This window comes from Sphaerodactylus townsendi, linkage group LG02 (genome assembly GCF_021028975.2).
Source record: "Sphaerodactylus townsendi isolate TG3544 linkage group LG02, MPM_Stown_v2.3, whole genome shotgun sequence".
Classification (NCBI taxonomy): domain Eukaryota; kingdom Metazoa; phylum Chordata; class Lepidosauria; order Squamata; family Sphaerodactylidae; genus Sphaerodactylus; species Sphaerodactylus townsendi.
Window position 1 is genome coordinate 75,053,498 of NC_059426.1, and position 137,798 is coordinate 75,191,295.

At 43.0% G+C, this 137,798-nt stretch overlaps 2 protein-coding genes across 4 annotated transcripts; one reads left to right on the forward strand and one right to left on the reverse strand.

Annotated features, from left to right (window-relative positions):
• The first annotated feature begins 3,946 nt into the window (after positions 1-3,946).
• On the forward strand, positions 3,947-90,297 carry PKP3 (plakophilin 3). Of its 2 annotated transcripts, XM_048486285.1 has the most exons (14): positions 3,947-4,122; positions 35,570-35,756; positions 59,234-59,322; positions 60,495-61,222; positions 62,206-62,329; positions 62,836-63,040; positions 75,149-75,323; positions 75,876-75,993; positions 77,211-77,378; positions 77,938-78,123; positions 78,981-79,134; positions 80,771-80,963; positions 86,082-86,169; positions 87,057-90,297. In XM_048486285.1, exons 1-14 carry the CDS (start codon positions 4,084-4,086, stop codon positions 87,090-87,092), a joined length of 2,490 nt encoding a protein of 829 aa, XP_048342242.1. In that variant the 5' UTR covers positions 3,947-4,083; the 3' UTR covers positions 87,093-90,297. The 2 variants fall into 2 exon arrangements, with proteins under 2 accessions (XP_048342242.1, XP_048342243.1); XM_048486286.1 differs by lacking the exon at positions 3,947-4,122 and having other exon boundaries at positions 35,146-35,756.
• Positions 90,298-95,969: 5,672 nt separating this feature from the next.
• Positions 95,970-132,404, reverse strand: SIGIRR (single Ig and TIR domain containing). 2 transcript variants are annotated; one of them, XM_048483480.1, is made up of 11 exons: positions 132,268-132,404; positions 126,842-126,959; positions 115,521-115,847; positions 112,694-112,871; positions 111,287-111,417; positions 109,123-109,266; positions 108,550-108,693; positions 105,930-106,032; positions 104,825-104,975; positions 101,337-101,511; positions 95,970-97,247 (listed from the first exon to the last, which is right to left on the reverse strand). In XM_048483480.1, exons 2-11 carry the CDS (start codon positions 126,933-126,935, stop codon positions 97,054-97,056), a joined length of 1,641 nt encoding a protein of 546 aa, XP_048339437.1. In that variant the 5' UTR covers positions 126,936-126,959; positions 132,268-132,404; the 3' UTR covers positions 95,970-97,053. The 2 variants fall into 2 exon arrangements, with proteins under 2 accessions (XP_048339437.1, XP_048339436.1); XM_048483479.1 differs by lacking the exon at positions 132,268-132,404 and adding an exon at positions 127,133-127,171.
• Positions 132,405-137,798: the final 5,394 nt, after the last annotated feature.

Here is a 137,798-nt window from a genome sequence, read left to right on the forward strand (position 1 = left end):
CGGGCACAACAAAAATGAAAGTGAGCTCTTACGAATAAAACATTTCTACTCAAAAAAGTTGCCTAGTTCAGCATTTTCAAAATAAAACATTTTGAGGAAAAATGGAATCTTTTCCAAACATTTTGAGCCAAAAACTGTGCAGATAAACATTTTATTTTCAGACCTCAAAATGTTTTATTTCCATTGTATGGAATGGACCACTTTGATTCTGGAAGAGATTCAGAAAGAAACATGGGATACCAGACATTGCTGTGAACTGACTGAAGCACCTTGGGGGGAAAGGCGCGCTCTCTCTCTCTCTCTCTCTCTCTGTCTCTCTCTGGGATCTGAGGTGAAACACTAGATCTGCTGCCCAGTAGAAAGACATATTTACTCCCATCTGGCATATTTGTACATGAATTTATGCACTTGTGGTCCACCTCGCAGTGAGCTTACATTGCATCCAGGTTACATTCTTGGTTATACATTCATTTTGGTTTCTTCCAAACTCACCGCACCTCAGGTCAGAGAAGACCTGAATACTGGATAGGCAGCCACAAAAATCGTAGGCAACCACAAAAAACGTAGGCAGCCACAAAAAAGGTAGGCAACGTCCCAAAGATGGTAGCCACAAAAAAGGTAGGCAACCTCCCCAGAGGGAGGATGCATGGAAAGCAAGCAAGCAAGCAAGCAAGCAAGCAAGCAAGCAAGCAAGCAAGCAAGCAAGCAAGCAAGCAGTGGAAGGGCAAAATGGTGGATTGGATTGGTACAATTGGGTACACCTTGCAGCAGGAGACTTCACATTTGAACAGATAAACAGGGGAAAACCCCATGGCGAAGCACGCAGCCATGCCACAAGCAGTAAGTGCAGGAAAGCCCAATGATTCAGAAACTACAATAATGCTGTAACTTTCCAGTGCTCTTCTCTAAAGGGAGCCAACTTGGTTAAGCATTAATTCCTGGAATTCCTCACCACTTGGAGTAGTAATGGTATATGACGATATATTTTTCAAAGTAGTTGTTGCATGTGAATGAGAAGTGCATATAGCACTGGTTGTTGTAGGTTTTCCGGGCTGTGTGGCTGTGTTCTGGTAGATCTTGTTCCTAACATTTTGCCTGCATCTGTGGCTGGCATCTTCAGAGGTGTTTCACAGAGGGAAGTCTATTACGCACTGTGTCCAGTAAGAAGGGAATGTTTTAGTGGGGTATATATTGTCCATGTCTCAGGGTGGGGAACCAATCAGTAAGTGTTTGGGTGGAACTTGTATGCAAAGGTGTGGTTGATAATACTGTATTGCGGGTGGGGTTTTTCAGTCCAGGGAGTGATTCACATTTGCATTCCCTGTAGCTGCAACAGTCTTAGTGAATTTAAACTCTTTGTCTGGGTGGAGTCCATTGTCCATGAATCTAGCATGCCCTTGGCCTTTGATTCTGGTGTTTTTAATTACTGGTAGCCAAGTTTTGTTAATTCTCAGAGTCTCTTCCTTCTTCTTGAAGTTTTCTTGGTGTTTATGGATTTCAATGGCCTCCCTGAGTAGTCTGACATAGTAACCTTCCAAGTTGGCCATAATTTCAGCGTTTTCAAATAGAATGTTATGTCCAGTTTTGTTTAGAGCATGTTCTGCTACTGCAGATTTTTTAGGATGGTTAAGCTGACAGTGTCTTTCATGCTCCTTAATATGTGTCTGAATACTGCGTTTTGTAGTTCTAATGTAGACCTTTCCACAGTTGCAGGGTATGCAATAGACTCCTGCAGAAGTGTGGGGGTTTCTCTTGTCCTTTGCTGAGCGTAGCATTTGCTGTATTTTTCTGGTAGGTTTGAAGGTTGTTTGTAGATTATGTTTTTTCATCAGTTTCCCTATTTGATCTGTGATCCCCTTGAGGTATGGTAGAAATATTTTTTCCTGTGGGGGGCTGTTTCTCCTCTGGGTTTCTCTGGGACATGGACAATATATACCCCACTAAAACATTCCCTTCTCACTGGACACAGTGTGTAACAGACTTCCCTCAGTGATACACCTCTGAAGATGCTAGCTACAGATGCAAGCGAAACGTTAGGAACAAGATCTACCAGACCACGGCCACACAGCCTGGAAAACTAACAACCAGTTGAATCCAGCCGTGAAAGCCTTCGACAATACATATAGCACTGTTCAGTCCTCAGATCCTCTGGAAGGTGTGATTCTAGCCCACGGGAAAAGGAGTGAACTATGAAGGAAATGGCTGGCTTTGATCAGTGTGTTCTACTAGTTGTAAATAAAAATTACTTGCTAAATGCAATTCAGTATTAATTGTATACATTAGGGAAAACCACATGGGTGCCAACTTCACCTCCCCATCTATGTGTTTCAACACTGACTTTGGAATCAATCAACTTCAGCTTCACCTCCCCGTCTATGTGTTTCAACATTGGAGATCTCTGCTCCAAAATAAGGGATTTCAACTTGACAAGGGTGAGCTCTCTGAGGATACTATTGTGACCTCAGCTTATGGGTTCTGTGGGGCAGAACTTGGAATGGGTTTGCAACAACTAAATTTTAAACAAAATTGTTTACTTTTTCCTGACATTGAACACTCATCAAGTATTAACATTTAACATAAAAATTCAATATCCTGTTTCATTTCAAGTCCCTCTAATTACAGTCCGAAAATACCAAGTCCATTTTTCCTGCAAATGGGTGGCTTGTGAAGACTGCAGATGCTTGGCATACTGGATTCGAGATGACGAAGGTTCCCAAAAGAACTCTCATACAAAATGCCCTGAAACAATAAATTCTTACAATTACAATATAGCAAAAATAAACATCTCAGTTCCCACTAGTTCCCAACAAAATTGCAGTTACCTTAAGCAAGGTGTTAAGTGCTTATAATAATCAAGGTCCCAGCCTGGCAGTCTTGCTTCCTCCAACTTCATGAGGTCTGCAGCCTTCTGCTTCTTTCAGTCTCCACCCCTTTCTGGGTCATCCTATTCTTAACATAGGGGTTACACTATCTCAAACTATTTCTTGTTATGTTGTTTGCTCCCTTAGAAGTAAAGCAATAATCCTTAATGGCAATCCTTTCCCCACCCTCATTCATTAAATCATTCATGCTACCTCTCATCACTTACACCTGCCAATTAATCTTTAGCAAATGCCAAGCACTCTATACTATTTGCACAGGAGACATGGACATTGCTAACTGCCCTGTCCCAGGCATATGGTGCACTTTAGGTTCAGCAAATGCCATCCATTATGAGGCCCTATGAATAGACGGAGGGGTGGCCAACCTACGGCACTCCAGATGTTAATGGACTACAACTCCCATCAGCCCCTGCCAGCATGGCCGATTGGCTACACCACAGCCTATAAAACAAGAACAGGGCTGGTAGACTCCCAAGTCTGACCATTTCTTCAGAGTAGAGAACAGTTGCCTTGGGGAAAATGGCTGCTTTGGAGCATGGACTCTATGGCGTTATATTCCACTGAGGTCCCTCTCCTTCCCCCTCCCCCCCGCCTCCTTGTCTAGGCTCCACCATTAAATTTTCCAGGTATTTCCCAACCCAGAATTGGCATACCTATTCACCCCACCTAGCAAGGCATTTTAGTGAGTGAAGGAAAATACTTAGTTCTGATGTTGTGGCTCTGATCCACATTCTTTTTAATCCACAATGAACTGTACATTAAGGGAGTTCTGGAAGAAAAGGCTGGGCCAAAGTATAGAGAACCCATCCACACTCATGCACGATAGGTCAGTTTGCCAGGAGCTGCACAGATTGTAGAAAACACTTTCTCACCCAGCAACTATCTGTTGCTGCTGATCTGCAAAATGAGCTTTGCCACAACCACCCCAGAAAGTACAAACTTGTCTTTGGGGCTATTTAATTTCTTTTTAATTGACAACAAAAGGATATCAACTGGTTAGGCAACCTCAGTGGGTGGGTCTATTTTTCAGCTCCCAGCCCAGTCTAATCTAGCTTGTTGTAGCTCCAAACGTTACTAAACGGGGCAAGTTTAATTGTTCCAGCTGCTTGAAAAGGGAAATATCTGCCCCGTTGGCAGCCTCCGGACCTCAACAGCCCTGGGCTCAGGAACGTAAGAAATTACCTCCATCATCGCCGAGAGAATGCTACAGGGGAACAAACGGTCAAGGTTGCCAAGCTCTGTACGTTTCCATTTTTTTCCCTTTGAGTTCTGGCTTTCTCTTAATCTGTCATAATTAAGGCAACTGGTGTTGGGGTATTGTACATAACAGCTGGAGTGTTGGGTATCGCAACCCCACACTCTAGCTCTGATATGAAGTGTGGTAATAAGTTTGTGCTCCACTGGGGAATGTATAGGCTGTTTGGAAATATTTTGTGAAATGGGGATAGGGCTTTAATCCAGCCATGTTTACTTGGGAATAAGGTACAACAAACTGTGGACTTTTTTGCTGCTAAAACCGGCATAGGATTGAACTACATGCGACTCTTGGCCACCTTCCAAGGACCGGTATTTTTAGATTTCGATTTTTGGATTTGGCTATGGCTGTCAATCTGCAGACCACAAGAGAAAACCTTGAGATCTGCCATTGTGGCTTTCAGCATAAGGAGAAATGACAGGCATGATGCAAATCTCATTTCACTAGGATATTCTCTATGAATGCTAATGTTGTGAGTGAGTGATCCTGTTTGAAATGTATATGCTCTTCTGGTGCTGGATCTGAACCAAATGCAGTTGTTACATAGAAATCTCAATGTCCTAGCCATCATTTTTAGCTTGTAAAACAAGATGTCTGTGTTATATGAAGATGTCATGGTATACCTCATCACTATTATAAACATCCGTGTTGTGAGATGTGGCGATGGCCATTAGACTTTTAAAAGAATTAGACAAATTCGTGAGGGGATATGTCTGTCAGTGGTTATACCATAAGACCTAAGTGGAACCTCTGTTGTTATAAGGAATGTTGAGAAGCTGTTTGAAATGAGAATGGAGAAGCGTTTAATACTTGCACGAACATTGTATAATTTAAGAATAACTTCTTCCGTAGAACAAAAGTGAAAAGTCCAACTTAATTTTAAAGGGCATTATGGCAAATTCTTCACCCAGCCTGGCAAGCCCTTTCTAATACAATACTTCTAGAATCAGTCTTTAAACTTTAAAATCTGGCTCAAGTGGTTAGAATATTTTTTTACTTGTAACCCACTCTTCCTCCATGGAGCTCAGAGTGGTGTAAACGGTCTCCTCCATTTTGTATTTACCACAATCCTGTGATGTATGTGAGGCTGAGAGAAAGTGACTGGCCCAAGGTCACCTAGTGACTTTATTGATGATTGCTAGCCCAATGCCCTGTCTTATTTATTTATTCAAATAAAATATTTATGCTCTGCCTCTCTCCTGGCTCAAGGAAGACATAGGCTTAATATGCTCTCCCTGGGGGCCTGGACAAACAGTTCTGTCTCAGCCTCAGCTTCTCACATAAAATAAAAATACTAAGATATCATAGGACTGTTGTGAAGATGAATGAAATTAAGTCAAAGGAATATGATAAAAAACAAGAGTCCAAAGAAAAGAGTGGGAGGAAGAAGTGCTATGTTTTTTTTAACAGCTGTATGATAAATACAAAAAGCAGGCAGTCTATGATTGCAAATCATGTTCATTTTTAATTGGCAAGGGTTGAGGAGAAATGACTGAAGAAGAAACAGCATTCCTGGATTCAGGTGGTCTGATTTTTATTTTAAAAGCAGTAAGTTTTTAGTTCTGTTGGGAGGGGGGAGGAGCATGTGACAAAAATGCATTACTGGATAAAAATAATGCTATGTTTATACAATTTATTTGTTTCGGCCAATAAGAATAACACTTCTGGCCTGACTGATGAACAAAAAAAAGGAGCAGTCAAAGACGGGACGGGACCTTGCATTTCTATTTGCTTAGCACAAACTGAAGAGTCAAATATAATGAAATTGAGACATGCTATTTATCATGTCTCATTTTTATGTTCACAATTTACTAACACCTTATAATTCCCCAGATCTCCTGTTCCTATTTTGAACATCATTCGGTGGTCACTCTTAGATTACAGAAAAGGATTATTCCCAAAAAGAAAGCGTCGTCATAAAATGTTCTAAAACAATTGACTTAAAACCACAAATCTTGCCCTGTGGGATAAAGATACAAGACACATAGGATACATGTGAACAAGAATTTCACCAAATTCCTCATGGTCTCAGATCTTTAAGCCAGAACTTCAGAAAACATGGTTACTCTGAATATTGCCCTGCCAAATGTTGGAATAACTGGAATTGTTGAATTTCAGGTTCTATGCCTGAAGTACTCTGAAATAATCTTAGAGATTTACCAGAATCTGATTAGTTCTGTTACAGTTTTGGAATGAATACATGCAAGGACGTAGGTATAGACTTTTTAGGGGGGGGTTCGGGGGTGGGGCCATACCCCCACCCGCCCCTAGGGCATGGCCACGCCTCCCCAAGCCCCACTCCTGGCCTAGCGCTTATAAAAGCACCTCTTCAAAGCCAAGGACGGCAGACTCCCCCACCCTTCCCTCCCCTGCCCCCCACCCTTCCCTCCCCTGCCCCCCACTAGCTGGGCTCCCAGCCAACAGCTGGCAGTTCCTTCTGTCCTCCCCTCTGGGCAGAGGCATAGAGGGAAAATGAAGCCCTGTGCAAAATCTGAGTTTTGCGTCCTGCCCCCCCCCTCCCCCCGGCAGCCGCTGTGATGCTGGAATCCACCCCCAAACAGCATCACTTTCAAACGTGTTTAAACTAGAGAGCCCAAATTCTCCTTTTAAATTCACCTTAAAGGGAGAATCTGGGATCCCCAGTTAAACAACATTGAAAGTGATGCTATTTTGAGGTGGATTATCACCCACTGTGAAACAGCATCACTTTCAATGTGGTGTAGTGGTTAAGGTCAGGTGCATTCTAATCTGGAGGAACCGGGTTTGATTCCCTGCTCTGCCGCTTGAGATGTGGAGGCTTATCTGGGGAATTCAGATTAGCCTGTGCACTCCCACACATGCCAGCTGGGTGACCTTGAGCTAGTCACAGCTTTTTGGAGCTCTCTCAGCCCCACCCACCTCACAGGGTGCTTGTTGTGAGGGGGAAAGGGCAAGGAGATTGTAAGCCCCTTTGAGTCTCCTACAGGAGAGAAAGGGAGGATACAAATCCAAACTCTTCTTCTTCTTCTAAACTGAGGACCTCAGATTCTCCCTTGAAATCCATGCCGAAGGGGGTGGATTTAAAAGAAGAATCTGGGGAAATTTGGGGGTGCCTGCTGTTAGGGGTGCAATTGTTAAGCTAACAGCGCCAAACTTTTAGGGTATCTTTAAGAGACTCTCCTAATTATACCACCCAGGTTTGGTGAAGTTTAGTTCAAAGGTGTAGCCCCCATCTTCTATTAGCTCCCATTGGAAACAATGGAGGATGGGTGCACCCCCTTTGGGAGTCCATAACTTTGGACCCCCTGAACCAAACCTCACCAAACATGGGTAGTATTATCAGGAGAGTCCCCCAAACAATCCCTGAAAGTTTGGTGCTGCTAGCCTAAACAATGCGCCCCCTGCAGGCCAAAAACCGAAAAACACTAAAAATGTTTTAAAAATACACAAACGGGTGGGCGGAGCTTCGGACATGAATGGGGGGGTTGAACCCGAGGAAACCCCCCCTTACCTATGTCCTTGAATACATGAAATATTTGTGAAGTGGTAGGCATTCTTTTGCTAAGACAGTCATCTGTACAATTCTGGCAAGCGGTAAAGAAAATCTCAGCATATTTTTGTTTCTTTTGCCAGAAACTGAGGAAGCACAGGATAGTAGAATCCTCACCAGGACAATACGGACAGCCAGTTTACCAATCCCCACTCCCCCAAACAACAGATGTTGCTAGGACTACTATGTTAGGAAAAACTCCATAATGATCTAAGCCCATTAGATTTCTGCAAATCCAGCATTAGCACTAGTAGAATAGGGGCTATAGAGTCTAGGATAACAAATTTCCAGAACAGAACCTGGACTCTTCTCCCTGGTAGACTACTTTTCATAGTTTTTTTTATAAGCCAACTGTACTATTCTTACATCTGACAGATATCCATAGCACATCAGAGAACCACCATTCCAAGAATTCATGATACCTTTGGGGAGTAGGTTATTAAATATTAAAGTAGATGCTTTAATAATTATTTTATTTATTTACTTTATTTGTAGTCTGTTTTTTCACAGACTCAAACAATAATAAGTACCTTTGCCTTATAGCTTAATAGCTTGTCTCTGTTAAATAATTGCATGAAACAGTATCACAATGCTTTGAGACAGCAGTTTCAGCTGCATAGGTGATCAACAGATAAATGCAATTATCTCATGCAAAATTCTGCCATGCAAATTCATCCTGAAGTGCATTATCAAGTGTGGAAGGCAGTGGAATAGGAGACTGTGATACAGGTGGGATTGTCTTGTACAGCAAAGGAAGCTTTCCCAGCCTTCACTGAATAATTTGCATTCTTCTTCACATGCCTCTTGCAAGGCAGACAAGACATTGCTTTTATGAGCTCTATAAAGCCACCACAAATTTAAGCTGCAAAGAAAAATCTGTCTCTAATTGGCCTTTCAACCTCATGTGGTGACAGTTCTAGTGCTCTCAGTTGCCTCTGCTTATGCATGTGTCCCATTGTGACACATGTTATTTCCTTCGCGCTCTGGCACAGTTGCCTCTGGTCTCTCTAAATGTGTTTTCATAACCTCTGATTACACACAGATTATACTGTCCTTCAGTGAAAGACACTGCCCTTCAACCAGTTAAAACATTACTGGGGGGAAATGCACTGTTTTCCCATCAAAATTACTTTTATTCTGACCCTGAAGTTTCACACAGTGTCTGTTTGAGCTGACGGGCAGAATATGAAGTCAGGAACCTGCTATTAGCGCCCACCCACTTTATATTAGACAGAGAAATGTAAAGACAGTGCTGTGGAAATGCTTCTAAAGTAGAGTTTTAGTTGGGGCTTACTTAGCTCTGAAATGATGCCTTCCAGCAATATCTGAAGTTTGATTCTACCCTCTCATTCTACTTTCTGGCGAGGCCTCCGAGGGAATCATAAATAAGATAGGAATATGGATGATAATATTTTTCTTATTTATTGTATTGGGCTTATATTCTGCCCTTTCCCATCCAGAGATGGGCTTGGGACAGTTTGATATACAAAAATACAGTACAGTAATATACATCTGTTCACACATCAATAAAATTCAATCAATTTGAATACTCCCAACACCTATTATTACAGCATGTTGTAACTTATTGGTTGGTTGACCCAGGAGGTGGGATCTAGTACAGCATCCAGCCCAACTTACCCAACTGGATCCCATAATAAAATAACTAAAAACATACATTAAGAAGATGATCCTCTGAAGATGCCAGCCACAGACGCAGGCGAAACGTCAGGAGAGAATGCTGCTAGAACACGGCCATACAGCCCGGAAACCACACAGCACCCATACATTAAGAAGGTTTAGGAAGGGTAGGGAGAGGAAGGGTAGAGGCCATTCATGAGGTTGCTGCCTCAACCATAGTCCAGGAAAAACATTTCCATGTTAGAAACCCTGTGGAACTGGACTAAATCATGCAGGACTCAGGTCTCAGCTGATAGAGAGTTCCACTAGGCCAGGACCAGAGCTGAAAAGACTCTGGCTCTGGTTGAGGTCAGCTGGACACTTTTAGGGCCAGGGACCACCAGCAGATTACTTCTTATAGTGCCGTGGTGGCGAACCGTTGGCACTCCAGATGTTATGGACTACAATTCCCATCAATGCCTGCCAGAACGGCCAATTGGCCATGGTGGCAGGGGCTGATGGAAATTGTAGTCCATAACATCTGGAGTGCCAAAGGTTCGCCACCACTGTTATAGAGCATAATGTCCTCTGGGGGTTATACTAAGATAGCCAGTTCATCAGGTACAATGGTTGCAGACTGTTTAGGGCTTTAAATTAAACCCTTTAACTTGATCCGGTGTTCAACTGGTAACTAGTGCAGCTGGCAAAATAGAGACTGAACATGCGATCTTAAAGACATTCTTGTAAGAACCCTTATCACTGTATTCTGGACCAGCTGAAGTTTCCAGAGCAACCTCAAGGGTAGCTCTGCAGAGAGAGACTTGCAGTAGTCTTATCTGGAGGTGCCTACCACATGGATCACCATGGCTAGGTTGGTACAAGATAGGAAGGATACCAGCTGCTTAGCCTGGCAAAGATGGCAAAATGCCACTCGAGCTGTATTTGCAACCTGGGCCTCCATAGAAAAGGAGGCATCCAGAGCCACCCCCACACTTTTGATGGTAGGTGTTGGTGTCAGTTCCACTCAATCTAAGTTTGGCAGTTGGGATCACAACTCCCTCATCCAGCTACAGGACCTCCATCCTCAATTGATTGAGTTTCAGATGGCTATGTTTCAACCATTTCACCACACACCCCAGGCACTCGTCTGGATCTTCATCAGCAGATACTACTCAATATTATCTGCATATTGATGACAACCCAGCCCTAAACTCTGGACCAGTGAGTAAGGGCATATAGTGCATATAGATCCCCCCACAAGTTCACTCCCTTCTCATAGGCTGATTATGCAGCAGCCTATTACTGCACACCAGCAACTGAGCCCCGGTACGGCAAGCTTTCTTTGCAGCAAGCAGGGAGTGGAAGTGGTGCGCAGCAAACTTCCTTGTACTGACATACAAGCAAGTTGCCACTCACCTCCTGCTTTTGCTCTCTGCTTTTCTCGCAGAAAGCAAGAGCACTTCAAGGGCGCACCTGATGCCACAGTGGGGCAGAGAGGAGGTAAGTGCCCCAGTCCATAATCGGCCATAGTTTATAGAACTGGTCCCAAATCTGTTTATTTTTTTATTTATTTTATTTATTTTTTCGATTTATTATACCGCCCCATCCCCGTAGGGCTCTGGGAGTTGTTCAAGGATAACCATGAACTTATAGCCTGCAATTAGATTAGAAGATGAGTTCGCCAAGTTGAACCTTTAAAAACCTCCTGTCTTTCTGGTAGCCCTACAGCAGTGCTATCTGTGACTAATCTCCCCTCATTTTTCTGCATATGACCAAACAAGACTCCTGTTTGATGAAGGAACAAGGGAGAAAATGGGACTCATCACTCAGCTTGGGAAATCTAGGGCCCTTTCCGCACAGGCGTTTAATGGCGCCCTCGTGTCGCCCGACCGGCGCGAAGCGGGCATTTCCCAACCTCGCTCGGGGAGCGAGGTTGTTTGGAAATGCCGGCTTGGAGCCGCTGCCGTGCGAACAGCAGCGGCTCCAAGGCGCCCTCCCCCCTCCACTCCCACCCATCACTTACCTGGTCCCTGGCCCTCCGGCGCGTCGCCGAGGCCTGGGGACACGTCCCCTGCCCTGCAACGCTCAAGCAGGTGCGCAGGGCCGGGGGGTGTGTCTCCAGGCCTCGGCAACGTGCCGGAGGGCCAGGGACAAGCCAGGTCGGCCGGGCGACAGCACTCTGTAGCACTGTCGTCCCAGCCGGTTCTGGGACCGTCCATGCGGACGGTCCCAGCGTCGTCGGGTCGGCGTGGATTACGCCGACCCAACCCCTTCCGCCTCCGTGCGGAAGGGGCCTAGGGTTTTTTTATATAATTCTTATAGCAGTGGTTTCTGCTTTCAGTGCAAAACATTTTAGCATTCCCAGATGCAAGACCTGCCTCTCTAAAAATAGGAGATGAGGTTTTTTTCAGGGAATTTTTCCAGTGGGGATCTTGAAAAACACCATTTCTTACTAGTTGTACAAGCACTAGTTGTTCATGTGTCTAATCAGGGGACAAACATAGGCTGAAGCTCCTGCTGCTACATGTGGACTACAGAAATCTGATATGTCCATGTAGATGAGCACATCACAGACCCTTCCAAAAAGTACCTGTATCATTCTTTGACCTCCAGATGTTCTGACCTGGTAGAAATGATCCCACAGGACTGTGTAGAAGCATACCTGATCCACACACTAGAAAGCAACAGTGTAACTAGGGTGGGGCAAGCCTGGGTTCATGCCCTTGCAGCTGTTTGAGGGGGTTGCCAGGCAGCCCAGAGCCCCCATCCACAAGCCCTGCCACCCCACGGTCAAATAGCATCCATGCCTCAAACTCCATGTGGAGTTCAGGGGTTGGGGCACAGTTCTAGACTGGGCTCAGGTCCAGTGTTCAACTGTGCACCCCACCCCTGAACTTCACATGGAAGCTGAGGGGGGGGCATGCAGATCAAGGCTGGGTTTGATCAGGTCTAGTTTTAAACAGTGGGCTCTGCCTCAAAGGTCAAAGCTAGACATGACCAAGCAGAGACTTTGCCCTGGCCAGTTCCTACTTTATATTGCTGGCTCCACCTCCAAAGTCCATGTGACTTCAGAGGCAGAGCTTTGGAAGCAGAGCCAGCAGTATAAAGCTAGCTTTGGCCAGGGCAGAGCCTGTAGTTCAAGGCTGGTCTTGGTCTTGCTGGGTTTGGCTTAAAACTGAAGGCTTTGAGAGTGGACTCTGCAGTTTAAAGCTAGATCTGGCCAAGATCAGCCTTGAACTGGTGCCTCCCCACCACCATTCCACAGGGAGTTGCGGGAAGGGGTTGGATGGGCATGCAGCTCAACATTTGCCCTGGGTGCCATCTTTAGAAGATACTCCCCTGCCAGAAAGATAGATAGGATACACATAGTACTCATGGACAGTTCTTAAAAATGACATTACATGTATACAGACATGCAAGCCATATTTGTGTTTAAAAGTAACCATTTTATAAATTACATAGGCACACAGTCACAGAGCATTTTCACACACAGTTATAAGTCTGAGGCAGCAGTAAAATGTGTGTCTTCAGTTAGTCCCATCAAGGAAGAAACATGCATATGAGTCACTTTACATTTCCAAATGCTGCTCTGATTCCAAAGATCCAGTCAAGCCGCTAAAGAATACCACTGAGTGTAAAGACATTCCAATCATATATATTATCCTGTGAGGAAACTCCCGTGGCAGCTCTCTGGACAAAAAGAGAGGAGCAGTAATATAAATACAAGCCATCCCAGTCTAAAATGTGCTCCCGTCCATGTGAGTTATGAACCAAGACCTTGTGGCCATTCTGCTCTCCCTTGCAAAGCTATTTTAAAATTTACTGAGCTGATGTGTGTAAAGCATTCTGAACCCTTGAAATGTGCTATATACATGCTAATAGTGTTTTCATACATGAAATCTAAATTATCTTTCAGCATCTCTTATGCTATTTATGTTAATGTCTAATGATTGTTTGTGAGGAAAGGAAACCCTTATAATTTGTGGTACAAAGCTGACTGAAGCAAAAGCTATTTTAAGACTGTGTGTGAAAATGCTCTGTTACTGGGTGCCAATGCAATTTATAGAAGAGTCACTTTTAAACAACAACGTAGGAATCTAGGAGCTGTATTTTGTGTATTCTGTGTATACCATTATCTTCATTGCACTTTACTTGTATTAAATTGCACAATCTATTATTTTGTGTTGTGTTCTCTAGTAGCCAGGAACATAGTGACTGGTTCAGTTCTGTGTGGGTCACAACTCACATGGACCGAACTAGAGACTATAAGGAAATATGGGTGCTTGACCTTTCATTTCCCATTTGTGGGGAGATGATGAGCAACACTTGCAGAGAAGGAAGAGAATGGGAGGGGATTCTAAATGCTCCTCTTGCTCCTTTAATTTCCACCCACAAATCCTCACACACTTAAAAAAATCTTTGGCTGAGAGAATAGTTGGTTTGGGGAGAGATTTTCTGAAAAAATCAGCAGTCATGGGAGGGGTAAAGTGCTCCTTCTTGCTATACATCAGCTAGTCCCTGCAAATTCTCCTACGCTCCCCCCTTGCATTACCTTAGCACACATGGATTTGAGAATGCATGCATGCCAAGATGTTGTGTAGCTCTGCCCAGAACAATAAGTAGCAATCAGGTTTACTTGCAATTGTTAACAAAAATATGGCTGAAAAGTTAGAACAGAACAAAGCAGGAGTATCAGCTGCATATGGCAGGAGGAGACTGAAATCAAATGAGACCTTCATCATAAGCAGTTTCTTCCAGACTCCACCCAGTAGTGGAAGGAGGTGCTGCAAAGATAATCTTAAAGAAACCGGAATGGCAGGAGAAGGGATAGTGATGATGGCAGCCAGGTATGAACTAACCTAGTTGCAGAATAAACACTGGCAACAAATGGATAAGGTCAGATCCTGAGCTATCAATACAGGAAAAAAAACAGTTATTTTAATATTTGTTGGGAGTAATCTTTCCCCTTTTGGATCCATACCTTAATGTGGTGAAGGGGTTTGTTTGTGTCAGTGAAGCTGGGAACAGTACTGTAAGGGGTCTAGATTCTGTGAAAAGGCTAAACTCCTAGCAGAGTTACTCAAAGCAGAATGGTCACAGCTGAGATACCAGACTGTCTACCCCCTTCAAAGATCAACAGCCAAATCAGCAGAAGAGAACTGATAGTTCCAATGGTGATGGGGGTAGAGGCATCCTTGAAAGTTAGTTACTGGGCGGCAGCAGTAGCGGAGGGTGACAAAGGTGGAGAATCTTAGACAACAGCAAATAAACAGCTAACCCTTAGTACTGTACAGAAGAAGGCAATGGTAAACCACCTCTGACCAACTCTTACTCAAAAACCCAATGATGATGAGACAATCCAAAATGGGGAAAAAAGATATTCTGGAAGATGGTCAGATAGCACTCCCCCCTCCAAGTCAGATAGCACTCAATCACATGGTCAAATCCCCACTGAGAAATTAACCTGGATGCATCCCGGTTCCAAAAGAAATAGCACCTTTTAAATCATGGTTTCTCCCTCCCCACTGCAGTGTGTGTCTAGTGAAGCCCTTGATGTCTATCGTGGTTTCAAACAATGTAACACTCCCCACGAACATGCGATCTGCTCAGCGGGTCTTTTCTTCTTCGTCCTAATTGGCTGTTGTGTTGTGTTGTGTTGGGCCGAGAACTTTTTTTAAAAAAAATTTGCACAGCTACGTCGTTACGTAGATGCGTAGGCAGAATTTCCCTGCCTCTGATTGGTTATTGGTTTGAGTGGGAACACAACTCCACCCCTGATTGAAAATTCATGTTATTCTTATTCTTGTTTTAATGTTCCAACATAGCCATGCATAAACAATTTATCAAAATCATTGTACCATGGCTTCCTATTTACATTTCTTCATAGCCATGCCCAGCACGGCACACAAAAAAGGCTGTGCGTGCTCTGAGCACAGCCCACTGCGCTCTGATTGGCTGGAAGCTTTGAAGGGTGGGAACAATAAGTTGCGTCTGTCCCCTGTTTCTCCCCACTGAACCGGCTTCAGCGTGTGATTGAAAAAAAGGTGCACTTCAATGCAGGTTCCAAAAAAAAAATATGTGATAAGGGTGCGGGGGATGCGTGCCCGAACCAGGATAAAGCTATGTTTGGCACTTGAGCCGTGGGGAGTTCTTGCTTAAACCGTGATTTTTCACGTGAGTATCATGCTATAATTGACCATGGATAATTGTCCTATAAAGCAAGCCATGGCCCTTAGTTCACAAGACCTGAGCAAGGATGCTCATGATAAGACATCTTGGAGAACAGTAATTCATAGGATTGCCATGAGTGGAGGTGATTTGACAGCACTTGGCACACACACAATCTTCCATTGGCAGCCCCAGTTTTAGATCTCCTCCACTTTGGAACTTATCCTGCATGTACTTCTGCTCCCCTGCCAGGAGCGAATCTAGGCAAACTGGAGCCCGGGGACAAAATCTGAGTTTGGTGCCCCCCCACCCCCACCCCAGGTATGGACAACCACCCTCCCCCACAATGACCAAACAATGATTTTTTGCACCAGCTCACAAATCACCTCCCACCACCAGCAAAACATACATGGCTCCCTCCCCACCACTTTCCTAATTGTGTCCTCACACCAACCCTGTGAGGTAGGCTGCTAGCCTGAGAAACAGCTCCAAGCCAGTGCAAGGGGAATTAACTTTTAAGCATGTAAATCTCTCACAAGTCACCCCCCATCTGAAGGTTTACCAAGCAAACGTCAGCATCATCTTCAGTTCTGCTGCTGCTTCTGGGCTCCCTGCTCAGCTTGCCTTTTCCTGTGCCTGCCGGTGCCCGGCTGCCGGGGAGAAGGCTTCTGAGAAATGCCACACTTAATTTAAGGTGAATAAGGCATGCTGGGTTAGAGGGAGGGGAGGCGGAGCTCCCCAGTCCTGCTCCAGGGAGCCCAGTGGGACTTCTCCCCCACCCCTGGATACTCCAGGCCACCATACAGAGTGGGCGGGGCTACAACAGGCACTGGGAGCAGGCTGCTTCAGTGCCTGCTTTCTAGGGCTTGCTCAATCCCTCCTTGTTTAGGAGGATGTTTTGGCGCCCCCCCACGTGACCTCAATCGATGCGCCCGGGGACAAGGGGTACCCCATGTCCCTAGGCAGGAACGCCAGTGTCCCCTGCCAGTCTATCCAGCGGTGACTGGGGGTATTTTGCTGCTCCAAGAAGATATCATACACCATCCTTTGTAGGTTGAAACCAAGCCCCAGTTGTGCCACACATGAGGTTTCAGGAGGCAAAGGCTATGTCTGTCATTTCTTCCTGCCATGCCACCAATTGTACTGGTGCTCTCACTAGATTGTGCCACAACCAACTCCTGGCTGGGTAAAGAAATTGCCCTGTTCCTACTTAGCTGCTCTCAAACCAAGTGTCTACCACCTCCTTAGCTACACATTGTAGTGGACCCTGTGGTTCAGGCAAAACAGGGGGAAATCTCTCTGACATGGAATTCTAAACATGGAATTCTAGCACGATACAATAAATTATGTCTGATCTAAATTGTCTGTTTAAAAACAGAAACAGAAGAACAGAAAGAGAGAGAATTGTGCTAACTAATTAAAGGAGAGGCATTATTCCTTACCTTCATCACTGTTCATAAGATTCAGTGTTTGCTGCTATATATTGGGATATGGAAGGGTGGTTCCTGGGTGTGGCCAGCCACAGACCTTGAGCATGAGATTTAACATGCAGGTGGGAAGGTAACAGATTTTAGGGTTTTCCAGCTTGGCCACATCTCATTTTGGAAGGTAGATTCCCAAGGAATAGTTGGCATGTTAATACAGTACTGAGGGGAACTGCATGTTTTATTATAACATATCTACCACTGCCTCTAAGCCATAACAAAGAAGAATATTTTCAAGATGAACTGTATTTGGCATATATACTGCATGCCTCCTGCAAAAAAAAAAGTGGGGGGGGGGACACAGGAAGGTGGTCCTGGAACAGAAATTGCAGAAGGTTGGAGCTGGGAGGAGCCCTGACCAGAAATAGTCTCCCCTGAGGAGCAGCCTTGTTGTTTGCTGGAAAGACAAGACACCTGGGATACTTAACATTTCTCTTTGGTGGCGGCAGCCACGGCAGCACAGATCAAGTGCAGACTTGATCTGTGACAGCTTTCCTCTGCCAAGGCATCTGACTTCGCCACCTTTTCCTCAGGGAGAGGCAGGGACTAAAGGGCTAGGACTGGGCCAGGATGTAGGATAGGAAACAGGTTGCAGAGTTTCTGCTACCACTAGCAAACCTGCCTGAAAATGACAGATTTTATCTCTCCCCCCCTTACCTTTTTTTCTCCCTCCCTGGGAACTAGGTCACATGAAGGATGAATCTACTGTGGGGCCAGGATCGCGTTTCTGGTCCTACACAGCAAGATTAGTTTTAAGAAAAACTTAAAGTTAGGAATAAAAGCAAAAGACATCTGACATTAGAAACAAACAGACAGTTTTTACTTAGCAGAATTTAGAACATTACAGAATGTGAACTCTCCCGAGGAAGAGACACGCCCCAGTGCTCTCAATTGAGAGACACAGAATTTAGAACGTTACAGGAGGTTGACCCCTCCCGGGTGGCTCTCGAAAGAGGCACGGCCAGTAGAGGAAGAGCCTTAATTTTTATAGATGCAAAAACGTCACACAATCCATCCCCTTACTCACGTATTAACCCATACTCCTTTCACGTGCTACAAGCATGTATGGTCAAACCCCATTGGTCAGAATCTATCTCCTTGTCACATGAAGACAGCCTGTATTCTAAGTCAAACGCTGCATGCTATTAGTGCGTGGCCCTCTATGCATATACAAAGGACAGTCATAAAACTAGCTTGCTGTCTCCAAGAAAAACCCGTTTTGCTAAGTTTCTCCCAGAGAGAGAGATGTCCTCAGGCAATGCAGGATTCCATAGGCTCATAAAACTTTTCTGTTCCCCAGCATGAAATGTTAAAACATAATTCTAACAGATTTTACAAACATGATTCTAAAACAATAGAATTATAGTAAAATAATAATACATGTGAATTTCTCCTTATCATTTATGTGTTCATTTAACTATATAGAAAAACACTTTGTTGATTTAACTAATCACATTCATTTCTAACCCAAAAACCAAAGTTTTAAAATGCATAGTTCTGCTGTCACGTAGTAACCTGTAGTTACAAGATACTAAAGATGTTATCTGTACCTGCCTGCATAATTGCTAGCAAGCTGGTAACATGCCTTTTTGACCTGCTGCAAAACTGCAGGCTTTTGGTCACTTACACAGAAGCTCCCATTTTGATTCTTTGCAATCTCTGGTTCTATGACTTTCATGTTTCTTGATTAAATACAATTTTTATACACATTCTGATCCGTTCCCACACTACTGAACAGTGAGAGCCAGAAATCACACATGGGAGCAGAGAATCTTTCACTTTCTTTTGCCAAGGAGACGCTGTATACCAGTGATGGCAAACCTTTTTGAGACCGAGTACCCAAATTGCAACCCAAAACCCACTTATTTATCGCAAAGTGTCAACCCGGCAATTTAACCTGAATGCTGAGGTTTTAGTTTAGAAAAAACTGGTTGGCTCCCTCTCCCTCCGCCCCTCCTGTTCGAGAAGGGGTCAGCCTGCTGTAGCCTCCAGTAAGTCCTGCACACACCGCTCTGTGCGTCTCTAGCATCTCTGCCTCCTCTACCCCCAACCCCGGGCAGCAGCCACCTGGAGCACAGGCACCAGGCCCGCCAGCCAAGTCCTCCCTACTCACTGCGATGCATGCACATCGTGCTCAGTGGCCCAGGCCAGCCTAGATGTGTGGGGGGTGGGTGGGTGATTTTCCACCCCCCACATGACAAACTCTGTGTGTGCGTGCCCACAGAGAGGGCTCTGAATGCCACCTCTGGCACCCGTGCCATAGGTTCGCCATCACTACTGTATACCCTGACTGCCTTCTTGCCTCTGCCTCCAAAAGAAAGTCAAAAATTCTCTTTTCTTTTCTTCTCAAACATACATATTTCAGATGTTTTGTGCAAGTATGGAGAAAGGTTGCTATCCTGTTCATAACCATGCTTTTACCATGTCCTTTCCCTGAGTTATTCTTAAGAACTGCTGAATAAACTCTAAGGTTTTTAAAGTTTATTTTTAAAATCAAGGCTAGTTTTTTTGGCTCATTAGGTGTCCCTCTACTATGGTTCTGGCTATAAACTGATTTGGTATTACATTCCTTCACTTAGGGGACACTCACTACCATTTAGACCGAGAAGTCTTGGTGAAAATATTGGGATATGTAAGGGGGCAGAAAATTTGGGCTAAAGAATTCAACCAAACAAGGCTGTAGGCCAGAAAAAAATGATGTTTGGGCTTTGACTTGGTGGCTCTCAATCTTCATTGACAGTGGGGAGCAAGGTACAGAGGCAAAGCTTCCCCGGGGCATCTGGGGACAAATGCCCCATGCACCCGCAGTTAAGTCACGTGGGGGGTGAGCGTAAAATCGCCCACCACGCTTCTAGCCTGGGTGCGACGCGCGCTGTGCAGACCTCAGCCAGCCTGGTGGGCGTGTTCTTTGCTGCTGCCCGAGGGTCAGGGCAGAGGGGGCGCAGTGTGTGCAGGCGCTGGAGCGGAGGCCAAGCATGAGCAGGAAGGAAGCAGCGCAGGCCGGCTGCATGCACCTGGAGTCTGGAGGCACTGCACAGGCTGGCTAATGAGCAGGTGCTGCTGGGTTAAGTGAGTGCCAGGTGGGGGGGGGGGCAGGGGTGAACCTCAAGCCCCTGAGCGGATGCAGAGTGAGTGCCCCCTCCTAGAGCTTCAGTGAGGGGTGGGGGAAGGCCAGGAATCAGGTATATATTTGGGGAAAAGGAAGCCAAATCGAGAAAAGTCACCACCCTGTAGCTCTACTTTAGAGGCCTGCCTTGTTCTTGTTATATGTGTAATAGCATTTGAATGGAAAGTGTGTTTGTACTGGACTTGGGGGGGGGGGGACAAAAAAGTCTGAGTGCACTTTTCCACAACATTCATTCCCTTCACCCTGTCTTCAGTGGGGATCTTCCCCATTCCCTCTCTGTGTACTGGACAAAGAGCTGGCACTAAATACTCAGCATCAGAGACGTAAGGTGGGCTGAAGCAACGACTGCTCTCAGTAAGAGCAGCGCTGGTGAGTGGGGGCTGGGGGAGTGGGGAGGGGAGGTTCCAGTTCTCCATGTGGGGGTCGGGGAAGTGCCAAGTGCTCCTCTGCTGGGTTCTTTCTCTCCTCTCTCTCTCTCCTTTCTTGCTTTCTTTCTCTCCCCTTCATTCTCTCACCTTCTTCCTTCCATTCCTCCCCCTCCCCTTCCTTCCATCCTTCTCTCTTTCATATCTCATCTTCCCCCACCCTCACCCCCCAACGGTATCCTTGCATGTCCCAGTTCATAGTAGGACCCAATGTGAGGTATTCTGGCGATTCTTTGCCAAAGGCATCTCCATTGCCTTTTTTTCATTTATAACAATTTATAGAATCATATTACTGCCTTTGTCACACTCCTGGTCATGGTGAGGAAGGGCGGTTGCCCATACGGGGTGGGGGTGAAAAACTCAGATTTTGCCCAGGGGTCCATTTTCCCTAGCTACGCCTCTGCACAGGTAGACTATAAATAGCAGCTGCATCTAAATATGCATCTAAATTATAGTATTTATTGGGGGGGGGGGTTGATAATATTTTAGGCTGATGCAGTTGTGTTTTTAACATGAACATTTTATTATACTGTTCACATTTTTTAACAACATTGGTGGTGACTAGGCTGTTGATTTTGTGTTTTAATTAGGTTGTTAATATTGATTTATTTTAGTTTAAGCATATTTTAAATAAATGAACAGTACAATTTAGAGGCTAAGGAAGAATTCAGACTGTATTCATAGACTGAACTAGGATACTGGCTACAGTGAAAATTTATATTTTGCTTGTTTACTATTAATGAGTTCCATGTTCTCATTTGAATAAAGGAGACTGTGTTCTCTGCTGGTTTGGTTAATTCTGTTCTAAAACTACATGAGAAGTAAACTCTATTTAGACATACATGGACCTTTGATTCTTTACATTCCCCACTGGGTTATTAAGAAATTTCAGCTTTCCTAGATAATTTTTTTTGTATGTGTGAATGTTTATGTATGTATATTGTGGAGTTGCCCAGTTTGCACACTTTACCTTTGCACTTTGAACATTAAATGAATGCACTTGAGCTTTGAGTCTATAGATATTTGACAACCTGGGTACAGTGGCGTTTCCTTCCTTAGTGCTGCTGAACATTCTGTACCCCTCCATTTTTGTTTATGGTTTCTCCAATCAAGCTCAAGGGTTGTCAGGTTCTTCAGCCGCTTTGCTCAGATAAAGATGTTAGTATAGTCGGTTGAGGTTCCGCAGTGGAGAAAATTGTATGATTCTGCATTAAAATGAGTATGAGAATTATCATTCATGTGTATGTGCTGCCTTTGTCAAAACTATTATTTGGTGCATTATTGAACATGGTACTTTGATACAAGGGCATTTATAATTCACTGAATGACAATCACCAATATTTGCCTTTTGCAGACTAGTAGGCACTAGGACCCAGGCGGAGCATTCTATAACAAAGAAGGTCTGGCATGTTGAGTTCTGTGGTGGAAGAATATCCTACTATCACATTTTTCTGAGACAGAGTATAGCTAGGCTCTCAGACTTTTATCAGTCAAATCACAATGTACTAGTAGGGTATAGAAGCAAATTGAATGGCCTCAATAATAGTCCTTATAAGGCAACAAAAAATGTCAAGAGCAAGCAAACCTGAACAGTGGCCCTTAAGGATGTCCTCAGTTTACCCTAGCTTTCCACTGCCCCTGCTCCTGAAATAGTATCCCAGAGACTGCCCTAAGTAATTTGCCCTGAGAATTAACTACTGATGCCTCAAGAATTAATGTTGCTATTGGTCTTTGCTTGGAATTAATTCTTGATGATGGCTTCTGTCCAAGGACAACATGTAGATTATGCATGTTTGTGAAGGAAATTATTTCCTGCAGGGAAAAAAAAATATTAGAGGAAAAGATGAAAGGCAAGCAATGATGGCCAGGTTAACCAGAAAAGAGTCACACTGTGTGGCCATTTCCGCACGGCCACAAACGGTCTTGGTAGGGGTGGGGGAGATGGCGCAGCACTGTGCCGTCGCCCGAACACCTTACCTTCCCTCCGACCTTCCAGCTTGTCCCCAGGCCTGGACAACGCGCCAGAAGGTTGGAGGGAAGGTAAGGCATTCGGGAAAGGGTGGGGGATGGCGCCTTCCTGCCGCTGCCGTTCGCACGGCAGCATTTGGAAGCTGCTGTTTCTGAAATACCTTGCCCAGGGAGCGAGTTTCGGAAACAGCGGCTTCGCGCCGCTCGGGGGTTGCGAGGCCACCGCTGCAATGCAGCAGTGGCGGCCGTGTGAATCCCCTCCCCAGGAACGCTGTTTTTAGCGTCCCTGGGTCGCTGTATTCCACCCGTGCAGAAACAGCCTATGAGAGTTTTTCCACCTCAGAAAATGTTTCTGTCTGTCATTTGGCCCTAAATCCATTCTTCTTAGCATTTTCATTCCCTTATTACCTTGTGTCTTGAAATACCAGTGTGGTTTCCCAGGGGAAAAACCCTGTAATAGTAATGCAAAAGAAACAACTATTCCAACTGTTTTACAGCCCACGACAGTATCAATTGCCTACTGGTAATACAATTTTAATGGAAACCAGCAAAGCAGTCAAATGAGGCTCCTTCTGGGGTTACTTCCGTATGGCCCGGGTAGATCTGAAGATACATTGTTCTTCTCTCCTCCGTTTTATCCTCACAATCTTCCTATGAGATAGGTGAGGCTGACTTGTCCAAAGTTATCTAGCAAGTTTACATGGCAGAGAAGGAGTCTAAACGTGTTTTTTCCAGATCCCAGTTGGACACTCAAACCACTACACCACACTGATTCTTATTACATCCAATGTCCAGGACGTGTTAAAAGAAAAGGGGAAAGGCATTAGCTTCTGAAGGACATCCATTATGTGATTCAGAGCTGCCACATTTTGGAACAAAAGCAAAAAATGTAACATGAGGGAATTTCATTTAAAATAAGCTGCATCTGATTATTCTGGCAACCAGGATGAAATGATGAAATTAAAATACTCTGTGGAGCTGTGTGTACCTTTGCCTCCCCCTTTTCCCCAGTCATGAATTTCAATTTCTGAAGTACTTATGTGTGTGCGTGCGGGCATGTGGGGAAGGAGGGGGAAGAATACTCCAAGAATATTCCACAGAGTGTGCTGTGTTTATGTTCCATTCCACGGGCAATGCTGTAGGAAGGTAAAATGGTGCCTGGGGTGAAATGGCGGCTGCCCCACCACAAAACACCATTCATCTATCTTTTTAAAGTGAAAAAAGCAGCCTGCTGCGGTCCATGGGAGTTGCTGCAGGCTTCTGAAGCAGCCTGAGAGGAGGGATGGGGGGAGCGATTCTCTGCGGGGGACCCCCATGTGCCTGCGCCCAGGGCGTTTGTCCCCACCCCACCCCATTGTATCTCCGCCACTGCCCCTGGGTGTGAATCTTGGGAATATCTTCTTGCAAAAGGAGTGGTTACAGTTTCTCCTGTTCCTGGAAACTACCACTAAAACATAGGCTACCATCAAGTTGCATGTTAGACTATTACTCGTGGTCATGGAAGCAAAGATCTTGACTTTATTTCATTACACTGGAAAGCTCAGGCCCAGAAATAAACACCTTTGCAGGTCTAAAGGCTATCCTGGGAATAAATATAGTCAAAAATATTTAATGTCACCTTTGGTAAATATCTAAAGCATTCTGTGCAGTTGATTAACCACAAGGGTGTTAAAATTCACGTTCCAAGGAGCTTATGACAGAAGTAATCAATGTGTGAGGAACACTGAACGAAAATCCTTCTCGGGAAACATATGAAGTAGTTGGTTAGTCAGTGTACATTGTTTATGAGGAAATGAAGCAGCCATAATGAAAAAGATGGGTGGATGGATGGAAGAAACAGATAGTAGAATGAAACTAAAGGGAGGGGGGTGGAGTAAGTGCACCAAGTAGAATTGTGGAGAATGAATAATGCTAATAACTCTTTCTCAGCATCTGGTCATTTTCATGTGCTGAACGGAAGTAGTTCATAGAGGTGGGTCAGCAGCATTCTCTTAATTTACACATATAATTATGGTTTGGTAAGTACAGCTGCATTTTGGGTAGTAGGTGAGATCATGCAACAATGACCTGTCAGGCAACTTACTGTAGAGCATCATATTTGTGGCAGCAAAGGAGGTGGCTTATGCCACTTCAACTATAACACCAGTCTATGTTTAAAAAGTGAGTCCAGCTATTTGAGTTCGACTGGCCTTTCTGGAAATGTTACAGCTATTCAAAGAGCATGCAAGTGTGGACCTTCACGATTTCTGCTATCAACAGAAAATACGTATGTTAGTGCTCAAATTACAGCGTCCACAAACTCAACTCTCCTCAACTGATCCTCACAGACCACATCCCCAGGTCTCTTCCTATAGGGTATTGAACAAACTGTTTGTACTAAACACCTTTCATTATGGAAAATGGTAGGGAGATGTTTACTTCTTCCCCTTTGTTCTCAATATGTGAGGTCCAGAAAAGAAAATATATCATAATGCAGAGCTCACTCAATAGGGATGCCCACAGGAAATGGATAATTGTTTATTTATTTATATCCTGCCTTTTCTCCTGATATTCAAGGCTATTAATACAACAAATTTGTATGTTTCTTTGGTTGTTAAAACATTTATACCCCACCTTTCCTCTGGTTCAAGGTGGCTTACAATAATAGTTTTATAGCATATAGAAACATTGGAAAGAGAGAGGGGCTGGAAGACAGCCAGCTGCTTCAGGACTAAAATAGATGTGCCAGTTTCCACATGTCCACCACAAGGATGCCACAGCCATTTTTAAAATGATTTAAAATGCCACAAGGGGATAGCCCCAGTGGTGGGATTCAGCAGGTTCGCACCACTTTGGCAGAACTGGTTGTTAAAATGGTGCTTGTAAACAACCAGTTGTTAAATTATTTGAATCCCACGACCAGAACCGGTTGTTAAATTATTTGAATCCCACCACTGGAAAGCCCCCTCCCTTTTCAAGGCACCCAGAGCTATTTTGGTGCCTGAAAATGTATAGGGGCGGGGAGAAAACAAGAGCACCTCAGCCTGGAACACGGCAGGCCTGATCAGGATCAGAGTCTTGAAGTACTTTAAAATCATTTTTAAATGGTGGCGGCATCCCAGTGGCAGATACAAGAAAGTCATTCCATCTACTTCAGCCTTGATAGAGATCTGGAGAGATCTGGAGAGATTCAACAAAACAGTTAAGAACTGCAAAACAAGATGACTGTCTTCAACTCAAAGCCACAAAGAGACAGAGCAGGCAGATCTAGGCAGAATGGTCTTTGAATGGCGAGAACAGCAAGTTTTGACTGACTTTAAAATTCAGCTTCAGGTTTAGCTCTGTGGCAGAAATTGCTCTTTTTACACAGGTAGCTATCTCCAGATACAGTCAAAATCATAGGAACATAGTTGGAAAAGACCACAAGGACAATTTAGTCCAACCCCGTCATGCAGGAACACACAATCAAAGCACTCCCAACAGATACCCATCCATCGTCTGTTTAAAAACCTCCAAAGGAGACTCCACCACTCTCTCAGGCAACGTATTCAGCTGTCAAACAACTCTTACCATCAGGAAGTTTTCCCTAATGTTTTGGTGGAATATTTTTTCCCATAGTTTGAATCCATTACTCCTTGACCTAGTCTCTGGAGCAGCAGAAAACAAGCTTGCTCCATCTTCCAACATGACATCCCTTCAAATATTTAAACATGGCTATCATGTCACCCCTTAACCTTCTCTTCTCCAGACTAAACATACCTACCTCCCTAAGTCGTTCCTCATAAGACACGGAATCCAGACCTTTTACCATTTTGGTCACCCTCCCCTGGACCTGTTTGTCAATATCCTTTTTGAATTGGGGCACCCAGAACTGGACACAGCATTCCAGGTGACATCTGAGCAATGCAGAATAGAGTGGTACTACTACTTCCCTTGATCTAGACACTATACTCCTATTGATGCAGCCCAGAATTGCATTGGCTTTCTTAGCTGCCACATCACACTGTTGATTCATGTTCAGCTTGTGGTCTAAGACTCCCAGATCCCTTTCACATGTACTGTTGTCAAGTGAGGTATTGCCCATCTTATATGAGTGCATTTCATTTGTTCTGCCTAAGTGTAATACCTTGCATTTGTCCGTTGAAATTCATTTTGTTAGTTTTGGTCCAGCTCTCTAATCTGTCAGGGTCGTTTTGAATTCTGACCCTGTCCTCTGCGGTATTCGCTACCCCTCCTAATTCAGTGTCATCTGCAAATTTGATTAGCATGCCCTCTATTCCATCATCCAAGTTAGAGAAAGGAAATGCATTCTTTTTTATTTCATTAGATCTTTCTACTGTATGTGCACTGTAGACAACTCAATATTCCTGAAATGTCTTGAAATTGAAGTTTAAAAAGACTTTTTCTGCATGATCACGTACAGAAGGTCATGCTGAATTACAAAAGTGGGGGGTAAAAGATATATTCTACAGGGTATGGTCCTTTTATTCATGCTGTTTCAATTATATGTGACACTTCTGAATGATATCATGCAAAGCTTTGGAGTTGGATGTCAGTAGCACACTTGTTCTTTCAACAAGTTACCAGAGGTTATCATGGTTTCTCGAGGGTGTAGTCAAGAAGGAGAATGAGCAGAAGCTGAATCCAGGTAAGAGGGAGGTGATGCTGGCTGATAAAGTAGAGACTAAGGCAGAGATCATGCTACCCACTTTGGATAGTAAACCGTTGAATTTTACTATCTCTGAAAAGACCTTAGGGTAGTATTGAGTCCTGCACTTTTGTTAGAAGGTCAAGTAAATGCAGTGGCAAAGAATGATTTTTGTGTTTGATGCAGAAATTAGCTCTCTTCTTGAGATCCCAAGGCCTGGTCATGCTTCTGTAACCTAAAGGCTAGACTATTGGAATGTGCCCTAAGTAGGACTGTTCATAAAGCTAAAACTGGTGCAAATATATGGCAACTTGCTTACAATGCAAAGATGGAAGCATATTACTGTCACCTTGAAACACCTATATTGTATTGAGAGACATATTGCTAGCCTTTTCAAGATGCTGCTTTGGAGCCTTAAAACCTTATACAACTAGGACCGGCTTACCTGAAGGACTATGTATCCTTTTATGAGTGTTTATCACTTTACATCTTCCCATGGCATCCTTTTGGTTGAGCTCATCCTACAAGCTGTCTAATCCACCATGGCTTAGGCCTGTTCTTGATAATGGCTCCAGCACGACAGAATGCTTTCTCTGATGAAGGACAGCAGGCACATAAGTACACTGTCCACATAAGGGTTGTATGTATACAGCCTTGTGTTTTTTTCAGGCATTTGGCAGCTAGCTGATATGGAGGGATTACCTGGAAGAAAAGTTCTATATCTATTTTTTTCCTAATCGTTTATTATTATCATCACTTTAAATTGTTTCCTGCCTGCAGGTCAGGCTTCTGTAAAATGCTTTTTAGCCATGGTGCTTAGCAAGAAAAACAATATATAAGTGTTTTAATAAATAGATGTATTGTTAACATCCGGTTTTATAGTTTATATTGCTTGTATTGTTTGTATGCTTGTTTTATTTGATAACATAGAATATTGTTAGCAACTCTGAGCCTGACTCATTAGGAAAAGTGGAATAGATAGATAGATAGATAGATAGATAGAGAGAGAGAGAGAGAGAGAGAGAGAAAGAAAGAAAGAAAGAAAGAAAGAAAGAAAGAAAGAAAGAAAGAAAGAAAGAAAGAAAGAAAGAAAGAAAGAAAGAAAGAAAGAAAGAAAGAAAGAAAGAAAGAAAGAAAGAAAGAAAGAAAGAAAGAAAGAAAGAAAGAAAGAAAGTCTGCCCCGGAGTCTTCTAAAACAGTATCTAAGGCTGTCTCTTACCACTCCAAAGCCCTTTTGCCTTCATTAAGAAATACTTACATAGAGGTAAAAACAGCTGGTATGCAGTATTTTTCAGCAGAAAAATGGTTGGGGATAAAGTGTTAAAACATCTCTCTCTCTCTCTCTCTCCCCTGCTCCCATGCCATTCTCCCTCTCAAATAACACCAGTAACTGATTTTGGGAAAGGAAGAATTTTAAAATATTTACAGAACCACATAGCAGGTTTATTCCACCACTAGTAGGAAACCACATGTGTTATATATAGAATATCCCAGATCCAGTCTCTGGCATCTCTGATAATATAGTCATAAAAGGTCATTGTCTGAGACTATGGACTGGCAGATAATATAACAGTACTTGGATACATAGACCAATGATCTGAGTCAGTGTAAGGCAGTTTCATATATTCATTTATCCCAACCACCTACTGTAAAGCAGGAGCATTCCACTATACCCGATCCAGACCAAAGCAGACAGCAGGTGCACTGCTTGACTTGCTAAACTCTGCCTTGATCCCCTTTCTGTAAAGCTGCCATTCATTACTTGCCTCACTGGTTCTTCATGAGAATGAAATCAGGGGTAGGGAACCTGCGGCTCTCCAGATGTTCAGGAACTACAATTCCCATCAGCCCCTACCAGCATGGCCAATTGGCCATGCTGACAGAGGCTGATGGGAATTGTAGTTCCTGAACATCTGGAGAGCCGCAGGTTCCCTACCCCTGCACTAGATAAAGACCGCAACACATTTCACACGTTCAACACGCTACAAAAATTATTGACAACAACCAGTCCCCAGCACTCATGCATAAAATGTCTCCCATCTGCAGCTTCGGTTGCCATCTGTTAGAATTTCTTTGCATTCACTCATGAAGCCACCTCCACTGATGACAGCTCACAGCTTTTCACTACAAGCTTTCCTTTCTTGCATTCCTCATTCATAATAAGCTGCCTTAATGCTGTGGGTGGGGACAAAAGTGTATTGAGCACCCCACGAGGGTAGGTTTCACTGCTTTTGGGACCAAGAGAGAGAAATCTGAGCTGAAGGGAAACGAAACCACAGCAGGTGGACATGCAGGCAAGTGGATCTTAAGATGCTGCCACTGGTTTCCGGCTACACAAACCCTGCTTTGTGTGGGGTCTGCTGCTTTTCTCAGTGCTCCAAGAGCAACCCCGTACCTAGGGCTACTCTGACTAATGCAGGAGACCCAAATCTTAGCAAAAACTTGTTTCATCTGTGAAGAGCACGACCAACCTAAATACCTAATCATAATCAGGTCAGAACATTTTTGGAGATTTTTTTTTTGTGGGGGGGGGGGGAGTGTAGCCTAGGAAAGGTAGTGTCTTGAGAAGAGGGCATCAAAATGATGTAATCTTACAGAGTCTGCCTTCCAAAGGGGGTTATTTCCTCCAAGTGCCCTGATCTCTGTCATCTGGAGATCAATTGTAACAGTGTGTGATCTTCAAATCACCAGTTGGAGATTGGCAATTCTAATAATTGTGCCACAACAGTAGAGCAAAGTACAAATGTCTGGGCAAACAGGAAAGGTTGCACAAGAATAATCGCACTTGGTATTAGGCATTAGAACTGCCAATGCTCAGAAAGCACAAATCTGGCAAGAAGCAAAGGGGGATCACCCATTAAGAGGTGAGTCCAGAAGAGTTGTCAGAAAACACCCTGTTCCCCTAAGGTGCACACAGCTATTTCACATGCTCACAAGCCCCACCAAGGAATACACCCGCACATAATAACAGGCCAACAGAAATAAATCTACCACAATCCAGATTCCTATTTTGCCACAAGCGCAAGGCAAGAACAAAACATAACTTAAGCAGGTGCAAGCACTGTAGTTTACAGGTTTAATTACCTATACGGGTTTAATTACCTATACATGCAGCATTTTAAAGAAACAAACATTTATAATTCTTTTTTAAAACTTCATTCATTTCTCAGACAGGAAACACTTAGGTCAGGAGTCTTAAACGCAAAAAGATAATCTACAGCACAGAACTCAAATTCCATGTAGAGCAAACCTCTCAATAAAGGCTGCCATGCCGCAGTGCAATCATGGAATCTGTGACAAAGCATTCAAAATGCCTGTAAACCAGCAAACCATCTGGGACAATAAAAGAAGAACAAAGTGACCAAGCAGATTTATACTAGAGAAGGTTGTCCTTTAATATATCTGCTTGGAGAGTAGACCTACCTTGCTGCCCATGTGGGGCTCTTTTAAATGCACTGATGAAGCTAATTACATGAGAGCACCAATATCTCACCATTGTAAGAGAACTGATACCTTGTCATAATAGCCATCGGTCTCTGGTCTCGGGTGTAAAGTGAAATGATTATGGCTGAGGCTAGGAGCCTTGCTTTCTGAGATGGTGCTGGTTCATACTAATGGTTCATCAAGGTGTCAACACAACTCCTATGCCTTTATTATGGAGAAAGCGGACTTCCTGAAATGCAGATTTTTTTTTTAGCATGAAGATGCATCTAAAATTCCTTCTGCATCTGGTCACTCTCGTCTTAGTCATAGCAACTGAAGTCCATAGCAACTGAAGTCAACCATAGCAGGCTTCCACCTATGTCAGCAAAGAGAGTATGTATATGCTGGAACTAAACACTGATCTCAGCCCTGATTTGTGTTAGGAACTCCAGTGGAAAGACTACACCAAATTCTCATTGGCAGAAACACACTTCTGCCAGGACAGAAGGGTTTTCATAGATTTCTCTTACTGCAAACCTATACCTTACCTATACCTTACCTTGGACTGTTCTTGGGAGTTTCTGTTGACCCCACCCCCTAGGGGCAACATTTGGCAGAGGGGAGACAGGAAAACTCGATTCAGCTGGAATTCCATTCATTCCTGAGTTGGAATCCAAATATTCCTTTCCTGAAATTTCTGTATGCACTCCATATATATAATATCCTATTCTGGAGGCTGTGGAATCAATTTTTATTTATTTTTGGTGCTCAAAAATAAAAATGCTGTGCAGGAGCACACAAACACTTATACAGTGATCCCTTCCACATTATGACTTTTCACATTGTGGTTTTGACTGACCAACCCTGGAGCCGCACTTACCTGGACACCCGGGGCAGGGGAGAGGCTGAGGAAGTGGCAGGTCTGTCAGGGACCCAACAGAGGCAAGCAAAACTGGTGTGGGCCAAGAGTCTGGGGAGGAAGAGCCTGAGAAAGGATTGCGGGGGATTTTTGTTTTGCGTTCTTCCAGATTCTGTGCCCCCAACCCGCACAATCTGGAAGGGACAACAGTATATACACATATAACTTTGCTATGGCCCATTTTGCATGGAGGGCTTTCTGTGGCACTCTTCACTTCACAGTGGGGTCGCACTGTGGTCTTCTCACATTACCTTGTTTACATGCAAGGAAATGTCCTACTGCCTGTTGCATGGCTTGCCTGCCCTCACTTCCAGGTTGCTCACTCCCAGGTCACAAGGTTGACAGCTTTTTTTAAAAAATGCTTTAAATTTTATATTGATATACTTCCACAGCACGGACTCACTGCCTTCCTCTACTGCAGTGCTGGAGAGGGAGGAAGGCCAGGCATGATCGGCGGGCCAGGCAAGCCCCTGCTGAACTCAAGTCCCAGCAGACTAGTTGAGTCTCACTGACTAGGCACTTCCAGCTGGAGGTCTTGTGAGTTTCAAGTGTGATGATTTAGCACCTGCAACCCATGCAGTGCCTGTGCTGATCCACATACTGATTGTTACTTGTCCTAGTGGACTAGTACATCCAGCAAAAAGGACAGAGCCCAAATCAGCCCCAGTATCCCTGCTCTAGTTGATACCTTTTCATCTGAGTTACATTTTTCATGATTTTCTCTTTTGTTCCACAGCTACTACCATCAGCACAAATCCTAGCATTCACATCAAATAACCAGGAAGTGGAATGGTAGTGATTGAAGACATTGTAGGTCATGTCCATAACACCCACTTGTGTTTTCCAGTGACATATTATGCAAAAATGACCCAATGTAGACATAACTTAATAGCTTTTCATTTTGCAAGCCATTAATTTTGCATTTCCAAGAGCCTTAGTACATGAAGGTTAGAAACCTCAACTGTCAGTTGAGGTTTTTAATGTCAGTCTTGTTTTTCCTCTATACCCAGTGCAAGAAACACAATATATTCAACCTCATTACTACGTGAGGCAGACGCCTGCCCCCTTCTGGTAAATTTTCTTCTCTCCAGTTTCCTGCTTCCTGATACCACCTACATGAAATTTACCTGGGAGGCAGTAATATGGGTGATAGCACCAGGGAAGGACTGTGGTGCTCCCTCCTTAAAGGTTGCTATCCAAAGTGGGAGCTTTACGCGCCTCATGGCTGTGAATTAGATATTCACATCCATCATTCCACTATCTCCTATAAACTAAACAAAAAAATTAAGTCTTCTTCAGACAGCAGCTTCCCACTTGGCTTTAATTAGTGTAATATGATATGAAGCTAGAAGTGGTGGGGGGGGGGAATACCACAAGAAGGTCTCCACTTTTGAACTGTGACACCTTCACTGATCCCACAAGATCCTGCTATGTGGATGAATAAAAATAATTGCAAGTTTGTGTGTCAAGGACACCAAATCAGCCCCCCCCCCCCCCAAAAAAAAAAGGCCTAGTCCTCTGGAAGCAGCCTAACACATAGAGGATTCTGTGCCAACAATTAGACTTCAAAATAAATAAGGGCTACTACAATAATGCAAAATGTATTAGTGGTACAGCCACCACACAGGTAATTCCTATTCGAAAGTACATCCTGCCACTCTAACCTACGTTTTAAAATGTGTCATGAGAAAATGACATCATAGGATTCTCACAGCAGCAATTCATCCGAAGAGGGGAAAGGGCCACTCTTCCCTCAGGCTGTTACAGTGCAAAGGGTGACAATGAAAGCTGTTTTCCTAATAATCCAGACTCAGTCAGATTTTATATTTCTAACATTAATAATCATCTTGGCCAATTATCATAAAGAAAGATAGATAATGCACTTTCCCTAGACTACTATCACATCTTTGGGCGATTATTATTGTGTAAAATCAATGGGGATACCAACTGCAATGAACTGTCCTAAGCAGATACAAAGGCAGGTTAAATTTTAAGTACAGGCCTGGGAACTGATTCATGCTACGGTTTGCTCTGCTTTTGATTCATAGCTTTACTTTGCATGCCTCAGTTTCCCACCAGTGAACATAGGGTCACTCTCTCTTAATGAGGTCTTCTTAATTTGGGACTACTTTTTTAACCTGGAGGACTATTCATATTTTAGCCACAAAGTTTAATAGCTGGATACTCAGAATCATTTGTGCTGTGCAAAATATGAAAGCCAAGCTGGGTTTTGCCTGGCTATTACCATGATTAATGCTGCATACTCCAAAAAGTCTTTCATCCGGACATCTGGCAGTGGTCCAGAAATGCTAGTTAATTATTAAGTTGGTCAGAGAAGGCCGTCTAAGGGGAAGCCTTCTTTATGGAGAGTTGTGTGTTTTGATGATAGTCCCTTGAAAACCTTAGGCTGGAATATTTATTAGAAGAATATATTTTCCCCTAGAGATGAATAAACCAGTTTAGCACTCTGCAACAGGGTGGATGGTGTGATTCGATGAGTGGCCTGGGTTGTTGTCATCCCACAGTGCCTGGAAATCTGAAGTGGCTTTGGCATCTACTCCATACATTTTAAAGGCTGAAACAATAGTCCCATGACTGAAAAGCTGCTGAAACACACAAGTCTAGCTAGCCTGCTCTAATGGTACGGACATTTAATACTTCTAAGACCTTTGTAGACACAATACATTAGATGGAGGGAGGGAGTTTGAAAGGGAAAAGAGAGGCAGAGAGATGCAATACCTTTTGTTTGTTCTTAGCAGTTTACATATCTGCATGTGAGTATAATCAGAGACCCAGGGCACTAGAATGGTACATTTGGGACAAATGCATGGGTTATTCCTAGATCTACAGTTTTGTCGATATAATCCCCTCACCCAGCTTTTCCAGAGGGTAAGAAATTGTATTTACTACTTGAAATAGGACATAGGAACCCCTACAAAATTTTCTTTCAGCCCAATTTGTAAACTGCATTCACAGCATGCTTCTGTAGAAGAAAATGGTCGCTGACAAAAGGATCACAGGCTGCCGTAACTTCCACCCTCTCAAACCATACCTAAAGTTCCGCGCTTAGTATTTCTTTTGTGCGCTGGAGTTTTGCAAAGAAAATAGCCTGGAATTCTAGCTGAGATCCCGGACTCTGACCTGGCTTCGCTCGAGCGCTTCGGTGTCTCGCTTCGGTGTCTGTGAAAGCGCAGCATTTGACAGTATGTGCGGAGTTAGTGTTTCACAAGGGGTGCGGCGGGGGGGGGGGGGGGGGGGGCAAAACTCGGTACGGCCGAGGCGGGACTGTTCCTGTGTAGTTTACAAACTAGTTGCCTGGGCTGTACGTACGCCTGCTTCTCTTTCTCTGCTTTCTTGGATATTCTCTCACAAAGAGAGTCTTCCAGAGCTGGCCAGACTCGAAGAAGCTCAACTGGCCGAGCAGGATCATTTTGCAGCGTAAAGCTTTTCTTGCAAGCCGACGACAAGGGGAAGGCGCCACACCCCGTACAACGCCCAACCCGAGCCCTGCAGGCACCGCACCCGTAACCACTCTTGCCAGTTTGTACAGCTGAGGAGCTGTGGTGGATGGGATAGGCTGGGGCTGGGCCGGGCAGGGCAGGGCTAGTTCCTACATCTCTGCATCCTTGGAATTCCACCTTAAAGCCCCTGCTTGCCAAGTGCCTCACCTGCTTAAGGTGGAGCTGGCTGACCTGCACTGCCTTAAAGCCTGCCTCTGTGCTGATGTCAGTTGCTAGGGAGAGGGGTGTAACCATGAATGTGTTGTTACACTGCACAGAGGAGAAAGTCCTGTCCCAGGGAGCAAACTGCTTGGAGAAGGACGAGAATGGTGTGGGTTGGGGAAGAGGCGTATGGCCTGAGTGGAGAAACTTTTTTTGACTAAGCAAGGGGGAGGGCCTGACTGACGCCTGGACTCACCTGTGAGTAAGCAGCCAACTTTCTGGAGTGTCAACGTGCCACTCAGCTCACCTGGCCTTAGAGAAGTGTGCAGTGCAGGACTGTAGGAAGCCACTGAGGAACTTACGGCTTGTCCACACAAGGCCTCAGTGCCTGGTAGGGTCAACCAGAAGAGGAGCTGGGCTGCTTAATGTTCATCTGACCAAATTGCCATGCACGAAAGTAATTTCTTCCTGTCGGCTCTACAGCCGGAGAATGGCGTGTGCTCCTTGGCGTTGCCCTCTGACCAGCAGCTGGACAGAAAAAACAAGGAGACGCAGGACACCGAGGTGCTCAAGAATGCCCGGGTGCAGGAGCAAGTTCGCATGAGGATGCTTCAGAAGAGCCACTCGGCCCCCAGGACTAATGGAGCTGGGCCTGACTATGAACTGAAAGGTAGGCCCTGGGGTGGATGAAAGGAGGGGCTTGGTGGTGGGCCTTCTGTCAAAGCAAATGCTGTGAAGCATATCCAGCTATAAATGTGTGTGGGGTTGGGGTGGGGGAGACAGTTGATGGAGAGTGGCTGTGTGTGTGGTGGCATTTATGTATGTTTGTTAAGTTCTGTGAAGTCGCTTCTGATTCATGGTGGCCTGATAAATTAACAACCTCCAAAGTGTCTTGTCATTAATAGCCTTGCTCAGGACTTGCAAAATGAGGACTGTGACTTCCTTTATTGAGCCAACCCATCTCATGTTGGGTCTTCCTTTTTCTTACTACTTTTAACTTTTCCTAGCATTATTGTCTTCTCCAGTGATTTCTGGTTCTCATAATGTGCCCAAAGTGCAATAGCCTCACCATTTAGTCATTTGGAATCTAGGGAGACTTCAAAGCTTGATTTGATCTAGAAGCCACTGAGTTGTCTTTTTGGTATTCCATGGTATCTGCAGTACTCTCCTGCAATACTACATTTCAGATTAATCAACTTTCTTCCTGTCAGTTTTCTTCATTGCCCAACTTTCACACCCATACATTCTAATGGCAAATACTATGAATTACCTTCATCTTGGTCACCAGTGACACATTCTTACCCTTAAGAATATTTTCTAACTCCTTCATGGCTGCCATGCTACTCCAGTTCTCATTGTTGAACTCTCCTACCTCTCTTCTTGCTGTGCCTTAGTTTTCCTGACCTATAAAGTGGGGATGACCAGCTGCCCAGGACAGTGTAGTTACCTTAGTCAACTGGCCTGTAAAATTGGCACAGAAAGGAAAAGGTGGTGTAGAAAAGTTAGCTTTGAATGCTTCTTCCAGGAATATGTTGCGTGGGACTGACTGGTTTAGTCAGTGCAGTATAGTCACTCCAACTACAATATTGTGTTCTGTACAAAAGGTGAAGCCATCTCCAACAGGTTTATTAGTAATAATGGGGTTGTTTCCTGTGATCTCTAGGAAAGTGGCTTGTCGGTTTAAAGAATTATCCTGGGCCCCAAAGACTTTCAAAGATTAATCAAAAGCTGATGCAAAAGCAAAAAGAAGTTTAGTAGCCCCTCAAAGACAAGACAGATTTATTGTGACATAAACTATAATGGGCTAGACTCTAGAGCCTATCAGTGACTCTTTTAATCTTTTATTTGTGCGCACACACACACACGGGCAGAAGAGTAAATAGAAGAGGAAGAGTTGGTTTTTATATAAAGCTTTTCTCTACCTTTAAAAAGTCTCAAAGTGGTATGCAATTGTCTACCCTTTCTCTTCCCACAACAGACACCTTATGAAGTAGGTGGGGCTGATAGAGTTCTGAAAGAACTGTGACTGGCTTCATGTGTAGGACTGGGGAAACAGATTAGAGTTTGCCAGATTAGAGTGCACCACAATGTGGAGGAGTGGTCAATCAAACCCAGTTCTTTAGCTTAGAGTCCACTGATCATTAGAGTCCACTATACCACATTGGTAAAGGATCATGAAACACAAAAGCAATTCTCTATAACATTTCTATGCAAAAGTCTAAGCACCATGTTGTCTGAGGATGACTAATTGAGTTTGGAGGTGATTTTTGTCTGCTGATTAGTCCCCTTGTATGGAAGAATGTCTCACTTAGCAAGTTTAATCAGATAGCAAAGCCTTTCATCCCATAACTGCTCCAAACTTCCACTCCTATTTATTATGGAAGGAATTTGACAATGGCTTTGCCCGCTTATGCTCTGTATAAAATAGTCAGGATCTCTTGTACCTGCATTATGCTTGTCATACCATTGGTCTGCCAAACTAGGTGGCTCTAGCTCTGTGAACAAATGGAACCTGTATTTCTTTGTTTTGAATTGACTTTTTTTGAGGGAACAAAGTCATTTTTACCACTCCCAAGTGCCATCCTGTGACCTGCCCCTTTTGTGCATTGTGTTGCCCTGTAACATACAAGCTGATTAGATTTTTTTCTCCCTCCACACCATATATGTAGGGATAGTATAACCTGTTGAATGGACAAATGTTCTGCTCATACTATTAACAAGGTCCAGTCATTGCTACCATGTACCATCTGCTTGGGAGCAATTAGAAGAAGAGTTTGGATTTATGCCCCTCTTTTCTCTCCTGTAAGGAGACTCAAGGTGGCTTACAAGCTCCTTTCCCTTCCTCTCCCCTCAGCAGACACCTTGTGAGGTAGGTGGGGCTGGGAGAGTTTGGAAGAACTGTGACTAGCCTGAGGTCACTCAGCAGGAATGTAGGAATGCGGAAACACATCTGGTTCACCAGATAAGCCTCTGCCACTCAGGTGGAAGAGTGGAGAATCAAACCCGGTTCTCCAGATTACAATCCACCTGCTCTTAACCACTACACCATGCTGGTTCACAGTATAGGACTGTGATCTGAATTCTGTTTTTCAGGAAGTGGATTCCCTTGAACTCATAAGGGTTTACTTCTTTAGTAAACATATTTAAGATTAGATTTGCTCAGAAATAAATCCAGTAGGATTTATTGTCAGGTAAGTGTGTGTAACAATTATCTGACAACCTAGTGAATCTGGTGACTGTACAGGGCAGGGATTTGAGCCTATACTTTCCAGGCCCTTACTCATCACTACTTGGCTCCTTCCAAAGCTAGTAACTTTCAGATTGGACACAGCACAGCCCAGTAATTAGAATTTGAATAATTGAGACTGGAGACTTTGAGAAAATTGGGAGGGTTTAGAGACTGTAAATCTGTTGAAGAGGGGTATCACCTGAGTTTCTCCAGGTGTGAGCCTTGTAAATCATGCTGTGGGCTGGCATTCAATACATGTAGCTTTCTCCTGAGTGGTAATGCTGTGGGGGTGAAAGGTGACTCTGTTAAGTCACTGACTAGCCACAACTGTTAAAGGAAAAGAGCTTAGGTTGGGAAAGGAAAAGTGGCATCCCTAGAGCTAAGTATGTTCCTATTAATATAAAAGTCAGGCTTATCTGGGTTGCATTGCCTCTGCTTGTTTTTCACCTCTGTTTGGAGGCCTAGATTGTAATCCACAGATTAGAAAAGACTGTTTGTAATTTATAACCATCAGTCAAGGGTGTAACTATTCCAATCATGTAAGCACTTTGTCACCAAAACTAGGGCAAGCTTCCAGTACTGAAGGGGAACCTTGGTAGTTGCCTCACTGGGATACTGGGTGTGCAGAACGAACTGAGTATCCAAAAAACCTGGGGCTAGTTTAGGGTGCCCTTCCCCCAACCATCCAAAGAATCCCTGAGATGCAGCCTTAACTGCCCTGAAGTCAAGTTCAAGTTCAAAGACCTTTATTAGGCATTAAAACATAGCAGAACTGCCCTGAAGTATTTGATCAGTTGAAAATAATTCCTGATTCATTTTTAGTGATGTTGTTTAGCCTTTTAGTATTGAATGTATCCACCCAAGGGACTAGTTTAAAGTTGACATCTTTTATCAGGACATGATGAATTACTGGTGCTCTATACTCCAAGCTTCATAGTGCTGTGGAGAAATTCATAGGGCAGTCTTGACCTTGGTTTACATTTGTGCTGTCCCAATAGCTAACAATAACATTAAATGAAATCTAGGCGCTGAGACATCTAACTTTACAGTCTTTACAGTCTTTACAGAACTGTAAGATTTCTGAATGGCTGCAAATTCATGACACTGGGTTGTGTCAGAATTTATCCTTTGAACTGCACTGAATTAATGCCTTATCACAAGAAGGTAGGCAGCACCTTGGATACACCTGGAGCTCACTGTCTTTGTGACTTCACCTTCCCTTTGATCTATCAGTCTGAATCTAATTATAGAGTCTAATCCCACACCCTGCCCTGGTATGTCTGTCCTGTCCCTTGAGGTGCTGTCCAATAGTCTGACAGGAGAACACTGGAGCTGCTTAAAACAGGGTTTTTTCTCTGTTTGTCCATCAATTCTCAGAGTCAGTTGGACTTAGTTTTGCATCATAGATTTGCAAAGGTCCTCCTGAGTAATATAGGCCAAGGCACTCCCTAGCATTCGGATTTCCTGGCTTTCTATAAGGTTCAGTAAAATGCACCATTGGAGTCAGAAAAATGCATCTCTACTTAGGATTGTGTTAGTTGTCACCTTTACTGAAAAAACCGTGTGTCTTTAAAAAGTTGTGTGAAAAGGAAGGAATTTAATACATAGGGTTTTTCTCAGTGAGGCAGAAAGTCGATGCAGACCAATGTCAGTACTTCCCAGTGGTTGGAGAATTGTACCATATCTTCTCAGAACAGAAGCTTTTTATGCATTAACAGACTTTTGTTTGGCAGGAATATGACTGACTCTGACTGGTTTTATAACAGGAAAGGGCTGCTGTTTTAAGCATACATCCCTGGAATGTATGAGTTAGACTTGAATTAGTGTGGTTAGAATCATGTTGTAAGGCTGCAAACATTATCATATACAGTAAGGAAATCTGAAATTCTGCAGAAAGGTTTCTGTGTTAGTTTGGGGAAACAGGAGATAGGGGCAGCTGGATCTGCCGCAGAGAAACCCAACCATATGCTATAACCATATGTTACTGGGTCTGTTCAGACAACCTAATTGTGTTGATTGAAAATGCTTGCTAGAGTGTTGGAGAGGGGTCTCTTGCTCTCCTTCCCCTGTGTTAATTACAATATCTAGACCTACATGAAAGTTCCATTCAAGTATACTGAATGCATGTGGAGCAGAGCTGCAGTAGCTCTCATCCCGAGGGTTGGGGAACAAAGGGAGAAAGCCGAAGGGGAGGTGGGATGGAAAGGAATAGAGAGGATGTACTAGTTATTCATAATGATCAAACTTGGCTTAGGAAAATGCTGTGGGCATGACCTGCCCTAATTCTGTCCCAGTGTTCAAACACAGCAGCCCTGTCATTCATGGTGGCATTTTTCTTACAATTCACATACGCCTGTGGCTAGCTCATAACCCAGCACAGTTTTAGAGCTGCGTAATATAGAAATGTTAATATTGTACATTTCCTTTTTTACCACCTCGCCCTTTCCTCAGCAGTCTTCAAATCCTTGTCATGCCAAAATAAGCTTGAGTTCGTTTTTTAAAAAATGCTTTGAGGTAGGATTATTATTATCCTCCTGCTGTGATTCTTTTCTTGCCCTGTTGTCTTATGCGCATGCCTGCCTTCCGACTATCTGGCCTCACCCTGTTCATGGGATCATTATTTCTTAGGCATTTTGAAAAAACTGTCAGCCTCTTGTGCTCTTAGCTGCTTTTTTGTTTGCAGTGCCTTTCAACTAGATCTTGAAGGGGAGGGGACCCTTCTGTTTTCCTCTTTTTAAAGTCTGACTCCAAAGTCTGTAACCCACTCTGCCTCCAGGTCCTGTGCCCTAGAAATCTCTAAGGCTGTGGCTTCTTTCTTGCTTTGCTCGCATCAGAATCTTTTGAGAAAAGAAGGGCAGGCAGGTCAGAGAATCATTCAAGCACTGCAGAGAATGGGTCTGCAACGAGGACGTTTTTATAAGAATAAGTCTTTGGCTCTCGGAAGCCGCAAAACATCAAGGTCATTGAGCTGGGAAAGCAGGAGATGGCTACACCGCTCCTAATACTGCTAGCTACCTGATGCATCTGGTTCAGCCACAAAGACTGTTTGGTCTGCAATTGTCTTTATTGTCCTGGATTCTTTCTGTGACCACGATGCAACCCACAGGTGCCAAGTTATGTTTTTTGGCATGAAATGACTGGCTATAGTTATTTAGTCACATGCTGGGAGTCCATACAATGGCACCTTTGATGAGCTTCTAGTAAATTTACCAAGTGCCCATTTCAGGTAAGCAATCTCCCAGGGAATGGCCCTTCCACTCACCTTGCCTCTTGGCCTAGCAGAAGAAACAATAGGAACCTGAAATGATGTCAGGCTACTTGTTAACATCATATGTAAGCAATACCAGACAGAACATGATGTCAGCTGACACTCAAGAAACTCTATGGTAATATCATAACTAATACTATAGAGTCTTTAGAGAGTGTCAGTTGATTTGCTGATGTCATGTCTGGAGTTTTGCCCAAATGTAATGTTAGCATGTAGCCTGATGCTATTTCTGCTCCCTTCCTTGACACCCCCTCCCCCCAATTTATTGGAGGTGCTGGGCCACAACCTGGCATCCGTAGCTTCTGGCGGAAGGGGCCCAAAACTTCACTGGCTCCCTCTTGCTTTCCAATTTGACCTGAATCTATAAGTTTCTGTTAATAGTTCCACTGTGCAGGCTTCATTGAGGGCTCAGTGCTTTACAGTGATAGCCCTGCTTCTTCAAATAGTTTGCTGAAAGAGATCTGTATACCCTTTCCTTCTGTCATTCCACTGAATGTGTGGAATGTTTCTTTTTCAGAGGGTATTTGGATAAAAGTTCAGCAAGCAAGCGTGCATTTTTTGCTGGTATTTGCTGGTTTCTATTTTGTGAACTTGAGAGTTATTCTCAAACTTTTAATTACTTGACTGTTAGCTGTTTTGAGCAAATTCATGAAAGCAGACACATTTAAAATACATTTAAGATGAATAAAAAAACTAAAAGCAATACTTGCAAACTGTTTCACCTGCCTATTTTTAACTCTTCCTCTCCAATTTCCTTAGAAACTGATTCCATTTTTTTTGCCTGCCTATTGGTTTTTCTGCAACAAGGAAACTCAGGTGTTTCCAGCTATTTTCTTCCTATTCTGCCAGGAGGCAAAATAATGCAGCTACCTCAGGCTGCAGATTTGAGCACTGTTCGAGTAAAGTGAGCAGTCACTTTATAATATTTTGTTTATAAATACACTTTCATTCATTCATTCATTCATTCATTCATTCATTCATTCATTCATTCATTCATTCATTCATTCATTCATACCTTCATTTATTTGATTTATACCCCGCCCTCCCCCATAGGGCTCAGGGTGGCGAACCACAAGCAAATATCATCAAAACACTAATCAAATATCAAAACAGCAAATATCAAGCCAACAAACAGAAAAACAGCAGCACAAATAAACATATTCCCAAATATCAAATAGCAAGAACATCAGTAAGCATGACATCACAGCACAATAACAAATTATCACATCTTAAACATAATAATATAACATCATAGACAACAAGAAATGGCCCCAACAATGCTGTCCCCACATCCAATCCACCCCACCAACCTATCCTCACTCACATACTAGCTCAAGCAAAAAAACCACACTATGCACTTTGGGACCCACAATAGATCATATAGAGGGCAACTAACTACTAAAGGCTACAAAAATCGAACCACCTACTCAAAGCCTACAAAACTAATTACTACCTAAGATAGAAAAGACTACAAGATTTACAAAAGGGATAGAGTTAAACTACATTGTATGTGTGCAAATGGAGATGCCATTTGAATTTTTGGCCTTGGTCATCAACTTTTATTCTCTTGGGAATAAACTATAGTTCAGCCAGTGCACATGTGTTGGGTTCCAGTGGTAAAATATTACAGGCAGTAAGAAAGCTAACCAGGTGAGCAGTAGGAATCCTGTTTGCATGAAAAGTCACACACTTAGTGGCTACTGTATCAACCTCCTTGTAAGCTAAAGACATTAAGAGGGATACTGGAAACTTTATAGAGAGTAGTGATTATGTGTAATTTACACTTCCTTTGGAGTCAGATGCTCTCTTTATGTTGTATGATAACAGTGACTATTAGCAACACTTATCCTTATTTTCTGCAAAGGGAACTGCAGCACAGAATGAGCTAAGTGCTTGTGCTTGTGATTGACTGGCTGTGAAAGGCAGAATTCTAAAGGCTGTGTGAGGAGATTTTAAAAAGAGTTCTAATCAGTGTGCCAGAGTGAACGGGTGTGTGTGCCCATTGGGCTCCGTTCTAAATTAGTTAAGCTACTCTGTTTGAGGGACTGGAGGATCAGATTAGAAGGAGAATCTGTACTGCCTCCCTGGTGAAAACAAAAACGGTGACACTAAATAAACACATAGGTTGCTTGGTTGTTTTAATCTGAGGAAAATCCCACTCATATTAAGCAGTGAAGTGTGTGGGATTTTTAAATATAGAGATGAAAAGAGGAATTGCTTTCCTGGGGGATAGCTGGAATTCCTGCTCTTTGAAGCAAATATGTGGGCTAGACATACCTAGTGGAGACTGTCCAGAAGGTAATGTTTTAACGAACTCTTGAAATACTTACCTGAAGGTAAAAGGCAGGTCTTTCAAGCAAAAAAGAAAGACAAACTGAATACTGTGTCACTTATACTTCTAATTTATATACGTTTAAATGAAATTGAATGTAATATCTTGAAGACTTAAAGCTAATGACCTGAGCCAAACTTGAAGCAACTTGAAACAATGATAGCACCCAGGTTTGGTGAAGTTTGGTTCAGGGGATCCAAAGTTATGGATCCTTAAAGGTGTAGCCCCCATCTTCTATTACCTCCCATTGGAAACAATGGATAATGGGGCACCCCCTTTGGGAGTCCATAACTTTGGATCCCCTGAACCAGGAGAGTCTCCCAAAACATTCCTGAAATTTTGGTGCTGCTAGCCTAAAATCTGCGCCCTCTGCAGGCCAAAAACCGAAAAAAACACTAAAAAATACAAAAAACCCACAAACGGGGGCGGAGTTTCGGGCATGTAATGGGGGGGGGGTTGAACCCGGGAACCCCCTTACCTACATCCTTGCACCCAGCAAGCTTCATATGGAAGAGTGGGAAATTGAACCCAGTTCTCCAGATTAGAGTCTATTGCTCTTAGCCACTGCACCATTCTGGTCCTCATACGTATATGCACACCAAGGGAATGATTTGCTATCTGTAAATAATCCAGAAGCATAAAGAGCAACTATGGTGCATCTGGGGTGGTGGTATTTAGCAGGACAGCTTCTACTTCCTCCTTAGATCAGCAGTAACATCCTAATCCAACTCCTGTTCCAGCAATATCTGTGCTATTTTTGCAAATTGAGAGCTATTTCTGTAGTCAGCCAGAATCCAAGTGAATCACAGTTCCTTGGGAATATGGGAAGGAACTATATTTTGGTTCCAAGTTCTTTCTGAGGTCAAATCAGAAATCTTTTGCATAGTTAGTAGGTGTTCCACATGTATTCCTTGGGCAGGCGAATTTGAGAGTTTTTCTCCTACAGCTTAATGGGTAGCTATTGAACTGTTCAGCAGTCTATAGTGTTCCATTTCTTCCATTCTTTCACAGACCAAGGTCTTCAAAGATGACCTTTTACATGTGTTCATACAACTTTTTAGCAGAGAGTCTGGTCATGCAAACAGCCAGAGTATAGCAACTCTGATCTTTCCTTACATTTTTGTGTGAGTAGCAGGCAGTGACAACAGCATGTGGTTGAACCACTTATAGTAACTGTGTACTGCTTGGACCCTGGCTTACTACAGGGCTGCTTGACATATCGCTTTAGTTTTCCCACTCAAATGTAAGTTGCCCTGTCTCAGGTTTAATGAGCATAGCTTGCAACTCTATAGTTTATCTTACACATTAAACAAAGCTTGTTGGCACTTTCCTGGTTTTAAACTGAGGCATATTTTGAATGTACAGTTAAATCTTGGATGAGAGTGAGAGATAACATTTTTTTCTTTAGGTTAATAAACTGAATTTGGTGTTGGACTTGTGCTAGCGGCTAGCCAGTTAATCTGCTTTTATGTGCTGAAAGGTATCTGAGAATGGGCCTGATTGTGGTGGTTGTGAGTCAATCAGATTCATTTTTGCTGCCATGATGTTCAATTCTAAAATTAATGCCCTTACCTGCTACTGGCACTTCCTACTACATGGTCTATAATTTCCCATAATAGACAGAGTTGGATGACATAACAAAATCTCCCTTGCTTCCTTGTCCACCTTTGTATATCCTGCCTCCAAGAGGGCCTTGCCTGCCAGCAGGCCAGTGGCCTGTGGGAGAAAGGAGGGGAATTGGCAATGAAATGACCTCATTTCCAGGAAAAAGAAGTGATGTCAGTCCTCTCTATGGTTTTACAAGATCCTAAGGTGATTTCTAGAGAGGTGTGACATCACTTCTGGGTTTTTCTGGAAGTCACTCCATCATTGATGGTCAACCCTTGTTTTCTCACTGGTTTGCAAGGCAGACCAAGCAACTCTAGCCAGGAGGAAAAAAGGTGCATTTGTATAGAACCCATCCAGGATACTTCTAAATTGACTCTACCACTTTAAAAATGTCATGCCTGTCTTAATTTTTTGTTAACTTAAAGTGTAGTTATGTGTGAACTGGTCCAGGGTAAGAATTGACAATTTGCAATAATAGAAGTCAAAACAGGGCCCCTCAATGTGGTGCCCATGGGTATTCTGAGGTGGATTTTCTTCATAAGCTCTGAAATGATGTTACAGTTTGGGGAAGTCTGAAGGAGAAAAGAAAGTTGGGTGAATACTCCATTTCTTCTAGACTTTGCACATCAGAGTATACACATGAAACTTCAAGTGCAAGTCAGAGTCAACACTGTGTAACTACCAGAAAGTCTATCTTGTTTCAAAAAATTTAGAAATCGGTAACAAACTGAAATCTTATTGAACAGGCAAATGCCATCTGAACTGTACTATTAAGAACATCTTAAAGTTTGTGTATAAGTCTGCTCTTTCCTTCTCACCAGTTTTCTCCCTGCCCTTATTCTATTTCCCTGAGGAGTTTTAAAAAATACTAATGTTTTATGGTTGAACTTTGAAAATCCTCTAGTGTAATGATCTATGAGATCAAACACAGCAGAGAAAAAATGAAAAGGGAATCACCTCAATTCCTTTATTTGGTTCAGTGAAGTATGGGGTGGGACCAGGGACGTAGGTATAGGTTTTTTATGGGGGGTCAGGGGGAGGGGTCATGCCCCCACCCACCCTGGGGGCGTGGCCATGCCTCCCTACCCCCCCCCCCAGTTTCAGTGCTTACAAAAGCAGCTCCCCGAGGCCAGGACCGGCAGACTCCCCTCCCCCATTCCCCCATCAGCTTCCCTCCCAGCCAGCAGTCCTGCCTTCCCCTTCAGGCAGAAACATAGCTAAGGAAAATGGAGCCTGGTGCAAAATCTGAGTTTTGCGGGGGGGCCCCCAATGGGCAGCAGCTGTGATGCTGGAATCCACCCCCAAACAGCATCACTTTCAATGGTGTTTAAACTAGGGAGCCCAGATTCTCCTTTCAAATCCACCTTGAAGGGAGAATCTGGAGTCCGCAGTTAAAAGAAAATTAAAAGTGATGGTGTTTTGGGGTGGATTATCCCCCACCCTTAAACAGCATCACTTTAAATGTTTAAACTGGGGACCTCATATTCTCCCTTTCCATCTATACCCAAGGGGGTGGATTTAAAAGGAGAATCTGGGAAAATTTGGGGGGTGCCTACTGTCAGGGGTGCAATTGTTAAGCTAGCAGCACCAAACTTTCAGGGTATCTTTAGGAGTCTCTCCTGATGATACCACCCAGGTTTGGTTCATGGGGGCCAAAGTTATGGACCCTCAAATGTGTAGCCCCCATTTCCTATTAGCTCTCATCGGAAACAATGGGGGATGAGGCACCCCCTTTGGGAGTCCTCAGTATTCAGGTTAAATTGCCGTGTTGGCACTTTGCAATAATTAAGTGGGTTCTGGGTTGCAATTTGGGCACTCTGTCTCGAAAAGGTTCGCCATCAGTGATCTAGAATGCAGACTGAGATGTTCTCATAGCAAAAGAATTCGCTGTTCCAGCAGCATATGAAGACTTGGCAGCAGTTGGTCTAGTCTCACTTTAAGTTGGTCATAGGGTAACCCATGCTGAATGCAAGGGTCTTGGAGGAAGATGAGTTGTAGCTCACAGCTGTAGAAGAGTAGCATCTTGTGAACTTTTTTGTCTCATGTGCAAGAAGAAAAGCTTTAAGGCTGGAGGCCTGAAGGAGATCAGCCACAGCTTGGCGTGAAGACTGGTGAAAAATCCTTTTATAGACCTCAGTACCCCATGCATACTGTATGAAGACCTTATTGCACCTGCAGTTGATGTGCCCCATGGGCAAGCCCTTCCGGCATGGACCACCCAGAAGACAGCAGCAAAAGAGATTTGCTTCAGTTTGGTACCCTGCTCTGCCAGCTACGTGCTTAACTGTACAAGCTTCATCAGGGGAATCAGAGTTCCTTTGTGCTGAAGGTTTCCACAGCAAGTGAGTTCTATTGATCAACCTGATGAAGCTTGTACAGCAAAATGCTAGGCTTTTGCAGGGCAGTAAAGCTGTCACCTGGCATCTTTTTTCTTCTTTTGATTTGCTGACATGTTTGCTTGTTGTAGCCCTATTTTTCTTTCTCTTTTGAAGCATCTTTTGAAACCCATTTATCTCACTGGGTTTAGAAGGGTATAACTTTGTTTATGATTGCTTTGTTGGTAACTTTTTGGTAATTAGGGAGGCTGGAGATCTGAACTAGAAAAAAGTTACTTTGCAAAGAGTTCCAGTTGTTAAAATTTCTGTATTTAGGGTAATGTGATTTTTAAAAAGTTTTTTTCTTTTTATTAATGTGCTACAGAGACTCAAAGCAATTGAAAAGGCTGGGTGCTGTTTTGAATGGAAATTGCAAATAGGGGTTTTTTTTAATCTTAAGGAAAAACAGGTGTGGCAATGAGAAAATGTTTTGCTAATATGTAAATAGTTGTTGACCAGTCATTTGTATGTTCCTGATAATCATTAATTTTCTTTTCTGGGTGGGGAGAGAGAGAGACTGTTTTAACAATCAGGATGCTAGCAGTTGTTTTTGGCTTGGTCTGTGGCTTGGGTTATTTGCCCTGACATGGATGTTAATGGGAAACTGAGTAGAATGGGGTCTTGCTTCCCTACAGCATCATGGTATTTCTGTGCTGTTCCCATATTTTTTCCATGTTTCCTGTGATCTTTCCTAAATCAGCTTTGCCACAATATTTTGGGAAAGATCTCTGCAAAACTGAGATAGCATCCATATGGATGAGAAAACGCAGATCTTCCTGGTACCACCCACCAGATAGCTTTTTAAAATTGTTAGATGGTGGATAACAATCCAACTGTCAGGTTTTCTGAACTTCTAGCTTTCTAGTCTTTTTCAGTGCAGAGATACAAAGGGAAAGGTGTATTCCACCAACAAAAGATGCTAGAAAGAAGAAGAATAGACTGTAGTGAGTTGGCTGAAACAACTTCTGTATGCAGGATCTCTCTCACTCTTATTTGTCTCTACAGAGTACTGGATCTCCTTCGTTTTAGGCATGTCTCTTTGCCTGTACCTATGCTGTAATTGGATATTTGTAAATATATCAAATATTGCAAAACCACCATAAGTCTCCAGTATTCTGTTCTCCTAAAGGAACCAACTCAGACAATTTTAACTAGAGGTGTGAAGGCCTTTGGTGAAAAAAACAGAACAATGTTGGGGGGGGGGGAGAAATCAAGGAGGATTTTGTTTTTTCAATTTCTGCAGTGGTAAAATTTGAAATGCAGATAAAAGATCGTATTTTTTAGAACAAGTAAAATGTTTTAAATACAGTATGAATGTGTTATAGTCATACATATATCTTAAATCCAAGATGCATGTATGCATCTAGAAGGATACTGTGTCCACATGAGGGGAACATGCAAGGTTTTCATTGTTTCTCAATACCTGTTTGCCTTCTGTTATCATTTTGACCTGATGTGGTTGACCTCTAACCACTGGGACACACCTACTCACAGACTGAGTAGAAAGGAGCTTGTCGCCGGACCATGCTGGAGGAGAAAAAAGATCAGAAAGATCAGAAACTGCACCAAAGCCTGAGGGGACGACTGAAGTTTTCATGGAGAAATTAGCTCTTTCTAACCAAATAGCAAAAATTAAGGTACATGTGTTGAGATAGCATAAGGTGCATCAGTTTGCAATTTTCTTTAAGTATTGGGTATTCACTATTTTTCTTGCAAAAGATGGGCAGCCCAAGCAAGACTGAGCTGGCAAGGCTTTCCCACAGCTCACTAACCCCCCCCCCCTTTTTTAAAGCCCTACCTGAAAATCTATGAGGAAAACGTGGTGTATCTCTGAGCCTGGGGCCACCACAGTAAGGGGGCTAAACAGGCAATGGAAGCCAACTAAGGTCAGCCCTCCCCCTAGGAATGCCCCCTCCACGCCGGTGCAGTTTGGGAGTGCAAACAGAGAGCTGGGCTCTTCAGCTGGTTTCCCAGGGCCCCACAGTGCTGGATGCCAGTGGATGTGCTCCTTCACCAGGGTAAGTATCCCTGGAAGGGCAAATCCACCAGCATAAGCCTGTGCCACCTCCAGAGGGGAATTCAGTGTCCCTGCTGTGGATCACACTGTAAGGCATTTATGACTTTTAAATTCTACAAATATGCCAAAGATTGTATTTTTGTGTGCAAAATAAGTTGTAAGCGATGCATTGTATGTTGCTAAAGCTGTAAAATTAGTTGACTGCACAGTAAATTTTGCCTATATTTCAATTTCCCACACTGTATTTCGTCCCAAAAAACTGTGGATTTTTCCCATAACTTCAAAATTTCCAGAAATGTTACATCCCTAGATCTAATCCTGGAGCTTCTTACCACTTGGAGAGGTGAGGAGCATGTAACTACCCATGTTTCCCCGAAAATAAGACAGGGTGTTATATTAATTTTTGCAGCAAAAGATGCGTTAGGGCTTATTTTTAGGGGATGTCTTATTTTTTTTTCATGTTTCTGCACCTCCCTTGTGACCAGATAAGCGCCAGGGAATCTGTAACTAGGGCTTATTTTTGGAGTAGGGCTTATATTTCAAGCATACTCCAAAAATCCCGAAAAATGATGCTAGGGCTTATTTTTAGGGTAGATCTTATTTTTGGGGAAACACATGAAATGGCATGTCAGCACACAAGTTCCTGCTTCATGTCAGTTATGTTCTCTGTGGATAGCTGGACACATCAGAAGGTGCTAGTAAAATAAGGCTGAAACATGATCTCCTGGGCAGGCCATTGTAAATTATGTCTCCATTCATATAATTGTTTGTACAGTGTGTACTTACTGATAATGGGAAATTCCACCTATTTTGTCAAATGAGTTATGTCCACACCCTCTCTTTGCCAGCTCATAACCTTTGTATCACTTTCAAAAACACTGTAATCCTACAATCCCACTTTGCCAGGAGTCCATTAATGCCAAGATACTGCTGGCAAAGCTAATATTGGTAATTGATTCAGCTAGCTGATAAATGAAAGGGGGGAAATATTAAATATCAGTGAGCACAGTAGCAGCACTGGATTCCATGGACTGGCCTTCTGATGATGTCTTTACATTAACCATACAAGAAAGACGCCATTCTATACACAATCCCCCAAAAATCCAGCCTAGAACGAGCAAAGGCAACAAAGTATCATCATTTGTGAGAATCACTGTGGTATATATCTAGTTAGAATCCTGTAACTACCTTTTCCCATGGATCCCTGCAGTTGAGAGTTTGAATTGTACAAGTTATAAACAGCTACCCCTTTACCAGGAGGAAACACTGGAAAGGGAACATGGGCAATCCCACTATGTTATCCAGACACCTCTAGAATTTATTTGGAAGAAAATCCCCCTGAAAACTCAACTTCCATCCAGATAAGGGTCGAGGTCCCACTGAAGCAACAGTGACCCTGGAAGGCAAAGTGCTTTTTTCAAGTCAGGGGAAACAGTGACACAAGCAACATGAGAAGACCCAACTGTGCATTCACAGGAGTCATTTACCCAGCAACTCACTGGAAAAATAACTGATGTGGAAAATGGGAGATTGGGAGGGGGGATAATCTCCCATTGCCCACATTAATACCTTTTCCAGCGAGTTTCTGGGTAAATGACTCCTGTGAATTCACAGTTGGGTCTTTCATTGTGCTTGTGTCACTGTTTCTCCTGCCTTGCAAAAAGTTATTTTCTAGATGCAAACTGGACAGTGCAACTCGCAGTAATGCTGTGTAGACATAACTCATGGTCAGGGCCTCCAAAGCTGTCCAGTTCTGGTCCCCATTCTGGTGCAGTTGTACCGATGTCAAGGTTATGCAGGTGTGACATGTCATGGTGATGTTTTATCAGCCCAGTGTGTCTTCAAGATATGCTGATGTACAGGACATGGTTGCCATCCTAGGGGGTCGCCAGATTGCTTAGCAAAATCATAGGGTTACACTAAGTACTCCATCAAAACAATAATAGAGAAAAATGATTGAAATTCTTAAAGTTAAAGGTTTCGATAAGTCACCAGAACACTTTTGCTAAATGTGTATGATAAAAAGTCTGCTAGTGCTTTATGAAACAAGTACTTGGATAAAAATTAAATTTATTATAGGAATAAGAAAGTAGCTCTTACATAATCCAGAACAGGGTTCCATATTATAATAGTAAAACATTCTTTGACTACCAGTTGATTCCAGAACAGGCAACATGAGCGCTGGAACCTGGTTGAATGGCATGGTATCTAGGAGACCCAGGTTTGACTCCCCACTTCTGCCATGGAAGCTCACAGGGTTGCCTTCAGCCCGTCATACTCTTTCAACCTCATCCACCTCACAGGATTATGGTGAAGATCAAATGGAGGAAAGGAGAACCTGTTTTGGGGGAAAAGGTGGGATACAAATGTATTAAATAAATAAAATAAAAAATTCAGTCAACTTGTAGGACCCACACAAGTTTTCTCTAAATGGCATCATAATTTCATATATATCTGTAGCTTGGGGATTTTTTTAATGCAGTCCCCTCATATATATCTTCTCTACTTCTCCTTACTGCACAAGAACCTCTAGGAGATAGCTTTCTATGAAGCAGAATTTTTCTTCTGGTTCAGCATTACTTCTCTCTTTAAAGGTGAAAGTTTCGCACCATGTTGGATGCTGCTTGGGACTGTAAAGGAATCATGGCATGCCAGATTCCTTCCCTTTCTTACTGAATTCTCCTCACCTCTTAGCGATGCAAATCTTTCACTTATTCAGGAAGTACCTGGTTTGCATCGATCTGTCCTTGAGTAAATTCTGTAAGAACTTGCAGATGACATATTTGTTTATGTAACTTTTTTTCTGAGCGTTCATGGATGAAGAATGGCTTTATTGTTAGGCTTTTTGTTGTTTTTCTAAATGCTGTATAAGGTATCCAAGGTGTTTTAAGGACAAAGAAGTAAGAACGCATGGAAACATTGGTCTATTAGAGCAAAACAAGAAGTCGTCTTGTGCCACTTTCAAAATGAACAGATTTGTAATGGCATATACTTCTGTAGACAAGTGCCTGGCTGTCTTTTAACGAGAGATTTGTTTTGCACTATACTTTGGGGCAGCTGTGAATGGAGGAACCTCAAAACTAACCCAATAAAATGGCCTTTAAACCATGATGTGAATTTTTTTTTAAAACATCCCTAGCCCTTTTCAGACTTTATTGCTGGATTGAATGCTTATGAAGGGAGTAGGATTGTGGTAACATGCTGTGCTTCTGACCTGTGATGGTTCACAGGAACATTTTATACACTGGTATATGCTATTCCATATAAATCAATGAATGTCCATATCAGATCTCAGCACTGTGATCCCACTTCCTTCCCATGTGTGTTCAATCTATCTATAAGTGTACGTACACAGAGCTTTATTTATGTACTGGTGTTCTTGAATTCATGGACAGAATTGTGCAAATAATATGTGTGTGTGTGTATTGAGACAGAAAGATGTAGGTTTGCAGTTTAACTTTTGTTTCTGCCTAATGAGTGTTTCCTCCATTCCTTGAAAAGAACAACCTAATCTATCATTTCATAAATTTGACCAACTGTGTAAATTATTGTTCTCAGGAGAGGGAAACTCCCATTTAAAAAACGCCTTTGTTATGTATGACTTCTTAGGTGTGTGATTGCTGCAGACCCTTGGAAGTGTTCACACATATTTTTTTATACTGATACCATACATGGCTAACTTGTGGTTTCCTTTGGATGTCCTGAACCAATATAATTGTTAGCATAACCTGTTCCTAACTCCTATGGCAACTGATTTGTTCATCTTCCACTGCATGCAATAATTATCTTTGAATTGCAGCGCGGCCATATGATTTATTCCTTTTTGCCTTGCATCAGTTGTTCAGAATAGTTATGTTTCTTCAACCTTACTCTTCCCTTTCTTTCTAGGTTTTTGCTTGGTAATGTGTATATTCTCAAAGCAGTGGTAGATGTTTGACTTTGTGAGAGGAAAATTTACAGTGCAGCAAGATACTGACTCTTACTCTGCAGTAAACTCCACTGAGTTCAATGGGATGTACTTGCTAGAAGGCATGCATGTGATTGGAACCCTAAACTATTTATTTTTGTTTGAGCAGTATTACTACTATTGTTTCTATAATACTATTAGTCTGCATGGTGCTTTAAAGGTTAATGTAGGTTTTGGAGGAAGCTACAGAGGAAATTTCAGGAGTGGGGTAAATTGAATTAGAAAGGATAACTAGGAATAACTGTGAGCAAATGCAGGTCAAACTCTGGGCCAAACTGGATGTTCATTGTTTTAAAGAGTTGGGTCTAGTTTCTCTGCAGCCCCAAAGCAGCTATGGAGAGTGGCTATTAAAAATAAAGCAGAGGCTGTTTGGTCTTGAGGTGCTACCAGTGTAGGAGGACAGATTCCTGCCTCTGCCCCTAGTAATTTTCTACACCGAAATAATGCTGGGTTGGGGACATATTCCTGTTTTTGCTGCCCCATGTGGAGTATTCTGTCCACATGGAGCAACAAAAACTGGGAAATAACTCCCCTTCCCAGTGCTGTTTTGGCACAGAAAATGGCTGTTAGGGGTGGGGGAGGGGAGGCAGGAGCCTTTCTTCCCCCTTTGGTAGTGTTCTGAGCCCAAATGGGCTCTGCTTTATTTTTTAATATCCATTGCACACAGTTGCTGTGTGGCTGCAGGGAAGCCTAGTTAGGTTCACAGAACCCAGACCCAACTCTTTTTAAATGAGGAAACATCTGGATTAGTTAGGGGTCTATCTGAACCCATTACAAACAAGCTATTGCTGAAGTACACAGGAACAAGCCGTGATAAGATCAATTTGACTGGTATTTTAACATGGAATTGTCACTGGGTATACAAATGGTATACACTGGGTATACAAATCATTCCTTGTTTGGGGTGACGTCTCTTACCAGTACCTGCATAACATTAGCAGTAAGCTTGTCTGCTAGTTTAAGCTTACCTGTAAGAGCCAAGATTTGTTTCCTGACTATTTTTAACCCTAGTTGGATGGAACTAAGGATAAAACCATTGGCTCAGAACTGAATTGGAGCCCCCCCCAAACATTCCACTTGCTGGAGTTTTGGCTCAGGTCTCTACTGATGACTTCAGAGCTACTGAAAGATAATCACTCACTAGTGTATTTGCTTCAGTGATAGCTAGCCTCTTTTCTTTGGCTTTCTAGGAAATGTGCCAGATTACAGCTTTCTAAAAGACCCTTTGTTAAGAAACCATTTTAAGAGGTTTTAAAAGGCTATAAGGGTAAAGGGTGCATGGGAGAAAAAGGAGAGAAGGTTAGCAGGTAGGAAACCCAAAGAGCAGAAGCCTATGTGTCAGAAATGAGAGTGAATGAAGCTGGCAGAAAAAAGAACCCAAGCATCTGTCAATGGGAGAGGATCTTTCTACAGGGATATCCTACACTTTTGCTTTGTCACTTCAGTTTTAACTCTGAGTGCTGCACACCACTGTTAACTATACAGAACTTCATTCGGCAGTTTCTTGTACCTGTGTTTCAGATTCAGCCATACAAGCCACTTGGTCAGTGCTGATAATATGGTGGTTTTATAAATCCACCCAGATAGAGGAGAATGTGCAGAAGCACAGTATAACAGTGATGGCGTGAACCTTTTGAGACACAAGGTGCGCTCCCAAACTGCAACCACAAAGCTTTTCCACTTATTTATCCCTGTCAAAGTGCCGAGCCATTAATGCAGATTTAACCTGAATACTGAGGTTTTAGTTTAGAAAAACGATTGGCTCCGAGGTGTGCATTACTCAGGAGTAAGCTTGGTGGTAGTCCGTGGCTTTGCTTTGAAGCAACTGTGCAACTCTTCCAACAGGTGAATCACGACCCTAGGAGAGTTTACTCAGGATCACGCTTTAGTTCTTTGCATGAAAATCAGTGGGGTTTAACAGTGCTTAACAGGGTTACCTACACTGCTTCCCCAAAACTAGGTCTTAGGTTTAATGCTAATAATCGAGCCCAGCGGCCCAGGCCAGCCTGGATGTGTGGGGGGGGGGGGCATGACTCTGTTTGCACGTGCCCGCAGAGAGGGCTTTGAGTGCCACCTCTGGCACCCGTGCCATAGGTTCGCCACCACTGTAGTATAATCATCTCATTATAGCCGGGCTGTCGCAGTTGAGAGCATTCAATATACATCTGACCTTTTGAGAAATACTTCACACACCACTGTTTCTGTGTTAGAAAAGCATGTGTACATTTTGTATAAAATAATTGCACATGCTTATTTCCTTGCATATACACTTCCTGGATGTGTAAGAAATTGTTGAATGTGAGGAGTTTTGAGAGTTCAAATGAGGCTTATTTGCAATGGTGATACTTTTAAGCATCAAGTTTTATCTCACCTCCATAAAAGTAACTGTTGTGTCTATGGAGTTTGTATGCTGTTATGTCTTCACACAGGTAAACTCCCCTGATGCAATCACCTGTTTATCTCATGCTTTCTTTTTTTCCTGTAGCCAAAGGAAACATGTACATTTAAACAAGGATACTTTTAGTGATTTAAACCTGACATTTAGAGTCAAAGTAAAAGCACCAAGATTTCCTCTGGTTTTGATTTATTTGTATTCAATTATAGCAGTGATGATGGGGGGGGGGGGGGATGTAGCAGCCATATTAAATGCCATATAAGGCATGGATGCTGACCAGTCCGAATTGCTAGGAACATATGGAGAAAACTGGGACATTGCAGGGGTAGCTTTAAAAATTAAGTTCAAGACAGGTCATAGACTCTTGACAGACGTTGGATAATTGACTGATCGTGAACCAAGATATAAATAAAGATATAAACCATTCCAGCAAGCATTTAAGAGCTATAATGAATAACCAGTTTTGTCAACAATGCCATGCAGTGGCGTGAGAATAAGGCTAGTGCAATTCTGTGCCAAATTAATAGGATCATTCCTAACCAGGAAACCACTATGTAGTAAACAGTATAATGCTGCTCAGCCATTTTATGACTTTAACTTGAATAGAGCCCAGATTTAATCTGTGTCTGGGCTCACCAATGTTCTACCCCAGCATCTGTCTCAGTGCCATGACTCCATGTTCAGACTAAGAAACGAATGAAGATGCCTCTGAGCAAATCCACCACTAAGTGAGGAACTGTGTTCCTACATGCCAGCAATCAAGGGGAAAGGAGTTCAGACTAAAGTCAGTAAAGGGGAAGCTTTAAGCAGAGCCAGTAGGTGAGTCAAGGTGAAGAAAATCAACACTGTTTGAGAAAAATCTGGGTAGATTAGAAGAAAGGCAAGGCAATCCAGACAAACAGCTATGTCTCAGCCATAGCGTCTAGAACTTAAAGGGTGACATCACTTAGGAAGTAACTATTGGTCACTCTGGAAATTAGACTGATAAAGATAAATAGAGGTCTGAGTAAGGGCAGTCTCTTCATGATGCAAGCTTTAAAACATGAAAGGTTCTCTAGCTTTGGCTTCTCCAGGTTCCTTGGTGACAGTTCCAAAACTAGCATATTATAGCAACCCAAAAGGCTCTTATAAACTAAAACTGTTATAATTTTGTTCTGTACTATAGCCTACCTTGTCAGATATAACAACATTTATCCTCATTTGGAACATTTTTATGCAATGCCTAAATCAAAACAGGATAAGCACGGTGACTTTTACACATGTGAATACACAGACCAACTGAAGAAGAGAAGAAGAAGAGTTTGGATTTATATCCCCCCTTTCTCTCCTGCAGGAGACTCAAAGGGGCTTACAATCTCCTTGCCCTTCCCCCCTCACAACAAACACCCTGTGAGGTAGGTGGGGCTGAGAGAGCTCCGAGAAGCTGTGACTCGCCCAAGGTCACCCAGCTGGCGTGTGTGGGAGTGTACAGGCTAATCTGAATTCCCCAGATAAGCCTCCACAGCTCAGGCGGCAGAGCTGGGAATCAAACCCAGTTCCTCCAGATTAGATACATGAGTTCTTAACCTCCTACGCCACTGCTGCTCCTGAGGATATACTTTATGCCTCTGATAAAGGTGCTGCATGAAAGCTGGCATCCAGTGAATCTGTTAATCTTTCAGGTGCCATGAAATTCCTTTTCTGTTCCTGAATTCCTTGACCCCTTGTATTGCATATACAGTTGTAGGCCCACATTCTGTTTTCAACCAGCCAGTATGGCCTTTAACCACAAAGACTGTGACTATTCTGCTTAGTTTAAAACATATCTTGCAGAAAGCCATCATAGTTGAATATAACATGTGCAGAGGCAATGTACTTTTGCTGAAAACCAAAAGGCATGAGCATGAACTTCACTTTTACACTTTTGAGGTTCCAAGGTGGAACCAGAATAGATATTTGGCCAGATCCATTCATGCAGTTAACTGGTTATTTTGTTGCCTCTCATGGCCTTCATTTCAAAAAGCAAGTTGTACATCCAGTTCCATTGATGTGTTAATTTCCTGCTATTTTCAGTCATAGGATCTAAGCGGTAGACTGAAAAGTTGCCTGTCAAATAGACAATACTGGGTAAGATGAACCAGTATTATGCCTCAGTACTCAAACAGAAGAAACAATAATCAGATGTCTTGATCTGTCTATAAAATGCAAATATTAGGTGTGGCAAGTTCAGTTTGTCCTCAGGCTGTCCAGGCAAGGAAGAGGAGGTTCAGCCTGCGTTTTGCCATTTGAAACCAACTCCTGCTCTGATATTATCATTTTAAAGGAAAACATTTGTATCTTTTAAAATATGCACATTTTCCTTTAAAGTGTTAATAGAAGATCAGGGGAATTAATGGTAAATTGTAAAATCTAGAGGAGGTTAAAGGAATTAACGTTTCTTCCTTTCCTGCATGGCCCTGAGAGGCAAATTAAGGTTGCAGGAGCCTGTGCGTTGCATTTTATTGGTATACTAAGAGACATAGTCTTATTCAAAGCCATTTGAGGCAGGGATAACTGAAGTTATAATTACAAGCTGGGATCAGTTACAGACTTATAGTGCTTTTCCTGGACTAGAGTCTGATGGATAAAGTATCCTGACCTGGATGGACTAGGCTAGCCTGGTTTCATCAGACTTGGAAGCTAAGCATATACCTGTATTTTGATGGGAGACAATCAAGAAAATCCTGGGTTGATATGCAGAGGCAGACAATGGCAAACCAGCTCTGTTTGTGTCTTGCTTTGAACACTCTACAGGGTCACCATAAGTCAACTGCGACTTGATAGCACTTCTACCACCACTGAGGGGTTGATGCATGATACTCTCAATCAGATAGAGCCTCTCCTGCCAGGTTTTTGCTGACCCTGCTTTTGAGCTGTTTGCCAAACATCGTGTGCCTAACTAATTCAGCTCAATCCCTTGTCTCTCTGCATTCTTCAGGTGGAACTATCTCTAATGGCCAATACAACACTCTGCAGCCGAGCTTCAGCTCCAGATCCCAAACAAATGGCACAGATCACAAAGGCTCCGTAAGTACAGAAATGCTGCTATCTGCCTGTCGTCACCTACGCATTCCTATTGAAACTTGGCTGCAGCACTGGCAACGTGATGTTGATTCATTTTTATTAGTATTACCTGTGTCCTGATCTAGACAGCCCCGGCTAGCCTAATCTCGCCAGATCTTAGAAGATTTGCTGTTTTGGCCCTGGTAAATTATTTAGATGGGAGACCTCCAAGGAATATCAAGATTGCTAAGCAGACGTAGGCTGCAGTACACCATCTCTGAACATCTCCTGCCTTGAAGACCCTTTTGCCATAAATTGGCTGTGGCCTGATTAAAAAAAAATCTGTGGTAAAGAATTCTGCTGGGCAATGGTGGCCTGACTCCCTTTTTGGTACCCCACACCATTACAGAATTGCCCCCAGTGGTGTAACACAGCCTTACAGGGATGATATCAGTAACATGTACCATTCTGCTTTATCCCAATGATGGTGCCATTGATGTGGCACCCCCCCTTGGAGGCTCCCCCTTGGTGGTCCCCATAACATCTGTGGGACCTGCCGCTCCCCTCTTGGGAGGGATTAGTTGTTGGACGCCATATATTGTACACTGGAATGCTTTTAGCTGTTTTAATCTTAATAGAGTCATACAGATGTTTATTTATATTTGTAAATTGTTTATGTTTTAAATTGTGCTCTACCTATATATTTAAAATGTTGTGTACTGCCCAGAGCCCTCCAGGGGAGGGCGGTATATAAAACAACAACAACAACTACTACTACTACTACTACTACTACTACTACTACTACTACTACTACTACTACTACTACTACTACTACTAAGAAGAAGAAGAAGAAGAAGACGACTATTTATAGAGCAGCACATACTTTACAGACCAGAATATAGCCTGCAGATGATGCCCATTAGCAATTAATAAACAGGAGGTGTTAAACCACTTCAATTGAATTTTTAGCTGGGGCCAGCAATGAAATTTGCAGGACTAACCACAAATATAATTTAATTTGTTAACAAGTTTGCCTTTAACCATTGACATCATTGCTTAATTTCTTTCCATTTTAAATATACTACATCTTGTTTCATAAATTCTATAATCTCATACACAAATCAGGAAAGATGTGGTAAAACAGGCCATGTTTTCACTGCTTCATTTTTACTCTCTCTTCTTCCTGTCTCCTTCAGCTTTATCAGTCAAAGAAAGGATACAGCACCATGAAGACTACTAACTGGTCCTCCCGCTCAGCTGTGGACCTCAGACCCAACAAGAGGATAGCCGCTGTCAGCAATGGTGTTGGGCCCAAGGGCCTAAATTATGGCATGAATTATACTCTGTCTCAAGCTGCCAACTCTACTTCACGCCCTGGCTCTTTTCATGAACGAAGCTATCGGGCCCGTCAAAACTACGACACTATGTCTCTCCACTCCCTGCGCTTGGCGGATGGGCCAGGCAGTCCTGGGGGCATAGATGATCGCTACAGTATCATGTCTGAGATGGACCCATTGGCACAAGCATCTCTTTACAAAAACAGGGGAGGGGGCAGCTTCGCCAAATCCTATTCCTTTGAAAGGCAGATGAGTGCTGGATCTAATGCTGGATTTAAGGGGCCCCTCAACTGGATGGATGGTGTGGATGGACCCCAAAACAGGACAGTCATCCGTGCACCAGCCATGCGCACCTTGCAGCGCTTCCAGAGCAACAACCGCTCCCGCATCAACAGTGGCTCCTTCAGTGGAATCCAGTCTTCCCAAGGAGGTGTTGGGAGCTCCTATGCAGGTGTAATGGAGCGCAGTTCCCGTGCCCCCTCTGTGCGAAGCTTGGCTGATTCCAACCACCATTTGCAAGACCTGCGTGCCATTGATATGTATGATGGTCACAACTCACTCATGACCCAGCCGTCCTTTTCTGGCGGGTGAGTGCCTTATAGTGAACGTACAGGAAGAGGGATGTTGCTGTATTTCCAGCTGGTGCCTCCAAGGAAAGAGAAACAAGTTGAGGTTTTTCTTTGGGGAAACAGGTGTCTGGCACATAGGCTATCTGTTCTGATTTCAGTAATGTTGGGAAGTCTTTGTGTGGAAGACACCATAGTCTTGGAACAGGTTTGTACTTTCCATCCTGGTGACTAGCCTGGTGTCTTAGGCAGGACTTTGATTCCCACTTGTTGCTGTTCCACATGGCTGGGGTACTGCTATCACTCTGGAGATCTTGTAGTTGCTATAGTGGCAAAGTAGAGAGAGAAGTTAGCACAGGATACAGGCTTTTACTCTGTGATTTTGCAAGCTGTTTGTTAGGATGCTGTGAAGTCAGAGCTGGGAAACTGGAAGCTCCTGAATAATCATTAATGTGAGATTGACTCCATATATCTTGTAAAGATTATATTTGTATATAATAGACCTCACTTTTTCCTGATATTCCTGATGCTGGGAATTCTTTTTTTTCAGAAATAATAGGCAGGAACATATTCAGCTTTGTCTGAAGTCTTGGTCAACACACTGCACAGAATCTGCAAGTTATTTTGGAGTTTTGCAGTCTGCAAATCTTTAGTCTTCTTTGAAAAACAAAATTGTGTCTGCAGCCCTTGTGATCAGGGAGAAATGCTGAAAATGAGAGAACAGAAGAGCAAAGGTTCAGAAATCTGAATAAGACTTCTAATAACAATGAAGCAGGCTTCAGTTTTGTGCAGGATCCCTTTCTTGCATGGCTTGTTTTCTTCTCCCTGGCCAGCTAAACCAAATTTCAAAAATTACCCTCCCCACCTCTTAGCATACAGTTTCAGAATTGCCACAAAAGCATTCCTCTAAATTGGTTTGTATAATGAGAATTTGGATTTTGTAAAAAACACACTATTTACAGGGCCCTGCATCATGTCGTCTTTGACTCTGTTTTGATTTTCAGGTTTGATGATATTGACCTTCCCTCTGCAGTGAAGTACCTGATGGCCAGTGACCCCAACCTTCAAGTTCTTGGGGCTGCTTACATCCAGCACAAGTGCTATAGTGACAATGATGCCAAGAAACAGGTGAGGAGGATAGAAGCATGTAGGAATATGAAACTACCTGATAATGAATGAAGCCTTTGGTCCATCCAGCTCAACTCTTGATTGCTGCCATCTGTTCAGGGTTTCCAAACCATTCACAACATCTGAGATCTTTTTATTAGAGATTCTGGGGATGTTGAACTAGGGACCTTCTCTGTTTGAGGCACAAGCACTAACAACTGACCTATGGCCCCTGCCATAATGTGCTTTGTCCAGAGCCTCAGCCTGAATCTCAAAGGGACCAACAATGTTAGCAGGTTTACTCACTGATGTGTCTTACTTAAGATAATGTAGTGTCCATCACAGACCATGTAAATTAGCTGAACTGCTGAATATGAATGGATGTTATCTGAGTTGGGGAAAAAGGAGATTGTCTCAGATGACATAGGCTATTGGAGATTAGGAGAGGGTGGCCCAGAGATTAGCTTTTTGGTTTCTATCTCTGATTTGTCTGTTTGCTTCTTTCTCTTTTCTTCTGGCTGCTGCAGGCTCGTAGCCTTCAAGCTGTGTCCAAGCTGGTGAAGCTTTTCAACAACTCCAACCATGAGGTGCAGCGCCATGCCACTGGTGCCATGCGCAACCTCATCTATGACAGCGCTGAAAATAAGCTGATGCTGGTGGAGGAGAATGGCATTTATGAGCTGATGCGCACTTTGCGTGAGCAAGATGATGAGCTGCGCAAGAATGTTACAGGTGACAGGATGTCGCTTAGGGCAAGTTGGGAGGCAGAGAGTTTGGGAACAACAAACTGCTGAGGACACAAGACAGATGGAGCTCGGGGCTAAACATGGGCTCACTGTTTTAACAGTTTGAAAACGCTGACTTACCAACTTGGCTTCACCCCAAGTGTGTCTTAAAAGTCACAGTTGAATCACAGGAGTACTACAACAAAAGTAGAACCAGCCTGGCCATTACCTTACACTACACCTAGGCAAGCTGCTGAAAACTAGAGGGGTAGTCTACTGAGACAAAACTAGCTTAGCAAAATTAGAGAATTTCTGCTGTTGTGAATGGGTCCTGTACATAATCACATTTCATCCTGTCCCAGTGGCATAGCACCAAGGGGGCGGGGGGGGGGGGGGCGCAACGCACCTCTGCTCTAGTTCATCAAGGTTTACACAGGAATAAAATCTTGTTGGTTTTTAAGTGGCCACCAGATTCCTGTTTATGTTTACCCCAAACTAGTCTCCCTGTGAGTAAGGCATTCCATGTGCTGCTGTTATATTTCCTAAGAGTGCTTACTTGCATGGATCAGAACCACCATATTATGAGTTGTTTTTCCTGCACTCCATGGTATTTCCTGCCACTAGCGGGGGGAGGGAAAACTCATACTTTGATGGCCCAAGTCCACGTCAGGAGTGATCAGGTGTCACTATGGGAGTGAGATAATGTCACAGGGAGGCTATTTTGGGTGGTATCTCCATCGTAAATGTCACATGTTTTCTGGCTCTTGTCCTCATGTCAGAATTATTAACATATGCAAATCAGATTAAGGAAATATAATTCTATATTACTGAGAACTACTTGTGAGTAATATTACTGGTGAGAATTATATAAGAAGTCTAAGTAAGAAGATGATTGTGGAGTGGTGGAGGCACCCCCATAGGTTGCCCTGTTACCATCTGAAGATTCCACTTGTACCATTAGTTTGCTATTTAACTGTAGCTGCCTCATCGACTGAATTTAGTGACAAATTGAAAGATACAAAAGGAATGTCAAGGTCACAGTCTTGCAATCCTGCCTACCACTGGCAAAAGCTTGGCTGGCAGCTGCTGCTAAAGTTCATGAGTCCGTTTCAGTAGTTTCTACGTGTATTAATCATTGTAGCAGGACTGTTCAAACACAGGAGTAATTCGTGGGAGTGTTGCATTGTGTTGAGGTTGAGGTGTAACAGAAAACCCTAAACAGAGCAAGATGCAGGGCAAGACAAGGAATGGTAGGTGGGCACTGAGACAAATATAGTAACATCTCTAAAACTGCATAGAGGTTGGAGGCGGAACTGAACTAAGTAATCCTCTTCTTTCTGTTGGCTGCCTTTCCCACAATGGCTGTTGCCAGTGCTAAGATAGCCAGCTTCCAATTACAGCTGATCTCCAGCATACAGAAATAGTCCCCTGGAGAAAATGACTTCTTTGGCATTACACCCTGCTGAAGTTCCTCCTCTCACCTCACCTTCTCTCCTTTCCAGAAATTTTTGAACCCAGAGTTGGCAACCCTAGCTTCCACCCAGGGATTTTGCACTATACAAGTAGCAGGAAGCCCCCACAGTAAATTAAAACATCCAAATGACATTGTTTCCAAAGCAGTCGCACAACTCAACTAGCTCCTGATTTCCAGTTCTTCCTGTTTGTACTGGAGAAAATGAAACCCAGTTGCAATGGGTTGCTATAGGCTGGCTGTGGGTGGAGTGTCCATCTCAATGACTCATCTTTAAGCAATTTGGGGAGAGGGTGGAGCTACAGTCTGTATTCAAAATGGCTCAGAGCTACTCACTGCCATGCACCATTTACATCCCCACATATCACCTGTGAGCTCTTCAAAGGCTTCCCCCACTTTCCTTGCCAAGACATGCTGTAATAACAGCTCAGATTTATAAGAAAGGGGAAAAACGAAGAACATGGTTGTTTCTGGGCAACAAGGGGTCCTCCAAAGTCATTGTTGGCTCTGCATTTTTGCATAGGCATGACAGAGATAGGGAGCTGGAGCTGGAAGGGAGGGAGGGAGCAGCAGCTAGTGAAGTAGGAATCCAATATGTGCATTCATCATTCCTGCCTGTTCCCGCCTTGTTGGCTACTGCTATTGTAGCAGGTGTAGATGCAGCCCTAGACTATGTTCCTTGTACCTAGTGTGGTTGTGTGCATTGTACAACTAGACACACCCTTGCCTGATCTATCCTCTGCACCATAGATCCCTTTATGTTCCTTTTCAAAACTAGCTGCCTTATCTAGAAATTTTTCCAAGTATTTGCTTTTTTTCTCAGACAATTTGCAAGGCATTGAAGGGTATGGCAAACTGCTAGAGGAAGAAATCAGTGGAATATTAGCAACTCCACCAAAAAACCAGCTGCCCCAATGCTCCTTGATTTGACATTGGAATGCAAACCCCTTCTCCAATTAGCACTAAGAAATATGAGTGCAGAGATGCTCAATAGAAGTCTAAGATGTGGGGGCTGGGGGGAGCAGGGGGTAGAGAGTGGCGCTCGACCAGCTTCCAGCTGCTTTTGCATAGGGAGTGCTGAGGCACTGAACAGAGAGATCCAGCAAACACTGGAGATTACATTTACTTCTATTACAGAAGGGCCTTTTTAATCCTGCCCAACAGGCTCAGATCGTTTAATCGAATACCAGAGCTAATGGGAAAGTTAGGCCCAGGAGCGATGATGTAATGAGCTTTAACGTGTTTTTACAAGTGCAGTGAAGTCTGTGAAAGTGGTTTTAGCTGAATACAATTGAAGGACGGAGAGAGTAATCCTCACCCCATCACAGCTGAGGGGGCACACCTCATTCAGTAGCCAAAGCAAGCCTCTTGCTATTGATATGGGTGGAGAAAAAGGGGGAGGAGAGTGGCAAGGCAGCTGGCCACTGTTGAGTAGGGGGCACTGGACTTCCACCTTTTCCCCTCTGCATGACCAAGACCAAACAACCAGTGAGCACATTTTTGTTTTTGCTGTGGAGCTCAGGTTGTATCCTGATGCTCTTCATTTGCAAATCAATAAACACACAAGGTCCAAAGCAAATATTGCATAACTGTTTTGATTCATTCTTGTACCTCTTGTCCCAGTGGCACAGCATGAATTGCTGTATTGTGCAAAGCTTACTTCTAAATCAGACTGGTTGGTTTGGCTGTCATATGAATATTCCCTTCTCTTCCCCTGTACAGACCAGTACTTCCTTCTCCACAAATATATAATCTCAAACCGGACAGACCTCCTGTTAAATCTGTTCTGCTCCTTCTGTTTTTATCCAGGAAATGTGCTACCTGACTCTACTCCAAACACGCACGCACGCACGCACGCACGCACGCACGCACGCACGCACTCACTCACTCACTCACTCACTCACTCACTCACTCACTCACTCACTCACTCACACTCTCTCTCTCTCTCTCTCTCTCTCCTCTCTCTCTGAGGAAATATACCTGTCCTCTTTTGTATTCTCCCACCCCATTGCTTTTCGAGCCATGTTCATAATAGGAACTGAGAGGGTACAAGTTCTTTTTTAAAACGCCCCTGTCTTACTCAATGTGTCCAGATTTTTTTGTTTCAGAAACAAATTAATATTAGCAGTCGGGAGTACAAAAAGGTTGTAAACTAACATATTGGCCTACACAAAAACCAAAACATGAAAGAAAAACTATTGATTAAAACCAGACAGAATGAGACAAAACATTGGGCAAACTTTCAAGCTGATCAGAACTCTTTACCAGGCTATATGTTCAATGGCATATCTAGGGGTGACAGGGAAGCAGACAACCCAGGCACTGAAGTGTCACATGGAGGTGCATTCGGCCAGTCCCCCACACCCTCCCCTCAGAGACTCCTGTGCATCCACCAGCCGCTGCTCGCCTGCTTCTTCTGCCGCTTGCCTTCAGCTTCTGCTGCCCTTCCGCCACTTCTCCCATCCCAGCCCCCCACCACGCCTGCTGCCCCCCCGCCACCACTTCTGCTGCCCCCAGTCACTTCTGCCTCATTGCCTGCCACTTTTGCCACTTGCCCGCTGTTTCTTCCGCTTGCCCACCGCTTCTGCTGACCCCTGCCACAAGTACTTGCCCTGGGCACCATTTTTGGCAGGTATGCCACTGTATATGTTACAAAAATTCAACAGTGGGCCTTTCCCCACTTTCGTCCTTCCCCTCTATGCCGCGCGCTGCTCTCAGCGCGCAGCATCCCAGGCGCGCGCCCAGCTGTCCCCACGACCCCGCACAGAGCGCGGGGCCATCAAAAGGCGCCGTTGAGAAGAGCGCCTGGGATGCTGCGCGCTGAGGGGCGCGACAGCAGCAGCTTCGGGGCAGCTGCGCTGTCGCCGCCCCTATCAGTGGGGAGTGCCGAGGGACCCCGCGCTACTCTCCTCGAGTAGCGCGGGGCTTAAGGGAAGTGCGGAAAGGCCCAGTGAAGGAGGGAAAATGCAGTTTATTCAGGTCAAGATCTTAGGACTCCATCTTATCAGCATTTGGTGCAGCCTAAACCCTTGTGCGCTAAATCCTGATTCTAAAAATCTGTTACCTGAAACCATCAATTGACCCCCTACACCTGAACTCTTGAGAGTCGTGCTCTCTTTTATTCTACCTTCTCATTATTTTCATTTTTGAACAAAAGCTACTCCCCCCCTCCCCCCCCCCACATATACTGGCATTACATTTTTATTCTATTTATTTATTTATTTACTTCATTTATAGCCGTATTTCTCCCCTGTGGGGGCCAAAAGTAGCTTATAACATTATCTTCACTTTATTTTCACAACAACCCTGTGAGGTGGGTTAGGCTCACAGTTAATTTGAAAGATATGATCCTGTCAGTGTCATAGTGAAAGGATCCAGAGAAAATGTACTGGGAAGGCTGAGATAAGTTCCTAAAAGAAAAGAGATTCACATACCTACAGGGCTTTCTTTCTCTGACATGTTCACATGATTCAATTTCTCCATGCTTTGCCATAAAATATCCCAATAATGCAGAGATATTTAAAGGGTTTGCTGCTGTACAAGTTCTTACATGGCCTTAACACCAACTAGTGTGTGTGCTTCTTTCTTCTGCCAAAGGTAGTTATTTGTCAGAGAACTGCTACCTCATCCAGTTTTTCAAGCTGATATTAGGTGCTTAACATGCAGCACTCTGAGGGTTTACACCGTTGGAGACCCCACTGAGATTGCACATAAACCATGTTAGGTCTTGATCATTCAGAGGGCAAAAGGTGGAAACTCAGTCCCCTCTACACGACAGGTGGTGTACTGCTCTCTTCCTCTGTTCCTCCACCCATATCAGCAGCAAAAGGCTTGCATCATGGAATGAGGAGGTCTCTTGCAAAGGCAGATGTACTGAGGAATGGATAGGTCTGTATCAGTCTTTTTCAGTCAAGGCTGCACTTAGCTCATGTTGATGAATCATGTTAAATCTCCAGTAGAAGAAGAAGAAGAAGAGTTTGGATTTATATCCCCCCTTTCTCTCCTGCAGGAGACTCAAAGGGGCTTACAGTCTCCTTGCCCTTCCCCCCTCACAACAATCACCCTGTGAGGTGGGTGGGGCTGAGAGAGCTCCGAAAAGCTGTGACTAGTCCAAGCACCCACCTGGCGTGTGTGGGAGTTCACAGGCTAATCTGAATTCCCCAGATAAGCCTCCACAGCTCAGGTGGCAGAACGGGGAATCAAACCCGGTTTCTCCAGATTAGAATGCACCAGCACTACGCCACTGCTGCTCCCCCAGTATGGGTCCAGATCTCTTAAGAAGGACAAACTAGGCCTTGATTAACCTCTTGCTACAAGAAAGCAGCAGTACTTTCCTTCCAGTCATATCCTGCTACACACACAGTGGCCAGGGTTTGGCCCAGCAAGGCTGCTCCTATATGACACGTGCCTCTTTCTCTTTGTCCTGGAACCACTGGAAATTTGGATTTGAGCTTTGAAAATTAATGCCCACAGTTCTGAAGGTGACGTGAATTTACTTATCAAAAGCTTGTAGAGCAGATACTTGGATTTTCACTGCTTTGTTATTCCATCCCTTTGGAATTAACTAAACGCTTAGCAGGATTTTAAAGTAGGTTTTGTAAAGTGGTTGATTGATATTTGCTTTTTTACATTGATTTGCTGGTTCATTTCAGCTTGTACTTTAAATAGCATCATGTGGGAGGCTGATTGCTAGTGCAGCAGTTCAGAGATGACTGGGAAGATGTGAACAGCTTCTAGGGAGCATTTTGCATGTAGACTCCCAAAACTAATGGAGCAGAACCCTGGCAATATTTCAGGATTCCCAATGAGATCTACATAATATCAGACCTTACATTGTATTGTCGAAGGCTTTCACGGCTGAATTCAACTGGTTGTGGTAGATTTTCCGGGCTGTGTGGCCGTGGTCTGGTAGATCTTGTTCCTAACGTTTCGCCTGCATCTGTGGCTGGCATCTTCAGAGGTGTATCACAGAGGGAAGTCTGTTTCACATTGTGTCTAGTGAGAAGGGAAAGTTTAGTGGGATATATTCTCCATGTCCCAGGATGGGGAACCAATCGGTAAATGTGATACACAAGGAGTGTATCAGCACAGGGAGGCCATTGAAATTCACAAACACATCTTCAACAAGAAAGAAGAGACTCTGAAAATTAGCAAATCTTGGCTACCAGTACTTTAAAAAAGGGACTGATAACCCCACCCGCAATACAGTGCACTCAACCACACCTTTGCATAGCAAGTTCCACCCAAACACTTACTGATTGGGCCCCACCCTGGGACATGGACAATATACCCCACTAAACTTTCCCCTTCTCACTAGACTCAGTGTGTAACAGACTTCTCTCTGTGATACACCTCTGAAGATGCCAGCCCCAGATGCAGGCGAAACATTAGGAACAAGATCTACCATACCTCGGCCACACAGCCCAGAAAACCCACCACAGCCAGACCTTACATTGTTTAGAGGTTCAACGTGAACTAGTACATAAATGATGCGGCGGCCAAGAAAGCCAATGCGATTCTGGGCTGTATCGATAGGAGTATAGTGTCTAGATCGAGGGATGTAATTATACCTCTCTATTCTGCATTGGTTAGACCTCACCTGGAATATTGTGTACAGTTCTGGGCACCGCAATTCAGGAAGAATATTGACAAGCTGGGACGGGTTCAGAGGAGGTCAACCAAAATGATAAAAGGTCTGGAATCCATGCCCTACAAAGAGTCTAGGAGCTGGGTATGTTTAGTTTGGTGAAGAGAAGGTTAAGAGGTGACATGATAGCTATGTTTAGATATTTGAAGGGATGCTATGTTGGTGAGGGAGCAAGCTAGTTTTCTGCTGCACCAGAGACTACGACCAGGAGTAATGGGTTCAAGGTGAATGAAAATAGATTCCACCTAAACATCAGGAAAAAATTCCTGACAGTAAGGGCTGTTCGACAGTATGGTGGAGGTTTTTAAACAGAGGCTGGATGGCCATCTGTCAGGAGTGCTTTGATTATGTGTTCCTGCATTGCAGGGGATTGAACGATGGCCCTTGGGGTCTCTTCTAACTCTATGATTCTGTGAAGTGTTGAGCTGGGACGCTTTGGTGTGAGGCCTTGCGCAGCCATCAGCTGACTGGATGGCCTCATGCAAAACATGTTGGGTCTGCCTTCAGCTACGTGACCATTATGACAGAGGAAAGACACTGGGATGAGTTACCACTTTTTAGTATGGAACCCATGTACTAGTGCTCCTAACATTTAAATGTGAATTGATCCTAGGATGAGGCAAGTTACAACCTTGAGATATATGAGGGCATTTATATATTGGGCTCTGTGACAGCAAAATGGGACTCAGTTGCTTATCTGTATATTTAAAACAGTAATGACCTCTTTTATATGTTTATCATGAGGATGTCTAGGAGAAGGATTGTGAAGCAATTTACACTGTTCAAGTGTGTTACTGTAACACTGATGATGATTAACAGGAAATGGGGGCCTTCATAGTAGTACTTTCAACAAAATGGATGGCAGAAAAATGCTCAAGCCAGGAGAACTGGGAAAATAAACTCGTGAAATATGCAACAATGGCAAAATTAACATGCTGTGTGAATAAGCGACCAATCAAAGCATTTCAGGATAAATTGAAAGCATATTATTTATATGATTCCACAAAAAATTGTGAAACGAGAAGGATATTGCTGAAATGGTGTATATAATTTATCAATAACCTTCATGATATATTATACTGAAAGGGGTGTAAAAGGAAATAATTAATCACACTGTGAAAGATTATAATAACATGCTAATAAAACTTTGTGAGAAAAATTCTAGAAATGTATAATAGTAACTATTCATTAGTGCTTTTTTACTCATTTTGGATTATTAGAATGTATTTTAATAATGGTCATTATTGGTGTGTGAGTTAGTTAGTTAGTTAGTTAGTTAGTTACTTACTTACTTACTTACTTACTTACTTACTTTAGATTTCATAGACCACCTCATCCCCGAAGGGCTAGGCAGTTCACAACAACAATATATAATAATAAGTACTTAAAAACACTTCTAAAATCTGTAAAATTCAGCAAGCAGCATAACTTCCAACAACAATCTAAAAACCCATGTTGGTGGTGCCCAATCTTAAGGCCAGGAGGGGGCCAGCAGTGCCAAAGATGGAACCAATATAAAGGCCTTGCCGGAGTTGGTATAAATATGGCGGGGGCATCATGAGGGGGCAGCCTGTCCGTGGCCAGCCTCTCCAAAAGCCGAGTGGCACAACTCAGTTTTACAGGCCCTGTGGAACTCACCAAGGTCCCACAGGGCCCGTACAGCTGGAGAAAGAGTGTTCCACCAGGCAGGGGCCAGCCGCATCATTGAGGGGCCGGGAACTTCCTGTAACCCTGCCATCGCAGAATGCAGTGGCCTGCTCGGGACATATGGGGTAAGATGGTCCCACAGATATGGGGGCCCCAGGCTGTGAAGGGCCTTAAAGGTTAATACCAACATGTATGTATGTGTTATACATATACAATATGTATAGTTTTATTTTATTTATATTTATTTATTTATATTTATATGTATAATTTTATTTCTTGCAGTCTTTCAAACTAATTGTAACTATGATTCCATTTCCTTTCCCCCCCTATCTGTTAATTGTGGTATAGTAGGATGATAGTGGGGTTTAACAGTATTGGTGGGGTTTTAATCGTATTAGCCAGGTTTTGGAGGGATTGGACGGGACCTCAATTTTTGGAGACTGGACCCAGAAAGGAGGCAGTGGCCAAGGTGGGAGGTCAGTGTGGGGGTCAGGCACAACACTTGGTAGCAGCCAGAGTGGGTGCTCTGTTTCTGATTGGGATCTTGAAGCCCCTGTTTTTCCTGTGGTGAGAGCTGGGGAACGCACTGCCATAGAAGAGCTAGAGGGGTTAGAGTGGGTGTGGGGACAGTTCAGTGGCTGGGGTGGGGGTTGATCATGTGCCTGGCAGGGGAGAGTGGAGGGCAGGTGGAGGTAAGATCTCAGTACTTTTAGACAGGGGCAGATATGGTGATGGGGGACAGCCAAATAAGTGCTGGAGAAGGGGCTTGAGATGTCTGCAAGCTGTGATCTCTTCTGGGCTGCTGCTCAGCTCGCAGAATCTTGGGTAAGGTGACCAGATTTTTCCTATTAAAAAGCAGGGGGGCGCACCCGCAGCAGCTACTGCTGCTTTGCGGCAAAGGCGCTCCCCAGTCCGGGGAAACAGGGGAAGCGCAGAGGCAATTGTCCCTAATCGGGACAATGGCATAAGCCCGGCGGGACGCGGGACACTCTACGCAAAAGCGTGAGTGTCCTTCTGGAGCGCTGGTCCCTGTTTCCTGGGAGACAGGGCGCCTTGCCAAAAGGTCAGGTGGTGCTGCTGCGAGCAGTGTCCCCTAGCTCCGGGACAATACAAGTGGCATAAGCCAGTGGGGCAGCCCGGGCATGCACTCTGCATAAGGGTGAGCTGGGAGGTCCTGCACTGACTCAGTTTTGCCCACCTAGTTACACTGTACAACACCAACCTAGACTGGTGGGACTGGTAGGAGGGGTCACTGTAGTTCATAAAGAGGTGTTTGCCATCACCAGATGTCCCTTCCACTCTGTAGCTGGGATAGAGGGATTGTACCTGATGCTGGGTCAGAGACAGAGTGGTGCTGCTGTTGGTTTACCATTCACCCCACTGTCCAAACGGCATCCCTGTCCAAGCCGACAGGGGCACTTTTGGAGATGGTGTTGGAGGCTTCCAGGACTATTGTCTTGGGGACTTCAATCTCCACTTTGAGGATGCCTCATATTGGTTGACTCAAGAACTCATGGTTTCCATGACAACTATGGGGCTGTCTCAGTACGTCTTAGGTCCAGCACATGGAGCAGGAAATACCCTTAACCTGTTCTTTTGCCACTGAGTAGGCAGGGAGTTTTCTGTTAGAGGGGGGATGTGTTGCACAACCTTTGTCAAGGATGGATTGTTATCTGGTGAAATTTGGACTGATGCTGCCCCTCCACTGCAGGGGTATGGACCCATTGTAACTGTCTACCCTTGGAGCAAGATGGAATTCAATGGATGTCTGAGGGCTCTGGGGATTTCCTGACTGTCTGACAATCCTGCGGCATCCTTAGTCTTGCTATGGAATGGTGACATGCAAAGGGTGGTGGACACAATCGCTCCAAGGTGCCCTTACCTAGCTAATGGAGCCCAAGGGTCCCAATGATATACTGGAATGCTGAGGGCAATGAAGAGGGAAGGGTGAAGGTTAGATCATAGGTGGAGGAAATTTCTGTGCATATCAGACTGGACACGGGTAAGAGCTCATTATCAGACCTACCAGGCGCTTGTGGTGAAGAAGGCTTTTGCCCCAAAAGGATTGGGGAAGAGATTTGGGGTTCCTCTTGGATATGCAGCTATCTATGGAGGCGCAGGTGCCAGTTGTGGCTGTGGGGTGGGCTACTAACATTGCCAGCTCTGTCCATTTCTGGACCAAAATGACCTGGGCACAGTTGTCCAAGCTCTGGTAACCTCCAAGTTGTACTACTTCAATGTGCTTTATGTGGGGCTACTCTTGAAGACTGTCCAAAAGCTGGAGCAGGTGCAGCATTCTGCAGCTTGACGGCCAACTAACACCCCAAGCCATGTGCATATTTCGCCAGTACTGAAGGATCTGCACTGGCTCCCAGTTCACTACCAGGCTCAGTTTAAGGTGCTGGTTCTGACCTGTAAAGCGCTAAACTGCCTGGAACCACTTTCCTTGCAGGAGCACCTTCTGCCATACAGACCTGGCCAGGTGCTGAGGTCATGGGGGTTGTTGGCAGTCCCTTCCCACTCTGAAATGAGGGGGGTGGGGTCTGCACAGAGGGTTTTCTCTGTAATAGCCCCCACTTTATGGAATGCCCTCCTGTTAGAGGTCCAACAGGCACCGACACTACCGTGTTTCACCAAAAATAAGACAGTGTCTTATATTAATTTTTGCTCCCAAAGATGCGCTCTGTCTTATTTTCAGGGGATGTCTTATTTTTCTGCTCTACAGCTTCATGCTCTAGTGTTCTGTTCAACGGGCATGCTTCCAAACAAAAACTTTGCTACATCTTACTTTCAGGGGATGCTTTATATTTAGCACTTCAGCAAAACCTCTACTACATCTTATTTTCAGGGGATGTCTTATTTTTGGGGAAACTGGGTATGTACCTTTTGGCATCTGGTTAAGACTATCATTTTCACCCAGGCATTTGAATGACTGATGCCATCTACCACCAGTCCACTGGTCTTTTTCAGAACTTGTCCTCCACCTGCACCTGAGAGGGTTAGGAAGGGGGTGGGTATGCTTTAGGTATGTTTTTGTTTTAGGTATGTTTTTAGGAATTTCTATCCATATATGCTGTTTTTATTTTAACGTGGGGAGCATTTTTAGATTGTTGTAACTTGCCCTAGGATGGCATTTGAAGGGCGGGATGGAAATAAAATAAATAAATAATTCTTATCTATAATTTTTTTAAGTAAATGGGGACTTTAGGTATAGAGTAGCCACACATGCTTACAATGCTCTTCAAAGGTGGACTTTGAATTCTACCACAAGCCAAGGGGTACATCCCTCTTTTTGCTGAACAGTAAATTCTTCATCTATGATCTCATTTCCCTTTCCTGTGCATTTGCAGGCATCCTCTGGAATCTGTCCTCCAGTGATACCCTCAAGGATCGTCTGGCCCGAGACACCCTGGAGCAGCTTACAGATCTGATCTTGATCCCTCTGTCTGGCACAGGCAGTGCTGCTGTTATCCAGCAAAATGCCTCTGAGGCAGAAATCTTCTACAATTCTACTGGTTTTCTCAGGTACTGGGGAAGCTCCTCTCTTCCTCTTGTAACTGAGGGAAATCCATATTCTATTATCATTGTATCCTGATGAGATCTTTTCAAGAAAGCTATGTGTAGTGAAATAATTCTGAGCGTAACAAGACTGTAGAAATGTGGGCACATTTTCCTTTTACATATTACAAGCTGCTTGGCAGGTAAAAGTAATGCATATTATCAGTTGGCAATAAGTTCTGGGAGAGTTATTCATTTACAGTCCTGTCTAATGTTTTTACTCTGTACTTCCTCCAAGGAAATGAGAGTGGTGTACATGGTTCTAATTGATCTAGTGACACATTGACAAAGAAGGCCTAACAATTACCATAGTAAAAATCATATTCTCTAAATCAGCCCCTAGAAACGTTGCCTGTTTTGGTCTGAGAAACCTTAGGTGTTTAATCTGCCTTTCACTTGTTAATAGTTGAAAGAACAGGCAAGCTAGTTTGGCTTGACTTTAAGGTGAGACAGTAGAAGGTGAAAATGCTTGTTCCTTGTAGGTTGAGGGAAAATTGTTCCTTTGTGGTTCCATTGTAGGAATCTCAGCTCTGCCAGCCAGCAAACTCGGCAGAAGATGCGTGAGTGCCATGGGCTAGTGGACTCCATGGTCAATTACATTAACAGCTCCCTGGAAGTGGGAAAGTCTGAAGACAAGGTGAGCGTTCTACTTGACACTGTGCTGGATCTGTTCATGCCAGGTGTTAGCAGTGAGGAACTCAGTCCTATGTTCTGATTTGTGTATCTAAAACGTGGAAATGTCTAATGACAGGTTTTATTGGTTTGCTTTTAACCTGAGGGTGCAAAAGAGACAGTTTTCTTGAAATAGAATACAGAAAAGTCAAAACATGCATGAAAAGTTAAGATTCTCTGGATGTTACTTTTTGAACAAGCATTGGGAGGGTTGTGGCATGCACACTTTGTTGGAGAGTTCTCTGAGTCCAAACACAGCAGACCGCTTTCCACATTCCCAGCATGAGGCAAGCATTGGGAAGCTCTCCAAAGACACGTGACAGGCCATGTCACCCACATTAAGCAGGGGGAAACCCCACTTGGCTATTGGATATCTGTTCAACAGGCAACGCTGAAAACAAGTGTCTGTCTCCTTTGTACTGTACAATTCAAAAACGTTCTAGGTGTGCCTCTGAAAAGTCTTATATATGAATTGATCCTTATTAGCACACAGACATACATTCAGAATATCTCTAGGAACCAGCAGTCAGTTGACATATGCCTGAGGGAGACTGGCACTGTTACACATCTTTGGTTTGCAATCTTAAGTGTCCCCTAAGAATGTGAGCAGTGGCTCTGAGAGTCTGTAACAACTCAGTTTCTAGACATGAAAATGATGGATATGTTTTCCTGCATCTGGGCTTCCTGGGCTCTCTGTGGACTGAGAGGTCCTGGGTTGAGTGAGCCGTTTAGGATGGAGCTGCCAGGAAGCCTCCTTTTTATCATTTCTTGTTTCATGTCTGGGAGGAATAACTTGTGAATGTCTCCAGGCTGTTGAAGCAACCTGTTTCCCATCTTGAATCTAGTGGGGATATATAAAAGTTGACAGGCAAAAAAATTGGAATGACAAAATAGAAATAATATATATGATATATTTACTTATTTCATACTTTATATTTTGAGCCTGTCCAATTTTTTTGTCTAAGGCAGCCTTTAGCAACATTCGAATACATAATAAACATAAAATACCATTATTAAACTCTGTAGATTGTATCTTTTAATAATACAATCCAGATCATCCATTAAAAATCAGAATAAAGTCTGCAAAGCTTGCCTAAAGGGGAAAAAGGAAATGATTTGCAGCAGAAAACACATTGTAATAAGATGCTTAATTTTTAAAATTATATTTGTTGCTCCTTATAGAGTGTTGAAAATTCTGTCTGTGTCCTGCGAAATCTGTCCTACCGCCTGTACGATGAGATGCCTCCTTCCTCGCTCCAGCGACTGGAAGGCCAAAGGAGGAATGATGGGGCAACCATGACAAGTGAGCTGGTGGGCTGCTTCAGCCCTCAGAGCAAGAAGGCCCGAGAGGTAAGAGCAGAATGAATGGCATTATGAGAGGGAATAACAGGCAGCCATGACACCCCTTTCATAGTATGGGTAATCTCTGAAAGGAAAAGTTAAAATGCACCCACAAAGGGATTTAGAAAGTGCCTGACTTAATTGGTACCAGGCATCTGTTCCCAACAGATGTCTCAAACTTGGAACATATAAAAAAAGCCAGGCAATTCCCATCAGCCCCTGCTGGCATAGCCAACACCCCTGTTATAGGGGAAAGCAGTAGAAGAGGGAAGAAATGTGTAGAGTACACTTTTGCACTACATAACTTCCTGCAGCAGACATTTAAGCAAGATTTTGAGTCCAAGAACTTTTTTCCTAGAAATAAAGTTCTGGAAACTGCTTGTCAGCTGTTAGACTGACCTCCACGAAAAGACAGAGAGTTGTCAAGAGGAGAGATGTAAGTTTCTTTATTTTGACTGGTGAAAGTTAGTAATAGGATAGAGGAAACAGTGATTGAGCTGGGATCTGGCACCTCAGATATGGACCGTCAGAGAATGTTTATTGCAAAGAATCTCTTATTTTTTTCCAGCTCTACGTGAACTCAGATATTGTGACCTTCACAGAAGTCTCTAAGGATCCCAAGGGGATGGAGTGGCTCTGGAACCCCCAGATTATAGGGGTGTATAACAGGCTCTTGCAGAGGTGTGAATTAAACAAGCATACCACAGAGGCAGCCTCTGGGGCTCTTCAGAACATCACAGCTGGAGACCGAAGGGTAAGGCTGAGTGCCTGGAACATTCCTCTTAAAGAAGTAGGATCTTCTCAGGGACCTGATCATCTATGAGGGGAGAGACAACATAGGTGTCCTGACCCCATATGTGGTTTTTCAAAGTTCAAGATTTGCAAAAGGATAGATTAAATTTATATGGTTCTAAAACCATATGGTGGAAAGGGATCTAACTTCTTTTCTACAGTTTTCTTCTTCTCTTGCCTTGATTAAACTTGATCAGTGGCTGTTCTGAGAGGTTTGCTGCTCCCCTGCAAAAGATGTAGGGCAGAGATGTCCAGCTCTGGTGCTTCAGATGTTCATGGGCTACAATTCCCATCAGCCCCTGCTGGCATAGCCAACACCCCTGTTATAGGGGAAAGCAGTAGAAGAGGGAAGAAAGCAATCAGTGGGAGTTGAGGGGGGGGGGCAGAGAAAAAGTGAGGGGGGAAAAGTTGCTATCAGGCCTCCAAAGCCAAACCTGACAGGGACAGGAAAGAAGAAAGTATTCCAGGAGGCATGGAGAAAGTGAACAGCTGGTTAAGCCATAGTTTTCAGTGTCCAAATGCTTGGCATACTGTTAGAGGTTTTGAAACGCTTTGCGAATATATTTTATAGGAAAAGGTCACCACCAGGTCCATACCCTGCCATATCCAAATTTCCAACTTAAAAAAGGAAAAGTTCCTCCCCCTTTTACTCACGTAGTCTTTCTGTTCTACAGCACTAAAAACCATGGTCAGCTGCTCTACAGAAGTATCTTAAAAGTGAGATGTCTGGTAGATGTAAGCTTATACCTTGCTATAGTAACCGCTAGAGGACTCTCATAAACTGGCTGCTGATGCCTCTCTTTCTCCTTGTAAATGCAGTGGGCTGGTGTTCTCAGCAGAGTGGCTTTGGAACAAGAGAGGATCCTAAACCCAGTGCTGGACAGAGTCCGCACAGCTGACCATCAGCAGCTTCGTTCACTGACAGGGCTAATTCGCAACCTGTCCCGGAATGCTCGCAACAAGGATGAGATGTGTAAGTTCTCTTCCAATGGAAAAATAAAACAAAGGTTGTTTTCAGATCCTGATAGAAAGCTAGAACGAGACATCGGGGGCGGGGCGGGGGGAGCTGCCTTCTAGGTCCAATAATTCCTTAGTGGTTCAAGGAGACATCCTGCTTTCTTGTACCTTTGCTCATGGGCATATTTTGGGAGGGCAGGGGTCTCAAGACCCAGGCACCACTCACTTTGGTCACATGGGGGCACATTTGACCACCTCCCCCTCCCTGCTCCCCAGCCAGGAAAGGCAGGCTGGGGCAGGCAAGCCAGCGATCAAGCAAAAAATGTGGGCGGGTGAACCATGGCAGGCAAGGAATGGAAACTGCCGCCAGTGAAAGATGACCAGCAGGCCGGCGCTTGAGCAAGAAAGTCAGGTGGGTGAGTCTGGAAGTCTCATTCTCTTCCCCAGCTACCGGCCACTGGCAGCCATTACCCTCCCCCGCGCCCCCCCCTTGCCACTCCATGTGGTCCCTTCCTTTTCCTCTCTTCCCCTGAGCAAGGCCATCAGCATGCTCCAAGATTGCCAGGTATGGCTTGACCCAGGTCAAGACTCCCCCTGGCAGCCTCGCAGCCCCGTTCATTTCCTTCCTATCCTTCCATAGCCCCTCCCTCCCCCACGTCAACAAGTTCCTAACTTTCTCCCCAGCCCCCGTCCTTCTCCCCATCCACATTTGTACCTTTTCCCCCAGCCCCTCCCTTTATTCTCACTGACAAGATTCCTAATTCTTCTGGGTGGTCAGGGACTTTCTGACATCTTGTCTGTAGGAGGAAGTGAACTATAAAGTGGCCAGCCTTGCGGGAGGGGGTGCGTCAAGATCTCCCAGAAGTACGACTTATTTGTAGACTTCAGAGATGAGTTCCCCTGGAGGAAATGTCTGCTGTAATACATCCCTACTAAACTTGATCACCTCTTCTAAACTACACGCTCTCTAGATTCCACTTCTAAATCTCAGGAATTTCCCATGCTGGAGTTGGCAGCCTGCTGTGACTAATTTATTCAGTACTTTACAAATAAAATGTTTTGCATCTGAACCAATTTGGAATCCTCCTGGTTGCTTGAATATCCTGGGGGGTGAGGGGCGGGGCTGATTGGGTCCTGGAGACAGTGAAGGCCTCCTTGAGAGAGTGGATGGTTGCCCCTAGCTTTGCACAGGTGGTGATGTACTCACCAGTAAAGAGGGAGCCATGTGTTTATTTCTGCATTCATTAATCTATCATAAATTATCAGCTCTTTTTTTTTGCAAAAAGGCTTCAGTTCTTGTTTTATATTTTGTAGTTTGCCAGATTGTGTTTTTTAATTTTTAAAAAGATGGTAATTTTGTAATATATTTTTAAAATGGGCTTTTAAAGAGTAGAGTCCTTTCATTAATGGATTCAGTACTGATTAGGACACTGCCCAGGCAGATGTTACTTTGATGCATTTAATTTGTAAGGTGCAGTTGTAAGGTACATCAAAGAAGGTACAGCTGGTAAAGTTATGCAAAAGGTCGGTGTCAGATGTTTTGGGGCGGGCGCAATTTGAGAGCTTGCTCTAGGCTCCATTTTCTGAAGATATGCCCCTGCCTTTGCTGTTGGTGACTTGTAGTGCTGATCAATTTTGTTTTTCATTGGCAGCAACCAAGGTGGTGAGCCATTTGATTGAGAAGCTTCCAGGGAGCCTGAGTGATAAGTGGCCCCCAACAGACGTCATTGTCAATATCATTGCCGTGCTAAACAACTTGGTTGTGGAAAGCCCCATTGCAGCACGTGACATTGTCTACTTTGACGGCCTGCGTAAACTTTTCTTCATCAAGAAGAAAAGAGACAAGTATGAATTTCCAGACATTTCCTTCCCCAGCTCCCATTTTCTAAACACCCTAGTTGAATTCCCATGAGTTCAGATGCAGAACCTGTTTTCAAGCTGCCTACATCATCAGTTTGATGGGAGAAATCTGGCTCCTGCTCTGAGTTCTGCAGTGTGTGTGGTAGGGGTTGACTATTCTAGAACCATGTCATCATCAGACCCACTCCTTTCAAGAGAGCAAAGTGCAAAGGACATGGGTGGAGAGATTCTCCTTGATGCTCACATCAGAGGGCAGCTTTGCTTTCAGAATAATATAAGTCATGAGACTTACATGACAGGGTTCCTTTGCCAGTCTGCAGTTTTCTTCTTTGGCCGGAAAAAGGAGACTAAATCGCTGCCTGATTATCTCTCAGGTCCTAGGCTTAGAATCTGATTTGTTTATCAGATATCTTATGCTGTCTGATTGAATTATTGCTTACATTTTGAAATCCTCCTTAGAGGGAAGCAGGTGAAACAATAAATAAATGAATCCTAACTCAAATGAACATAGGGTGAATTATCTCCAAGATTTCCCAGACCACACCACTCAACAGAAAGATATTAATGTGCAAAGGTATCTAAGACTGCCATTCTGGGAGAGCAGTGAATGGCATTTTTTGATCTTGCATGTATTCTAATCACATGGCTTAGGAATCACAACCAGAGGGTGAATTGGTTCAGCCACCTGCCATTACAGAAGTTCCTGCCCCAGGTCATCTCACTGGCAGGAGTGGTTTTGTGGCTTTGCAAAAATGTTGACCCTGCTTTTACAATTCATTCCCCTTTCGTAATAGAGAACCTTGTTCTTTCAGAGGGACAGCCCAATCCTATTCATATTTACTCAGAAATAATGAGTCAATTTTTACACCCAAGTAAATGTGCACAAGTTTTTCCTCAGATTTCATTGATAGAGACAGCAGGCATTTGACACCATGTCCAGCGGAGAACCGTGAAGGAAAAATTAATTGTTTGTGTGTTTGATTGGGCCTTGCCAGTGGCGAAGCTCCCACGGGGACATCCGGGACTTTGACCTGCACACTCCCTCGGTGGAGTCACGCATGCAGTAAAACCATCCCAGCGCCTCCCTCTGCCTGGTTCTCCGCCGCTTCCTCCCTCCTTGCCTGTTCCGCTGCCCTCCCTCCTTGCCCGTTTGTCTCTTGATCGGGTCAGCCGCTCCTCCCTCCCTCCCCTATCTTCAATTTCTTTCAGCTGATCTTGCCTCCGGAGGGAGGAGGGAGGAGGGGGAGGAAAAAAAGGCTGGATAGGGTTTTACTGCCAGGAGAGTGGAGAAGAGATCATGCATACCCTTCTAAACTTGCATTGGTAAGTGCCTTTTAAAAAGAAAATGAAAGGTGTTCTTGCCCTTCCAGTTTCCTTTACAGGGCTTCCACTCATAGGGGCTGGCTCAAAAAACAAAAGCTGGGTTTGTATTTCTTTACCTGTTTTCCCAGCATAAGCACAGTATTATATCTAAATCTGCATTTGTAAGGAGATCTTAGCATTGAATATGAAAAATAATCCCTTCATAGGTAAATGGTTTAGCACTATAAAACTGCATTATACACACAAGCAGCATATACCTGCTACCATTCCACTGAAAAGATCTATCTTTAAACCTTCCAGTCTCCCCCTTTACATTTTAGCTGCTCCGTGGCTATTTGCTTCTTGTATGTTTTTGGCATATACCTATAATATCGCATCTCTCCTTAAAGTAACTGTAAATGTGGTTTTTCACTACAGATAGTGAAATGAATAGTTAGCTAAGGGTTCCAGCCTCCAGGTGGTGGCTATAGGATCTCCTGAATTACAAAATGATTTCAGGTACAGAGGATCAGTTCACCAGGAGAAAATGGCAACTCTGTATGGTAGATTCTGCATTGCACTCCCACTGGAAATCTGTCCCCCCTGAACCCCTTCCCTGTGGCTCTTCATCTTGAAAATTTGTATTTCCCAACTGGAGCAGATGTCCTAGTTCCAACACAATGTTGCATTGCTCTTTTTAACAATAGCCATCTCTAAAGTGCTCTATACGTCTAAAACTGGTAAAACAAAGGGAGCCTGTGAAGAAGGAGCAGGGGACACAAACACATAGCTGTGCATCTACTGTGAGAGTGATGTGTTGGAATGCTTGGAGTAAACTCCCACAGTAAACCTCTCTGGAGGTTCAACAAAAAAGGCATAGAGGCCAAAGTCTCGATGTTGCCTCTTGGCACTGATATTCAGAGGTTTAATGCCCCTTGAATGTGGAAGTTTTGCACAGTTTCAGCACTCAAGACAGATTTCAAGAGCAAGTCACAGTAGATTCTGAGTTTGTGCCCAAGCAGCTACAGCAGCTTCTGGCCTTGGCTACCCAGCGGATGGAATGCTCACCATATAAATTCAAAAGCAATACATAACCCTCTGGGAAGAACCCTTTGGTCATCCAGGGTTACTTTGGGCTGCACCCTTTAAAGTAAATTAAAGTAATAAATCTGTAGTGTTTGAATTCTAGATACAAGTCTGGAAATAGGTATCAGAGATAGATGAAATTCAGACTCATAATTGTACAGTCTTACTCTTGGCTGTAAATTTGATATTAATCCAAATTGGCTATTATTTTGGCAATGCTTGGAGAAAGCAAAAAAGGAATGAGTGGAGGGTAACAAAAAACATTATTGGAAACAAAACATTTTGAAAGCATTTTAAGTCGCATGGCACTTCTAAAAAATACTTTAAGTGTTATAATAGCAGCAACATTTGAAAAATGTTGTCACCCTTGTTAATCTCATGTGTGCCATGGCCCATTGCTGTGTCTAGATTTGTGAAAGTTGGGAAATGTCTCTATGTGATGGTGGCTTTGAGATGAGACTTGGTGCAAAAAATCATTCTTTGGCTGTGCAGTGGGGAGGGTGGTCTTGGTCATGGGGGAGGGGGGGCCGCCGGGGGGGCGAATTCAGATTTTGCCTGGCCCACTTTTCCTAGCTACACCTCTCGGCCTTGCCAGTGGCGAAGCTGCAGGGGACATCGAGGACCTTGACCGAAGGCACCCGTGGGAGTCCGCGTGAGAGGCGCAAAACCATCTGGCGCTTCCCTCCTCTGCCTGGTTCTCGGCCGTTCTCCCCTCACCTCCTTGCCTGTTCCGTCATTAAATTAGCTCCTCCCTCCTTGCCTGCTTGTCTCTTGATCGGCTGGCTGCTCCTCCCTCCTCTCCCCTATCTTCACTTTCAGTTTCAGCTGATTTTGCTTCCGGAGGGAGGAGGGAGGTGGGGGAGGAAAAAAAGGCTGGGATAGAACCAGAGCGAGGCCAGGAGAGTGGAGAAAGAAGATCATGCATACCCTTCTGAAACTTGCATTGGTAAGTGCCTTTTAAAAAGAAAATGAAAGGTGTTCTTTTAGTTCTTTCAGTTTGGGGGGGGGCTTCCACTCATAGGGGCTGGCTCAATAAAGGCAAAAGCTGGTTGTGGCTTTCTTTACCTGTTTTCTTCTTCAGCATAAGCACAGTATTATATCTGTAAATCTGCATTTGTATGGAGATCTTTAGTGCATTGAATATGACAATAATAATCCCTTCATAGGTAAATGGTTTTAGCACTATAAAACTGCATTATACACACAAGCAGCATATATTTGCATACTTGAGTTCACTTGAAAAGATCTATCTTTAAACCTTCCAGTCTTCCCCTTTATATTTTGGTTGCTCTGTGGCTATTTTGTTTTGGTATAGTTTTGGCATATAATTTTATAATGTCGTGTCTCTCCTTAAAGTAACTGCAAATGTGGTTTTTCACTACAGATAGTGAAATGAATAGTTAGCTAAGGGTTTGTAGCCTCCGGGTTGGTAGCTATAGGATCTCCTGGAATTACAAATTGATTTCCAGGTTACAGAGGATCAGTTCTGCAGGAGAAAATGGCAACTCTGTATGAGTGGATTCATGCATTGCACTCCCACTGGAAATCTGTCCTCTCTCTGAACCCCCTTCCTCAGGCTCTTCATCTTACTTGAAAATCTCGGAGTATTTCCCAATCTGGAACGAAGACAACCCTAGTTCTGCACAATGTTGCATTGCTCTTTTTAATGTAAGCTATATCTTCCAGTGTTCTGTGATGTCTAAAACTTGTAAAACAAAGGGAGCCTGTGAAGAAGGAGCAGGGGACACAAACACATAGCTGTGCATCTGGGATTGTAGAGAGTGATGTGTTGGAATGCTTGGGAGTAAAGCTCCCACAGTAAACCTCTCTGGAGGTTCAACAAAAAAGGCATAGAGGCCAAAGTCTCGATGTTGCCTCTTAGCACTGATATTCAGAGGTTTAATGCCCCTTGAATGTGGAAGTTTTTTGCACAGTTTCAGCACTCAAGACAGATTTTTTTTCAAGAGCAAGTCAAGAGAGTAGATTCTGAGTTTGTGCCCAAGCAGCCACAGCAGCTTCTGGCCTTAGCTACCCAGGCGGATGGAATGCTCACCATATAAATTCAAAAGCAATACGCCTTTATCTCTCTGGGAAGAACCCTTTGGTCATCCAGGGTTACTTTAGGCTGCACCCTTTAAAGCAATTAAAAGGACAAATCTGCAGTGTTTGGAATTCTTGTAGATACAAGTCTGGAAATAGGCATTCAGAGATAGATGAAATTCAGACTTGTACTTGTACAGTCTTACTCTTGGTCGGTAAGTTTGATATTAATCCAAATTGGCTATTATTTTTGGCAATGCTTGGGAGAAATGCAAAGGAATGAGTGGAGGGTAATAAAACATTATTGAAACAAAACATTTTGAAAGCATTTTAAGTCATTATGGCACTTCTAAAAAATACTTTTAAGTGTTATAACAGTTGTTAAACATTTTGAAAATGTTGTCAAATTTTGTTAATCTCTGCTGTGTGCCATGGCCCATTGCTGTGTTCAGATTTGTGAGTTGGGAAATGTTCTATAATGTGATGGTGGCTTTGAGATGACTTGGTGCAAAAAATCATTCTTTGGCTGTAGTGGGGGAGGGTGGTCTTTGGTCATGGGGGAGGGGGGCTGCCGGGGGGGGGGGGCGCAAATTCAGATTTTGCCCCGGGCTCAATTTTCCCTAGCTACACCTCTGGGCCTTGCGGTATATCAACAAACCTCCCTTGTTTCTCTAGTGCTGACAGTGAAAAGTCATCCAGAGCTGCTTCCAGCCTCCTGACCAACATGTGGCAGTACAGCAAGCTTCATCGGGACTATAAGACGGTATATCCCTTCCCCACCCATTCCCTGATCCCAGAACCCTTCTATTTCACATTGAGCTTGTAGGCACAGAATTGCCTTGGCACTCCTTGCAGAAGGGAAACATCTCTAGACTTACAATGCATAAACTCATATTACTCTAGTTTGTCTTGTGTTCTTGAAAGTCTACATCAAATAAGATGATCAGTGTATTAGGGTGCAAGTAACACCATCTTTATCTGACTCCAGAGGTAGAAAATATGTTCTGGGTTGATTAGTTGCCAAGGGGATAACAGTTTTTTTTCATAGAAAATTCCAGCTTGTGTATTCCATAAAATAAAAGATAAAACATGTACTTGCTGAAAGCCTCCCTTTTACATATTTGTTAACAGTGCACAAGGCCTACCATCCTTTGCATTTGGTCAATCTAGTGTCAACTTTGCTAAGGGATGCTTCTTGCGGTTTAGTGCTACAGCATTAAATGGATGTGAAATAGATGTGCCCCATGTTCATTCACAGTAACCCATATTGTTGCTGTTTGAAACTGTAGCCAAGAGCATATTGCTCATTGAGCCAAAATAGTTGAGTAATCTGCCATTCCAGTTCAAGTGTCAAGATGTGCAACTGGGATATGAAAACTGTGGACCATTTATTTTAAATGCTTGGGCTTTATTTCAGACTATTCTGGTCCATTAGGGTATAAGGCATGATTTCAGAACATAGAAGTTAGGGTATTGCGGTTTCTGAGACGGTAAAGGGCACCCTCTGTTACAGATCACATTCCTCTGAAGTATCACAGAGTCAGAACCTCTGTCAGAATGTCCTTGAGACTATTCAATTTTTGTGCTCTTAGATCTTGTGAAATTCACTTGTGAAATGACCTAATGGATCTTTTATTCTCTGTTTTACAGAAGGGCTATCGAAAAGAGGATTTTGTTGGCCTGTAAATTCAAGGGCTTCTGAAGTTTGCAGAAAATGGACTGATTGGCCGTGATTCTTCTCCATGAAAATGTTTCTTGAAGTGCCATTGTAAATGGCCAAGGTTCTGCTTCATAAAGTTCCTTGCCTGCAACTCCCATCTTTTTCATACATCTCAAAACAGTGTGATTGACCCATCATATTTTTTGCATTCTTAATAATTTCTACTTCATCCCTGTTGGAAGCCCATCTTCCTCTGCTGGCCACCTGATTTCATCAGAACATTCTGTAAAGCCAACATGGAACTTTCCTTTTCATTCCCATCACCTAGTAGGGGGTTCTGTGGCATACATGGACACTGATAGAATAGCAGGACTTCCAGACTGAGGGAATTCTTTTGAGATGCGTTGTACTATTTGTGGATACGTAATCTGCTTTCATGAAATTCATTTTCTGGAACTCTGCTAAAATTTTGCCAACCCTGCCAATCGCCCCCCAAAAGGAACTTTTTGCTTTTCATTTTAAAAGATTTAGGAGATCTTATTTCAAGGCATGAATAGATTTTGTAGCAAATATGTACCTACACATTTGTTTCTGGTGGTATTGGACTTACAGCAATAGACTTTTGAGTGTTATTGGCAAATGTTGAGATTGTACTGAGCAAACAGCACGTCCGAATACATTGGAGTATAGCTTTGTGAGAGGTGGGTGGTGGATGCTTTTATTATAGTTTCAGTTACTTCATAAGGTCAGAGACATTGAGGATCCTAGCGGAAGCAGAGAGAATTTTCTGACTGGTACACGTACTATGACTAATCCTATTTCTCTGTGGCTGTTAGTTCCACAAAGTAAGGTTAGGGAGAAATGGACATGGCACATTAAGCTGACAGGAGATCCTCCTCCCTCTGTGAAACCAAACTTATAGTGATTTGTACAGGATTTTGCTTTTATGTTGCCAGGATTGTCTTGGTGATCTCAATCCAGAGTACTTTTCATGCATGCAGCAACAGCCTACACTCCAAAAGATGGTTTTGTCACCACACAAGATGGTGAGATGACCTGCTGGGTGGAGGGATAGAGGAAAGAACAGGGTGATCAGAGCTGTTAGTTCTTTTGTCATGAGTCATCTGGGGGGGGGGGGGGGATGCATATAGAACACAGGAAAACCACATGTGCTTTTTGCCAACTACATGTAGAGTATCACATACTATATGAATGCAGTGACATGCAAAGGGTATGATCATGCTGGTGGAGGATTTTCTTTCAGTCCAGTAGAAAAAAATCCAGCAATTTAAATGGAATATAGACTGAGACTTTCATCCTTTGCAGTTAAACTCTTCTAACCCCACCGATTTCAGTAGATTTAAAAAGTTATAGCTCTGCTGAGGATTGTACTATGAATGAGTGGTGGCCTAAAGCTGAGTCAAATCCTCATTTAACTAGCACACCCTCAGTCATGTTTTATGGGCCATGGTGCATTAAATGAAGTGCAAGACCATGTAAGGACCAGATAAAATTATCTCTAACTCCTAAATCCTACATACAGTCTAGTGATGGAGAAAAGTTGAAATATCATAACAGAATGCTGGCCGCATGCAAAATTGCTTGCTTATCACCTGCAAACAAGCCGTGAATAGCAGTTGTATTGGCTATTGCAAAGAGACTGGTGGCAAGGCACACTTGGGGTCTCCATTATAACATATAGCCACCTTCTACCCTCTTAAATATGCCAGAGTGGAAGTGGAAGGCTATAACATCTGATGCCCACCCCAGTGCCAGATAGCTACACTGGACCTTATTGAAAATGGAGCTGGTGAGTTTCAGATCCGTCAACAGACAAGCTGAAAGTACCACTGATAAACTTTTTCTTATTAGTCTGTTGAAATATTAACTGTCATAAGCCAGCAGCAGCTCACAGTATCTGTCCACATAAAAAGGAGGCATATAGAGATGAATGCTGTGCCTTTCATTCTTTCTGTCAGGTCAGTGTAGACTGGCCTTTGATTGCAGAGTTGGGACGGTGGAGCTGCTGCTGCTTTTTCATGAAGGTCCTACTATAATTGTTACAATTTTACTCCAGCATAGGTACAACACCATACTTTGTTTAGTCACAATGAGAAACCATATGGGCCCAAAAGGAAGCAGTTAAGGGGTGGGTGAATTTATCTGTATATAATGTATATAGACTTTCCCTTCCCAGCTGCATAGGGGAGTGGCTGTTTTTTTTTAAAGGGCTATTTCTCACATTCCAATATGTTGTTGTTTCCATTGCCTGCCTGCTTCCTTGGGAATCACAACTGTGCAGGAGAAAAGCAAAACTCACCTTAAGGACAGAAGACGATTCTTAATCCGTTGGCATGTTGCTTTTGTGAAATATATACTGGGTTTGTTTGGTTCAAAAATATGATGTGTGCCCCTTCTCTTCCAAACTACCTGCCCATTGTCCCCACCTGATCAAGTGCATATGCAATTAAAGTCTTTCCCTGTTTTCAGGTTAAGATGGACGCACAAGTTTCTTTGCCTCCAGGTGAAAGATAGGATATTTGAGATCATTGCTCAGAAATAGAGATCTTGCACCTTCATGGAGCTGAGCTAGGGGCATAAGAAGGAAGGAAATCCTTCAACTAGCGGATTAACCAGTTGGTCAATTGCATGTATACTGCTACTCTTTTGCTAGCTTATTGCCCCTCTTATTTCTGTAATTCCTTCAAGTTCTGCTCTTTCACATGCAGCCATATTTTCTTCATCAAACATAAAGTCCTGTTAGCAAACTTGCAGTCTTAGTAGTGAAGTCTGTTTGCTCACTCAAGGGGAAAAATAGTTAAAACTAGTGGCTTAGAAAACAGACACATAACTTCAGCACATGACACAATTTGACTATAAAATGCATATGGTTACCACTTGCAACAACCATATCTTTGTGCAGCTGCAAGACTCTTATGACTACTGTCCTTGCCTTTTGGAGAAGCCCTGACTGCTAGTCTGAGTGCATTCACTGTTGTAGCAATTTCTACTTGCTTTCAAGAGGATGTGAGACATCGAACTACATGATATCAACACTGTGGATTAAATACAGCAGTTCTGAATGAGGTGCAAATAGCTGGGTACATGGGGAAGGCTGCCTTGAAGTGACCAGCTGCAGAGAATATGGATTCTGTACCTTTAATTCCTATGTAGAGAAGAAATTTCATCCAGTAAAGCTTTTGTCATGTCAGCATGGACTGGCTGCACCTATTCAGATTCTGGTCTTCAGTTATTGAGTTGTAGGAGCCCTGCCTTCCTTTGCATCAGGTGTCTTTATTGAGGCACCAAGGTATGAAAGCATGGTATGATGCACTCCACCCAAATAACCTAATCAGAGAGCAGAACCTATTTGTGAAGATGCCAAGACTGTTCCCCTATCCAGGCATGCTCAACTGTGTGTTCACTTTGGTGCATACTCGCTAAGATTAATTTGTGTTACTACCTGAATAGAGGCCTTGACTATTGCCTGTTGCCTTTCCCTTTCTCCCCCCACCCTTCCCTTTTCCCCCTGTTTCAGATGTGAAAATAGCATGTCTGCGCAAACTGGTAACATCATTCCTTTCCCATAGAAACATCTGGGCTCTTCTGGTCTGTGATTAAGAATCTTTATTGTTATAATTTCCAGCATTCTGTGCAAGCATGTCAGTTAAATAAACCGAACTGTTTACTGCAGCTAGGTCCAAATACTACAGTGTGGGGAGTAGGGAAACACCGTAAGTATATTGGCCAGTTGTCCACCTGTCTGCACCAACTCTAGTGTACATTCCCCTTCTGTGCTTGGAAAAGGGAAGGGAAACCAAAGCCATTAAAACAGAGAAAAGTCCTTTCTCTCCAGACCCATTGTAAGAAAAATATATTTCCAAAATTTTATCCTAGTAGGCATCTATCAGGATCCTGAGCTGAATTTTGACTACTTGTGAACCATTTTGTTAAGGGCATGGGTTTAGTCCAATTGCTGTGTCAGCAATCCTAAGCACTCTATAATACTATGAAGACATCAATGGACTACACTTTTCTGTCCCCTGAATTAATGAGTTCCAGCATGGATGGGAGCAGCTACTGCTGTTCGTTGGATAAATTCTCCCCTTGAACCAATGATATTTTATTATTAGCAATTAAATACTAGTTACCCTCATTGGTTTGTCACCAAGTCTGAGTTGTAATACAAGAAGTGAAGCCAAAGGTCTTTTCTGAGGTACAAATTATATGATCATTATAGCATATTTCTATCATTACAGAATCTGATGCAGAGTGTGATATACTCTGTTCCACAGAAAAACGATAGTAGGGTTGTATATTCATTTGCCAGTGTTGGACTTTCTTTGTTGCAAAATGCTCTGCCTGGGTCCTAGTGCCTTCCTAGCCCTGCTCCCCCTACCCCTCCACATTTGAAAGTAAAATATATTTTGGCATTCAGTCTAATTATACAACATTGGCACCCAACTCAGTCACACACCTTTACTCCCAGCTGGCTTTCTTTGCTTGCCAACACTGATGATGCCAACCCATAGTGAGCCCAGTCCTCTGCTGGTGCCAGCTGGGCAAGAGCAGCAGGCTACAAGCCTCCCTTGCCGGCCATGAGCAGCACTGGAGAAGGAGGCCTGCCTGTGTGCCTGCCTCTGCAACTTTGTTAGTGATTGTGGAATAGCCCAGAGATAGTCCTTTATGATTGGATTCAAAATAACAGTGAGGAAAGTTCTCCCCAGAAGTGGACATGCCTGGTCCTGTTGTCGGCCATTTTGTCAAGAAAAAGTATGATGCAGTTTGCAAAAGGCAAGTATTAGTGATAGTTTTCAATGAACTATAAATGCTCTTGTATCAAATCACCATGTTCAATAATAAACAAATTAATGGTTTTGACAAAGGCAGAACAAATGATAATTCTCATATTCATTCTAGCCTATATTCTAATGTGGAAGCATACAATTGTCTCAACTGCTGCACTTTAACTGACCGTGCTACCATCTTCCTGTGCAACAGAGTGTAGTAGTCCACTCCTGTCTGAAGCTGAGAGTAGGATAGTTCTGGAATTTGTTTAGGGCTGCTTCTGAAACAATTTAAAGCTACAAATTAGCAGCAGGAAGAACCAAGCTACTATGAAATTATTATTTATTTATCTTCCCATTGAAGCGGCCTTAGAGTGGCTAACAATATAGATAAAAATACAATTATAAAACTCATTAAAAATGATACAGGCTAATACACCACTACCACCTAATTTAAAGATGGAAAAAGTAGGCGGCAAGAGAAAGGAGGGCCAGCCATCTCAACTCGTTTGCTGTCTTCACCTATAGGCCTGGCAGAACAGCTTTGTCTTGCAGGCCCTGCAGAATTGTGTTAACTCCTACGGGCCCCTGGTCTTATTCAACAAAGCATTCCATCAGGCTGGGGCAAAGGCTGAGAAAGCCCTAGCCCTGGTTGAGGACAGCTGGACAATTTTTGGGCCCAGGGACCTCTAGTAGGTTATTATTGGCAGAGCTAAGAGCAATCTGGGGGACATTGGGAGGCCACAGATATGCTGATCCCAGACCACTACGGACTTTAAATGTCAAAACTAGGAGCTTGAAATGAATCAAGTATTCCACCTGGAGCCAATGCAGCTCATAGAGCACTGATTGCATATGGGTGCCCCACAATGTCCTGGTAAGGATCTGCGCAGTTGCATTTTGGACCAGTTGCAGCTCTGGATCAGGATCAAAGGCAGCCCTGTGTAGAGCAAGCTATAATAATCAATGCATGGATCACAGTAGCCAAATCAGGGTGGGCCAGATAAAGCACCAGTTGCCTGACCTGACAAAGATGGGAAAATGCCAGTCAGGCCATATTTGTGACCCAAGCCTCCATTCAAAAGAAGGCATCCAGAATTATACCCAGACTCTTGCCTGACAGCTTAGGTGTTAATTGCACACCGTCAAGAGTGGGGAGCTGGCACCCAATCTCAGCCACTGCCCAGCTCAGCCACAGGACCTCCATCTTCATTTGATTTAGCTTCAGCTGGCTCTGATTCATTGATTTCATAATGGCATCCAAACAACATCATGTTGTTCAGAGCGATGGTTGGTGGCCACTCAACTGGGTGTCATTGGCATACTGATGACAGCCCAGTCTGAAACTCTGTACCAGCTGGGCTAGAGGATGGTCTGACCATGGCACTTTCTCAGTTTGCACTGGGCCAATTTCTATCTCTATACCAAAGATCAAATCCAGGGTATGGTCCACTTGATGTATGGGGACCCCCCCCCCCCCGCGACAAACTGTTAGAGTCCTCGTGTTGCCATGGAAGACACCAGGTCCGTAGACCAACTGGAGGCAGTGGAATCCACATGGACATTGAAATCAACCAGGACTACTCACCTGGGAAATCACAAAGCCCAGACAGATTTTTTCCTTTTTGGTAAATCGCAAAGCCCACTCAGCCAACAGGTTCGGCAGGGTATAGGATGGTGCGTTAGGTGGACAGTGCACTAGCTAGATAGCCAAACTCTCCTCAGCATCCCACAAGGGGTGTGTGTGTCAGGGGATGAAACTCATGTTTTTCTCCCTCTCCTGTCTTGCAATCGACCCCACTGTTTTCCTTAGCTTTTTGTTTCTCAGCTTGGTCTGTGTCTTCCTTAGTTAACTCCTTACACTGCCTCCCAGTTCAACTGACACAGTTAACTTAGGCAGGCAGCAGTTTCTTCCGGGGAGAGGTGGGGTGGGACAGGCTAAAGAGCTGGATGGTAAAGCCAAACAAGGAAGGCAAAGTAAAGGAACAAGTTTCCTCCCTCCGCCCTTTGCTCAGTCACTGCTGTTAAAAATGTTGGGAACACTGAAAAGCTGAGGAGGGCTAACAATCTGATAACTCTGAAGAGTACCCAAGAGTACCCAAGGCCCCCAAGGGGTCTCCGAATTGGTTGAGAAGCAGACAGAACAGGCAAATGGATAAGCAGATGAATAACAAAACAGACAAATAATAAAAGGAGGAGACAAGGCAGGCAAAATAAACAAACATGAGAAAACAGACCTTGGAAAGCCAAGCAGCAGCACTTTCACTGGGTGTTCCCCTCGGTTCTTTCACAGCTCACTGTGTCAGAAACTTATCAGTTTTCAAAGCGGTCAGCCAAATGTCAAACGCTCACTCTGCAATAACTAACATTACAAGGTATGCTAATCCTCTACTGTAACTATACACTACTGTAAAGTTCATCCTGATTCTCCCTCCATCCTAGTTAGTTAGATTAGACTAGGAAACTATTTTCACTCTATTCTATCCACAAATGAAGTTTCTGTAATAAATCAAGTAGAAGGCTCCAAGTAATTTTGTTCCTGGCACATACAAAGACTAGATGGGCTTTACAATGCACAACAGCCTTTGAACACTCTGCCGAATTGCCAGACTTTTCAAAAACACACACACACACACACACACACACACACACACACACACACACACACAAAATGGCACTGACTCTTAGCCCCCTTGACAATGCTGTTAAGAATATTTTTAATGCATAGTAATATGCATTGTCCAATAAATTCCCCAGGATGGCAACAATCACTGAGAGCACTTTTTATCCTTTTTCCTTTAGAGCCTGGTAAAATAATCTCACAATGAAGGCACAATCCTGTCCAACAATCCCTTTTGTTAAGCACATTCTTAATTTTATTCCATTCAAATGAACAGAAGTTGAAAGGGCTTTCACTGTGGCTGGATTACATAACTCTTATGCAGTTGTTAACCATTTGTGGCATCTCCCTGAAGTGTGAACTTTTTGCTGAGCAGCTGTCATATTTTCCAAACACAGGATGTGGAATACTTCATACTTGGGAAAATGAAATGTTTCCACCACTGCATACATGCATTGCTATTCCCATCTGTGGCTGTTTCAGTGTCCCAGTGTCACTTGTCACCAGTAATGACAATACAACCCACCAGCCATGACTGAGCACAGTTCCCTCTTGAGGTACAAATCCACTGTGTGTGCTAAAAAGGAAAAAGAGTCCTAGAAAGGTCATCTTTCTCACTACTTCTGTATTTCAGGCACTTATTTTACATTTTTAAGAAATCTTTGTGGTGGCTGAAGTACATATACACAGTATGTACAGCCAGCACTGACTTTCTTTACAAAAAAAAAGTTGGAAACAAAATAAAGCTATCTTCCCACCGACTGCATTTTTTAAAATGGCACCATGTGTCTGGCACTGCATTTGAATTACAACCAGTACTAAAAAACCTGTAACAGGCAGCCATGTTTACACGAAAATGCTGCACAGGAGCCTACTGACAGAAGAGCTATCCTGCCACTTTAATACTTCTTGACTGAACTGGGCTTGTTCTCGTCATCTAGCTGCTGTCTCCACTGTAAAAATGCTGTGGCACATTATGCCTTCATTTTTAGGATAGATCTCAAGCTTCTGTTTTGATGTAAAGACTGGAAGAGAAAGAGTTCCCATATTGATATTGACTAGGCTAATGCTAGTAGTAACCAAGGAATGAATGTGAACAATTCATTCAGAGCAGGATCATACCCTGCAAAAATCTAGTTCAGCCTCAAGTATAACACCAAATGGTCCTGTTTTTGATTTCAACGTATCAGAGGGACTGCAGCCAGATAAACAATGCTACTGTTTTAGATGGGAAAGAAATCTTGATGTGTTTGAATATTGTGAAGCCCTGGAACTTTGTCAGCACTAAGCACCAATTCTGACTTCACTCTTAGCAGATACTTTCCCCCAAGATAGCCAGCTCAGTCCAGATCTGCAGAAGCCTCCTTTTTTTCTAAGCTAGGGCTCTTTGACGTTAACAAAAGAACATCAGCTCCACAGTTAAAGCACCAAGGGCCCATAAATTACCACGTGCTGCACCATGAAATGTTGGCAACTGAGAAAAAATAACTCACAGCTAGCTTAAAACGATAAGCTTTAATTACATTCATTCATTTAAAAAATGAGAACAGCTGCCCAGTGAACTGATCAGGCAGTGAACAACCATGGTTAAATACAGCTCAAGAAAGGCTTGATGATACGTTCCTATCACCCATGCAAGGGACATCTGTAATGCCTTACCTGAAGGCAGCATCCTGGATGGACCCTGTGCTAATCTTTTCTAGCATTACTTTTGCAGAGGACCCTTTTGCTATTGCACTAATTGGGCCATAAAGTAAAACTTGACCTTGTACCACATTTCTAGATTTCCAGTACCGCTGCTTCTCAGTGCCTCTGCCCTGGGGGCTATGCTTTTTTTTTTTTTGAGCCATCAGCACCAGTCTCTCCCTCTGAATTCAGCCCCAAATGGTACAAGGAACAATTAAAGCTGCAACCCCAAACCTACTCAGAAACCAAACAGTAAGGCAACCAAATTCCCAGGCAAACATGCTTACGTGATGTCTTTAAGGCAATGTATATGTACTGAGAAAATTCAGGATGTTCAAGTCAACAAACATTGATGTTCTTTAACACTAGTATTTTCAATTGCCCTCTCAAGGGAGCTTTGTCCAAAATGTTGCCTTCATGCCACAGATATCGCTTACTACCATATTTAAAGCAAGAACCAGGGTCTTTGCCCTGACAGGCCTCAATGCTAGCCAGTCATAGGTATCAATTTCTGTAACGACAGGGTCTTTCCACAGATTGTGGCTATAAAGGAGCCAGTCAATTCTGTTACTAAAATAAATTCCAACATGGGTAGCCCACTAAGCCAATAGCATCTGAGAACCTGCCACACCGTCATTCAAGACCACCTTTCTTCCCTGAAAGTTCCCCTTGATTTTTAAAAATGTATAAAAACATAAGATGGTCATCATATAAATGTTACTGTAAGGCACAACAGTCTGAAAATAGATATTTCCCACGATTAGCCAACACTCCCTTCAGCAATCATAGCACTAGGGGAAGGAGATTGGTTTAAAGAAACTAGCCAAGTAGATTATCTTTGTTAGGGGAAATCATGCTACTAAGGATGGTCAGATGCATAGACTCCATAATCTCTTATATGTCATCTTCTGTCACAAGGCAGTAGAAGTCTGTCCTTGCTCCATAGTTGCGAGATCCCAAATCAGAAATGTCTATCTCATTCCTCTGATTTTCTCCAAGCTGTACTTCGTCCAATGTACCAAATGATGGATCATCAGAGCCAGTCACTTGAAGAGGTGGTGGACCCTTGAAAATGGGACTTCGGACACCTGTAGAAAGACAAGGATATGACAACCTAAGGGTGGGTAAAATGAAGAAACATTCAGAATCCACCCTCAATAATTTGAACCGCAAGCCATTTAGGGTTTTAAAGTCAAAACCAGCACCTTAGATGGGGCCCAGGACAGCCAATACAGTTGGTAATGCATTCCAGCTATCAGTCCAGCAGTCACATTGTGAAGCAGCTCTAGTTAATTTCAATAGGGCTTGCACAGAACTGCCAAGTGGATGGGCAGCATGGTGTAGTGATTAAGAGCACGTGGGTTCTAATCTGGAGAACTGGGTTTGATTCTCCTCCATATGAGCAGCAGAGTCTTATCTAGTGAACCAGATTTGTTTCCCCATTCCTATATTCCTGTTGGGTGACTGTGGGCTAGTCACAGTTCTTCATTAGTCTCTGATCCCCACCTACCTCACAAGGTGTCTGTTGTGGGGAGAGGAAGGGAAAGGAGTTTGTAAGCCCCTTTGAGTCTCCCTACAGGAAAGAAGCAGAGGAGGGGGTATAAATCCAAACTTTTCTTCTTCAGTGGGGGCAATGGTGATCTGGATAGTCTACACCAGGGGTAGGGAACCTGCGGCTCTCCAGATGTTCAGGAACTACAATTCCCAGCAGCCTCTGTCAGCATGGCCAATTGGTAGGGGCTGATGGGAATTGTAGTTCCTGAACATCTGGAGAGCCGCAGGTTCCCTACCCCTGGTCTACACCAAATGTAAAAACATTTTGGCCATTTGTTTTAACCTTCCTGCAGTTGGCCATTTGTTTTAACCTTCCTGCAACACTTCTGCCATTTCCCCCCATTCTACTTACTTCTCAAAAGACCTTAACATTCTTAGTTGTTTTTTCCAGGTAAAACACCTTTGTATCTGTGCTTTTGTTCAGGTAAAATATAGCAAATAGGATAACGCACCCACAAGGTGTTAATGGTCAGGACCAAAGAAGAGGATACAGCAATGGCAGGGAAGCAAGAGAGGTGTTGGTGGCAAGGAAAGAGGGGAAAACAGTATTCCCCTCCCCTCTTGTACATCCCATTTGATGGCAAGGTAATGCAGAAGCCACCCAATCACATGGAACACCCTCACCATTTGGTGAAGACTTCAACTTCTCTACTGCATAAGAATGTTTCACAGAAAAGGCCTCACTTTAGCAACACAGATAACCAAGAAATGCCCAGTTTAACATCTCTACTATGTGGTAAGCTCATTGCCTCATATTTTGATCTAAGTTTAGATAGGCACTATTAACCAATGAGCATGGAAGGTTTTAAAAAGGGTTATTCCTAATGCAAACTGGAGAACAAAAAACCTCAAGCATCCTGGCATGTTGGGTGTAAAGAGCCAGCAAACTAATGAGGAAAGCAGGCAACGAGGTGTGTGGAAATATCAGGCAATGAACAATGCCTATTCATGACACTGAACGCTCACGCCCTCAGTTAAATAAGCCTACAGTTGCTGTTCGAACACAAAGAAAAACCCAACCAAGCCCATTATTTTCTCTCTTCTTCTCTTGACAGTAAAATCACCACATACAAGTAAGCTTGCCTTTCTGTTGCCAGTTGCTGGTAAATCTTTTATGACCACTGAACTTATTTTGCTCGAGTTGCTAAAAATTAAAAATGTATTGCTTTGCAAGCTCAGACTGTGTTAACAAATATCTACTGCCAGGACTTGTTCTCCAAAACCTTTGGGACTTAGGCCCATAACTGCACTTCCCTCCCATTGGTCCACTGTGCAGTTGGAGGGCTGGGAATGAGGGAGGCACAAGAACCTCCTATGTTTTCTACAACCCCAGGCCAGTGGTGGGATTCAGCAGGCCTGCACCACTTTGGCAGTTAAATTATTTGAATCCCACCCCTGCCCCAGGCTTCCTGGATGAAAAACTGCTTTTGGCATATGAAATTCCTTCCATTTCTGACCCCTTGTTATATTGGGCAACATGTCTCATGTGAAAGTTATCACTATACTCCCTGTTGAACATTGGGAGCAAGTGGGGCTTCACATGAATGCTTTTCCCTTTTTTTGGGAACAGGAACATGACATCGCCCTTTTCCCATCCTTAGCATATTTTCCTTAATTGGGTTTTGTGCATTCTTTACAGAAAGAACACAGTCCAAATCCAGTGGCCTGCTGTCTGGATGGGAAGGTGTACATTTTCAAAAATTCAGCCTACATTTGTATCATATTCCTTATGCCAGCCCTTCAAGGCCACTGAAACCATTACCACCACCACTCCACCACAAGCCCTCAAAAATCCCTCCAGTGGCACTGTGGGGGGCGGGGGGGGGGGAAGCAGCTTACAGAGCTGCTATTGACAGTGCCAACTGCCTCTGCATTCATGGTCACTGTGACAGAAAAACTTTCACTGAGACCACGAGAACTGAGGGATGAGAACTGAGACCACGAACATTTGCCTGAGGCATAACAATGCAGCTGCATTCTTTACTTTGCCTTTTTGAGGGACATTTAAGGAGACAGCATTCCCAAGGGGGCCGATGAGAACAGCCTATTCCACCACATGGAAGCCACAAAAGACTTGTGATGGCTGATCTGAAGCCAATTTTGGGTTTCACTGTGCATGAATGCATTTCATTTTTTCAAAGTCACCTCCTGTCAAACAGGTTTTGTACAATTTTAAATAATACAAAAACCATAGTGTCGATGAGTGTACACATAAATATACATGTTTTAAAGCATCTTCAATTCTCTGAATAAACTATCCTGTGACTCCAGTCTTATTATGCATCATCAGTCTAACAGTCTGATTCTGTGCATGTCTGATCATAACAGAACTGACTCCAAAGAGGATGCTCACAAGGAGCAATCCAGTTGAAACAGTCATGAAAATGCAGAAAGGAAGTAGAAACCCAGCTTATAGTTCAGATGGGAAATACTCTGTTAAGCAGCAACAGAGGTGCAGCCAGGAGGGCCCTTTCATTTCATTTCAGTTTATATTTATACCTTTAAGTCTTTCATAAGAGACTTACAGGTATAAATATAAAAGTCTTCCATAAGGAGCAGCAGTGGCGTAGGAGGTTAAGAGCTCGTGTATCTAATCTGGAGGAACCGGGTTTGATTCCCCGCTCTGCCGCTTGAGCTGTGGAAGCTTATCTGGGGAATTCAGATTAGCCTGTGCACTCCCACACACGCCAGCTGGGTGACCTTGGGCTAGTCACAGCTTCTCGGAGCTCTCTCAGCCCCACCTACCTGACAGGGCGTTTGTTGTGAGGGGGGAAGGGCAAGGAGATTGTAAGCCCCTTTGAGTCTCCTGCAGGAGAGAAAGGGGGGATATAAATCCAAACAACAACAACTCCTCCAACAACAACAACTCCAACAACTCCTCCAACAACTCCAACTCCTCCTCCTCCTCCTCCTCCATCCTGGTTATCCTGGGGTAAGATGGAACATTTTAGCCAAGGTGTATTCTTTAATATGCCAGTCTAGGCAATGCTATGCTTCACAGATTCAGTCACTGAATGTATTCTGTTAGTGGGCAATACATACATTTGCCCACATATTAATCTTAGTGGCAGGTAAGTGTTCAGTATTCTAATGCCCCTGAAAGGTCTCTCATTTTGACTGCCATTTTAAGTCTTTTCCTATTTGGAAGAAGAAAACCTAGATGCTGGATTATCCTCCAAGCTCATAGCCAGCCTTCTCCCACATGACCATACGTACGGATTATAAGGTCTAAGTGAGGCTCTGCTCTAGGTTCCACTGCCTTTGTATGTAAGTTTTTTGGTGATGAGAAACAAGGATTTCTCTGTGGTGGTACGCTCACTGTACAATTCCTTGTCCAAACAGGCTCACATGACCCACTCACTAAGAACTTGGTGGAAATGTTTCGGCTTAGGAAGGCATTTGGCTGACTAACTAATGCTGCTGTGGCCTGTATTGTAATAAAATGCAATGAATTTTTTTAATCCATCAGTGATTAAAAGCCACCAGCAAAACCTTCTGCAGACAGAGTTTGAACCCTGTTGACACGCTACTGTGGGATGAAGAATGTACATCCTGATTAGTTTACTTCAGTCTCATTTCTTCAGAAAATAGTGGCAGAGCCAAAATTAAAATGGTGTCATTACCAGTGTCTCCTTCAGGTTGAGTTTCTCTCCGGAAATCCAAGTAGTTGCTGTGGATGATCAACATGGGGTCTTTATCGTCCTGGAAATGGGTTTGAGGGTCTCCTCTGAGGCCTCGACAGGGCACTTTCCGTGGTAGGGCAAGGCACAGCTCTTTCCAGAAATCAGATGAAGGCATCTAGAAGCAGCAAGAAGAAAAACACAGGCTTCTTTACATGCATCCTCTTGAAGGATAATTGTGGGAAGGTTCCAGAAGCAAAGCCTGAGAAAGCATTCTCACAAGGACTCTGTGGGTCCACACAGTACAACTATGATTGTCTCAAAAGACAATACCTCATCTCTCTCTGGTTATCCAGATTCTTTCAGTAAGTATCTCTAGTGAGTTTTAGATACCACTTTGAGCTGAAACACACCGCAGAATCTACAAGGTATTAAAATACATTACTCCAGATGGAAGGATTTTTTGACCAAACAAAGCAGCAGATTTTGCCTTTCCTGCAGGAGATTTTCAGTAAAAAAAAAATCTAGTTACAGGATACTCATAGATTGCTTTTGAGGACTTTACAGGGATGCAAAATCTGCTAAGAAGGAACCCAGCATGAGAGAAAGTGTAGCAAAGATGGATGTGTCCTTTAGCCTGGATATAACAACAGCTGGCTCAATTTCTCACTCTGTCACTGATTAACAAGATTTGGATCAAGCTGAACACAAACTGTGACTGTGGGACAAACTACATGTTACTGCAGACAAGACTACTCATAAAAATGACCTCCTCATATTTGTATTCTGTAATATTATATTTCCATGTTATCCAAGTAATATTATATTTCCATGTTATCCAAGTACTTCCTTATCCCTCCCATTAGTCAATTCTGGAGGAGAGAAAACACACAAACTGATGTCACCCCACAAGTATTACAAGGAGAAAGAGTACAACATGATGTGTGAAGGGCATTTTTTGCATGGCAGACTAAATGGAACTGCTGCCTGCTCCCCCTCTTCTCATGTGTTCCCAACACTCCAGGAAACCCAGCCAGGGGACCGCAGCTCAATTGCTGAGGATGAGCTGAAGTTCTCTCTTTTGCTAATCCTCTTAATGAAAGGGGTTCATAAACAGGGACTTTTGCAGTCCACAGCTCCAGACACCGTTGTCCAACCAAAGTCCCACGTTTATTAGCAAAAACTCCCAAGGTTAAATCATCAGCTCTTCACACTCCATAAATCTTAAAAGATTTCACTAACACAAAAATAATACTTGCCACAAAGGCTCAGGGAGAACAAAAAACAACAACCGGCTCTGAGTTAAAACACAGACTTCCTCCCTCACTTAAAAAGTCAATTAACCCACTAAAGGACAGCCCCCCCGTTTTCATCACTGAAGCTTGTGATAACCATTTTCAGGTGTGATTAGGAAAAGAGCAAGATTGCAGGAAACAGTTCATCAGATAAAGGAAACCCTCATACACCTGCAGTAGCGTGTGTTTTGGCCTGGGTTACACTGACTTCAATAACAAAATGTGAAGTGGTGCAACAGCATAAGGCCAAGCTGTAACTCTCCAAGAGCTGCAGGAAAAAGTCACATGGACTAATGAATGGGCAACAGTGGCTGCATCCACACAGCAAGGACTGTCCTTTGTTTTGAAGCAGCCGCTGCTGCTGCAAATGCAGAGGCATTCACAATGGCAACAGAATGTCCCTATGGGAGTTGCCTGCATACTTTTCTCCATAGACTGTCATTTCCCCAGCATGTTCCTCTTCTACTAGAGGGCTTTTAAAAGTTAGTAATTGCTATAGCAGTATAACCATAACTGATGATTTTTAAAGCCCTCCCAATTTGCCACAGTTGGGGAACATCGTACCACAGAAAGCCACAACCCCAACTCTAGCAAAGGCAGTATGGGGGGGGGGGGCTTCCCCACAATGTGTATGGGGGTGATGGGAAAAATATAACTGGTTGTTGTGAGTTTTACGGGCTGTGTGGCTGTGATCTGGTAGATCTTGTTCCTAATGTTTCACCTGCATCTGTAGCTGGAGTCTTCAGAGGTGTATCACAGAGGGAAGTCTGTTATGCTCTGTGTCCGGTGAGAAGGGAAAGTTTAGTGGGGTATATCTGACTAAAAGTTAGATTTTTAAAACCTGTTGGGGATTCTTCACATAGTAGGTCAAACCAAGATGCTCCTTTCTCTGTTTTTAGACTTATTATCCATGTCAAATTTTGGTCTAAGCTCATCTAATAGTTGTCTGAGAACTGCTGCTCCAGCAGTGCATCTACACACAGACAGCAGGTTATGTCTCTGCTTGTGTCTGGAATCTGGCAAGGACTCCATCAAAACATAATGTGCACAGCACAGAATTTCTCTGAAGACAATGTCTTGTGAATACATAGAAGCAAAAAAAGAGGTCCAGACATAAAAGCTATTGTAACCCATCAGTCTTTGTCATGCTCCATGACCTCTAGCCACTGTCCCCCTTTCTATTGTAAATCTACTCCTTACACTATTCTTGTTAATGTAAAACTAATAGTGGGGTACAGAAATAGAAAGTTGCTTAAATTGTACAAATTCAGCAACCTTGTATAACCTGGACGGTGGAGAAAATAGCAAACACTAAAGTCAGAAAGGACTAGGCTAGGGGATGTTTAGGATGGAAATTTAGACCAGCCTGCTGACTACTGAAAGACCCACATCGATTCAGTTTAATTTATAAGTTTTCAACTGACATCCTGTCCTCATGTTTTCAAAATTTGTTAAAGCTACAGTTTTGATCATTTTCTGGGTTTTTGAACCCCCAATTTTTATTTATTTATTCTATTTCAGATTTTTCTACAAACCTAGGGCACTGTTCAGGTTTGTAGAAAGATTTGTCTTGCCTGTTCATAACTCCAGTTACTGGATTTAAGTATCTTCAGATTTAGCTGGCTTGGCTATTAGAACATAGATAATCCAAAAAGTCTAAGCTACTAGAATGGAGGGAGAAAACTTTCTGAATCTCTAACTGTCTCCTAACTTTGGACAATCCGTGTGTTAAAACAGTTCTCTGACGGAAGTTGCCAATTCTCATTTTTCAGATGCTGGTTCTTCCCTGTTGCTTGTTTTTGAGTTTTAAATCTAGGGTATTACAAGTTAATCTTACTTTTTCCTCAACATTATCAGCAGCCATCAGAACACTTGCCAATAGTTTCCATGCAAGCTTTCTGTCAGGCTGAGTTCACAACAGAGATACCGTTTTCCTATCACCTGAGACACATACTGACCAGATTCCCCATTCAGCATACAAATAACAAAAATAGCAACCAGGTGATCTCTCTTCACCGCACTCCAAAGAGTAGCAGAGGATCATTAGTACATGCATTGCTAAGCCAAGAAATAACAGGGCCTTCACAAAAAAAAAACAAGCTGCTCTTAAATTTGATGATTTATGAACAGTATTACTTTGCTGTTGAGAAAAGGAAGCAAGACAGTGAGGTCACATGCTTGCAGTCTACAATTTACCATGGAACCAGCACGCCATATCAGCAGAGTCACTGTGCTCTTGTGCTGCTTCAGCAAATTAATGGCTGGATGTGCTATTTCCCGGTACTGGCTCTCAAAGGCAATGAAGATTGGCCTCTGGGACAGTTCCAGTAGTCTCCACAAACCTTCCCTGAAAATGAAAAAAAAACAGTTTAAAGAATTATAAGAAAATTTACTTCACTCAGGCAGTAGTGCAACTCCTCAGTGCCCAAACAAACCTCAGCAAAGACCTTGCTTATGATCCAGTCACCTCAAAAATTCATTCAAATGCTTCACTGATTTTAATGACATTCAGCCCATTTGATTAAATTTCAGAAGGTTTGAGAGATTAAAAACTCAAGACTTCTATACTTCACTTACAGATATCTATGAAATTTTGGATACTGTGGATAACATCTGCAATAGTTTTGCTGACAAGACCCTGCCATTACAAGTAAAAGGTGCCCAAGAAGATCCAATAAAACAGCAACTGTCTCCAGGCAGTAAGCAGTCAAAGGGCTAGTGAACACCACCCACCACTCTAGGCAATAAGCAATCAAAGGGATCAAAAGGCCAGGCTACTATAATACCAGTGGCGTAGTGCCCATGGGATGGGGAGGCATGACGCCCTGGGCGGAGCAGCAACGGAGGTGTGGCCAAGCAATGGAGGGGGTGTGTGTGGGTGTTCCGGGGGTATTCCGAGGCACGGTGGAGGCATGTAACACCACAGCAGGGGTGCAGGGTGCATGCGCCCCGGGCGCAGTTTCCTCTTGCTCCGCCTCTGTACAATGCAGATGCCCTCACCAATTGTTTATGCTATCTTCATGGTTACTCAAATGCTAAATGGGTGAATCCCACCCAACATATGCAAATCAAGATTGAACCCTTTACACTTGTTAACAGGCAAGTGGGTCTTTCCCCCATCCTGGACATTCCACAGGTGTATATACTCCACTTGCTTTACTACCATCAGATCCTCAGAAGATGCCAGCCACAGATACAGGCAAAACGTCAGGAGAAAATGCTATTAGAACATGGCCATACAGCCCGAAAACCACACAACACCCCAGCAATCAATTGTCTCTCATGGTGACCCTCCAGTTACCTGAAATTACTGTTGCACCATTCCTGTTCCAGGTAAGCATTAGAAAGAACGACAATGAGGCGACGGCACCGACTGACATTCATGATCAGATCTGCAGAAGGCTCTGGGGAAAAGGGAGACAATTGAATCTCTTTTCAGCAAAGAGCCAATACTAGCCTACCACTAGTTAAGCATTCACCCTCTTCCTGAAACCCTAACATCAAAAACCACATCAGCTCCAAACAGATGCCCCGAAGAAAGGATCAGTTCCTCTCCAGCTCATTCTCTTCAGTGCTTAATATCCCTTCAGACGGCACTACTTGCTTTGGATAAAACCAGACAGAACCAAGCATCAGTACACCTCCATTCATTCACAGCACAGTCAAAAGCTGGGGTTTTGATCGAAGGATGGACTGTGCTGCTCAGCATACCAACCAGAGTTCAAATGTACATTCTTTCAGTGGTTATCATTTTCATAGCACACCTCTGGAAAGGTTTTGGTGTGGTCTGTTGGAGGTACACATTCCAGTATAAGAGTACAGAAGAATGTTAATGGGGATGTGTGTGGAGGGTAGGGACAATTTGCTATATCACAGTTGTTTGAATTCCACTGCTTATACAAGCCCTGAACACTGCCTGTGATGGGGGGGGGGGGGGGCACACAATTAGATAGAACAACCAACCCAGAGGATTAAGTGTACATAACTAGAATCTAACTAGACGATAAATGGGAAATCGATGAATAGACTTTTAAAAAAAAGCTAACGGCAACCATGTGTGAATGGGAGAAGGAATTAGATCAAAGTCATGGCATTGGAACAAGAGAGCTTTACATTCTCTCCATATTATTTTCCTGATTTAGAGCCCACTAAACAGACATTTACTCTACACAAAAAAGCTATACACATGGTGTCCGTATGCTTCACCACAGGGACCAAACCACAACCAGCAAAACCTTCCCCTGTACCACTTTCTGAATCTTATATGATTGCTACTATATCCCCCCACTTGTATAACAGATTTTCAAAAGGCAAGACAGTTAATGCTGCGGGCCTTAAATTGTTTGACTTCTCCACGCAATCTGAATTGACAAAAAGGAAGACAGAAAAGGTGATTTCACTTGTTTGGTTAGAAGGGGGCTCGACTGATCAACTACTTCGTCATAGCAGCAGATTATCTAAATCTAATGGAGAAAGTCAAGGTAGAAGAATACACAGGAGGAGATCATCTTCCAAACTCCCTCGGACTCCATGCATCTGCAAAGCATGTGGTTCCACCAAAGGCATATCTAGGAAAAATGGAGCCGGAGGCAAAACCTCAATTTTCTGCCACCCCCCACCCCCCATGGGCCCAGGGCAAAACCTGAGTTTTTCACACACACACACACACACACACCATGGGCAGCCCCCCTCCTTTTTAAACTAAATGTTAACTCAATTTTACACGCTTGATCAGTATGCTCCACCCAATTCTTTGACACTGTCCCGCCATACATTAGAAACCTAAGAGTTCCTCGATACTGAAGTACATCCATACTTGCATGCTTGAACACTGCACCTTTGGCAGTCCTACCAGGGAGATACCACAATCAGCCTCGTTCAGATAGGCTCTGTCAATATGATTTGGAAAAGGGTGACTCTCTATTCCACATGATTTTGGAATGCCCTTATTATAACTCTTATCGTGATATATGGATTGCCCCTATTTTAACTAAGTTACCTTTTGTCATAATGAAAAACAATATAGTCCCCCTACTTGCTGATGGATAGAGATCCAAGGACCACACTGGCAGTGGCCAAGTATCTCTCCACCATATTTTCCTTACAGAAATTAAAGTTCCCTACCTACTGCTCAAGATCTTTAGATCAAAGGAGCTTGAAAGAAAGAAAGGAAGAAGGAAAGACTGTCAAGAGCGGCTCTTCCTCCAACCATGGATTTCATGGTGTCTAGCCTAGTTTGGCCCTCAATTATGAGTTACTACATTATAAATGAACAATTTATTGGGATTTGCAAGTGTCTGTCACAACCAGGCATTGAAGTGTTAACTATCTGTTTGCATGTAAACAAGTTGTTGTGGTCACGTTCTAATGAGCTGACCTATAGATTAGGCCTGTGGTGGCAAACCTATAGCACTCCAGATGTTTATGGACTACAATTCCCATCAGCCCCTGCCAGCATGGCTAATTGGCCATGCTAGCAGGGGGCAATGGGAATTGTAGTCCATAAACATCTGGAGTGCCATAGGTTCGCCACCACTGGATTAGGCATTGGCTAATACAGTAGCCATTTGTTACATGTCTATGAGCACGGATACCTGAGGTTATAAAGTTCACTTGGTTTCTTTTTTCGGTGCCCAGGTAAACCGTGTGCCACCATGTAGTCCCATGTAGTATGCATTAGTGAAGTATTAGTTAGTAAACCTTCTATTAAACAACTCACTAGTATCTCAGTCTTTACTGCAATCTGCTAAACTCTGCTGTTAATATAAATCTACCAACCCTTATTCACAAACCCACCTGGGTTAAATTATTGGTATCAAGGTACTCAGCCAAAAATTGATTCATTAGCTATCAGTCAAATTCAGTAGTGAAACTGTCCATTATAAGTAAACTTTAAAGAGGGTGATGGATCAATTCTCTACCTGAGTTGGGCAGGATGTCTTTATCATCCAGGAAGAGTTTATAGCCATAACGATTCTCCAGCTGTGGCTTCAGTATGAAGTTCACAAACTTTTTGTCATCTGTTGAGGTAGCATAAGTCACATAGGCGTCATAGAGCTTGCCATCTGTGGAAAAAATACCAAGAAGAGAAAGGAGGAGATACTGTATAATAGTTCATGCTATGAGATCCTTATTTTTTTCCAAGTGCAGACCAACCACAGCACTGAGAGTTCATCTGTAGAATGTCACAGCTGGGGTAAAGTTGACTTTTGCAAGTTGACCTTGGACTGTCCTTGGAGGTAGATCCCATGTAAGTGAATGGCATGTGTCCCCTCTCCCACACACTGAATGCTTAAGTGTTCAGATTTGGCAGGAAGATTGAAATTTCACTTCAGTTCTACCACCCTAAATTTTTCCTTTGGGAGAAGCTATAAAACACTGTCCTGGCAAGAGTGCCAAGATGACAACATGCAAATCCCCTCAACCATTTCTCAAAGCATAAAACACTCTTAATCAAAAGAAGGTTCAGTAACACCTCCTCCCCAAGGGTTTACCATTGATCTCCAGATCACCGTAATGGTTCCTGTACCAGAGCAGCACATTCAGACGACACTTCACATACGTCACACCCATTAGCAGCAACAGTGTCAGGATGATGAATGCAGCTAGCACAGCACCAAAATGCCCAGCAGTCTCTGCTGTAACAGAAAGGACATTTCCCTCAACATTAATGACAACCAGTCACACAATGGGATGTGGGAAAGAGAAGAGTTTTGTTCATAGCATTGCTTTGTATAGATCTGCAAAGGAACAGTCTAGACAGTAGTTGCTGGATGCTCATTAGGACTCTATGGTCTCTAAAAGGCAAAGACATTGAATAATATAACAATAATGGGTTGGGGGGAAAACATGTATCAGCAAAGAGGCATTAAGTGATTAAAACAGCTTCAAAACAAGCAACACACACAAAAAATTATCCTAGCACTATGTTACTAGGACATCTTCAGATTTTGTAAGCATCCCTATTCACAAGAAATGTCTGTAAATAAATCAAATGAGCTAGGAATACAGATATTTGCTCTGTGCAAGTTTGTCCCGAACTAAATTCTCCATAGCCTCCACAGCCCACCAAATCTCTTTGGGTGTGTCTACAAACCCCTTTCACAGTGACTTCCAGCAAATGGATCTGAAAAGGTACTATTTCAATCAACCATTTGCAGAAGAAACTTGATCTAAACACTATGATGATGTTACTTGATGATAAACTGAACTCCAATCTTGAAATTGTTTCAACAATCCAAAGGAACTTCCCAGCAGAGGATTTTAAAGTTTCAGGTATGTTAAACAGAAACATGATGTCTGGATGCAACTGGAAAAGCTGTGACTAATATCTCAGGAAGGTTTTCATTGTATGCTGGTGCCATCATGTGGCAATTTCTGTCATCAGATTTATAGATGAGATTACCTCAAGATTAATTGCAAACCAAATCCCTAAAACCAGCACATGGTCTCAGTCTTGAAACAGGGCTACATAATTGGCACTAGCAGCTGAGGCTCTCTTAACTGCAGACAATTAAAGAAAGCTGGAAAAACTAGTTTGGGAATTTTTAGCTACCTTATTGCAATTAGAATATAAGAATCTTTTAAAGCAGGTAGGATAATCCAAGGTGTAGCTACCAAACTACCATCCAGATAGGACCAGAACCACAACAAAACACCCCTCCCCCCCCACACCCATGGAGGCACTGCCTCCTACCTCCCAGACTCAATCAGTCAACTCTCCCCCAGCAGATAGCAAGAAAGGCCAAGAGTCATACTAACAAGTGATAGACCTGAAACCTCCAAGGAACCTGATCACATCTTCAGATTAATAAACATCCACAGCCAGCTTCAGGAGCAATCTTGCAGGACTGCCCCCATCTCAATCTAGAAAGTTATGTTTGGTTCTGCTTCCCTAATGAGGCTCTATCCAGTGGCACAGCACCAGAGGAGTACTGGGGGAACTCACGCCACACCCCCGCTCCCCCGGGCTCCCGGAGCCCGGCAGCCGGTTTCTGCCCTCCCCTCTGGGAAGAACAGAAAAGACTGCCGTCTTCCGTCCTCCAAGAGGTGCTTTTATAAACACTGAGGCTGGGGGCGGGGTTCAGGGGAGTGGCCCCGCCCCAAGCCCCACCCACAGTGCTTATAAAATGGCAATCTCTTCTGCTCTCCCCAGAGGCTGCCAGCTGCCAGGCTCCCAGGAGCCTGGGGGAGGGGGGCATCATCCTCTGCCCTGCTCACGTCGATGATGATGTGGGCGGAGCTGAGGGAGCCCGAAGACGATGTCTTCACACTGGGCCTAGTCACATGGGGGCCAATTTTGTGACCCCACGTGATCAGATTAGTGGTGCCCGGGGACAAGGGGTACCCCCTGTCCCCAGGCACATGCAACTCTGCACAGCACCAATGGGGGGGGCGTGACACCCCAGGAACGCCAGGGCAGGAGTGGGAAGGGCGCGGGCAGCGCAGCAGCAGGGGCGCAGATCATGCATGTGCCCCGGGTGCAGTTCCCCTCGCTCTGCCCCTGGCTCTATCTTGTCTTCATCCTACATTTTAGCAATACTAGTGGGACTTTTATATAGGCTAAATGCATAAAGCAGCTAGTGGAATCTTTCTTGAAGTCTTTTTAATGTCCTTCAAGAAAGAGCCAGACCCATTTCCAATATAATGAAACAATACCTGATTTTTGCAATCTGAAAACTGCCGTGCTGTTTCTAATCAAGCAGGCAAAAACTCCATAATTCTCATCTGTAGTCATATTAACATCCAAAGTGCTGGAGATAAATATCTCTGTTGCATTATCATTGAACCTAGTGAGTCAAAAAGATTAGGGTTAACAGCATGCTATATTCTTTTTAAAAAATTGGGGAAAACAGAGAATTCAAATCAGGAGTTTGATTAAAGAGAGGCTTAGAGGGGCTCTATCCCAAGTGGAAATGAATGGGTCGTGAGGGCCATCAATATTCTCATACAATTCTACACGCTGGGAGTACAGTCATTATTGTAACATGATGGTATTTTATAATAAAAAATTGACTGCCCACATACTTTATTATGCAGAAGTCCTTTATTTGGGACTTTTATGATTTTTTCCCCCTAATGAACATGCTAGAATTGCTCAATTTTTGCTGTAGATCCAATTATCTTCTTTCAAATAAGCATTTCCACTGCACAATTACAACAGAACATTTCTTATTGTTAAAATGTAAATTTTTGTTGCTGGGAAAATATTATTCTTCCCAACTAGCATTTCCATGCCATTATTTACTACTATCAACCAATGTGTGGGACTTCGCATGAGTTCATGGCCACTTCTTGATAGGTGCCCATGACACACCTGGTGATTACCACTCAGTAAATCATATGTATCTAATAAAATAAATGTAAACAAAACTTCTTTATGGACTGAGTGCTCTTTGGCTATAAAAATAACATAATGGAGAACTCATGTTTTAGAAATGTGCAAACTAAACAAAGCTATTTTTCCCCACCACCACAGCAACATCTCACTGAGACCCACCTTTTCTTCTTTGCACACTTTTGTTCTCCAGCACTGAAGCTGGACACTCTAAAAAAACCCACAGCAACCACATTTTCCAGTCCCCAAAGCTAACCTTGCTATTCTTTCACACTGATAATGCCCAGGTTACACACAGACACTGCCCATAGCTCTTTATTCCAAAAAGGCTAATTGCTTGCCGAAAATGCCTCTTGACACAAAAATAATATTGTTTGCAAAATATTCTTGTTGTATTGTCAAAGGCTTTCACGGTCGGATTCAACTGGTTGTGGTGGGTTTTCCGGGCTATGTGGTCATGGTCTGGTGGGTCTTGCTCCTAACATTTCCTAACACACTGGACACAGTGTGTAACAGACTTCCCTCTGTGATACGCCTCTGAAGATGCCAGTCACAGATGCAGGCAAAACATTAGGAACAAGATCCACCAGACCACGGCCACACAGCCCGGAAAACCTACCACAACCAGCATTCTTGTTGTCTTTCTCCCCTTCCCTATTATTTTCATTTTACACAGCCTGTTCATTCTGCCTCTATTTTACACAAACTTTGTAGATAGATTTTCTTACCATTGAGTGGTATTACCATCTATCCTTTGGTCATCTTTCATCCAGGGGAGGGCAAAATCACAGTTTCGGCTAAAGGGCAGCTGCACAGTGCAGTTCAATGTTACTTGGCTCCCAAAAGGGTATTCCAAAGTCACATTGTTAGAAGGGCGGAGGAAAATGGGTAGCACATTGCAAAGATCTGTTAGAAAAACAAAGGGACAGCTTACAACCAGATAAATTTTGAATAAGGGTGCTCTACCAAGCTTGCACTCTGCAAATCCTATGCACAGTATTTAAGTCTGGCAAAAAGAGCAGAACAGACCTTGCATCTAGGCATTATTCCTGTTCTGGTACAATAGTTTAGCTGATGAAACCTTACAACTTTCCCTTTTATTTTATTTTTTATATGGGCACCAGCATAATGGAGTGGTTAAAATGTCAAACTAGGATCCAGGAGACGCAGGTTCAAATCCCGACTCTGCCATGGAAACTTGCTGGATGACCTTGGGCCAATCACACAATTTCAGCCTCAACCCTGGTAAGCATTTGGATAGGAAACCAAGGAATACCAGGGCATGATGCGGAGGCAGGCAAACGACCTCTGAATGTCTCTTGCCTTGAGGTCATTATAAGTCAGATGTGACTTGATGGGGGAAAAAACAAAACAAATTGCATATAATCTTTCCCCCTTGATTCAGCACTTTTAATCTTCAGCATGGACTGTAGGGAGAAATCACAGGGACCATCCCTGGGAAGCATGAAAAGTGTCATTATAAAGAGGTGTTCAGAATACAAGGGGAACACAGTTCAGTTATATGAAGCTGAGATCCAGCACTGACATTTTTTGTCTTTAGAGACATACAGCAATCTTGATTCCTGTTCAGAGTCCAGAGCAATGTTCTTTTTCCCCTTCATCTCCCACGATGCCAGTTCAGCCACCCATGTAATTTGGCCTACCTTTTATAAACTTAAAGAAGTCTTTCCTTTCAAGGAAAAGGGGGGGGGGGGGCTTGCATCCCTTTGTCGAAAATAGACCAGGGGTCTTATAGTGGATTAAAAGGCCATGTTGCATTCACCACTAACACGTTTTAATCAGCTGTCTCTCATAGTCCTTCTTTTTCTACCAGAGGTTCCTTATCTCAGCCACACACCCATCTAATACATTTCACCCTACCCTTCCACCAAGGAGTTCAGAGTGATGTACAACATTCTCTCTTGCCGCATTTTATCATCACAACAGCCCTGTGAGCAAAGTTAGGCAGATAGTGTACAACTAGCCCAGAGCCACCCAACAAGTTTCCTGGAAGAGTGGGGATTTTGAATCTGGGTCTCCCAGATCCTTCTCTGATATTCTCATTATTACTCACTGCTTTGATTGGCTCAGATTTTGGAAAATGTGGACACTGCAAGGCATGCACTGGTGAGGCCTCCCCTGCTTTTTCAGTGGGGATCCTTCCTGATCTTCAACAGAGCGATGACAACTTTCGGAACAAAAGTAATTTAACAAACAAAGTTGGATTTTTTAAATCTTGCAATGGACTGCCTAAAAGACTACTTTGCTAACACCATAATAAACTGCTCCTTCCCAATACACAGTCTCACAGTTAATACTTTAAATGTGCCATATGAGACAATAAAGCAGAAATTACAGCATGCTTATCTGCCCCAATTGTTACATTATAGTCCTTTAATACCCAGTTGAAAATAAGATATTATCTCTTGCCCATTTTATTTCATTTTATAAAATCTGACAGCTTACAGTTACTGTAAATTTTATCTGTGAGTAATTTCTAAAATTATAAGCGGCATATTTTAAAAAACAACACAAAACCCAGAACAATATCTACATTAAATATGAAGTATAGCTATTCTTAATCTTGTGTTTACATGGAGCAGGTGTGAAGGAAGATGTTTATGCCCTTTTCAGCACCTTTGGCCATCTTTTTGCTCTTTTCAAGCCCTATCACTTACTATTACTAATTACTGAACTCTGAAGCCTTCTTTCACACCTTAGGTTCTGCCTCCACAATAGAATTTAGTGTGTGTGTGTGAGAGAGGGGGGGGGGGGATTAATATGAACTGAAATGTAGTGAGTTGACAATAATGTCCTTACAACTGTATTTGCTATTCTCTTGTATGATATAGAGGTGTTGGACCCAGATTAAGTTAGCAATTTCTGCCAGCTTCCCCTCCTTGCTGCAGAGCCTCTGGGAGCAGCATTTCACAGAGATCCTTCGGCTGTAGCAGTAAAAGAGACGTGGAAAGTTTCAATCTGTCCCTTGATCATTTAGTCAGGACCAAAACTTATATTCTACAGAGATAGAAAGAGATTGAAATGTCTACAATTCTTTCAAAAGTAGATGGACATCCACTCCCACAATTTACCCACTGCAGCCCAGAAAGAGCAGAACTGTATGTTATGGCAGATATTACCAAAAAAAAAAATATTAAAATTAAATGAATGCAGCAGCCAATGGAATATAGTGGTGGCAGGAAAGTACAAAGCGCAAAGATATGTTACACATTTATATTGCTGAATCTTATGAGGTCAGACAGGAGGAAGTAGTGGAAGAATCACTTTCGGGCAACAACCAGCCAGTAGCTGTACTAGAGTCCTGGCTCTAGATTCTAGCCAACCAAACACTGGAAGAGCTGCACCTGAATCATATGACTACATGCACTAACTCAGATTGCCAAGAAATTACAAGGTTATTTGTCTAATTAACTATTAAGCCAAACAAGTAGAGAAATTACCTTTCTGGAAACATTAGTATCAGAGAAGGTAAAGGTGAAAGCTTTTTACTCCAGAGTTAAGTTTGTAGTCAACTTCCCCACTCCCTTTACTCACCTGCCATGACCAGACGAATGGTAAAGGAGGCGTTTTTCTGTTCATTCAAGTAGAGTGTGCAGGTGTAATTGCCTGAATCTGTAGCCTCTGAATGCTCAAAGGACAGATATGATGCTGTGCTGTCCAGTGTGCTTTGCAGGCGTCCTGAAGCACTGAGGTTAAGTGGTTGACAGTTTTTGCTCCAAACAACATTAAAGGTTGAGGTAGCCTGAAGAAGTTGGAGGCTCTGCTTATCCAATGGACAAAATAAATGATTAACCGAGTCTTGCTGGGTCCACACAGTGTGATCGTAAAAACGATCTGGGTCCACACAGGATCTCTCAGAGGCTGAAAAGATCATCAACAGAGAAATAAGTTAGAAATAAAGAACTCCAGTTAAACTGCAACTACTCCTACAGTTCACAAGTAAGCTCTCATATCCATTGCAAACCAGGTACAATCACTCTCCAGGCAGTAGATACACATAGGTCACAGACCTAGCTGGATCTATTCCTGATCTGAATTACAGAAGTCATCAAGTAACAGGTCTGTGATGGTGAACCTATGACATGTGTTTTGGGTGACATGCCACCGTTAACCATCACCCAATAACAACTGTTTCCATTTGACTTTGTTTATATTTGACATTTCTTTATATAATTTAACTGTTTATATTTGACGTTTCTTTCTATAATACATAGAATTACACATGATTGGACTATTTTTTTAAAAATAAGTGAATATGTAAAGAACTGTTTCTCTGTTGGGGGGAGGGGGTGACATGCCAGCAGAGAGGCATTTTCTGAATTTCTGACACACTGAGCCCAAAAGATTCGCCATCACTGTAATAGGTTGTCTAGAGAAAGAAAGGAAAAGATGGTTTCTAATAAATACACGAAAACTTGCAAAATGTTTTATTGCAATGGTATTGATGGATAACTAGGGAAAGCATAGGTTACTTTAATTAGTTCTTGAGCAAGTCCAGAAATGTGCCAGTATATCTAGATTGCAATACATGAATTAACCCTGGAGACACATTTCTATGACTCTCCTCTCAATCCATACCACACACACAAACACAGGAGAGAGAAACAGCTGAAGCCAGCTGTACAGAAAAAGGAGACAGACCAAATATAACCAGTATTCTAAAACCCAGCAATTGCAGAATATTATATCCACTGATAACTGCTACATTGTTTGTATATCAGGAAGCTTTCTTGCACATAATAAAACCACCAGTGGTGCTTGATTATCAGGAAATGCAGCACCCACAAATAAAGTGTTTTATAACAGTTAATGTGTCTATTGCCAGAATATCAGTGGCAATAAAGTGTGTTTGCTGTATATAGGTCACTGTTCTCCAACCAGAATTTAACACCATGGATCATGGAAATGCTGGCATGTATCCAATCACCCAAAGTCTCTGTAGAGTGGAATTAAGCTGCTGTCCCCTCCCACTGAAACCCAGAGTCCCTCTCCCAACAAGTTGCTTAGTGGATCCTCAGGAGCAACACAGGCAGGATCAGAAAGTGGCAGAAACTGCTTCAGCCAGTAGACCTGAACACCTCGCCAGCTCCGGATGGTAGACCCGGGCACCTTGCTGGCTTCAGGCAGTAGACCTGGGCGCTGGGGTGGGAGGAATTCAGATTTTTCCACAGGCTCCATTTTCCCTAGATACGCCTCTGTGTTGCACCATTCCTGAGGTTGTGTGATTTGTTTGTGCAGATTTTGATTTTTGTCTATTAAAGGCTAATGAAGTGAAATGAATGAAACTTCAATGCTGACTTACTAAAAATATTTTCGTGTCTATGCATTCTTAATATATCTCTCCACACAATCTTTTTTTAAAATCAATACTTTTATGTTTTGCATGCATTTTCCCCAGATAGCATAGGAATACTCTAGTTTCATAGCAGGGTGCTATTGTAATTGGGAAAATCCAGCTCAGCTTCATCTGAATACTGGATCCATAATCCTTCTAAAAAGATTGTGTCACTTGTCCCAGGCACTTCATGAATATACTTTTCTGTTGAACACCTCTTCCCTCCTCCAGCACTATTCAGTGAACTTCCTTCACAAAACTATGTACGAGTCCACTTTCTCTCTCACTCCGGCCTTTCTACTGTCTAGGAGGCTGTACACAGGACAAGAGGCAGCAGAAGCTGCAGTAGAATTAAAAGACAACAACCAGAGGAGAGGTTTGAAAGAATGATTGTTGCTCATGTTGTATATCTTGATGCCACTTTCAGGTTTAAAAAGCCCCAGGTTTTACATGTTGTTGTATTGTGTCTCTCACCTGCATCTGCTAACAGAGATTGTGGAACAGAAGATCTCCTACCCCAAAATCTTAGATTCATGGGACAGGGCCTAGTGATGTCACACTGATAACAAAATATCCACAATGCTGTGAATTATTCATGTGGTACCTGTAAACATGCATAGGCACAGTCAGGCAGCTTTTAATAAGTTAATTCCCCAAACCTACCTTCCTCTACACACATGAAATAACACAGAAGTTACGTATTTTCAAAACAAACACAAGATGTATTGATCTGTTGGTGACAGATTATTGACTCCCATCTCTAAGTCACGTACCACAAGCAGTTGTGTTGGAAATCTTAAAAGAAGGCATCGTGTACAGGGGCTAGCAGACAGTGTTAAGATTTCAACCTGCTGCACCGAAGGAAGCTGAAGCCAGACGACAATTTTTAACCACATGGCAAGCCACTTTCAACTCCCTTAAAACTATTCTCTATTTTCAGCTTAAAGACTCTGAGCTTCTTTGTGATAGGGTTCACTGTGACAAGAGCGTGCCAGTAGCAGTTTGTGTTGGGGCCTTACAGCTACAACTCCTAAGCACTTTTCCCAGCTGAGCCAGCTCTCTACCCATTTCCCATTACTGTTGTGGCCAGGATCATGTAGGTATCAGGGCTGTGAGAAATTATCTAATCTTGAGATGCATGCACTGCAGCCATCATCACCTCAGTGCTGGTTTCAGCATAAAGTCATCCTGCGCATGTTTATTCCCGAAAAAACAAGATTAGAGAAGTCCAAGCAAACAGATGTGTAGCAGGATGCTACTGTACATTACAACTAAGGTTCAGGGCCACAATCCAACACACAGTTAAACTCTTATGTCTCATTTATTCCAACAGGACTTAAGCCCATTTACTTGTAAGCTAGATCAAGTTTTACCCCTTATTTCTTCCTTGGCATTTTCTAGTTAGTACTCCTGTCTTCTGCTTAAATTAATATATTGAATTCAATGGACCTTTTATGCACCTGACAGTATTTCTGTCAGTCAGTTTAAGTAAATTGTAGGCATTCCCACAATACTATGACTACACTTCCTGCTGTCAGTTCAAATGTTAAGTACCCTCCAGACCATAGCATTTGTTCACATATGTGTTAAGCAACAGGGCTTATCCAGGCAGTTAGTGATCCTGTGTCCTACTGCATTCTAGAGTTTGCACAAAAGACCCTCAAGCCTCCAAAGACCCAGAGATGCAGTACAACACTTTACTGGGTAAATATACTCTTCTGCAAGAGCTGCAGTAGACTGCCAATTCATTTTTAAACATATTGTACTTGGGGACAAGTTCATGAAATTTCAAAAAAGTTAACCTCCAACCAAATGTATTTAGGATCAGAGCCCCAGGCAAGCAATTACAAAAAGATAACAAATGTCTTTATTATGCTGGAAGATGCAGTTAATCCACATGGATTTTTTGTTTGCGCTGAGAGTGAAAAGCAGGTTTTGTGAAAGCCCTGAGTAGCCCTGGGCAGCTATAAGTAACATAAAGAGATTCCTTTCTCTCTGGATCCTACGCATCAACCTGTTCTCTACATAATAATATATACAGCAGGTAAGCAACTGAGCCTGTTTGCTGCAAGACTGTGGGAAACTGGTTTCACAGTCAGGGCAGAAAAAGGCCTAGAAGGGAGAATCAGTTATTGCCTCCATTATTTAACTGTCGCAATAAACTTAAATTAGTAACTATTATGCAAAATTCTTCCTTGCAAAATTCTTCAGTGTTCTAGCGATTCAACCAATATGAAAACACCGCACCAGTGGCCCCACGCCAATCGTGCCACTTATTTATTTATATGTCAGATTTAATATAGGCAGCTGTACTTAAAAAGGCACTTGCTTGCCCCAGGTCAAAGCTCAGATAGACCAACCCACAAATTGAAATAATGAAATGCTTCAGATGATTCATGCCAACGTGCACTTCCTGGTTGATGAACTTAATAATGTAAAGTAAAGCAAAACTTAGGCCTTTTCCATACAAATTGTTTAGAACGCCTCCAGAACATTTTCGATTCCCTCCTTTGCCACAATGTTTATCCACACTCATCTCCTCCAAACATTTCATTTTTTTCCTGATTCACTGATTTGATGCCTTGTCCATCTGTTGAATCATTCCTGTGAATTTTTATTTTTAAATGGCTTGTGAACTTTTATTTTTGAATGGATGTCGTGGCTGTACAGCATCCTGCCAAGCTATTGTACTGCTATACCACTGATCCCATTAATTTTAAAAAGCCTCTTAGTTTTCCAAAATTTACTTCAGCAAGGTTCATTATAGGTCTTCCTACTAGTTGAATATTTCCCCCACTGTGCTGAAGCCTGTGCTGGAGCATTCATTTATCAGTGTTAAAAAGTGAGTGCCAACATGGCCATCCCTTCACCATGTGAAGGAGACATGGTATTACACCAATGACCCTGTATAAAGGGCAACATTAATAAGACAGTGCTGAAAGGGTCTGAGAGATCTTTGGCGACAGAGAATGCATAAAAATGCTGCACAACAAGGAATGTAATCAATTTATCCTGTTAGGAACAGGCACCCTATTATACAAATGCTATAAGAATGGGTTTTACTAAAGAATTAACTTATTACTAGTATTTTCATTTCCTACCCTTTCTCACCCATACATATGCTTTCAAGCCAGAACAGTTTCTTTTCAAGGTATGGCTCACTCAGAGCTGGGATCCAGCAGGTTCTCACAGGTTCCCAAGAGTAGGTTACTAATTATTTGTGTGTGCCGAGAGGGGGTTACTAATTGGTGATTTTGCCACGTGATTTTTGCCTTAGTTACGCCCCTCCTCTCAGCAGTAGCGCGCAGAACTTGAAGCAGTCTAGCAGGAGGCGCACCGGCGTGCGTGGCAGCCTGTGCCTGCGTGCATTCATTTCCCACACCAGGACCGGCGCAGCGGCTGCGTCCTTGCCATAGCCCCGCCCCAGAATGCCTGGCCACGCCCCCATCATGCCCCGCCCAGCCCCATTGGCGCTACGCCACAGTTTGAATCCCATCACCATGGGAACCTGTTACTAAAATTTTTGGATCCCACCACTGGGCCGCTCACTCATACAAAAACAGTATCTATAAAATGTGGGTCAGTTTTGACTGTTGCAACAGTGAAAACTGAACTGAACAAGGCTATATAATGTAAAATGCAAGGATTATATCCTATTTATCAGTCCAGCAGGCAGAAACATTATTGTATTGACACTGTAAGTACTTTTCCCATGGCCAAAATCAACATATGTAAAACCCTTTGTACCAAGGAGGGGCAGAGAGAGATAAGGGTTATCTTAACTTGCAACTGACCTATAACTTTGACTTATGGGACATATGCTGCTTTGACACTGTATCTTGGTGAGCATGAAACACTAGGCCTCAGTGATTACTGAAGCAACAACCTCAAGAAACTTCAAGAAGCCTGAGTTGAAAATTACATTTTTACAGAGGAATAGTCTTCACTGAAGCAAACCATTGTTTCAGGAAGTCACAGGGACAACAGGTGCAAAGTCTACTGCATTACTAAGCATGGATAGCCAGGCCCAGATAAAAAAACTGTTTATACATCAGAAAAACTACAGCTATATAAAATTTGAAAATGTAGCACTCCACATAGTCTTGCAGTTAAATTTCATCAGGTGTGCACAGAGTAAATAATCATATGCACTCAGAAAGTCAGAAACATCATAAAGTTTTGCAACCACAGAATTTACACCATAATTATTCAGTAGAACAGTCAAGGTCCACATTTTGTTTTTTAATAGACAATATTTGTTCCTCCTGATCACACAAAATATGTTTTTTTTTCTACACACTGGGTTCACCCCAGAGAAAGTTAAGTGTAGTTAAATTCCCTTTTCTCAGAGACTTGCAGATCAACGAGATTTACAGGTAAGTTAATGAGCTTAAAAGGGTATAACTGTTTAGGATTTACTGTTAATTTCAGTTAATGGATACAATAGAGAGCCTATTAAGAAACATGCTGGAAAGCATCAAATGAGAGAAAGAATATAGCAATACATATTTATACTCATTGTAAGCAAAAAAAAAATCTGAATTACTTGTATAGAATGTAAAGTAAATACTGGGATACCATTAACTTTCTGATCCAGCAAAGGAGATAAATGCAAGGAAGCAGCTTCAGCTCAGGGGCTCAGTTTCACCAGCACTGTCATGTATCCCTGGACAGTGTTTCAGGTTCTGCTTGAATGCAACAATACCAGGTCTATAGTGATCCAAATGGTCAAAGTTATACAGATATAACCACAGAAGGGAATAATATGGTGGCTTGAGAGGCATCACAGGAGAAGAGGGAAAACCAGAATTTCCCCCTCTCCCATTATAGCTAAAGAGGAGCCCCATGGGGCAGAGTGGTAAGCTGCAGTATTGCAGCCAAAGCTCTGCTCACAACCAGAGTTCAGGATCCCAATGGAAGTCAGATTCAGGTAACCACTTCAAGGCTCACTCATCTGTCTATGCTTCCCTCGTCAGTAAAATGAGTATCCAGCTTGCTGAAGGTAAAGTGTAGATGACTGGGGAAGGCAGTGGCAAACCACCCTGTAAGCAGTCTGCCTGGAAAACGTGATGTGACATCACCATATGAGTCATTAATGACCTGATGTTCGCACAGCCATTACCTTTTTTTATAGCTCAAGTTTCTGCCTTGTTGCGCCCCAGTAGAACAACATAGGAAAGAGGGGTATGTCTATTTGCCCTCCTCATGCTGAATGTAAAAGTCTTTGCTGAAATTGGGGGTATCTTCCTGGTGGTATGCATACCCCATCTCTGATTCCTCCTTATAAAACTTTCAAACTATCAGAGGCTGCCCTTTTGCATCTTAATGGTCCTTTAGAGTGTATTAATTAAGAAGCACTTTCCCATCAGTTCTAATCAATTATCCCCAAAGGACTATTTAAACTGCAAAAATGGGCAGACCATCTGCCTGTTTAAAGAATCCAGAAGGAAAATTTAGCTTGATTACTCACGACTCATGACAAACATCCTACTCTCCATCAAGTTGTAGATGTTGGGAAGCAAAAGGCAAGCAATCGGATTCTCTTCAGCCTAACGGGCACTGTGCAGGGCAAGGGCTTACATTTGGGCTCTGTGTTCAAGGTTATCACTTCTGTCTCCCTATATTTGGAGACGACCAATTATTTTTGTATGTTTAGGTGTTTCCGCAGGAATGCAGACAGCTATCTCTTGCTCATGTGTGGCCTCATTTTGCTACCTTATTGTTTACCAAAGCCTGGAACTACCTACCTTTACTATTAGAATGATTTAGCATAATATACTGGTCTTCTGGGAAGGGATGGTAGCATGGTATAGCCTGATCTTGTCAGATCTTGGAAGCTAAGCAGGACCAGTGCTTGAAAGGAAGCCCACCAAGGAAGTCTCTGAAGAGGAAGGTAACAGAAACCACTTCTATTTCTCACTTGAAAGCACCTTGCTGGGGTTGTCATAAATCAGCTGTGACAGGATTTCACTCACATATTGCTGTTCTGGCTTAAGAATGAGGAAGGTGAAAAAAATACATGGCTTCTTGAGAAAGATCTCAGTATTCCAAACAGTCAATGCTGAAGCACTCCCTTCAGTACCCACCCTTCAGTAGTCTTCTAATAACCAATATACAAGGTTGTACTGGAATAAGTTCAGTAATAAAGTACATGCATTTCTTCCAGATGCACACTTTCATCTATGCTTTCTTGTCTGTATTTGCAAAATTGTTAATGTATAACATATTTCAGCAACAACAATCTACTTAGGACAAAGTCATGGCATCTTGCACTGACAAGAACAATTTCTTCCCATGTAACTGAAAACTACAAAAACATAAGAACATAAGAAGAAAACTACTAGATTAGACAAGTGATCCATATAGTCCGGCAAGCACCAGTTACCCTGGGAGGCCAATACTCTGCATAGAGATTGAGCCTTCCCCTGATGCTGCCTCCTAGCAGTGGGAGCCCAAGGCTTGCTGACTCTTCATACTGAGGTCTGTTTAGTTACCAGGCCAGTAGCCACTGATGGATTTATCTTCCATGAATCTGTCTAACCTCTCAGAAAGCCATTCATGCACATGGCCACCATTACAACAACTGAAAATGAATGTCTTGTTGAGTAAAGGAGCATTTCCTTTTGGCTGCTCTGAATCAATTGCCCATCCACTTAATGTCTCTAAGTATTAGGGTAGAGGGAGAAAAAGCTCCCTCTGTCTCCTACCTTCACTCCATGCTTAACGTTCTCCCTCTACAATGTTCTCCCTTGGTTGTCTTTTTTCTAAACCAAAAAATCCCAGACTCTCTTGTCACTTTGAGTAGACCGACTCCACTTAAGTTGGGGGAATTAGCTGGAGACAGAAAGAACAAGAGGGGGAAACTGGGATGAATAACCCAAGTATACCAGGATTATCCCTGGTGAGAACTCTTAAATAAGCAGGCAGTTATATCATTGAAATAGGCTTTATTAAAGGATAAAAACAGTAAAACAAGGAATATATTTCAAGCAATGAGCATACACACACACAAAGCATACAAGAGCTGACTAACAGAAAGGAGAGGAAGTTGTATACACTTCCCTGAAAGTTTCAGGGAAGGGTGATAGTTACCAGTCTAGAAGGGACATGCAAGAAAAGCAGCGCGGAGGAGGAAAACAACCAGCGTTCCAGGAGTGAAAGGAAAAGCTCACACACAAGTGAGGGCACGCACACGGATCCAGAACACACATACACTATTAACAGCTAGTTGGAAAGCCAGAGACAAAGAATTGATTGCTTTTCTGGGGTTCCAAGAAAAGGATATCTCTGGTCAGGACTCAAGGGAATGCCTGGACTATTTTCTTGAATACAGATTGACTGCTGGGATGGGTGTAGATAGGGTAGCGAATGGTCTGCTCGGGGCACTGATTAAATCACATTAGAATTAGCTGGCTCAACTGTCCAAGCAGGCACACCTTAAGGGCCAGGGCTTAATTTCAGTTGCCCATCTCCTTCCAGCCCAGACGTGACACAAAACATTGAACCCAAAACTCTCTGAGGTGCATCCATTTTGTGGGAGCAGTGTCTTGTTTTTATGCCAATCTTTAGTGCGCATGCCTCCATGGCACCCTTTAGCAGGATGAGAGGTCTGACTGTTTATACTTTAGCATTTCCTCACAGGAAAGGGGCTCCCCTTGATCAGATTGGTTGCTGGTCTTCTGTACTTCTTTCTGCTCTGCAGTTACAAATCACCACCATGACACATACAGTTAACTTAGCATGATAACTGCAGCCACATGGAGAAACAGGCGTCAGTCATATTTGAATAAACAGTTAGGCAAAGTTCACTGGTATCATGATCAGAGGGAAAACAGTAATGCTGTGGTAAACTTTGCATCACCAAATGCCTGAATGTTACAACTACCTTGGTACGTGCTCTGCACTGAATTTGTGAGCAGCTAGCATGGGGTGACTGTATACACCTACGTATACGTAAAACAAGGGAAATGCAAAATTCAAGGGGAAGAGAATTTGCCCATCTGCTGGTCTCCATCATAGTGTTCACCATCTACCAATCCGGTTTGAAAAGTGACTGAGAACATGAAGACCAGTTCTATCACCAGATTCTCAGAATGATGGCTGATTACATGAGATTTGTGATCTTTCTCCAGGATCAAGTTATAACATGCAGCAACAGAAAGAAACAACAAAAAGAAAAGCAAGAAATTTCCCTTATCTCCTATTCACCATAGGGACAGGACATCAGATTGCTGGTGCCAGATTAAGGTTTTAATGAGAATTGTCACATTAGGAGATTGGAGAACACACTGACCTCACATTAAGCCAGTAAAGAATTCTCTGTCTCTGACCCTTCTCTGTGTTCAAGAATATATAGTTAAATTATTTTTAAATCTCAAGAATGTCATGTCACCAACAGCCTTTACAATGCAAAGGTTCAGACTTTCCCACAAAATGTTTAACTGAGCACACAACTATCAATTAACAAGACCTGCAAGAAGTTTACCTTTCCGTCATTCCCAGGAAGCAAACTGAGGCAGCAGGTTTGCATCATGTCATCCAATTAATAAATATTGTTTTGAATAGTTACCATCTTATGATTTCATTAGGAATTGTTATGGAAGAATTATTCATCCCTGCACCATCAAAGCCATGTGTCCCATATTTGGGGACAGTATGTTTGGTACGTAAAGCTTTCTTCACTCAGACAAATAAAAACATATGCAGGCATATGGCACATCAAACAGCCAAGAGGAAGTTTGCTTGCTTCCTAGATTTATAGCTGAACTGCTTCTTTCTACTACCATTTGACAGTTTTTTTGTAAGTTCAAAAGAGGAACGTAACTATGCCAGTTCTGTATGCAACTGCATATTTGATTTAGTGCATAAATAATCAATTTATGCATGGCACAAGCATCACAAGTGGCCCAGGCAGCCAGTGCCTGCAGCACATCTAAACTGCAGAATAAGAGCCCTTAAGCTAGAGCAGAGTCAGACGTGTTGATGTGCCTGTTCAATATTACTCCACTGCTTGCCCCTGAGCCCAACAGAACAGAGGCTAACCCACCCCAAGGCACAGGAGGACACACACTGCAGTAGCAGTATTTCATATTTTGGACTAGGCATATGGTACCTTGGCCAAAAGGATTGGCTACTACTAATTCACTGGCAAACTGCTGCACTATTCATTGCACTGGTGAACTGCCCTTTAGAATACAACTGCCTGGAACCTTCCTGCACTGTGAGATCCCATCTCCAGATGGGAAAGAGGATGGCCTTCCAAATTTAAGTATCAGATATCTCAGAATGGAGAATCCATTCCAAAAAAAGATATTCAACTCACAGGGGAGAAAGTTTACTGAATCAAGCAATAAAGACTGTTAAGGCAAGTGCCTTGTTAAGGTCAGGCAACAAGGACAGAGAGAAGGGAGAACAGAAAGTGAGACCATGAGCCTTTGTTGACAACCCCCCAGCTCTGTGCCTGTGACAAAAACAACCACAAACACACATAACTTGTCATATTTTCCTCCTTGAGTCTCACCTTGCAAAGCTGCTGTTCTTTCCAGCTCCCTCCCTGTGCCAAGAGCCAAGAGTACAGATGTCACAAAAAGAAGAAAGGGCAACTTCGCAGTCATTTTGGCTTATCCACAAGCAGCAGTCTGCAAAGTGGGGGGAAAATACAAGAGAAAGCATTACCTTTTCTGATTCAGGCAGAAAGCTTCAAATCCTGAAACTTCTTTTTCCTGCGTGCTCCCTGACATTAGTCATGTTAATCACATGACTGTCCAAAAGACTGGCATTGCCTGTTTAATATCACCCCCCCCCTCCTTACTGTTCAATCATCTGTCCTCCCTTCAATGGCTTGTTCCACTGCCACTCCCAATCACAGCCTTCCAGGCCTGCACTAGAGAGAGCTGGTGCCTCCCACCGGCTATCATTGCTCCTCCTTTCATTCCACCTGCATGCAATGGGAATAAGAAACAAGCACACTTAAAAAAATAAATAAAACCCGCCCAACCTGTTGGCAGTAAAGCAGGCAACCAGGAGTTTGCTCAGTACAGAGCTGGAAGGCAGGTTGCTCAAGAGCTGTGCAGCTGTGAGATTTGCCGCTCTGTGACACTAACCCAATCAACCCAAACTCCAGCAAAAGACTGCTGCCAAGTTGCTACCACGGGGTAAAAAAACAGGTAAACACCTCTAGCCTTGCTGGAGGGATGTTTTTCCCTGAGGAGAAAACCTGAGACTGCAAGACAAGGTCAAACCTGCATAGCTACACCATGACAATGAACCTAATGACACCACTAAAAATCTCCAAAAATATTTTTGCAACACACGCAGAAGAAAAATACGCGTTCCAAAAGATGCTACAGGCAATCTTGCTAATAAAGCAATGCTGAGAAGGAGTCCACTTGTGGGTGAATTCAAGGAGAGGCAGGACTGTGCTTCCCTGTTTGATTAATCTGAAACAACCCATTTTCCCCTGGGTTCTGCATTCAAAATCAGTGCCTTATTAATACATTGCTGTCTCACATTAACATGCACTGAAAAGCATTTGGTACTCTAAACCATAATGGCTGTATGAGCTGCATTTTCAGGGATACTTTATTTTATGCCCTCTTGAACATGTGCTCCCACAGAGCCAAAGACCCAAGACATTTGGGTGCACTAAGACAAGACAAAATCCAAATCACTCCCCACATGAGGGCAAACATAGATGAAATGATTAATAATGGAAAATTTAATAGTTCTTCCAGATATATCTCTACACCCTGGCTGATAGGCTCACACTACACAGAGCTATTGGTTACCAGGAGTGACAGCAGACATAGAACTTTCAACATGCAAAATCTTCACAGTAATTATGTCACTTAATTAAAATATGCACTGGATGCCACAATGTTGCAACAGTGTCATGATGGGAGAACTCCGGTCCTGTAAATAGAACTGTACAGAATCACCATCCTCCTCTGCCCTGCCCACATCTGCCTTACGCAACACCTCACGCAGGGCAGCTAAAATGTACCGAGCTCACACTTACAGCAATATTCTGGGTATTCTGCTGTAACATATTCCAGAGGTCAAAATTCTGCTCTAGCACTGCATTCCTCTGCTTCCTGTCTGCTTTTTGCCTAGAGCAAGAGGCCATAGGAGCATGCAACTTCTCTTAATATCTTGTTTCTCAGTCAGCATAATAAGAAAAGAGCTACTCGCTGAGAATAAAAGCATCTGAATCAGATTCCAAAATGTTACACAGAAGCCTATAATTGCCTTTCAACCATTGCCACAGATGAGTGGTCAAACTCATCATGGATGTGATGGTCCTGCAAACAACGCCATAGAAATTGTCTGGCTGTTAAAGTCTTGTACATACAGAACAGTCAATTTTGTCTAAAATGTAGGATGCTTGTGATCTGCAAATTAGAATGACCACATCCTCTCTTCACTATATAATGTATTATCTTTAAAGACTGCACTCATTCCAAGGAGTAATCTGATTAATCAATTGGGAGGGGAGTACAGCTAATTTACTTATCAGCATTAATCAAGAAGACACTGACTAAAGATGGTGATACAACTCACTTGCATTTACCAGTTTTCACACAGCCAACCCTATGGTTAATTTTTGGCAGCATTTTAAACGGAAGGATCAGACATGTCACATCTGGCAGGTTTTTCTGTTCGCAGCATACATTGTATTACATTTTTTGTTCCTTTTTTCCCCCTCAGAGAGGAATGGAAAATAAGGGCTGCTTATATATCCCTTCTTTCCAACAAGGCATCCAAGACAGCTCACAGTAGTAAAACTATTAAACATAAAAATCACTTATGTGGCAGAAAAAAAATCAAAATAAGAGAAATGGCAGCAATAAAAATCAAAAGAAACCAAGATTAGAGGGCAGCACCAAAACAGATAAAAGCTCAGCTTGACTTATTTAGAAAACATGTATTCCACCTCTCTAGAAAATGTGTTTGAGGCCTCTTACAAAATAAAACATAATAAAAACTAAAAAGTCCACTGTGAAAAATCCAAGCAGAGAATAAAACAGCATAAATACTGAGCAGTTTAAAATGAGTCTTACAAAATAGTTCTTGGGTGAGAAGCAAACTCTAAAAAAAATACATTAAAAGACCAACACCTTAGTTAAAAGTAGGGGTAAAAATAAATGTTTTGCTTTGGTATGTAAGGGTCACATTTGATGTGATGTTTTGCCATGAATTGGGATTCCAATAAGGCTTTCACGCTGTCACAGTCTGGCTGAAGCTGTTGGGAACTGCCCAAGTGCCACAGGATCCAATTTTGGATCTGGATTGTGGCATGAAGGAGAGGAGATCCCACCGTACCCCAGTCAAAGACCGGGCTCAGTGTGGCTTACATGCCATCCTTGCCCTCTCCCAAGTGCAGGTTTTTTAACACAAAACAGCTGCAGGGACTGTTGGGAGGCTTTTGTGCATGTGTAGTTTCTGGACAATTTTCAAAGGCTGCCCCACATAGAGAACAGTACAGTAATCTACCCTGAGCGTAATCAGAGAATGAGTCACTGTGGCCAGATTATGCTTTCTGAGGAATGCCAATAGCAGGCATATTAGGAAAAGTTTCAAAAGATGCTAGGTGACACAGAGTAGACCTGAGGCTCCAACAGTAGATCAGTAACCCCAGGGTTCAAACCTGCTTCTTCAGATGTCAACTGAAAAAAACAGGCATTCATCTGACATTTAAAAGAGACTACAGTGCCAGGCAAAGCTCCTGTGGTATATAGTTCCACAGACACAGTGCCTTCACAGAAAAGTTTATTTCTTTAACTGCCTTTCACCTTCAGTTCTATGGTGAAGGCATCTGGAACAAGCACTCAAAAGACAATCTTAAGGAAGTGGCGGGACTATGTTGGCTTTTAATTGCTTTTTAAATGCTGCTGGCTCCCCAATAATTATGCCATTTAAGTAGCATTTTAACCATATAAAGTGTGACATGGCATTAATCTAATTCACTGTCACACGCATACTCTGCGCCCTAAGGGAAGGACAGGAGATCTGAAGCCGAGAGAAAATGGTTCACCATGGCTAGTTGATTCATTTGAAATGTCATCTTAGATAAGAGTCTCATAATTGCCATGGAAAACCCAAAGACACATCAGTGGGTTCTAGATCAAATCAAGTCTAAACTTTCCCCAGAAGCTAAAATTACTAAACTGAGGTTATCTTACTTTGGCAACTTTATGAGAAGGCAAGAGAGAAAGGAAAAGACAATAATGCTAGGAAAAACTGGGGGCAGCAGAAAAAGAGGAAGACTCAACATGAGATGGATTGATTCAATCAAGGAAGCCACGGCCCTCAGTTTGCAAGACCTGAGCAAGGCTGTTAACAATAGTACATTTTGAGGACACTGATTCATAGGACCATCATAAATCAGAAGCCATCTTATAGCACTTAACATGCACACAATTAGCCTGTGTTTGAGTGTTCCAAGTGTATAGTGGATCATACTGGCTTTGGACAATCATCATATCATGCTTCCTTTCCATAAAATTTTGACATTTTAAGAAACACGGCTTTAGAAGAAACAGGATAGCTGGTAATCTGTGAGACTGGGATAATTTTCAACCAGGTTCCACCTCACCGGGCGGGGACTCACATCTGTCACCAATTTCATAAAATCCACAACTTCAGAAGTCATTAAAATATTTCTGTGTACATTGCTGATCAGTACAGTATCTATCCATTATGGGCACTAATGCTTGCAACCATCCTACCCCCAAGGAACTCAGAAGTACACATTTGGGGACATTTCCATATATATATATATATATATATATATATAATTTATTAACTGCTATTATTTTAACTCAGAATCTTGTCAAATTCAGTTTTCATTTGTTTGGAAAGTTCATAGCACTCAAGAAACTAGGCAGATCTTAGCAGATTAGCAGATAAGACTACTTATGTAGACTTACATTAAAAAAACTTCTCAGTAGACTACATAAGACTACGTAAAATTAAATAAATAAAAATAAATACAGGCTTCTCCTTTACTCATAGATTCATTCCGTCAGTACAGCTACCAGACAACCCTGATACCCTAGAAACCAGACTACACAATTTCAGCTCTGCAACTGCTAAATGGATCAGTTGTATTTAAACTATTTCCACTCCCTGCCAATTATTCTAATACATTGAAATTCAGTTTTACGGGAATAGTCTTCAACATAAAATTCCAAATCTAATATGTTCTCCTAATAATCACATAATATTTTAGAAATGGGAAATCAACAGTATGTACAGTACAATTTTAAACATGATTGTGCTAAAGTAATCCTACTGCATTCAATAAGATTTATACTCCATTAATGTTTACGAGATTGCTCATTAGAAGTGCATAGCTCTGACTGGATTGTCCTTTTTTCCCATTAAAATAACAAAACTGAACCTAAAAGTGTGTAATCCATATAAGTAGAATGAAAACTAATTGATCTTACTTCCATATAAGTAGAAATGTACATCCTATTTTAATTGAATTTAAGAGAAAACAAAGGCTTTAATTCAATGCCCACTTATTTGGAAGTAAGTTCCTTTGAATTAAGTGTAGCTGACTTCCAATTAAACCTGCATCATATCCACTGGTAAAATTTTTTTAAAAAACACTGGCCACCTAAATAGGTTTACTCATAATCCTGTTAAGGTCTTTTCAATGAGGCTTAATCCCAGGAAAGTGCTTTTAGGATTTCACAGTCAAGGGAAAGTATACTCCATAAAGGAGTCATCCTGTAACGTCATTGCTTTAACAAAAAGCACTTCTCCCCAATGCAGGATACTACTGGCTGATTACTCTCATCATGGTATGGTGAACTGGGACAACGCCTATTCCTCACGAAAAACCGTTCTTATACTGTTAGATGTGAAAAAGTAAGAATATTGTATATACTTTCTTGGACCACAAAGGAGAAAAAAAAACTAACAAGAGCGGCCGCCTACCTCCAGTCAAAGAAGTCAAATCCTAACTGGCCAGAAGTAACCTATTGGCCGAAGCCAACCCCTTGGTTACCGAGGAAACAAATACTTTTCACTTCTTTCTTGTTTGTTGCCATGACAGCCCGTAGACTACGCTCAGGTAGACCAAAGGGCGGCTCTTCACACCTTCTTTTCTGGGAGTTCTGGGTAATGCAGTGCGGGAGCTTCCAGTCCAGAGGATGAGATTTCTTGAAAAGACTACATCTTCCAGCATCCATCGACCTCCCTTGTTGTTTACGGGCCAAACACACCTGAACAGGGTTAGGTTCGGGTTTGTGTGTTTTTTGCAACGCAGACGGAAGAAGGAAATAGCCGTTACGAGGGGGTGTCGCGAACGGCTTATTTAGTAGGGGAGGCTGGGAAGTCATGCTTTTGAACAGTTAGGGTGACTTAATGCTGTTTTCTTTCCAAACAATTGTAGGATCAAGGTTTGGTTATTATTCGGCGCTAGCCGAAGATCCCAGAAATGTAGGCAGGTTTTTTGTTTGTTTGTTTTCTACCTTATCAAGGTGTGAGTGCATCAGACCTACGTATCAGCACTGGGTTGTTATATTTTATTTTGCTGGTTCAATTAATGTACTAAGTTAGATGCCTGTATAAAATGTAGAGTAAACAGGGCTGCAATGTGACAGAACATCCTCGTTTTTATGTTTTGCGAGTTTGGGACTAAGATTAGATTGAGCTCCTCGTTCTCTTTCTGATCAAAATGAAGTGAAAAGGAGGCTTTCCTACAACTTTATTTTGTGGATTGTGACTACCATTTGGAGATGTGAAGGGGCAGGTGCACCCATGTACACAATGTAACAAGTCAAAAATTGGAACTGTCACTGAACCCATGAAGAAAGAGGATGATTATTACATCTGCTTAGTTTTCAGTTCCATAAAATTAAATGGAAGTTCATTGTTTAAAAATAAAAAACTCCTTGTTCCACAACATCCCAATTCAATAGTGTTTTTGAAAGAAAAGCAACTACTACAAACAGAGTGCTTTGTCTTTGATAGATTTTGGGGAGGGTGATAAAACCTATATAAGAGCAGACCTAAACCCCACCCCCTCCTCTCTTTGACTACCAGCAAAAAGACAAATGCAGGATAGCATCAAGGAAAAGATAAAGGCACCACATGCTGGGTGTAAGGGGGGGGGGTACCCTTAGGGGGGGTACCCATAGTCCAAACATATCCCAATGCACCCCTCCTCTCTTTTACTGCACCTCTGGGTTCGGGCTTGGGGGGCATCAGGGCCCCTGGGGAGCTTGTGCCTCTGCCCTCTTTCAGCACCAGCAAAGAAAAGGGACACTGAGTTCTTCACATGTGGACCAATTTGGAAGGGGTGGAGGAATTAAAACATTTTTCCATCCTGGGGGGCTCTTTACCGCTACTTTCAAGAGCAGGTTTCTGCCATAGGCATAATGTATACATACTTGGTTATGCTGTTGCTGCTGCATAGCATAGCTGCTCTCATCTCCATGAGTTAGAATGGCAGAGTATGTCACTATTTCTTTTCCCTCTCTCCTGGGTATAGTTTGAGAAGCACTGAGTGTTGTTTCCTAAGCAATCTGATACTTGGGCTGGATGACAAGGCCGTACCTTGAAGGCCCCCTAGCTTGGATATAATGGTAATAATCAACAGTTTTTCCATACAGTAAGCTAATCAAGAAGTGATTTTGGACTGAGCTAGTTATGAGGAGATGAACTTGGGCTGCTTCCTAGGAGCGCTCATGTGTGGGATATCAGGTCAGCAAAGCCCCTAGCTTTATTTTGTAATAATATTGATATTGATGATAATTACAATAATAACAACGCTTTCTTCCCATCCAGGTGAAGAGCTTGACAGCTTTACCCAGCTACGATGCCTGACAACTGGAGCTATATTTTCAGTATGACTACACCCTACTGAGATCCCTTCCCTCCCTAAACCCTGCTCTCTTAGGCTTCACCCTCAAATCTCCAGGTATTTCTGAGTCCAGAGCTGGCAACCTTAGATAGAGAACACCATAGATCATGGTTATGCTATTGGGTCTAACAACAGTTAGAGTGGTTGAGGACTCTGTCCCAGTGGACTAAGGTATAGCTGAACTTTTAAGCTGTTGAAATTTTAAGCAAGACTAGCCTGGCCAATTACATCTTCTCAGATAAACACTGGAGGTATGAAAAGAGGGTGATGGAGTTACAACTTTTCCTTGCTTCCCTTGATTACTAACCAAGATACGGTACCTGAGATGCAACTCAGTGGGAACTACTAAGATATCAACTTGGAGGAGCTGCTTACAAAAGACAATCTTCACAAGGACAAGCTGGTCCCTCCTGCCTTGTTGTGGTAGCAGTCTGGGTCAAGTTGCCTGAATGGTATGCAGTACAGCTTAGGTGAGCACTCTGGGGCATACTGTAGATGGTGACAGGTTAATCCTCAGACCAGGTCTGGGGCCTCAGTGCTTTCATCATGGACTTGGGACAGGAAACTTTGAGCTGTATCATTATCCTCAATCTACAGACCCGGCGTCTAGGGAGAACAGGAAATGCCACACTTCTCTCAAGTATCATGAAGAAATCTGAGCTGTACATATGTGATGACTCCAGGCTTAGAGCCAAGGTAACCTTGCCCATGAATTCAGGGGTGCACAAAACAAGAGGCGTGACTCCTGTGTATCCCAACAATTGCCAACACTATAAATGGGTTTGGAATTGAGTTTTGGCCTGCAGGCACCACAGATCCCCTTTGATGTATGAAAATAAATAATTTGAACTTAATACTTTTTATTTCCAACTTAGGTGTTGCCTCTCTTATTCTATGTCTGTAGGCAATATGCAGTTTTGCTGATTTCTACCTATTCCCTTATTGGAACTTGGGAGTACTGCCCCCTGAAAGGTGTTAGTACTCAGTATTACTGTGTACAATCACAAAAAGCTCTGCTAATAGTACTAGTGCAGATTGTATCTTCTAGATTTTTTTATAGTCTGACACTTTATGATAAACAATAGGGGCCTGGAAGCAGGCTGCCCACTTTCTTTCTGGCTTGGCTGTTATATTGTGTTATATATGAAAAGTTTAAATTACCGGTAGGTAGATGAAGCTTTTGTTCTTCTTCACCATACTTAAATGTTGGGAAGAGCTTCACCATCTGAACTTCTGTTTATCGCACAGGTCTGCAAAGTCCAGAGTCCAGTGGTGGGATTCAAATAATTTAACAACCAGTTCCAAAAGGACTCAGTGCTGGGATTACAACCAGTTTTCCGAACTAAACAAAAAATTAGCTACCAGTTCTACTGAACTGGTGCAAATAGGCTGATTCCCACCACTGGTCAAGACCCCTGTTTGAAATAACACTGGTAACCCTAAATGGAGTGGATAGTTTGGGTGGTCTCAAAACTTGCAAGAACTTGGAGAACGCCCACAGCAGGTTGCATGATTTGAGGGTCAGATCCTGAAATGCTTAAGCTTTAGCCTGTAACCATCCAAGGGCCATAACCAGAGGTGGGATCCAACCAGTTCTCACCACTTCTGTAGAAGTGGTTACTAATTTTTTCTGAGTGCCGAAAAGGGGTTACTAAAGCAACCTCCCTGCCCAATAGGGACTGGAGGTGCCTGTGTGCAGCAGCGCCACTGCTTGAATCCCACCACCATCGGAACCTGTTATTAAAATTTTTGGATCCCACCACTGGCCATAACCAAATTAATGGTATTTAGGAAGAAGACACCTTTTAGTCAGCTATGAGGGTAACCCAGCTTCTTGTAGTGCCTGAATTATTATAGGTCCCTACAGCACTGGTTGTGATGGGAGAGAAAATACTGAACAGTATTAACGTAGGAAATGAAGCAATGGCGGACATTAGACAAGCTTTTGAATCAGTATTAATGATGTGTGTAATTGCACTTTCCTGCTTCTGCACTCCTGAACATAAATAAATGACTGTAGCTTACAATAATGAGCCCATCAAATTAATCCTGGGCATGAGGAGACTTTCCTGCAATACTAAGAGCCTTGTCTTCTAACATAAACCTCCTTTTTATCATGTGAAGCTGCCAGCACCATAAAAAGCATTAGGAGGCACAAAGTAGTGAGTGTCTATCCATGGCAATTCAGATGCAGGTGCCAGGATGTTCCCTCTTCTGAACGTGCTTCCAATAAAATTCTGCCTGTATTAGATGGGTCTTTTAACTGGAATTGCTACATTAACCTGGATGTGGTGGAGAGAAACCTTCACTCGATTCATTCCAGACGGACTGAATTTCTAACTGTGTGTATTCACAATGCTTGGTGTCAGGGTCTCTCCCACTCAGTATAATAGCTGTCCCAATGTAAATGTAAAACATGTGATATGAAGGGCAAATTACTAATATCTATAGTATTTGGATAGATAAGGATAAACTTGAATGACATTTAAAGATGAGGATATCAGTTCTAGGACACAGTCCCTTCTTCAGCAGAATGTGATCCAGGGAACTGCTTTGCTTCTTTCATCTTGGGGGTGGGTGGGATTATTTTTGGAAAGGGACTACAATATCAGTATAGCCGCAATTTAAAGGGCATTAACAAAGCCAGCAATCTTACAGCTACTGGATGTGATGAGATGTGTGCCATTAAGAGTGAGCTGATGGGCAGAGTTAAGAGAAGTAAGAAAAACAAAACTGAGACCCAGGAGAGTTCATCAGGCATGCCATGCAGTGGGCAGTGAGGCACCCACTGCATGTAAACAGAAATGCGAGGGGACCCCACTACAGCCCCACTGTACAGTGAAGATGCCCAAGGAAAGTGTTCCAAGCACAATGGGCCTCTGAGCCCAGGATGTCACTGCATGCAAAATAACATTAAGCTACTCATTTTGTTTAAAAGTTACAGCTTTTATTTTAAACATGTTAATTGTATAAAATTTTACTTAGGAAAAAGTTACATTCATTGCTCAGCATTTCAGAGTAATTGTGTATTTTTCTTTAAAAGTACAACATGGAATAAAACAAGGCATAACGCAGAAACAAATTATCGGAAGCATTCTGAGGAGAATTAGGACCCCATGCCTTCAATACGCAAGGCTTTTGTTTTGTTCTTGTTCAAGTAATCCACAGAGTCATAAACTATAAACTCTATATGGGAGTAAGATATAGTTAAAACATGATTCCCTAAGAAGACTGTTTTTAGGATTTAGGCACTTGCAGATTCTCAGACAAATCTTTCTAGAATTAAATGTTATTGTATTTCAAGGAATGTGCTTGGGATTGTTCCCTGAGTATCATAAACTTCCAGTGAAATTTGGACATAGGAGCTTAATTTCTATGGAAAGTACAGATATATTAGACAACTAAACATCATTTTTTTCTTCAGACCCATACTCTTTTGTATCAAAATTCTCAAGTATAATTGTGACCACTGAAATCATCAATTAAATCCCTTGCAACAAGTCAGGATTCCTTCCTACAGTAAAAATAATACAGAAAAGTTCTTATGTGGAAACTGCACCATTATATTCACTTTGTTATGACATAGTTTTATGGTAAGTAA

Bases quoted from the DNA above. Each gene is read 5' to 3' on its own strand.
- PKP3 (XM_048486285.1), top strand. From the start codon at position 4,084: ATGCTACAGGGGAACAAACGGTCAAGGTTGCCAAGCTCT. The intron at 35,757-59,233 runs GTAGGCCCTGGG...TGCATTCTTCAG, and splicing joins GCCTGACTATGAACTGAAAG to GTGGAACTATCTCTAATGGC. The intron at 62,330-62,835 runs GTGAGGAGGATA...TGGCTGCTGCAG, and splicing joins ACAATGATGCCAAGAAACAG to GCTCGTAGCCTTCAAGCTGT.
- SIGIRR (XM_048483480.1), bottom strand. From the start codon at position 126,935: ATGACTGCGAAGTTGCCCTTTCTTCTTTTTGTGACATCTGTACTCTTG. The intron at 109,267-111,286 runs GTATTGTTTCAT...TTTCTGTTACAG, and splicing joins TTTCAGATTGCAAAAATCAG to CAGAGACTGCTGGGCATTTT. The intron at 101,512-104,824 runs GTAAATTGTAGA...TGCTGCTTCTAG, and splicing joins TATGGCGTGCTGGTTCCATG to ATGCCTTCATCTGATTTCTG.